General features: G+C 45.3%; 1 protein-coding gene across 3 annotated transcripts; it reads left to right on the plus strand.

Annotated features, from left to right (window-relative positions):
- The first annotated feature begins 686 nt into the window (after positions 1-686).
- Positions 687-92,067, plus strand: CREB3L1 (cAMP responsive element binding protein 3 like 1). 3 transcript variants are annotated; one of them, XM_033928854.1, is made up of 12 exons: positions 687-1,225; positions 69,624-69,831; positions 72,745-72,911; positions 73,982-74,060; positions 74,720-74,874; positions 75,866-76,015; positions 76,124-76,182; positions 77,669-77,737; positions 87,334-87,433; positions 87,701-87,827; positions 89,190-89,439; positions 91,280-92,067. In XM_033928854.1, exons 1-12 carry the CDS (start codon positions 1,112-1,114, stop codon positions 91,314-91,316), a joined length of 1,515 nt encoding a protein of 504 aa, XP_033784745.1. In that variant the 5' UTR covers positions 687-1,111; the 3' UTR covers positions 91,317-92,067. The 3 variants fall into 3 exon arrangements, with proteins under 3 accessions (XP_033784745.1, XP_033784743.1, XP_033784746.1); XM_033928852.1 differs by having other exon boundaries at positions 689-1,225; positions 74,717-74,874; XM_033928855.1 differs by having other exon boundaries at positions 689-1,225; positions 69,624-69,741; positions 74,717-74,874.
- Positions 92,068-114,777: the final 22,710 nt, after the last annotated feature.

Below are 114,777 nucleotides of genomic sequence, written 5' to 3' on the forward strand. Positions count from 1 at the left end.
GAGTCGTAGCTTTGTGTGAATATTGAGCTCTTCTAACCTATTATTTAATCGATAAAATTGTTATTTGGACCTCTCCTCCCCTCCCCCCTTTTTTTTTTAAGACCATTTATCTTACCCTACTTTTCTTGATTGGTTTACCACTGTGGGGGTCTGTTGTTTTCTTTGTTTTTTTGTTATGTTTTTACTGATCTGGCTCTACCCCCCAGTGACTTTCTTAATAAATAAATACTTGAATTTCTAATCGGTATTGAAAGGGTTTAAAAGATCTGCTGTCCCTTATCAGAATCTTCTGCAACTGTCAATCCTGAAGGGTAAAGAATGCAGCTGGAACAGCTGCGGAATTCAATTAGGTCACATGAAATGGTTTTTTCCAAAGCATAGCTACAATTAATACTCTAAATCTTTTTATTGGTTTTTAAAAACCGCAAAAAAAAAAAAAAAGAGAACTAAAGAGGAAACAGGAGACAAAATCTTTTGAAACTCTAGATCCGCTGAGAGCGTTGACAACCCAACTTTTTCTGGAATGCTAATGATTTCAGAATCTTTGGAAGAACCAAAGCCGATCTGCGTGCCAAAATGCGCTTGGATTGCGCCAGATATTTCACAGCCTCGAAAGCGGCGTCCTTCGGCCAGCTCCAGCTCTTTGGCAGCTGGCCCGCCCCTTTGGAAGGCGTGGGCGGGGCCTGCGGTGGGGGCTTCCCCCGGCTGAGCTGAACCTTTCGGCTCTGCGGGGAGAGCGGAGACTGCAGCTGCCGAGGGACTGCTGCCGGCAGCGATCGAGACCTGAACCCCACCTGCACCCCTCTGAGGCACACCTGAAAGGGGGGGGGAGAGGAGCACCCCCCCCATCCCAGCTCTCCTCTCCCTCCAGTGCACAGAGCTTGCATTCCTCGGGAGCAAAGGCAATTTCGAGTCCCGGCGGCAGGATGTCCAGGTATCAGGCAGCGGGGGCGATCCGGGCCGGGAGAAGCGGCAGCCGCCCGAGCGGATTCGCATTCTGACCTGAGGAGCTCCCCCGGGGGAGGAGCGTCCGCCTCCCTGCGCTCTTTCTGGCTTTGCCGAAGTCCTTCCTCTCTTGCGCTGGACGTGGGTGCTCCCGAGGTCCGGCACCATGGACAGCCTGAGCCTTCTGGAGTATCCTGCTTTCCCGACAGACAGGATCTTTCCCACCCCCAACTTCCTGGAGCTGGAAGACCTAAACGAAGCTGATTTTTTAAATAACGTGGTAGGTAGGAGAGAAATCCGCATAAGACATGGGCCTTTCTCTGCTTTCGAAGTGAATCGGTCGTTTTGCTTTTCTGCCTGCATGTGCTAAACAAGTATTAGACGTGTATATCGTCTTGCATGGTGGGTTTGTTATGTCTGCATCGTTTAATATTTGTATACCATATAAGTCAGGGGTTTCCTATGATGCATTTGGCTTTAGTGTTCATATGTGTAAATATATGCCTTGTGTATGTGTGTTCACATGCAATATCTTTATGCGTTTGTGCATTTTCACATACACGTGTAAAGTATGCACATATGTATAAAATATTTATACAGTATATATGTTATGCTCATGGGGTTATTAACAAGATAAAAATGGCAGATAAAGACCAGCAAGGTCCATTCAGTATTAGCATGTAGCCTATACGGTGCCATGGCCACAGTGCATCTCTGTGCGTTCAGACTGCATGCAGTATACATGTGTCTGTAGCCGCAGACTGAGTAGGTTTCTTTCATAGCAGGGTAGGATTTTTCATTTCTGACACCTTCCTTCATGGCTGTTCCAACAGCCAGATCTTCCTCCCCTCTCCTCCATATCTGCAGCGAAGCCAGCCAGGGGCAGGCTGCAGCGCCTGGACCCCGTCTAGGGTCTGAGCCTTAGTACTGCTGTTATGAAAATGGATCCCTGCTAGTGACAGACTGGGCTGTGTCTGCAGGGGGAGGAAGAGTCCTGCAAAAAAAAAAAAAAAAAGCAGATTAGTTACAGCTTTACATCTGGACTCTGCATTTGTTTTTCTGCAGGTTGTGGGAATGGACTTGGGGAATATTATACACTGGACTGGAGGGTTTCCTCTTCCATACTAGGCTGAATCCAATGTGACACTGCCAACAGATTTTTATTCTGCTTTGTTTGTAATGGGGAGGAAGGTAGGAAAGGCACGAAGAAAGAGGAGAAGGGGGAAACGTAGGCACACAAGTATACAGGGAATATGCTTCCTACAGATTAGCTGGGGGCGAGGTGGCGGCAGGTATGGGCAGCTGGAACAGAGGAGGGGTTGGATATTGACTGTTGTTGTGTGGAAGTGGAGAGGGGTTGAGCATTGATGGTTGGGTAAGAGGTGAAGTAGGGTATCGTCTACTAGAGGTGACGATGGGGGGAGAAGAGGGGTTGGGTATGGACTGTCGGTTGGGGAGGGGAAAAATTATGTACTGACCGCTAGATGTGAAGATGGAGAGAGGAATGTTTGTGTTCTGAAGGTTTGTCGAGGAGAGCCGATTTAATGGAGATTCAGCTGGGGATTTTTTATTATTTTTTTTAAAATCTCTGGCGTTGCAATCCTGTGGGGGATTTCTGTGCTTTCCAGCTTCTGTTGCCTCTCTCTCTCTCTCTCTCTCTCTCTCGTGGGCTATTGGTAGCCAGCTTGTACTGCTGACTTGAAGCCAGGAACTGCTACTGCTTGGAAACGCCTGGGTTTGTTCAGCTGAGGAATGCATGAAATAGGAGAAACGGGACAACAGATACTAAATGCACTGGAATGAAAGTGGAATCTCGATGCCCGTGGATGATTCAGCAAGCCATGCACTTCGATGAGACCTGGGACGGTCACAGGCAGATGGTCAATACTATGAAACCACTTAGAAATGTACAGGGATTTGATCTTGCTCTAGGTCAGTGGTTCCGAATTTTTGGAACACTCCTTTAACCCTTTCAGGACCAAGGGACATATTTGTCCCATAACTTTAAAATCCTATAAATTTTGATTGGGATAGTCTACAGTTCTTTTTTTTGAGTTCAAACGTTTTTATTGGTTTTATGTATTGCTTCAGTTACAGAAAAGAAATAACAGGTAGATAAACATGAACACAATTCAGGGAATACATTTCAACATGTTGTACAAGTATTAATAAAAATAATAAGTGTGATGAGGATATCAAAAATCTCATTAGTAACAACTTCAATTATTACTACGTAATATATGTGCATAAGCAGATATCAGAATAGGTACAATTAACAAAGTTATATATGATGAGCATATCTACATACACCAGTTTGAAAACAAAAGGTCAATTGCCACAATAATCTATAAGAGGCTTCCAAATGATGTTAAATTTAGATAGTGTATTTGATCGTTCCGCAAGAATACGTTCATACTTTCCTATTAAGCATAATGAGTTCCACCACATGTGGAAATCTATTTTGGAGAGATCTTTCCAACAATATAGGACTGATTGGATTGCTAATGATATCATAAGCGTGAATAATCGAGACATAACAGAATTAATAGAGCCTGAGAGAGCTTGTTCTCTACCTATGATGATAGCATAAGATAGAGTATCATTTAGACCCAATATATTACTAATAGTTAACCATACTTTACTCCAATAGTCTTGAATTAAAGGGCATGAGAATATTAGGTGTTCCATCGTTCCTGTAGTCTCTTTACAGGACCAACAAAGTGGGGATGTAGTGGGATTTATTTTGTTAGACAGTACAGGAGTCCATATAGCCCTATGTAATACGAAGAAGGTGGATTGTAACAATGAAGCAGATCTAATTGATTTAAATAATGTTGCCCATAAATCAGACCAGTCAATTGCATCCGAAGGTAAATTGAGATCTTTGATCCATTTCACCTCCATTTCCAAGGGTTCCAGAAAAGAGGCTTTCTGAAGAAGTTTATACCAAAAAGAAGCTTTAGCTGTCTGGACAGGCAGTGAGTTCAGTAATACATATAGACCAGGTTCAGAAGTTCGGTGGAGTAGGTTCGGTAGTGAGTGGCTTATGCAGTGATAAAGTTGGTTCCACTTGAAATATTGGGATTTAGCTAAGTCACGAGAAAGTGATAGTTCAGGAAAGGGGATCCATTTATCCTTATTCAGAAGATCCCTCACTAGCCATATCTCGGTATTTTGCCATTCTTGCCAGACCAGCTGTTTGTCTGAAATTTTAAGCTTTTCATTGTTCCATAAGGGAATCAAAGAGGAGTCTGCCCATCTGGATGTAAAAGTAGAGTCTGCAACATCAACAGCTGTTTTATATGCCAATAGAATTTTATCTGACCTATCAGATTTTGATAGTGAGGCCCCAGCCAAGAATTTCAGTCTTTGTTCTCCATACATTTTATGTTCAACTATCCGCCATGCTGGTGAACAACATTGCAGAGTATTATGGTGTCCATATGTCCATTGACGTAAAAGAAAAGCATGGTGATAATGTAAGAAGCTAGGGAAGTTAACCCCACCAGCATAGCGTGGGGCCGATAGTCTACAGTTCTAAATTTGATATGTACGGATTCCATAGGATACTGCCTTTATGTAAACAAACTGGTTCCGACATTCATTCATTAGCGTCGTTGCCAGATTGAAGAGAAGATTCACTTGCCACACTGTCCATAAGCCAGAAGCGTGATTTTTTTAAATAAAAATAATGATATTTCACAAAAAAAAATCAATTTTTTGGCATCTGCAAGCCCTTTTTACCATAAAAATGTCGTCAAAACCACAAAAATTGGCCTACGATCCTTATGGTCCTGAAAGGGTTAACAGACCAGTGAAATCTTTGCATCTCCTTTAGTGGCGTAGTAAGGGGGTGGTGATGGTCCATCCCGGGCGCCATTTTGGTAAAGACGCAGGCACCCATCCTCCTCTCTGTCCCCCCCCCCCCCCGGGAGTGAGCAGCAACCCCCAAGCTGCTGTCACGCCAGGAACATTGCAGAGGGAAGCGACGCACGTGTGGCAGGAGAGGGCAGGGAAGGAGCGTGGTGAGGTGGGGGAGGGCGTCCCTTCCTAAACCATGTGTTCGCTAGTGGCAGTTACGTATGTCACTGGTAGCCACCAACAGTGCTAGCTGTTAAGATGTCCCAAAAATTAAATGGCAGTCGCTCTTAAAGTCACAGCGCTACATGAATTGTAAATAATGTTGAATAAAATGACCAATGTTATGGACTAGATTTCAGGACCCACAACCGCTCCTTGCTTGACCTCTCACAACCCTTGGAGGGATGGCAACAACTGGTTAAGAATACCTGCTTTAGATGATCACACAAATTAGGGTGGCCTGAGAAGGTAACGGGGTGGCCACATGTATAGAGACTTATTGTGGGACCTCATCTGCAGAAATCAGTAGGGACCAAAAAGTTGGGCTGCCAGAAGTAGGGCTGACCTCCTGGATCCTGGTCTTCTAGCTTAACCGACCATGAAATGCTGGGTAAGAAGCTAAGGACATTGTGCTGTGAAGTGAAATGACAAATAGAAAACGGAAAAGCTTTCTGGACACTCCAAAGGGCCATTATGCTCTCCGTGGCTTCAGAAGATACAGGGGAAGCACAGAGGGACAGACAGTTACACTGTTCAGGAGAGTCCTCCGCCTACAGACCTGCCAGTAGGGGTGCTGTTTCATTATCACATTTCAGTAATGAGGGAAACAGACAAACTCTACAGGACTCCAGAGGACCTGCCTGTCCCTAGCGATTGAAAACACATTATTGAAGTACCCCTCCCCCCCCCCCCACACACACACACTGGCGACAATACAGCTTGAGGGCTCCTTAGAAACAATAGTGGCACAGTTACCAATGTCTTATGAAGGGGCATTCACTATCTCTTTTCCACTGGGAAAACACTCTTGAAGTTTATGTAAAAACTCAAGGCTCCCAGCATGTTTTCCATGTCCCTCCATCTCTCTGATGTACTTCCTCTGGGGCAATTTCTCCAAATGGGTTATTTTTGCTACGTGTATATCCATCTCTGCTGTCGCCATATGTCTTCTCTTTGTGCCTCGATGCCTTGTGTTTTCTGTAAAATTCCTGGTTGCTCCATCTCAAAAAAAGATATAGCAGAGCTAGAAAAGATAGAAAGAAGTACAAAAAAGATGATAAAGGGGAATGAACAATACATGGGTTACGGCTGTTCAGACGGAGAAGATGCGGACAAGAGGGAATACGATGGAACAGGGAAATAGGAATTTTACCCTTTCGGATCAAATTTAAAGAAAACTGGAGAAAGGAGTTGCCCACTGAACACATACGAAGGCCCAGATTCTAGAAACGGCACCATCGTCTGCCTAAAAAAACGGCAGCTGACCGCGAGTCAATCACGCAACAGCACTGCATATGGAACTGCAGCTTCTGGCATTAGCCCCGCCTACAATGGCACTAGGAATCGTACAGTGGCTCCATAGCCACGAAGCAGGTGCTGCTAACAATATTATTTGGGTTTAAACAGTATTTTCCACTTTAAGTTACGCGCCATTTATAGAAAATGGGCCATAGTTGCCAAGTGTTCCAAGGCAGCTAACATAACTGGATTTAAGAGAGCTTTGGACGAATTTCCAGAGGAAGAGGACCCGTCAAAAGCGCACAGGACTTTGGCACACCGACAATCTCGTGGTGACATAAGCGTGCAGGACATATGCGCGTCGCTGCTTCCGCCGCTTTGAAGCCTTTCCGTTAGTGCAGTGAGGGGGGGGGGGGAACCCCCATACACTGAAAACTCCCAAACGGTGAAAACGGAAAGGAGAATGGGAGTTTTCAGTGTACTTACCCCTCCCAAACAGCAGTGCAATGACTTGTAAATGTACTGGCGGGGTTCCCCACCCCCCCTCACAGCGCTAACTGGAAGGCTCCAAAGTGGCGGAAGTGGTGGCGCACAAATGGCATGCAAATGTCACCGCGGGATTGTCAGCACGCCAAAGTCCTCCTCGCTTTTGACGGTGTGCCCAATTATTAGCCAGATAGTTTGGGAAAAAAAGCCATTTGGTCTAGTCCTTTCAATATGTGGGTACCAGCAGTGGCGTAGTGAGAGTAGGAGGTGCCTGGGGTGATGGTGCCACCTATACATTTCTCTCCTCCCCCCACACACACTCCTTTCATGCCCTCCTCTCCACCCCCTCGCTCCTTCTTCATCCCCACATCACACTCACACCCTCCCTTCCCTCCATCACGAGCAGTTTCTCCAGTCTGCTGCTTACGCTGCCATTGGCTTTCCCTCTGACATCATTTCCTGGCCCCACGACCTGGAAGTGATTTCAAAGGGGAGCCAGACTGGTGCGAGCAGAGGTTGCTTATGCTGGCAAAGGTTTAAAGAGATATGATGGGGGTGGGAAGGGAGGGCACGAGCGTGGTGTGGGGGAGGTGGAGAGGTTCTGGTGCCCAAACCAAAATGGTACCTGGAGTGGTCCCCCCCCCCACTGTACCTCCTTACTAAGCCACTCGATACCTGTGACTTAGACCAGGATACTGAGCTATGTGGTAATTTTGGTCTGATGTTGCATGACATGTAATTTCCTTCTGCTTGTGGGTCTGTGTCTGAATTCAAGAAAGCCTGGGATAGGCACATGGGATCTCTTAGAAAGAGGAAGAAATAATGGTTACTGCAGATGGGCCTACTGGATTGGCTATTGGCCTTTATCTGTCATCATGTTACTATGTTTCTATAACCATAAAGTTCTATGACATCACAATGCAGCTGTAAAGAGCCTTAGCCTATAGGAAGAGGAGATGCAAATGTTAAGAGCCTTAGCCAATAGGGAGAGGAGGAGATATTTATTGGATGCTGCTGGATGGGCCATTTGGCCTTTATCTGTCATCATGTTACAATGTTTCTATAACCATAAAGTTCTATGATATCACAATGCAGCTGTAAAGTGCCTTAGCCAATAGGGAGAGGAGGAGATAGTGGATGCTGCGGATGGGCCATTTGGCCTTTATCTGCCATCATGTTACAATGTTTCTTTAATAGTTGTATGACATCACAAAGCAGCTGTAAAGAATCTTAGCCTGTAGGAAGAAGAGATGCAAATGTTAAGAGCCTTAGCCAATAAGAGGAGAGAGTGGATGCTGCGGATGGACAGACTGGATGGGCCATTTGGCCTTTATCTGCCATCATGTTACAATGTTTCTATAACCATAAAGTTCTATGACATCACAATGCAGCTGTAAAGAGCCTTAGCCAATAGGGAGAGGAGGAGATAGTGGATGCTGCGGATGGGCCATTTGGCCTTTATCTGCCAGCATGTTACAATGTTTCTATATTTCTTACTTAATAGGGAGATAAAACTTAATCTTCTGTGTCAGAAGTAACTATATAATATTGTAATCACAGCTATAATCTCTTGTTAATAATATTGCTTTCTTTAATTTATTTTAAATATTATTGTGAAGTGCTCAGACCAAGTAACCCAAAATACAGTGAAGTCACTACAATGAGGTTAACAAGGGGACCATCATCGCCTTCACCTGTCCCCTGCCCTCCCTACGTGATCACGAACTAATACAGATCAACTTGATGTACTTATCTGAATAGGGGGGTAGTTGGTTTCGTTAATTCTCATTGGTGACTGTATACCAATAAAATTTATGTGCTCCGTTAAAATCCTAGAACTGTTCGTTCATTCTTCCAATCCCGTCCCCCCGACTCGAGTTTCACCTCTTCATCAGGGAGGGACACTGGTGAAGGCTCACTGAGATCAGGCTCACTCAAAGCAAACGGGCCAGACCCTGATGAAGAGGTGAAACTCGAGTCGGGGGGACGGGATTGGAAGAATGAACGAACAGTTCTAGGATTTTAACGGAGCACATAAATTTTATTGATATACAGTCACCAATGAGAATTAACGAAACCAACTACCCCCCTATTCAGATAAGTACATCAAGTTGATCTGTATTAGTTCGTGATCACGTAGGGAGGGCAGGGGACAGGTGAAGGCGATGATGGTCCCCTTGTTAACCTCATTGTAGTGACTTCACTATATTTTGGGTTACTTGGTCTGAGCACTTCACAATAATATTTAAAATAAATTAAAGAAAGCAATATTATTAACAAGAGATTATAGTTGTGATTACAATATTATACAATGTTTCTATAACCATAAAGTTCTATGACATCACAATGCAGCTGTAAAGAGCCTTAGCCTATAGGAAGAAGAGATGCAAATGTTAAGAGCCTTAGCCAATAGGGAGAGGAGGAGATAGTGGATGCTGCGGATGGGCCATTTGGCCTTTATCTGCCGTCATGTTTCTTTTTCTCTCTGCTCTTTTTGCCCCTTTGTTTGTAGCCTTCTTTGCCAGCAGAGCCCTCCCATCCTGTTTTCTTCTTTTTGACTGTCTCTTTTCCTCCCTTTTCCCTTCCCCAGTTTGATATTTTCCATCCTGGTTCACAGATCCTGGAGCCTTTGCAAAGCGCCTACAGTGTGGCTCTGTCTGGCGTGTGCTGGCTCTTTCTTTGAAACACAAACAGAGGCACTAGCTTAAGACCATTTAAACAGTCATTTATACCCCCTTCCTCCCCTTGGGAAGAGAGGAGGGGGTAGCAGTCGAGCATTAACAAGCTGAATCCAGCTGTTAGTGCGCATGCAGTGTGGACTTTTTCATAGCGCTGCCTTATCAGTGCCAGCCATTGTGCTGCTGCCTCCCAAGGCTTTCCTTGGGCTCTGTGTTCAGTAATTCTCTCTTTTTCCTGGTGTTGTTTTTGCGTTGGGGTTTGGTTTTTTTTTCCTCAGTTAAAGTACTGTAGTAGCACTGTTCCTTGTAGTAGCATTTGCTGGATGTGACTTGCTCCTTTTTTCAGTCTGAGTTCTTGATTTGCAGTTGTTCTCCTGTATGAGCACGCCAGGATAGCTGCCGGAGGAGCTTGTGAAGTAATTCTGTGACCCTGGAGCAGATGACAGGTGTATGAATGTGTGATGCCTCGAGGCGGGTTGTGACAAGGCGCTGAGAAATCACTGCTCTTAAGATGTGCAGTACAGGTCTGCACGGGAACGGGGATCGCAGGAATCCCCCCCTAACCCACGGGATTCCCACGGGGACCCCCCTCTGGCCCACGGGACTTCCATAGGGACCCCCCTCTAGCCAACGGGACTCCCACGGGGACGGAAGGCTTTGGAAGCAGGGTTCGTCCATATAATATAATGGACAAGTCAGCCTTAGTAAAAGAGGGGGGTTTATAAGTTAATTACCTGAACAGAAAACAAAAAAAAGAGTTCCACCAAAGAGATTCCACAAGGAAAACAGCAGCGCAAACACAAAAGAAACGGTGCAATTGATGATCCTGTCAGAAGTAATTGCTGCTTTTTATGGGGACGGGCGGGGATGGAGGTAATTCCTTGCGGGAATGGGTGGGGACGGAGAGGATCCTGACGGGGACGGGTGGGGACGGAGAGGATCCTGACGGGGACGGGTGGGGACGGAGAGGATCCTGACGGGGACGGGTGGGGACGGAGAGGATCCTGACGGGGACGGGTGGGGACGGAGAGGATCCTGACGGGGACGGGTGGGGACGGAGAGGATCCTGACGGGGACGGGTGGGGACGGAGAGGATCCTGACGGGGACGGGTGGGGATGGGTGGGATTTCTGTCCCCATGCAACTCTCTAATGTGTAGTCAGAATGGCCCAGGGGGGTTGCTCAGGGCCACCTTCTTATTCATCTTCCTGATATGCCAAAGGAGAGTAGGCGGCTGCCTTTGGAATCAAATCCAGGTTCTTCAACCTTTGACACCTGTGGACCGGCGGAAATAAAATAATTATTTTGTGGACCGCAAATATAAAAAGATCCAAACGGTAACAAAGCCTTGATTGCTATGTTGCTCAAGTTAGGATGACTAGTGCACTAAAAGTTGAAGAACACTGGGCTAAGTTGTGGGCCAGACCCCACCCATCTCTACCTAATCTCCGCCCCAGACCCCGCCCCCATAATAGTACTAATTGTAACTCCATTTTTTCCATTCATTTTTCATTTATGCACACACACAATATAATCGTATTAACAACACATAATGGTTAACTACACAATTAAAATACACAAAGCACACGGTATGCTTTTCAACATTCATTCCTACCAGAACACAGATAACCCCTTGTAAATGCAGGATCAAAAACTAAAAGTACTACTATTTGCAAACAAACCCTAAGATGCAAGACTCTGCAAGCAGTACAACCCCAGAGGAAAAGAAACAAATGCATTTCTTCCTGAACAGACAGCAGATGTAAATCAATCACTAAATTAAAAAAATATAAGCATTCCCCCTACCATTGTTGTTTCTCTCGCTCCATGCTGTGCCTTGTCTTCTGGCCTGCCCCCCCCCCCGGTGTTATCTTCAGGCCAGTCCATGGTGCGATCAACGTGGCGTCTTCGGACCGGCTCCCTGAGTGCTGCATTGCACAAAGCTGTGGGCAGCGGCTCCTCACGCACACCCAAGGCCTCATCTGGCAGCCTTCCCTCGGACGAGGAAGCGGGAGCCGCCCCGAAGACAACGCCGCATCGATCGCACCGAGGACTGGCGGCTGAAGAGCACTGTCTGGGGCCCGATGCACGTGTGCCGGCAGGAAATTTCTGCGGACCGGTGCTTTAGAGAATCACGCCTAGCAGCACCTAAGTCTTTCTCCTTCCCTAAACCGAGACGGTGATTGCAGCAATCCTAGAATACCTACGTAACTTATTCAGCAAGGGACACAAAGCCTTAGTGATGCAATTCGACATGAGCTCGGCCTTCGACTTGGTGGACCACAAAAAACTACTACAATGTTTAGATTTAATCGGCATCGGAGGCGAAGTGCTGGACTGGTTCCGAGGTTTCCTATAACCCGCACCTATCAAGTTCGCTTCAATGGCAATCTCTCTAAAACATGGAGAAACCCATCAGGCATGCCACAGGGGTCCCCATTATCCCCACTACTCTTCAACGTCTATATAGCTTCACTAGATACGCAGCTAACCCAGCGAGGCATAAAAGTATTCAGCTATGCAGACGACTTCACAATCATAATCCCGTTCACTGCATCTCCCTCCGAAATCACCCCCACAGCAACTGAAGCGCTAAACACGATGGAACAATGGACCACAGATTTCAAACTAAAACTCAATTCAGATAAAACTAAATTCTTCATAGCCTCGCCTCACGCACATAATACGACAATATCATTACACATTAACAATCTAAACTACCCCATTCAACCAACGATGAAGATTCTAGGAGTAACACTAGACCAAGGACTAACCATGAAAGACCACATAGACTCCTTAATCAAAAGAGGGTTTTTCACTCTCTGGAAACTTAGGTCCATTAAGGCGTACTTCCACACTTCAGCTTTCAGAATTCTAGTACAATCCCTAATATTAAACCACCTGGACTACTGCAACATCACCCATCTGACAATCCCCCAGAAGCAAATGCAAAGACTACAACTAATACAAAATGCAGCAGTCAGGATGATCTTCGGGCTGAAGAAGTCCGATCACATAACCCCTTCCTACCGACTCCTACACTGGCTGCCGATGGAGGCACGCACGAAGTTCAAGCTAGGATGTCTCTGCTTCAAAGTATTAAACGGTCTAGCCCCAAAATACATAACAGACCTCTTCTCATTCCCAACCAACAGACATGAAAGAAAAACACACATGAAATTTGTCTCCCCAACGGCTAGAGGGTGCAAATATAAGAGACACCATCAACAACGGCTATCATATCAAGCAGCCAGATGGGGTAAAGACCTAGAAAAACTAATTGCGCACACAAACAACTATGAAAAATTCAGGAAACACCTAAAAACTTATCTATTCTTGAAATACCTAGGTAATGAACCGGAGCATCAACCCCCCTCGTAACATCATCACACACCTGTACTTATAAACTGTTAACCTCAACCCCTAATCACAAACCATGAACACTCTATTCAATTTACGGAATATTTCTACCTCTGTGTAAGCAGCCTGGCACTTCCTGGCCTGCAGCACACATACTGTCGTAAATATTATCAATGTTATCAGATGCACACTGCTATACTCTTTAATTCGTTGTATGTACAGTTTCTCTTTATTGTATTTACAGTCTCTCGTTTTGTAAACCGCCTAGAAGTCGCAAGATTGCTGGCGGTATATAAGAATAAAGTTATTATAAAGTTATTATTAAACACGCCTACTTTGGAGATAATCCCCGCTAGGCATCTTGTGATAGGCACCTATCTCCCAATTAAATTTTTTTTCAATTATGAGTTTGTTTACTAATTTACTAATTAAATTAGCCTAACTATAGATACCTCTTATAGCAGTGTCTCTCAAACTTTTTTTTTTTTTAGCTCTGGCACACTAAACGGAGCAAATATATTTTGCGGCCCATTATAATCGAAATTATAAAATTGCAAAACCAACAAAAAATTACCCCCCCCTTATACGAAGCCGTGTTAGGCTTTTTTATTGCCAGCAGCGGCGGTATTAGCGCCAGTGATCATAGGAATTCTATGAGCGTCGGAGCCAATACCACCACGGCCGTAAAAGGGGAGTAAATTTGAGTTATTTATTTAAAGTTCTTTCATCTACGTATGGATAATTGTAACAATGGCGATACTAAAGCAGATAGACTAGAATTGCTAATCAAGGCGATGGATGTGCTTGTTTTTGAGTGCAATAGAGCAAAAAAAAGAGAAAAAGCTCGCCTTAATACAAAAACAGGAATCCGCACAAGGAAAGCGTAGCAAGAATATCTTGTTTTTTTGAGCGCAAATGAACTCAAAACGCGGCTCGACAGTCGACAAGCAAACACGCATTTTTCATCATCCACCATCTGCAATCGTTCTCTTTCCCCCCCCCCCCCCCAATTTAATTTCTGTCAGAGCTGAAAATCCAAGTTCGAAAATATAAAAAGATCCGAACGGTAACAAAGCCGTCATTGCGTTGTTGCTCAAGTTACGATAAGTACTGCATAAAAAACTATAATTACTTTAGGTTAATTTTCCAGGACCAATCATGTCAAAGAATGATGCTTGTCTGGGCGGTTGTATCCTTCTGCACACAGACGCTCGTAACATTAACAGACTTTTGCAATGTACATGTCATCTAGTCTAGTGTATACTTATGAAGAGAATTTTTTTTAAAAAAAATGAAGTAAAATTCTGGAATCTCTTTGGGGCATACCACTGTGCCATGGCACATAGTTTATTTAAATATTTATAACCTGCATATCCAACAGGCCGTCAAAAGCGTGGAGGACAACGGCGCCACAATCCTGCGCTGACAGTTGGGCGCAGGAGAAATGCGCACTGCCGCTTCTGCCGCTTTGAGGCCTTCCGTTTTGTGCTCTGAGAGGGGGTGTGGGGGGGGGGAACCCTCAACTACAGTTAGAACTCTTCGCGCTCCTGTTGGGGGGAGGGGTTGGGGGGAACCCCCCAGTACACTAAAAACTCCCTTTCTCCTTGCCATTTTCGGTCTTCGGGAGTTTTCAGTGTAGCGGGGGAGGTGGTTCCCCCCCCCCCCACCCTTAGAGCAAAAAATGGAAGGCTTCAAAGCGGCGGATTCGGCTGCGTGCAAATGTTAGCACGGGATTGTCGGTGCGCCGTTGTCCTCCGCGGTTTTGACACGTCACCACTAAAACAGATATAATAGGAAAAAAAGGGGGGGAAAAGACACTCTCTTCTAGAATTCCCCCCTTAATCCCTTCATTGCCCCAGGTACCACAGATAGGGACATAATTAAGAGTCCCTGATTACTATTCGGTGTATTGTAAACCACTTTTGGTGAATCTCTTCATGAAAAAAGGTGCTTAATAAATCTTAGCCTGTGGTTCTGACTGCTTTTTATTTATCGCTGTTAACACTAGGGTTTATTATGTTACTGTTTTGCATTGCTATATTGATTCCATAGATTTTTCATATTTCTCACACCTGCCAATCTGCTCCGGGGTCCCAGATTTACTTTCATTTCAACTGTGCCTCATTTTCCAATGGTCCTTTCTATGAATCTGGATCTCACCTGCTCCCACTGTATTATCGCTTCACGTGCACCTGTATGGACTGCTTGTCTGCCGATGGGATGAGGAACAGCACAGCAGCACCTCTGGTATTGGTAAAAAATCTCAGCAGTTGACGATCCCAGTCTCCCAGTGCTGCTGTAGCTTTACCAATACCAGAGGAACGAGTGTCTCTAAAATGATAAGTGCTGCTTTCCTACTTTTATATGACAATCTATAGCGATACGTCTTTAAGAAACGGACTGAGGAAGTTGAAATTTAAAACGGAGTTTTTGTAGACCAAGGATGGTTTTTTTCCTATGACTGCTGCATAGCGGTCATAGAGTTTTTCCTGGTGATAAGAATCCCTGGAAAAAACGGAGGTCTTTTCTCCATAATTGACAGGAAGCCGTATCTAAATGGTTTGGTTAATTTCTGTGAATATCTTTTTGGTGGCTTTGCAATGTTTCTATTTGGCCTTTATCTGCCTTCATGTTTCTCATGAAATAAACTTGGAGAAAATTTTGTTTTTATATTACTAATTAGATTCACTCTTTTCCTGTAGACAGACAGACAGAGTCACACATTCATAAGGACATGTACAATTACAAAACAAACAAAACATGCACCATTTAATGAACACTTTTCTTAATCTGAACATTGCTAAATAAATTAAAAAGTCCTCGGGGACATCCGTGTTCTCAGGCACTCGGTGACAGCCCCGATGGTGGCAATTTTAAAGGTACAGTATTTCCAGAGTCAGACCGTTGTTTTACCCACATGAAGAGAGTTTACTGCAACCGGGGCAGGGGTTACCGTGTGCATGCATACTTCAGAAAATACAGCCATTTGTATTCAGCGTAGGCTGCATGGATGTGCGCAAGGGCTTTGTGTGGGATCATTTTCACAGGGAATGCACGCGCAGGCATTCGGTTTGAAACCTTCTGTAACCTGTGCGTATTGTCAAAGGGGATAACGTCCTCGGGACACACTACTGTTACAGCTATTTATCATTTACACAGTGCTGAAAATCATACACAGCGCTGTGCAATAAACAGGCAATCGACGGTCCCTGCACAGAAGAGCTTACAATCTAATTGGGACGGTGTTGGGGAGTTTCTTGCAGAGAGAATGGCAGGATGGATAAAGGTAATTTTATGGTGAACGGGAGTTGGGAGTTGACGGCAGCATTGCAAAGGTGGGCTTTTAATACACAACTTAAAGTATTATCACCCCAAGTGGCATAAATAATCAATATAACATAATATGCAGTATTCCGCTCAATTCAGGACAGTGTTGTGTTCCATATAACACCTTCTCTCTATTCAGGAAAAAGGCCTCAGAATTGGAGCCTACGCGCAGTCTTATCATAGACTGAAGGGTCAGCGTAGTTTTTTCTGCTCCATTCTCCAGTCATTGGCCAAAAAACCTGAAATCTATATTTATTCTTAATATCTAAAATATTTTTACTTTTTTTCAAATTTTGATTTTTTTATGACTTAATCTATAACTTAGGATATCATTCAGCATTTAAAATCACCAAAGATGCACTACTCCATTGGTTTCAAAAGCATTTCACAGCTAGTTACTTATCTTAATCAATGTTTGTTCGGTATTTGTTCTAGAATGCCATTGTTCTAGAATGCCAATGTTCTAGATAAGTAACTAGCTGTCAAATGTTTTTCAAACCAATGGAGTAGTGCATCTTTGGTGGGTTTAAATGCTGAATGATATCCTAAATTATAGATTAAGTCTTTAAAAAAATCAAAATTTGAAAAAAAGTAAAAATATTTTAGATATTAAGAATAAATATAGATTTCAGGTTTTTTGGCCAATGACTAGAGCATGGAGCAGTAAAAACTACGCTGACCCTTCAGTCTATGATAAGACTGCGCGTAGGCTCCAATTCTGAGGCCTTTTTCCTGAATAGAGAGAAGGTGTTATATGGAACACAACACTGCAGATGCACCTCCCGAACTGGGGGGGGGCTTTTAATACAGCCAGAGACCACGCTTGATGTAATGACTCGGGCAGTTTGTTCCAGGCACACGGCACAGCAAGGCAGCCTGGTTTTCAAGATAGCCTCAGTAAATATGCATGCCCTACCTCCATTGCATGCAAATCTATCTCATGCATATTCATTATAGGGGTCCTGAAAACCTGAATGGCTGGCTGAGAACCCCTGCTCTAGACAAATGGTCAGAATCCCGCAATGCTGTCCCAGCAATTTACATCTGCTCTGCTACTCTGTGCTTGGACTCGGTGAATTTAAGCACTTAGTTTTATTCTCCATTCCTTTCCAAATTTGTTTATTTAATTCGATTTGTATCCCGTCCTCCCCAAGGAGCCCAGAGCGGGTTACATGGTAACACTGTTAGCAAACAAGACGCATAATAATTAACAAGGAACAGAAGACTAAGGCGATAGGGTACAGTGAAATGTGTCTAGTTCAGTTGTTCTGAGTTACCGTGTTTCCCTGAAAATATATTAATTTGGGGCCCAAAAAACACACTAGGTATTATTTTTTTCATTCCCTTGTGCCTTCCCTCCACAGCTTCCCCTACCTCCCATCCCACTATGCAGCAGAACTCTTGCCCAGCTTCTATCCCTCCCTTCCGTGCAGCTGCAGCAGAACCCTTGAGCAGCTCCCCCACCACGTAGCTGAACCCCCGTTGACCATCCCATCCTTTCATTTCTTTCTCTCCCTCCCATCCGAACCCCGCCGACCACGAGACCTACATACCTCCCTCTACAAAGCAGTGGCAGCAGCACTCTAAACAGGCTGCTTTGTGGCCTTCTCCCACTGCGGCCTCCTGTGCGCCGTGTTCCTGTTTAGAGTGCTGCTGACGCTGCCCTGTGGAGGGAGGTAGTAGGTCTCACAGTCGGAGGGTCGGCGGGGTTCGGACGGGAGGGAGAGATGGAAAGATGGGAGAGTCAGCGGGGGTTCGGCTACACGGCGGGGGCAGGGGGAAGCACTGCTGTTGGTGAATCCAGGGACTAGGGCTTATTTTGGGGAATGGCCATATTAAGACCTACTCCAAAAATCATGCTAGGGCTTATTTTCAGGGTAGGTCTTATTTTCGGGGAAACATGGAAGCAGACACTTGGAGCCTGTAGCATGCATAGGGAGTGAGTTGGTGTGTGCAAAGAGGGAGAGAGTCAGTTGAATATCTATTAAGAATACAGTGGTTTGGGAGTCCTATTTGCCTCTTTTTAAAAAATTTTTTATTTCTTAAAATTTTACAATTTTACAAGCATAAATCTTGGCAATGAAAATAGAATCATAATGCAATAAAGTAAATTCCTTATCCAACTAGGAAAAACAACAAAGACCTATTTGCCTTTTTAACAACTTCCACAAGTGTGAATGAATAGAAAGAGAGAGGGATAGCGAGGGACGGGAGGGGAAGACGAAAGCTCAGAGTATTTCTGATACATCTGGACGCTGCTGGCTCTGCTCCAGCTGGCGGGCGTGAGTTGTCTCTGGACGGATGATGCAACCGTCGCTATCTGTCTCTTTCTGTGCAGGGTGATCCTTTGCATATTTGGGGGGAGGGGGGGAAAGCAGGGTGTTGTGGTCCCTCTCTGCCCCTCAGGCCTTGCTCTTTGTTTCCCTTTGCTCTCTCTTTCTGCCTCCCCATGTCCCATTGCTTCCTTCCTTCCTGCCTCTCGCCCCTCTGCTCCTGGGGTTTCTCCACTTTTGGCTCTTCTGAGTCCTGAGCCTTTGAGCTCCTGCCAGTTGGTGGAGGAGGTGCACTAGTGCTTTGCATGACTTGGTGCCGGGACTGGAACATTCTTTCCAAATCCACACCATTTTCGTTTTTTGAATTTTGGATATTTCTGACTCAGGAAACAGTTACTAGTTCTGCCGCTGTATCCCTGCCCTGCTTCCCCTAAAACCCAATAGAAAAGGTCAGATATTTAAGAATGAGACATTGTCTTCTTTTCTCACTGCCCCCCCCCCCCCAATCCCCTGGGCCTCTAACCACTGGCCACAAAATCTTGGTCATGATTATGTACTGGTGTTTGCTGAGTAGAGTCACTGCATGTGCAGACTGAGTGCAAAGAGTAGAACAAGTACTGTAAGTGCAATTTGTGCTGTGTATTTTCACCAGATGTAATAAGCTCACTTTTTATTCTGTCAAACCCAATAGAATGTACATATGTGGTCAGAAATGTCAGGCTGCAAATAACGTTCTAAAAACGTAGTGGAACAGAGTGAAATTTAGTGTGGGGTGGGGAGGAGAACCAGGGGAAACCGACATTGAGTTAAAAATGAACCAGGGGTTCCAGAGACATAGTCCCCCCAAAATATGGCCAACGTGTTTCAGTGGGAGAAGGAGATCCAGCAGCTGCAAAATAGAAATATTAAAATATAGTGGTTAGAGATTTGCTCCTTTCAAACCAGACCATCTGCTATACTCTCAGTCACTTGCTCCATTTGTGAGCGGCTTTATTTTTGGCAGCGTTTTGGCGAATTCAACAGTCAGGCTTTTGTTGTTATCTTCATTTCATGCGGTATATTTTATACCTTATTTACCATGGACCCCTGACGAAGACGTGTTGTCCGAAACACGGACCGTGTCGGGTCCCTTGGTTGGTAATAAGGATTTTATCTTACTGCATTTTAACTTTAGTACAATAAATTCTTGCCTGCATCGTGTACATTGTCTGCAGTTTTTGTTTGGTTTTTCTGTTCCGGTGTTTTTTCTGCAGATTTGGTTGGATTTCTTTTTTGATACTCTCAGTCACAAACATACAGAAAGCCAACGATGGTAACATCCTCAGTAGGGTTGTAAGATTTCCCCTTAAAAAATGTTAAAAAGAGGACACGGCCCCGCCCCCATTCCACCAGCTCTGTCCCAGCCATGCCCCCAGATGAACCTCCCGTCTCCTTCCCCCGAGCTCTGGAGGGCCCTCTGCACGTGCGCAGACATCGGCGTGATGACATCATGTGTAGGCGTGTGTGCTTATAACATCATGCTGGCGTCTGCACATGCGCAGAGGGCCTGCAGACGTGGCCACGAGCTCGGGTACTTCCAAAACACGGACAAACGGCTGGGTTTTGGAAATCCCATCTGGGCACCCGGACAGACCTCTAAAAAGGGGACATGTCCAGGTTTCCCCGGGCATCCAGTAACCCTAAGCCACAGAGATTCACACACATGGAGAAGGGTTGGAAATCATTCCATGAAATATGTCCTGCATGCTTTCCACACCAGGAGCCCCCCCCCCCCTATGCTGCCACACCCTTGTTGTTGTGGGGTAGATCATATGTATAGTGACTCAGATTTGTGTTTTATTTTTCAGTGATAAATTCCACTTGGTGAATGAACCATATAGTTTTCCTAATGGTTGCTATGCATATGGCCTTCTAGTGGTGGAGAAGCACATCAGTACCTGTTGCTCTGCTATATTAACAACGCCATGGTTGTAAATGAAACCCCATAATCCCTTATTTTCCTGTTTGTCTGTCCTTAAATGACTTGTAAGCTCTGTCAAACTCTATAGAGATGATAGGTAGTAATAGTAAAAAGTATAATAATTCCTTTCTGATTTTGTGACAGTGACCTCTAATGGTCAGATATGTTATCACAATTGATTTAATATTATTCTTCCCATAGTAAATAATGATATACTAACATAATAATTGGGGACCATGCCAGTAATACCATCTGTGCCTTCCAGGACAGAAACACACACAGAGACGGGACAGGAATTCTATGAACCATGCTTTCCCTATTTGTCTGAGGGTAAGAAAATTAGGATGGGGTTCCACGAGCTGACATCTTGTTTTAGGAGAGGATCCACTTAGGGGTTGCACGTATGTGACATCCCAGGCCAAAGGATCAGAAGAGAAAGTGGTTAAAACAGGAACAGAAAAAACGAAGGCAGATAACGAGCAAACCAGGATGGCTAAGTGCGCATTTCTTTTTTACAGGATTGCTAAGTTTAGTGATTAGTATCTTAGGGGGTTTGTGGGGTGTAAGGCTGAGGGTTCATCTATGGCAGAGCTTCCCAAACTCTGGGTTGGGACGCCAAAGGTACCTATCAACTAATTATTATGTAACTGTAATGTTAATCTAGAATGATCAAACCATGTCATCCATGTGAATGTGGAATTTAGGATAGGAATGTAAATTCTGGAACTGCAAGTGTTAATTTAGGACATTAAAATGTACAAATTACACTGTAACCTATCATTATGGAACTCGTTTGTCCAAATATGTACGTTACCTTGTAACCTGTTCTGAGGTCTCTAGGGAGGACAGGCATATAAAAACAAAATAAAGAAATGAATATGGTTTATCCAGTCTACCCCTCCATGCCATCTACTATCTTTTCCTCTCCCTTAACGATCCTCTATTCTTGTCCCAAGCGTTTTTGAATTTAGATACAGGTTTCGTCTTCACCACCTCTATTGGGGGGCTGTTCTGTGCATTCACAGTGGTACCTTGGATTACGAGCATAATCCGTTCCAGGAGCACGCTCGTAATCCAAAATGCTCGTTTACAAAAACAAAGTTCCCCATTGGGGATAATGGAAACTCAGATGATTCATTCTAGAACCCGGGGTCTATACCTGTCGGGTACCGGGTACTGCAGTGCCATCTCCTCCGTGGGTCATCTGACGAAGAACCCCACAGTGCCGCTTCGGGGGGGGGGATGCCAACCGCCGGCCAGCCCTCTACGTCGGTTGCCCCTCGCATGCTGGAGAGCCCCGACCTGAGCCCACGCAGCCGAGCGCCGCCCCACCTGCATGCCACGCACAACGCCGATGGTTGACGCTGTGGGCATCACACGCAACGCGCAGGCGGGACAGCACCTGGCTGCGCAGGCCCAGACAGAGGTCCTGCAACCTGCAGAAGGCACCCAATGTAGAAGGCTGGCCGGAAGACGGAACAGGAATCCCCCGAAGCGGCGCTTCCTGGACTGTAAGTGCTCGTTGATCGGGGCAGTGCTCGGTTTGCGAGTCAAAAGTTTGCTGAGTGTTTTGCTCGTCTTGCAAAATACTCGCAAACCGAGGTACCACTGTATTTTCTTAGGTTGCTCCTGAGTCTGTCCCCTTTCACCCACATCCTGTGCCCTCTCCATCCCAGAGCCTCCTTTCAAGAGACTCACCGCAGCTGGGACAGTTTAAAATGTTTTAAGATCTTTACGTCTCTGCCCGTACACTTGACGGCACATTGACCGTTTCAGTAGCCACCCTCTGGATCACTCTATCCTGTTTTAGAAGGTGCAATTTTCAAAACTGTGCACGGTATTTTAAATGTCTCAACGGAGGCTCATACGAAGGCATTATCATTTCCTTTCTCTTGCCCTTTCTCTCTGTGTGAACCCAAGTATTCTTCTGGCTTTTGCCATTGTCTTTTCTACCTGTTTGACCATCTCTTGATTGCCACATGCATTCACACCCAAGTCATGGGCAGAGATGTACTTCACTCCCTAAAGTGTACTGCTCCCTTAGGTTTTTGGAGTCCAGATGCACGACTCTGCATTTTTTAGTATTAAATTAGCGAATGACACGGGGACAAATTTTTCCCCGTCAACACAGGAACTTATTGTCCTGTCCCGTCGAGTTCTTTTCCTGTCCCTGCCCCATTCCTGCATGCTCCGTCCTCATCTGCAAAAGCCTCGAACCCTTTAAAATCCTAAGTAGCAACATCCTAGAGTTCAGATTGTGATGTCATAACGCCTTAATCCACCAATGCCTAAGCTCCGTCCTCATCTGCACAAGCCTCAAACCCTTTAAAATCCTAAGTAGCAACATTCTAGAGCTCAGATTGTGATGTCATAATGCCTCATTCCACCAATGCCTAAGCTCCGTCCTCATCTGCACAAGCCTCAAACGCTTTAAAATCCTAAGTAGCAACATCCTAAGCTCAGATTGTGATGTCATAATGCCTCATTCCACCAACGCCTAAGCTCCGTCCTCATCTGCAAAAGCCTCGAACCCTTTAAAATTATAAGTAGCAACATTCTAGAGCTCAGATTGTGATGTCATAATGACTCATTCTACCAATGCCTAAGCTCCGTCCTCATCTGCACAAGCCTCAAACGCTTTAAAATCCTAAGTAGCAACATCCTAGAGCTCAGATTGTGATGTCATAATGCCTCATTCCACCAATGCCTAAGCTCCGTCCTCATCTGCACAAACCTCAAACGCTTTAAAATCACAAGTAGCAACATTCTAGAGCTCAGATTGTGATGTCATAATGCCTCAGTCCACCAATGCCTAAGCTCCGTCCTCATCTGCACAAACCTCAAACGCTTTAAAATCACAAGTAGCAAAATTCTAGAGCTCAGATTGTGATGTCATAATGCCTCATTCCACCAATGCCTAAGCTCCGTCCTCATCTGCACAAGCCTCAAACGCTTTAAAATCCTAAGTAGCAACATCCTAGAGCTCAGATTGTGATGTCATAATGCCTCATTCCACCAACGCCTAAGCTCCGTCCTCATCTGCACAAACCTCAAACGCTTTAAAATCACAAGTAGCAACATTCTAGAGCTCAGATTGTGATGTCATAATGCCTCATTCCACCAATGCCTAAGCTCCGTCCTCATCTGCACAAGCCTCAAACGCTTTAAAATCCTAAGTAGCAACATCCTAGAGCTGAGATTGTGATGTCATAATGCCTCATTCCATCAACGCCTAAGCTCCGTCCTCAAGCCTCAAACCCTTTAAAACCATAAATGTTTGAGGCTTATGTGGTTAAGGCAGAGCTTACAGGATCAGGGACAGTGACAAAACTCACAGGGAAGGGGAAATTGAGTTCCTGCAGGGATGGGGGACAAATTGGTCACCATGTCAATCTCTGTATTCAATCTTACCTGCCAAATTCTTGACCTTTCTTCAGACTTTTGCTAGGATCCACACCATCAGGAGTGTTCACTTGATTGCAGACAAAGCTTGCCAGACACCCTTCAGCAATATCGCTTACAAAAATGTAACCTCTCTCCCCCCAAAAAAACCAACCCAAAACTGAACCAAGAACCGATCATTGAGGCTCTCTAGCTAATTATGACATCTCTTTCCTCAGCCTGAGCAACATTATTATTATTATTTCTTGCCTTCCATTCAACCAGTTCCTGACCCAGTGAGTCGCATATGGCCCATTCCAAGGGCACTCAGTTTATTTATAAGTAATCTAATAAGAACATAAGAACTGCCTTCTCCGGATCAGACCTTCGGTCCATCAAGTCCGGCGATCCGCACACGCGGAGGCCCTGCCAGGTGTACACCTGGCGTAATTTATAGTCCACCAAATCCTTATATGCCTCTCTTAAGGAGATATGCATCTAGTTTGCTCTTGAAGCCTAGGATGGTCGATTCTGTCATAATCTCCTCTGGGAGGGCATTCCAGGTGTCAACCACTCTCTGAGTAAAGCAGAACTTCCTGACATTAGTCCTGAACCTGTCCCCCCTCAGCTTCATTACATGTCCTCTAGTCCGTGTCAAATTGGACAATGTAAATAATCTTCTCTGCTCTATTTTGTCGATTCCTTTCAGTATTTTGAAGGTCTCGATCATATCCCCACGCAGTCTCCTTTTCTCAAGGGAGAACAATCCTAGTGTTATAAGTCTGTCCTCGTATTCCAGTTTCTCCATACCCTTCACCAGTTTTGTTGCTCGTCTCTGCACCCTCTCCAGCAGCTTTATATCCTTCTTTAGGTAGGGGGACCAATGTTGGACACAGTATTCCAAGTGTGGTCTGACCATTGCCCTATAAAGCGGCATTATAACTTTCTCCGATCTACTCGAGATTCCTTTCTTTATCATGCCCAACATTCTATTTGCCTTCTTTGCCGCTGCCGCGCATTGTGCCGACGGCTTCAGGGTCCTATCTATCAGTACACCCAGGTCCTTTTCTTGTTCACTCTTCCCCAGAGTTGCACCTGACATTGTATACTCGTATTCCTTATTTTTATTGCCTAAATGCATTACCTTTCATTTCTCCACATTGAACTTCATCTGCCATTTCTCCGCCCATGTTTCTAACCGACACAAGTCGCTCTGGAGTTTCTCTCTATCCTCCTGCGATCTGATTGCCCGGCATAGTTTTGTATCGTCTGCAAACTTGATGATCTCACTGGATGTTCCTTCCTCCAGGTCATTGATATAAATATTAAAAAGGATCGGCCCAAGTACCGAGCCCTGGGGTACACCACTAGTCACTTTCTCCCAGTCGGAGAACTTCCCATTTATGCCCACTCTCTGCTTTCGGTTTTCCAGCCATTTGCCTATCCATCTTTGTATATCCCCCTCTATGCCATGACTTTGTAGTTTCCTGAGAAGTCTTTCGTGTGGAACTTTGTCGAACGCTTTCTGGAAGTCCAAGTATATTATGTCCACCGGCTTCCCACTATCAATTTGCTCGTTCACGGTCTCGAAAAATTGGAGTAAATTAGTCAAACATGATTTCCCTTTCCTGAATCCATGTTGACTGGGTTTCATCAAGTCGTATGCGTCCAAGTGCAGGACTATGCTATCCTTAATCAGGACTGTGTCAGAGGCTTTGCTTCAAATCTAAGCACAACACAGAACTGTTTTGGTCTATCCTTTAGCGACTGAGAGAGACATACAAAATAGATAAAATGGAGGGAAAACGGCAAAATTAGGAAAGACAGACAAAGTGGAAGGACAAGCATGAGTAACAGAGATGAAGAGAGTGAGAAATGTATCCAGAGAACAGCTCTAGAATCTTCTCTAGATCTGTCTAATGGAGATTATACGGCAGTTGGAGCTCCCTCGCATGATGTAAGTTTTACTGATAGGGAAGAAGGGTCTTTATGCTCTTGCTGACAGATCTAGGACTGCCCCCCCCCTCCCTCCAACCCTGACCTCAGGTTGAATCCGAAGTGTCTCAGCCAGAAGCACTCTCTGGCTCCCAGTGCACAGTTCCAAGGCATCTGCAGAGTTCCAGTGCTAATTGGGGACAGCTTTGGGAGAAAAGCTGTTTTTGATTGTCCCCAGTTCTTGGCTTCCAATACCGGAGCATTGCACAAAATTCACCCTCAATGTACCAGACCCTCTCAAGCAGAACTGAGCGAACCGGTGGCCCCTGGAGCTTCTGCAGGGCCACACTGTACTGTTTACCATGTGACGGCAGCCCAAAAAGTACACAGAACGTTAGGAATTATTAGGCATCAAACAAAGAATCATATAAGAGCGTAAGATTTGCCGCTGCTGGGTCAGACCAGGGGTCCATCGTGCCCAGCAGTCTGCTCCCGCGGCGGCCCTTAGTTCAAAGACCAATGCCCTATTTGAGTCTAGCCTTAGTTGGGTACGTTCTGGTTCAGCAGGAACTTGTCTAACTTTGTCTTGAATCCCTGGAGGGTGTTTTCCCCTATAACAGCCCCCGGAAGAGCGTTCCGGCTCTCCACCACTCTCTGGGTGAAGAAGAACTTCCTTACGTTTGTACGGAATCTGTCCCCTTTCAACTTTAGAGAGTGCCCTCTCGTTCTCCCTACCTTGGAGAGGGTGAACAACCTGTCTTTATCTACTTTGTCTTGAATCCCTGGAGGGTGTTTTCCCTTATAACAGCCTCCGGAAGAGCGTTCCAGTTTTCTACCACTCTCTGGGTAAAGAAGAACTTCCTTACCTTTGTACGGAATCTATCCCCTTTTAGCTTTAGAGAGTGCCCTCTCGTTCTCTCTACCTTGGAGGGGGTGAACAACCTGTCTTTATCTACTTTGTCTTGAATCCCTGGAGGGTGTTTTCCCCTATGACAAACTCCGGAAGAGCGTTCCAGTTTTCTACCACTCTCTGGGTGAAGAAGAACTTCCTTACGTTTGTACAGAATCTATCCCCTTTTAACTTTAGTGAGTGCCCTCTCGTTCTTTCCACCTCGGAGAGGGTGAACAATCTCTCTTTCCCTACTAGGTCAATTCCCTTCAATATCTTGAATGTTTCAATCATGTCCCCTCTGTCTCCTCTTTGAGTATTATGTGCAGTTCTGGTCACCATATCCCCAAAAAGATATAGTGCAACTTGAAAACCACAGTCCTAGACATACTGTTTGGCAAAAATCTAAAAACAATCTAATCTAATACACAATTTATTAATCCCACTATACCAAAAAGGTTACAAGGCAATTTACATCCAAAGAAGCCGTAAAATCTACAGAAGAATATAAAAGCAATCAATAATTAAAATATTATCGTACCATGAATATTACAGAAACCTTAAGTAATTTATATCCAAATGTGAACAGGTAGATTATTCCAAATTGTAATGGCGGCATAAGCAAAAGAGAAGTTGAGCTATCGTTTATACCGTATTCCTCTAATCTGTGGAAAGTGTAATAATAAAGAACCACATAAAGGGTGGGATTGGGATCGGGAGTTAATTTTTGAATTGTCTTGTGGAGTTTCTTAGTCTCCGTGCAGAAAACCCGCGGAAGACTCTCTTATCTTCTGTTTTGTACCAATTTTCTATATGTTCTGACTGTTGTATTTCATTTGTAAGTGTCCTTTTTCAAATAAAACAAAATTAAAAAGAAGAAAAAAAAAGAACCACATAATTTAGTGGAAGAATAATGCAGGAGTCCAAAAAGACTCAGAATGATAATACAAATAGTCTGATTCAAAGCCAATGTTAATGGTCAGCTGCTATTTATGATATATTACCTCAGACTGTATGTATAATTTGATAACTTTAAGTAGAATGTATAATTCTTTGTAACATATTTAACTCCATGCAAAATTCTTTGTAACAATATGTTGCCTGTAACCCACCTAGAACTCTAATTAATGATGATTTGGTGGGACATAATATAACATACAGAAAGATGACCAAAATGATTAAGGGGATAGAATGACTCTCATATGAAGAAAGGCTAAAGAAGTTAGGGCTCTTCAGTATGGAGAAGGCAGAGCTGAGGTGAGGATATGATAGAGGTATGTAAAATACATAGTTGCATATTTATGAATGCCAATAAATTTAGACTCCTTTTCTGTCCCGTTGTTCCTTGCTTTATAACAATAATGTAAACTGAGTTGAGCCCCAGTATCGGGGGGATGATTTGGTACGTAAATGTAAGAATTGGATTTTTTTGCACCCAATACATTTTTAAGCTCCGGAACTCATTTCTGGAGTAAGTGATAAATGCAGTTAGCTTAGCAGGGTTTTAAAAAGGTACTAGCTACTTCTTGGTATTCTGCCAGACGCTTGTGACCTGAATTGATCATTGTTCAAAACAGGATACTGGACTAGATATACCTTTGATCTAACCCAATAGGGCAATTCTTACGTTCTTTGTTCTCATGTGCCATTCCGCACATGTGGGTCCAGTCCTGCTTTTGTTCTAATAGACATGAGCTAAATCCAAATCCGTTTGTCAGTATGACCCTACTAGAAACCAAGATCATCTCTTTATCAGCCACGTGGAATACAGGAGCTTTATAAAATAATGCTTGAATACCTGAACCAAGTTTAAAATTTATTTGAGATTTGATAAAATCACTTTTTTAATAGATTACAAAGCAATCAACAATAAAAAAAATAGGGGAGACTAACAATTTGTAGGGGGATCACAGACATACTTTTGATGAGAGGGAGCTGGAGGGAGGAACTATAACTTGGTATAATCCACATAGAATGGTAGGATATGCAGAATAGGAGATTACAGATAATCCAGAATACAGCCGTAAAATTAATTTATAATGCAAAAAAGTTTGACCATGTTTCCCCTCTCTTGAAAGATGCGCATTGGTTACCTATCGGTCATAGGATCATGTTTAAAATAATGTTTCTTATCTTTAAGACATTAGCATCTAATGAACCACAGTTCATTTCCAAATTACTAATTCCTTATAAACCAAAACGCTCTCTGCGATCATCCGAACAAAATCTCCTTTCAGTACCGTCATTAAAGATTATTGGGACCAGAAGATTAGATATTTTTACAGTTATGGGCCCTCAATGGTGGAATACTCTGCCTCAGTATATTCGATCGGAACTAGATATTGTAAAATTTAAAACACTTTTAATGACCTATTTATTTAAAGATGCCTATGATTTTTAAAATTAGTTTTCTTTTCAAATATTTTAAAATTTACTTCTTATAAGGTGCTTTGGTTTTATAATACCCTTCCTGTTGTTTTTTCCTTTTTTAACTATACCCAAATATTGTAACTTTTATCCCTATTCCTCAAACTCATGTATGTATTGTTTTAAATTTGAAATTTGAATTTATTTTGTAAGTTTCTTCTATCTAAATTGTAATATGTACATCGCCTAGAATCTGTAATAGGCGATTCATCAAAAATTGAATAAACTTGAAACTTGAAAACTTGAAACTTGAATATAAATTTTTTTTATTTATTTTTTTTATCGTTTGAAATATCAATCTCTAGCTTTCTATGTAATAGCTCTGGCTTTTTGGTATTGCGTTCCTTTCACTCTTTAAGGACTTTTTCACACTTCAGCTCAACATGCACTTCGCGCCTCTCTTATCTCTACGCTGGATGACCGCAATTCTGTTTATGGGGGGGCTCCCACTTTCCCACTTTTAAACCTTGCAAAATTGAGCCGCACGTTTTATTTCCAAAGCTTCCAGATACAATCTTCCCCCTCTTTCATCCCCCTACAGGATTAAGTTTAAGATCTTTACTGCCGGCACATAAGAATTTTCACTTTGGCATGCTTTCTTCTTTGTCCTCATCTGCCGTGCCCTGTACGCCATCATGTTCTTTGCACTTGTTCGACTCTTGCAGGTTGGCTCTCCCCAGCCCAGGACAAAAGCATGCATGGAATCCACGAGAAATATCGCTTTCTGTTTTCTGGCGCCTTCCCTTTGGAATTCTCTTCCAGATCACATTAGGTCCAAACAATCCTTTTCTCGGTTTAAGGTTTTACTGAAGATGCATATTTTCTCCCTTGCTTTTCAGTTGGGTTAGTGGTACTGGAGGGAGGGAGTTGTAGAGGGGATAGCCTCAGTAATTGTAAATTACGATGTTTTAGGTGTGGTATGTACAGTATATCTGGTTATGCATGGTTCCTTTCCAATCAACTATCAGAGTTCCTTTTGTTTAATGGTTTTATTTGTTTTAATTGCAAACTAGAGTATTACACGGGGACAAATTTGTCCCGATCCCCGCAGGAACTCAATTTCCCTGTCCCGTCCCCATAAGTTTTGTCGCTGTCGCTGTCCGTGCCCCATTCTTGTAAGCTCTACCTAAACCACAGAAGCCTCGAACACTAAGGATTTTAAAGGGTTTGAGGCTTGTGCAGATGAGGAAGGAGCTTGCAGGAATGGGGCAGGGACAGGAAAAGAACTCCCAGGGACGGGAAAATGAGTTCCAGCAGAGACCGGGGGGGGGGGGGGGAATTTGGCCCCGTGTCATTCTCTATTGCAAACCACTTAAATCCGTTGTTGGTACAGCTGTTATATCAAATCAATAAACAACAATAATAAACACAATATCAAAGAACTTAGGGCAAAATAAGGTATATGGGGTAATTCAGTAGGGGAGAGCACAAACATTTAGGAGCTAGGAATTCATGTACATGACCAGAATTTTGGCCCATATGTGTGTAATGACAATATTCTGGCTATGCACTATTCTACAAGGCACCTACAGCCTGGCTTCTCTGGGTAGCCTTGCTTTTGCTATGGGAAGCTAAGCAGGATCAGGCCTGGCTACTACTTTGATGGGAGACCACTGGGGAATACCAGGTGCTGTGTTGGGCGTCAGCAAGGGAAGGCAAATACAAACCACTCCTGTACTCTGCCTTAAAACATCACAGGGAGGATTTTTTTTTACTGTGCATGCGACCATGGATCTCATGCATATTCATTGGGGAAATCCTGAAAACCCGACTGGATTGCAGCCCTCAAGGAGGGGACTTTGAGATCTATGGTGTAGGGTTACCAGATTTTCCATCTGGAAAATCCAGACCCACGCCCAGTCCTACCCATCCCCCACCACCGCTGCTTGTTTTCATCAGGCAGCACGTCCACAGATGAGACGCAATGACATCACAAACATGACATCATCACATCATATGCGCAGGTGCCCTCCGGCGCAAAGGAAAGCTTTTCGAAACATGGACAAAGTGCTGGGTTTTGAAAAGCCTTCGGGGGAAATCCAGACATCTGGTAACCCTACATAGGTGGAATGGGGCAGGGGTCCACAGTTGCATATGTAAACTATAGGATACCATAATTTTATTCATGTTTTTAGCATCAAAGGCACAGACATTTCCCCTTCTACATTGGATGTGGCAGGTTGGCCTGTCTGATCTCTTTCCAGTCTGGATCAAAGATGAAATTGTCACTTTCTCCCCCTTTCTTTCTGGTTTAAAGCGCTGCCTTTCTCTACCCCCCAGTGGTTCAAATTCAGCCCCTCCAGGCCCCGTTATTCACAGCCATGCATCCAGACCTCCACTGCGCAAACTCACAGTCTCCAGCCCCCAATTGCTCACTCATCCTCCTCAGTACACTCCCCTTACTTATCTCCGCGAGTCATTTGCTGAAGTTGGAGAGTAGAGAGCTGCATGGGAATGGGGACTGTGGAACCCACAGGATTCCTTGCAGGGACAGAAGAAGTTGCTGTGGGGTTCCCACAGGAGTGTAGTCAAGATCTTTGGTGATTTGAGAATGAGACTTGGAACACCCAGAGAAGAATCTGGAACATTAGACTGAGGCTTGGAATAGAGAATGACATGGGGGACATAATTTTACCCATCCCCATGGGAGCTCAGTTTTCCCATCCTGTCCCCGCCGCGAGTTCTTTTCCTGTCCCTGCCCCATTCCTGCAAGGTCCGTCCTCATCTGTACAAGCCTCAAACACTTTCAAATTCTAAGTAGCAACATTCTAGAGCTCAGATTGTGATGTCATAATGCCTCATTCCACCAATGCCTAAGCTCCGTCCTCATCTGCACAAGCCTCAAACACTTTAAAATCCTAAGCAGCAACATTCTAGAGCTCAGATTGTGATGTCATAATGCCTCATTCCACCAATGCCTAAGCTCCGTCCTCATCTGCACAAGCCTCAAACCCTTTAAAACCATAAGTAGCAACATTCTAGAGCTCAGATTGTGATGTCATAATGCATCATTCCACCAATGCCTAAGCTCCGTCCTCATCTGCACAAGCCTCGAACCCTTTAAAATCCTAAGTAGCAACATTCTAGAGCTCAGATTGTGATGTCATAATACCTCATTCCACCAATGCCTAAGCTCCGTCCTCATCTGCACAAGCCTCAAACGCTTAAAAATCATAAGGCTTGTGTGGTTAAGGCAGAGCTTCCAAGAATGGGGCTGGGACAGGAAAATTGAGTTCCTATGGGGACAGGCAAACATTTGTCCCCGTGTCCTTCTCTAGCTTGGAACATGGGAGGCTGTTGGGGTTGGGAGGAAAACAGAAGGCTGTGAGCAAGTAAATAATAGTGTCGACTCCTGCGGATTCGTGTTGGGATGAGATTAATTATGGGGTGGGTGGGGACAGGCCTGCCCAGTTCTACCCAAATCATGCCCTGTTCCACCCAGCCATGCCCCCTCAACCTGTTCTCGTGCTTGGAGCCACATCAGGAGAGCATCTGCGCCTACGTGGCCCAATGATGTCACACGCATGCACGTGATATTACCATGTTGCATCCATGTGTGCACAGATGCCCTTCCAACGCAGTCCCGAGCGGGATGATTTTCAAAACCTGGACAAAGTGGCGGGTTGTGAAAAGACATCCGAAGGTGTCCTCTAAAAAAGGACAAGTCCGGAAAAATCCAGATGTCTGGTAACCAACCCTACCCACTGGGAATGAACATAAGAAGATAAGAATTGCTGCTGCTGGGTCAGACCTGTGGTACCTCATGCCCAGCACGAGGCGGCCCTTAGGTCAAAGACCAGCCTTACCTGCAGGAACTTGTCTAACTTTGTCTTGAATCCCTGGAGGGTGTTTTCCCCTCTAACAGCAGGAATGAGTATAATTTCTGTCCCCTTGTAACTCTCTATTGGAGAATTGCTCTCCTACTGAGGTCTCATGCAGGCTGAATTTATCAGGGACAAAAATTACCCGGAGTTTTCCCTTCTAAGGAATCCCACCCCGTGCCTGAACATCTCTTGGCATAAATGTTAAAAACGATGAAGCCGGGGGGTGGGGGTGGGAAGGGGGAGGTCCTGTGAAGTTGGTGCACATGCTCACGCTCTCCTGCGTGGGTTTCCTGTTACTAAGAAACTCTGAGTAAGGTGTGGGACCCAGGAAAAGCCTGTGAGTGCCGACTAGCATTCCGAGGAAAAAGTCAGATTTGAATTACAATACAATTTGAAAAACACTAAAATATGGTGGATGACTTTGTTTTATAATGGTCCCTTTTCTGGAAATGTTCTCCTCTTTATTCTTTGTTTTCTTTTTATTGTATTGAATAGAAAAATATATATATATAGAGAGAGAGAGAGGTCAGGATTGATTTTTCTGGTTCCAGATGAGTTGGATCTGCTGAGCGTGCTGGGTTACATAGTGTTCTTCCCGGAAATGTTTGCCAGCTGGGAGGTATGAACGAATAGTCGGGCGGGGACTGAAGAATACTGAAAAGTATCGTACAATGTTCTGTTAAGTTGGTAAAATCGGCAGGGCGGCGCACCCATTTGAAAAGACCTGGGAGGAACACGGGGACCAGTTAGATCTATAGGATTGCTTTCACTGGTCAGGTATGGAAAGGGACGTAGGAATGGTGTGAGAGGAGGATTTCACCTTCATGCTCCTCTAGCATTTTCTCTTCCCCTCCCCCCACCCGAACGAGAGCGCCCCCTAGCCCGAGACGCACTTCTGCCCACCCTCTGTTTTGCATAACTAGGTGCGCAAGCGTTTTTAACGCACGCAGGAAATTACCACACGCTACGCTTCCAGAACTAACGCCAGCTCAGTGCGGCAAAGTAGCGTGCGCTATTCCGCACGTTAAAACCCTAGCGTACCTTAGTAAAAGGAGCCCCAGGTCTGTTTTCGTTACACTATTAAAAAAAAAAAAAAAACAACCCCTCAATGTTTTAGTAGCACTGAGTATGAAAATGATATCCTCTGAGTCAGAATTAACGTTTGATTTCTGATCTGCTTTTTTTGTGGTGAGACTTTCCACTGGTTTATGGCCAGGAGTGAGAAATCGGCGTTCCAAGAGGAATTACGGAGAAGCAGAAGCTTCTCCCCTGCAGCCAGAACGTGTTTCTCTCCATCCTTCGGTCTGATTTATTGCAGAAAGTGTTCTAGGAAGCCAGCCAGGAAGCCAGGCTGAGCTGTGACACCCCTGACACTACGCAGACGGAGGTGTATACCCATGATGCATGTGGGCGCCAACATGCACGCATGTGGCTGAAGGCACGGCACATGTTTTTGGGGTGACCTGTCAAATTGTTCGCGGGACAGATGCGTCACGAAAACTGTGCGCACTGAATGGGAGGTGACCCGTCAAATGCGCTCCAACAATTGGATACTATGTTGTTTTTTTGAGGGTTACAAAGTAACCCTCTTTTTTTCGAGGCCCTGTCTTTTAGGTTGTCCAATTGCCAATTTGGGTCCGTTTTTAGACGTGTCTAAGTTTCAATTATGAGGCCCCTAATGTTTAGCTATTCAGATCCTATTTACTTGGGAAGGGGTAAAACGCGGACCTGACGGACCTCGCAGATCTAAACCCGCACGTCCTTAAAAATCTGAGGTCCGTGTCGCCGGTAGTTAGTTTCTGGCTCTGACAGACCTCGGTGACATTTTAGTGCTGACGGATCCTAATACTTTCCCCACCCTATGCTGAGACGGATCCGTCAGCGCTAAATTGTCACCGAGGTCTGTCAGAGCCAGAAACTTAACTACAAGCGGCACGGACCTCAGATTTTTAAGGACGTGCGGGTTTAGATCCACGAGGTCCGTCAGGTCCGCATTTTACCCCTTCCCTTTTTACTTTGGTTTCAAGTAGCGTTCGTCTCTTCCCACACCGCTTTTTCCACGCATTTATCATCATAGGACTCTCAGGGACCCCTGAAGAAGACATCTTGTCAAAACGCAGACCGTGTTGGGTCCTGCGCAACTAGCAGACTAGATCCTTATAATTTGTATGTGGATTATTTACTATATATTTTTTTATGTGGAGCAATTTACTGTATAATTGGAACTTTGACTCTGTATTAAAGTCCATTTCAGGATCATCGTTATTCCACAGTGGAGTTTTGTTTTGTGTTTTTTTTTTTTTTGCTTTGGTTTCGATTCTTCTCTCTGTTTAGATCTTTCATCCAGCTGTAAGTATTCAGTGTGTCACATTCATGAGCATTGCCTGTCAGGTACGTCACAACAGAAGAAAGGTTGAGAACCTCAGTGTGTTAGAGGAGTGTTTTTCAACTTTTTACACCTATGGACCGGCAGAAATAAAAGAATTATTCTGTGGACCGGCATCGGTCCGTGGACTGGCGGTTGAAGAACACTGGGCTAAGTCGTGGGCCAGACCCCGCCCATCTCTACCCAATCTCCACCCCAGACCCCGCCACCCATAATAGTACTAATTGCACCTTGCACGTCCCGTGCCTTATCTGGAAGCCTTCCCTCTGATGTTGCAACGTCAGAGAGAAAGGCTTCCAGTTCAGGCGCAGGATGCCCGTGGCTTTGTGCACTGAATCAGTTAGGAAGAGGGAGCTGGCTCGAAGATAATGCCGCATCGATCACACCGTGGACCGGCAGTTGAAGAACACTGTTTTGGGCCTGATGCACGTGCTGTCCCTGTGAACCGGCAGGACATTTCTATGGACTGGCACTGGTCCATGGACCGGTGGTTAAAGAACACTGTGTTAGAGGAATTCAACTGATACATTTATTCAAAGGATCTCAGCTTCAAGTGTATACAATATATGTATTAAGTAACTACTTCTCCTCTTGCAACAATGTAACCTTCCTCTACAATGTGTTGTAATATTTTCCCCATTGTAATAGTATAACCTTCCTCAACAATGTAACGTAACCATTTCCCAATGATGCTGCATGGGCCTCTTATCTTGTACATCGCCCTGTACCTATATTGGATAAGTGTAATTAAGAAATTCTGATTAGATTAGATTTAATGAATTAGGGTCTCTCTCTCTTTTGTTGAAGAAATTCACCCAAGGCAGTGCATAGCAAGAACAATTTGGATAAAGACAATAGTCAATTTTAACCGTACATATTCAAATAACAATACATTACGGCATAGAATGCTAACATAATATGCATTAAACTTCTTAATAGATATCAAACTGCCATTTTCCGTATAGGTCGCACAAAGCCGAGCGCGCAAGTTTGGGTCCAGGCTGCAGATCCATGCTTCAATTAATGATACGGGGCAAGGTTCTCAAAACTTAAACGCGGTCGCAAAACTTTTTTCTGGCGGTTTAGCCCGCACGCATTTTAGCGGCAGATTATCAAAATGGATTATCTCTGTCTTTGGCGAGGTTTCTAGCATTCTCTGACAATGGCAGGCAAATGCGCTCTTTAATGTTGAAATGAGCCCTCCGGTGGATTCTTAAAAATCGCCGAGGCATTTTCGAAGAGTGGCATCGGCTTATGGCGACAAAAAGCAGCGACTGGTCCGGGGGTGCAGTTACAGTGCCAGCACTGTGGCTAATGAAAACAAAAAAAAATGTGTATCTATATATTTTTAGTGGAGGGGAGAAACAGGCGTGTTTCATGCGCGCTTGTTTAAAAGCCAACGTTTCTTCTTGAGCATGTGTATGATACCCTTTTCTTGTGTGTTTCTGGCTGTGGGTCTTGATTAAATTTTATTTATTTTTTTTTCAATTATCTTTATTAACAATTGCAAAGGAACAAACAACCATGATGTTATAGTCTTGGGGGAATTATGGGGGCACAAATGATAACAGCGGGATCTGGATAGCCCCTTCTGCCTTCCCCCAAACCCCCAACCCCTCAACAATAAATGAAACCACACCAGCTTGGAATTTAGCCGCAGCTCAATTTAATAGAAAATATATAATATAACAAACTTATGTGCATAAATTAACATCTTTAACACAGTAACTTCATATAACAAAATCTGTCAGCTCCTCCCGAGCTACCCGGTGTGACCATCATAAATGGCCCCCAACCCCGCCATAAACAGCAAGAGTCTGAGGGGTGGCATGACCTCATGCCCCTTTAACCATGTCCATATCCCCCAGACACGGCTCCCAGCCGGTCCTCCGCTCATCGCCGGATGAGCCCCAGCACCCAGTAGCTCGGGAGATCCGCCTACCCGAGCTACAAGAGCCACTAATAGAGGGCGGTTGGGCGGGAAAAAGCCGCCCTGGAGGACCAGAAAAACTTCAGTCCTCCAGAGTCCCGGCTTTAAAAACTCCTCTTTCTCCACCCACTCCTCCCTTCTCCAATCGCGCACCGTGTTTCTTGTGCGCGCCTAGCAACCTTACCTTCACTTTCCCTGCCCCTCTAACCCCTCCCCAACTCGACGGCGTCCCGAGGCTCCCAGCCCTGTGTTATCTTACGCCCTTCTAGACGCGCTCTTGGGCTACTCTTTAAATTTTACATTAAAAACAAATGACAAGTTTTACCTGAATTATAGTAGGTTTTTTTGGAAAGAAAGGCATGTTTTATGCACAATTGAAAAAAAAGCTGACATTGCTTCTCCCCTCTTCTCCCTTCCATTCGTCCAGTAGTGCAGCAGGAGAGCATGTTTTTAAAGGTTTTTTTAAACGGCGTTTTTCTGCGCATATGCCCATCAGGAAATCTATGCTGCTGTCCACTGATCTTATTTGCATGCGTGATTTTTAAGGAATGTCTCGTGATTTTAGATTCGGTATCAAAATGGCTGCGTTAGAAGACCGTCACTTTTTAATGCAGGTTTTTAAAAATCCTGGTCTTAATTAGGTGATAATCAATTATTGATATAAATTGGCAACGCTAGGATTTATGCGTACATCCGACCTGCGCCCTATTCTATAATATACGCACTTAATATTCATAGTGTGCGACCCCAAAGGAGGCATGGCCATTGGAAGGGCTTTCCCAGAATTTAGGTGCAATGTTATAGGATACTATGAGCTCTTTTTTTTTTTTTAAAGAAAAACATCCAAAAGGTGGCATAAAAGGGCAGATGGACGTTTTTCTTGCCAATTCACTATTTTCAAACCTGTATTCCAGACAGATATCTAGGCTGTTGATCAATGGTTTGTCTGAATCTCAAAGGGGCGTGTCGGAGGCATGGAATGGGAGGGGCTTATGATGTGGACATTTTTCTCATAAACAAAATGTAGAAATCTCAAGAAATAGCAAGATTCCGGAATCCCCAGGGTAGCAACATTCCATGGTACCGATCCAGGGCAAGCAATGGCTTCCCCCATGTCTTTCTCAATAACAGACTATGGACTTTTCCTCCAGGAACTTGGCCAACGCATTCTTAAAACCAGCTAGTGAGAAAAGGGGCACAAAAATGATTTCAGCTAGCAGAGGAGTGGATAAGCAGGTCTGTGCAGCTGATGTTAGTCTCGTGTGTATATTTGTGTTAGTCTTTTGTGTGCGTGCAGTGGCATAGCGAGGGTGAGAGGCTCCCGGGGATGTGGCACCCCTCCCCCTGCTTCTTCTACGATCTCCCCCTGATGCGCACGCTCCGTCCCTTCCCCCATCCCTCTAGTTGTGTACCGCCGTGAGCAACAAGAATTTCAATGTGCTCCTCACGACCCCGTTGGCTCTCCTTCTGACGTCACTTTCTATGCACGGCACCCGGAAGTGACATCAGCGGGAGAGACAGACACGGTCATGAGGAGCACGCTGACTTTGTTGCTTGCAGCGGTGAACTGCTAGAGATACGGGGGAAGGGAAGAGGGTGTGTGGTGAGGGGAGGAGTGGGAAAAGGTGGGGGGTGCTGCCTCCACCACCAACATGGCGCCTGGGGCAGACTGCCCCCCTCCCCGCCCCCTCTTACTATGCCACTGTGTGTGTGTGTGTGCTAGTTGCTTCTTCATTAAAAGTTTAGAAGAGCCAACTTTCAGCTGCTTCCTGAACTAGCAATAGTCTTGAATTGAAGGAAGCCATTCTTGGATAGCGTTCATTATGGTTTTGTAAATGTGGTTATTATGCTTTATAATTGTGGTCTTCCTTGTTCCTGTGAGTTCGAAATGTCATAAATTAATAGATGCAGAAAGGGTTGTACCAGGTGTAGCTTCTCTTCTAGGTACTCATGTGAGACTAAGGGCTCATCTAGTTCTTCATCTCTATTCCACAGGCTCTCCGTGAAACTTGGCATGGGTTTTTTTTTAATCAGCACACATTTATAAAAGTAAATTACCATATTTCTCACTCTATAAGATGCACCTGACCATAAGACGCACCTACCTGTAGAGGAGGAAAAAAACAAAAAAAAAATTCTGAACCAAACTGTCCTCCTTCTGGTGGTCTAGAGGCAGGTAGGCAGGGCCTCCCCCCACCCCCAGGTACCATTTTAAAATTCCAGTGGTCTAGCACTGTATCAATAGGAGCTTTCCGCACTCCTGACTGGTCCCGTGCTGCTCCCTGAATGGCTGTTGTCAGTTCTCGCGAGTCCCATGAGAACTGATGGAAGCCATTAGGGAGCGGCGTGGGACCAAGCAGGAGCGCAAAAAGCTCGTGCCTGCCTTGTGCGCTGCTTTGCCACAAGAGAGGAGGACTCGGAGGCAGCCACCAATGAGGGAGGGGCATGAGTATGGAAAGCTCCTGCTGATACAGCGCTGGACTGCTGGAATTATATAAAGGTACCGTGCATGTGTGTGTTATATTAGTTCCAAAAGATGTACCTACATTTCCATCCTCTTTTTGGGGGTGGAAAAAGTGCATTTTATGGTGTGAAAAATAAGGTATATACAATCTTTTTAACGTAGGCAAACATTTACAAAATTAGTTGGACTATTAGGCTTCTGGACTAATTGAAGAAATATTTTTCTTCATCACAGAGAAAAATAGTCCAAGTCCCAAACAGTTGCATAGTAAGGAGGCGGTGGGTGGGGAGCTGACCACCCCAGACACTTTCTTGGCAGGAGCACTGGTGCCTCTCCTCCTCTCTGCCCCCCCCCCCCTGCATACCTTTTGAAATGTTTGCATAGTGGCATAGTAAAGGCAGACCACCCCAGGCGCTGTGTCGGTGATAGCGCCGGAACCTCTCTGCCCCGCCAAACCATGCCATCCCTCCCCCCCCCACCGTGTACCTCTGTCGATCTTTGCTAGCGCAAGCCTGTTCCCTTCTGAATCACTTCCAGGCCAAGGGGCCAGGAAGTGACATCAGAGGGAAATCCAAAGCTGGCGCGAGGAGCATGCTGGAGAAAAGCCACTCGCACTGACAAAGATTTAGAGGCATGGGAGCGGGGGAAGGGAGCGTGCAAGGGTGTAGTGGGGGTGTTGGGGGGGGGGCCACCACAGCCCTGGGCCCCTCCTACCCTTACCACAGTACTGACTAGACAGTTTCTGGAGATGTCTTCCACCACTATCTTTCTGAGGCTGGATAATTCCGAGACACTGATTATGATTTCTCGGTAATGAAATTGGGCTTTCTTTCTCCGTGACTCAGCGATGTGGCCTGCAGGGATCTGATGTATTTGGCTGAGTTCATCTTTTCCCTGAATGTATCAGCTGTTCTCATCGGTGGGGCTCTGGGACTGTTTTCCCTCTGCACAAAAGCTTGGTGCATTGCAGCGGATTTTGAAAGGTTAAGGTTGAGAGAGATGATCAAATAAGTACGGAGCCAGTTTGGGTATTTCAGTTTATGAATGTTTCCCCTGCCTGGCACAGGACAAAATAACCGTATGGGCTCCTTTTACAAAGGTGCGTTAGGGCCTTAATGCACAGAATAGAGCACGCTGAAATGCCACGCACGCTAGCTGCTACCGCCTCCTCTTGAGCAGGCGATAGGTATTTTCTTGTCTAGCGCGTGCTATAGCACACGCTAATCCAGTGCGTGCATTAAAACCGCTAGCGCACCTTTGTGAAAGGAGCCCTAATCTACTAAAAAGTCAGTTTTTATTCTCAGAAATACACTTCTCCCTCTGTATTTGCAGTTTCAGCATTCGCGGTTTCGATTATTTGTGGTTTTTAGCTTGCTGACTCCTCTCCCCACCCACCCCCCCCTCAAATGACGTCAGCTTGCATAGAGAAATCGCCGATTCCAAGCGTTTCCAGAGAAAAATCGCCGATTCTCGGCACTTTCTTCGCCGTGTTTTGCCTCTCCTTCCGGAACAGGCCAGGTCTCCCCCACCATGTTACTCGCGGTTTCACCATATTCACCGTGGTTTTTAATAGAAAACCCGCGAACAACGTGTGAAAAAGTTATTCACGGTTTTTCTGCATTCACGGGTCTGTTCATCCCCCTATCACCGTGAATACAGAAGGAGAAGTGTAGTCTGTAATGTGGATCCCCAAGATGGAAATTCCGGGTACCTAGCACAGGAAGCTGTACGAAGGAAGGGAGAGAACGTGAAAGGTTATCCCAAGATGCTGCGCATTTAAACCCCCCCCCTCCTTTACAAAGCCGCGTTAACATTTTTAGTGCCGGCTAGGGCGGTAACAGCTTGGATGCTCATAGGAATTCTATGAGCATCGGAGCTGTTACCGCGGCGGCCGGCGCTAAAAACGCAAGCGCAGCTTTGTGAAGGAGGGAGAGAATGACTTTGCTTAGATAAGCAGGGTTGGGGAAATGCAAGACCTCACCTGTGAGTTCGGTAGACTTTTTTAAACTAATTTAACACGATCTCAGTGGCAGCGAATTATTATATTTTTCTTGCAGTAAACCAACTTTCAAATATTAATCTCTTTGAATTTATATATCTACAATGGATTAGCTGAGTTGAGATGATATTTTTTGTCAGATTTTTTGTTATGTATATTTTATTTTTTAAACTCAATAAAAATGATTGAACGTCAAATATTCATCTCATGTCTGAGAGTACCTGTGCATCCCAGTCAGGACCAGCAAGTATTTCTTTATTTATTCCGTTTTCTATCCCGTTCTCCCAAGGAAGCTCAGAATGGTTTACATGAACTTATTCAGGTACTCAAGCATTGTCTGTTCCGGTGGGCTCACACTCTATTTAATGTACCTAGGGCAATGGGAGGATTAAGTGACTTGCCCAGGGTCGCAAGGAGCAGCGTGGGTTTGAACCCACAACTTTGGGGTGCTGAGGCTGTAGTTTTAACCACTGCACCACTCTAGAAATAAAAATGTAGCAAAAGTGAGCCACGTATGGGACAATGAAGCCACTGTGACATCACTGATGAGGTTGGCTCTTAGGCATTGGTGGAATGAGGCATTATGATGTCACAATACCAGCTCTGGTTATCAGAGGCTGAAACTTGTCACACTATTTATTCAGTTTTCTATACTGTTCTCTCAGGGGAGCTCAGAAAAATTTACATGAATTTATTCAGGTACTCAAGCATATTTCCCTGGCTATCCCAGTGGGCTCACACTCTATCTAATGTACTTGGGGCAACGAGAGGATTAAGTGACTTGCCCAGGGTCACAAGGAGCAGCGTGGCTTTGAACCCACAACCTCAGGGTGCTGAGGCTGTAGCTTTAACCACTGCGACACACTCTCTCCCCCCCCCCTATAGTTGCATCACTTTTCTCTCACCCCCCCCCTCCCCTCTTTACGGAACTGCAATCTTCTCTCCATCCACCCCCTTAACTCTGATTCCCTGCCCATTTTGTCTCTCTCCCTTCTTCTCCCCTTACTCCGGGAGAACTGCGCTCTTTCTGGCTTTTCAATCTACTGCTAACTCACACAAGCACGTCAGTCATTTTTCCACTCTTAGGGGCTTTGTGCCCTGGGTGGCCGTCTCTTTCACCCACTCTTAATTACAGCTCTGTTCCCACTGGTGGGAGAGCAGATCAGGTAACTGAATTTATCTGTTAACTTTCTGTTGTCAGAAGACACTTCACAATATCTTCTGTCTTCAGTGATTGCAACTGGCATCCTTTGGATGTATAATTAAAGCATCCTCGAGCCACTTAAGCTTAGTGGGGCAGTGGCTGATGCTGAGGATATCTTGCTTTCACTTGGAAACACCTCGTTTAATTGAGCCCATATTCCTGCTGTATCTTGCAGTCTTCAGGCACGGTAAGCAGTTATAATCCTGCCAAGCGTAATGGTGCCAACTGAAATACATGCCATTTTCGGATATTTCTACAAATAGTCTAGACAGAGCCTCCAGGATGTAAGGATTCATCTAATGAATTAAAATACAGCCTGCGAGAGTAACAGGTTTTATTTTCTGACGAATTAGAGACTTTATTTGCACACTAGCTCAGAGACTGGGCTTTCATAGGGCATGAACTTCTTCCTCTAGGTATTAAAAAAAAATATGTATCCAAATTATTCACAGGCTTTCTGGGAGCTTGTCCTGAAATTGGTAAATTTGAGATGAGAAGAGGAGAGAAGAATAGTAAGGAGAGATCCGGGAAATAGAGTGGCTTCTGGAAGGGATATTGGAGATCTGAGGAGGGGGGGTGGAAGGGGCACGGGGCAGTGCCAGGAGCAGGGAGGGAGATGGACTCTTCAGCGATGCGACGGTGCTCCAGGCAAACCCTGCACTCCTGTTGATCTGCTCAGGAAATGGCTCCTTCATGCGTTCCTCAGCTGGCTAATTTACATATTCTTCTCCTATTGGTCCAGAGCTTCCAGAAACAAGCAAGTTTGATTTACAGTTGGGGTGGTTGGTTTTTGGTTTTTTTTCTCCTACCAGGGGTTTAGTTTTAGCTGGAATTAACCCTTCTGGAGTAGTCCCGCAAATCCTTTGGAAATAAAGCTGAGGCTTCCCTCTCCTTTCGCTATCTCCTGTCCGGTTCCATCTGGACCTATTTAAACTTTGCCCCATATGATGTATAATTTTGAAACAGAGAAGGCAGCACATAGGAACACGGATCCATTTAGTCTGCTGTTTTGGAGAAATACTACAGTCAGAACTTACCCGATCTCGGGCTTTGTCCTCATATAGTCCTAGTTTAAAGATCCTGTATGCTTTTCTTGTGCAGCACCATGCAAAAACCCTAGGATCATATAACCCCATTTAAAATCCTTACTAAGCGCAGCTATGGTTGCCAGCTGGCTTCAGATTCATTTGGCAGGCACAATCCAGTCCTAGTGTTGCTCTTTTGAATGTTGGGACTCCCAGCCTTCAGCTCAAACCATACAATGGCTTTCTAACAACATATACCATGTTTCCCTGAAAATAAGACACTGTCTTATATTAATTTTGGGCCCCAAAAATGCACTAGGTCTTATTTTGGGGGTAGGTCTTCTTTTTCTTCATGTACAGTTTTCATCTCTCCCTTCCTCTCCTCCACCCCAATTCTTCATTTTCCTTCCCCTCCCTCCTCCATGTGCAGCATCTTTCCTCCCCTCTCACCCATCCCTTGTGCAGTAGAACCCTTGAACAGCTTCAATCCCTCCCTCCCTTTCTTTCCCCCCCCCCTATGCGCAGCTGAACCACCGCTGACACTTCCATCTCTCCCTCCCATTAGAACGCCACCGAGCGCGAGACCGATATACGCAAACAGCAGCATCGGCAAAAATCTAATCGGGCAGCTTCGCAGCCTTCTCTTCTCTCTCCCAGGCGTTCCTCTGCCACATCGCTGATGATGTCATCAGCAACGGGGTAGATCTTATTTTCGTGGAAACATGGTAATAGGTGCTAATACATGAGAGGAAAAAGGATCTCAGAAACTGATGAAATAACAAAGATTTAAGTCTGAGACTTATCAGTTCCAAATTTCAATCATGGATCCTACAAAAACCCTCTCATATTTTCAGAAACACTGCATTTGTCTATATTATTATCATTATTTCTTTATTGATTTTTACATTTCATACCAAGCATTACTTCTTGTACAGATTAAGCCAAAGAAACATGTCACTTTAGAAAAGAAAAATGCAAAAGAAAAAGGGAAAAAAAATGGCTTCAATCAACTCAAGTCCTCAAATCCTCAGATAAGAGATCCAAGATATGGAAATAGCGGGACCGCGTGGTCGGGCAGTGCACGGCCATAAGAAGAAAAAAGAAAACTAGAAATAGCTACAAAACTGAGAAGAAGTATCTCATTTTAATCTAGAGAGCTTAAGTTCCTTCTTTCTCTGTTTGTGTACCTTAAATCTTTTACCTACACGGTTTACAGGATTTCATGCATAATTTAAAAACAACATCATCATAACATAGACATACAAATAATCCTTAAAAATCATATGTACAAACTAAAACCATGTTAAGAAGGGTCGTGAACAGTTCATCAGCTTTGTCAGAGAGGGCAATTATTGCCAAGAAAAAGGCATCTACAAACAGTTGCATCTTGAGTATCCATTTCACGACAATTTCCTATTTGACCTACAAGGAAGTTCCATATTTTAACTCCATATTTTAACAGCAGAAAATCATTTTACCAGTCTCAACAAGCCTTGGGTTCACATTCGTTTTCAGTAAGGCTAGATTTTCAGAATGTAATGATCTGTTTGATGTATGATGAACATGTTAGTTTTAAACAATTCTCGAATGTTTCCATACAAGAATTGATGGCAGATCATGACTGTTTTATATTGTATTCTGAAGGCGACTGGTAGCCAATGCAGTTGCTGTAGGTATGGCGAAATGTAGGAAGCTTTTTAAAGCTCATTTGAATTTATCTATATTAGATTCCTCCCTTAAGTGGGAGGGTAGGGAGTTCCAGAAAGGGGGGCAGTTACAGAGAAGGAAGTTGTACGGCGGGTGTGGAAAGTCTTAAGAGAGAGGACAAAGAGTAAATTTTGGAAAGAAGATCTAAGAGTTCTTGAAGGGGGCGTGTGGAATAAGCAATGTATCCATGAAGGCAGGTTGTCTAGATTTAAGTAGCAAGGAGAGCAATTTTGAAAGTAATTCTGTGAGGAGTGGGAAGCCAGTGGGTGTTTTTAAGCAGAGGGGGGTAATGCGATCATATTTTTTGGAACCGTTGATAATTTTGATTGAAGTATTTTGAAGGAGTAGGAGCCGTGTTGTTGAAATTTCTCCCGCAATCCATTGGCAACGAGCCTATCTAAGCCAGTCGAAAATAACGATACAACTTTCGAGTGTAACCAGTTGCTTATTCTTATTAAGTGCGCCTTTGGTACCCGAGACAAGTTCACGCCTCTCGTCATAATGCACCATTTCCCTCCACTAATACTAGCAGTGAATCAGAAGATAATACCTACCATGCCGTTAGTCTTGTGTTGACCTTCTTGGTGCGCCTAAAGGGAAATATTTACACTTATGAAAGGAAATAAGTCTCCTATCAGATCCAGAATTACCGACATTCACCTTGGGTCAGTTTTAAACGTAATCACTGTGGACAAGATTTTCCCCGAAATAGGAAAATAGTAGCAGAGAAGAAACGCCGAGTGTCGGGAAGAAAACGTTAATTTTATTGCTGCTCCGGCTCTATGAAAAATGATGTTTTTGCAGCCCACATAAAATTAAACCTTGTTTATTTGGCCCGTGTCTGTCTTTGAGTTTGTCATGCTTGAGTTAGAGGATTATAGTAGCAGTAAAAGCAATAGTATTCACCCTGGGGAAGAAAAGAAAGAGGAAATAAAGAAAAGCCCTTCGACACCGGAATGAAGAAAAGCTCTAAGCAATTTATGGTATAGGAAAAAGATCAGAACTGAAAAATGCAGAAAAACAGGTACAGTAGCTACCCTTGGCTTACCATAGCAAACAGGGGCCTTGAAGCACTAATTTCCTTCTTGCTGTTCCCAAAGACTACGAATTCATGCTTACAATGATGTGAACCCTTGATTGACTCAACTCTATTGGGCAACTCTAGAGCCAGTTGACAGCCCTAATCCCAACTCAAAGAGCCCAGTCATTGCAGTGACAGCTTCAGCTGGGTTCAGAGGGGAGGCGGAGGAGAGATGCCCAGATTTACTTTTGAAAAGTGGCAGTTATAGGCCCTGAATGAGGTGCCTGGGTGGGTGGGGGGGGTGGGGTGTCTCTGTGTAGGGGGTTGCGGGATTGGTGAAGAAGGGAGGGAGAGAGGAATCGGATCTCCCTGCTGGTTCAGCTGAGCCTGGCAAGGGAATCCCCCCATCAGCTGAGCCGGGGATTTCCCTGCCGCGATCAGACAAGATAGATGGGTACGTCTGCAAAACTTGCTTTTGTGCATTTTTGATGTGAACATTTTTAATTTTGAAAATGGGCGAAAAAGATAGAAGTCCTAAGGGCCAAAAACGTCTACGTAGGTCATTTTCAAAACTGGCTGGTTTAATATGGACATTTTCTGTACTGGATATTTTTTTTCCCCAAAACCTCCAAATTTGACTTAGACATCTTATCGAAAATGCCCCTCATAGCCTTCAGTATACATTGAATAAATTTTTTCCCTAAAATGCAAGCTTTATATATTTTTGCAAATAAATTGTGTTGTTGATTTTATTTTTTCTTACAGTTTTATTGTTTATTGATAGATTTCTTGTTTCAGTTTTGATATATTAGAAAGTAGTGTAACCTATATATGGCTCATTGTAGACCACAAAGGCCCCTATTCTATAAATGGTGCCTTAACTTACCAGTGTCTAAATTAAGAGAGAAGCGCCATTTATAACAGTACTTAAAAAAAATTTCAAGGCGCCTCCCGACAGCTAAAAAATTGGCACCTGAATCATGCCTCCAGAGGCAACTCCCAGTATCTAAGACCACTGTAGGAGTGGCTGACACTGGAAGTGGGGTTAGATGTCGTTAGGCACCTCCAGAGACGCAATTCATGTCCAAGGCAGGCGTCGGAAATTGAAAACCCCGGCCTACATTTCTGACAGCTACCTTTGCTGGAGGTGCAGTTCCCTAAACAGCGCCATCGCGGGATTGCCACGTGATCGGTGGCCATTTTAAAGATGGCCGCCAACAATGGCTCCGTTTAGAGAATTCAGGTCTCGATGCTGGTCAAAGAATGGCATATTATATGAACATGATGAAATGGTCTAGACACCTAGGAATTTGATAGGCGATCAAATCAAATTTTAATAAAAGTTGAAACTTGAATTATTTAAAAAGCTTAATCGGTGCTGATAACAAGCAATTAGCATCTCATAATTGGCTTAAATTAAAATTAATTGGGTGGTAGGCACCTACCGAAAAGTAGGTGTGGTTAGGGGTGGGTCATGGGTGTGTTTTGGACTTAGGTGCCTAACTTAGGTGCTGGTACATAGGCCTAGAAAACCCTGGCCTAAGATTCAAATGCCTACTGGTACCTAAGTCAACTTTAGCTGCCACTCCTGTAGGTGCAATTCAATAAACGTATCCTAATTTAAGATTGACACTTGCTAAATGCCTGTGGTTGAGGCACCATTTATAGAACCGAGCCCTCCCTGTTCTGCTGAAATGTCCAATCACATTGCTTCCTTTTATCACATGACCGCTGCTAGTTCATCAGTGGCTTCCCTGATGTGACATCGCCACAAACTCCGATGCACGTTAAAATGGTGACCAAGTGGGAGTGTGTCGATTTGGACCTTAATGCAATAAGTGGAAGTTATAAAGACGTTTGATTCACAGCGCCGAAAAGTTTGGAGGCGACATTTTTACTATGTCAATACGTGCTAGCAAGCTGGGCAAAATAACCCAGGATTTTGGTTCGTCACTAGCAGCGGCAAGCTGTCAGTGCATGCAAATGAGCCTATACGTGGATTTTAAAGAGGTACCATGCGTGCTACCCCCAGTCGACTTCATTTAGGGTTACCAGATTTTACTCCTGTAAAATCCTGACCCCATAGCCCCGCCGCCAGATCCGCCCAGTTACACCCAGCCCCGGTTACACCCAAGTCACGCCTCGTCCCACCCCAGCTCCGTCCCCTCAACCTGTGCTCCTCTTTGGGACTGTGTCGGGAGGGCCATGCGCAGATGCCCTCCCGACATGGTCCTGAGGTGGAAGCTATTTGAAACCTGGACATGTCTGGGTAAATCTGTACGTCTGGTAACCCCAACTTCATTATTTCAGGCATTTGAGTGCTGAAACAAGGACCTGTGTCACGTCATATCATTGTATGCTGGACACTGAGAGCTCTTTATGGTGTTTATTCAATAAGTCATGATTTAATCTTCCTCTGGCTGTTCTGGAAGGTCATTTATTTATCCCTTCAAAATCTTTTTGGGCCCTGATTTATTAGCAGAGAGACTGATGCACTGCTAAGGGTACAGGTGTCGGTGGCGCAGGGAGCGGAAGACAGATTGGGCTGAGGAGCAGAAGTAAAAAAGGAGCAGAGAGTAGATGGGAGAGTGGAAGGAACACGATGCGTCGGAACTGCAACGCTCACGGATGTTTGTAGGTAGTAGTCATTTTCAGAAAGTAAAGTTAGCAGGTCAGGGCCGCAGTGAGGAAAAAGAAACCGTTTGTGGCAGTTTCCCCCCAAAAAATTCCTTGTCGATGACCTGGCAGAAAATTAGCACTGTTTGTGGGTAATTGTGCATTCTGGACAGTCTGGCTCGGAACAGTTTGTGCAGTTAAATTGCTAGACACGGTTATATGAATAAGCCTGCCTTTGACTGAATTCTCGTATGAACTTCCGGACAGACATTCACATGCTCCTCGTGCCTCCTGAGAACGAAATTACATATCGAAACAAAACTTATGGCAGACGAGGCCTGCCTAATCATCCCTGTCCTTATAAAGAACCCGCTCAGCTTCAGGCCTTCCCATGACATTTCACAGCTGTGGGTCCTCTAGGGTTACCCCGGGCTTTCTGGAATCCTGATTGTCTTTGAAGACCTTCCCCTCCTAGCTAACAGATGTCCATCAAGTTTGCTGGAACGGTGCAGGGGAGATTTGTAAAATTTCTAGTGTATACATGCCAGGCTCGTGCATATCCTTCTTTTTTTTTTTTTTTTTAGTTCAATAATTTTTTATTGAGTATTTTAGAGAATACAGGAAGCAGTACAAATACATAAGATCAAAATAAAGCTTTCTGTATAAAGAACCTACAAATCTATATTCAACTATAGAGGAACATAACAGTAAGAAAGGTTCCTATTATTAGAACTGCATGTGAAGAATATATAAGAAAAAAGTGAGGGAGAACAACAAAAAAGGAAAAAAAAAAAAGGGGGAATAGGAAGAAAAAGAAGAAAGGAAAAGGAAAGAAAAGGAAGACAGGAGTGTCTACGGAACAGAACGTACATAGGTATCCAGGAATGACCAAGGTGATTTGTTAAGCTTCAAGTTCATGGGGGTTCTGGATGCATTTTTTTTCTCATATGCATAGGATTCAAATCTATGATACATACACAGAGAGTTCCACCAAAAAGTATAGTCTAATAACGAAGATGATTTCCAATTTTTCAGAATGTGCATGAGAGCGGTCACAAACATGGTATCAATGAGTTTAGGAGGACAATTTGATTGTGCAAAGCAGGGATGTTGAGAGCGAAGGATTACAATGTCCATAGAGATCTCTTCCGAGCAGTTAGTAATAGATTGTATGGTGATCCAAATGCGAGTCCAAAAGGAGCGGACTAGCGTACCGTGAAAAAGCATGTGGTCAAGAGTTCCCACATCTTTTAAACAGTTCCAGCAAACAGAGTCTTGTTTTAAGTTGGCTTTCCACATGCGAATTGGAGACGTGCATATCCTTCTATTTAAATATAGAATTGCAGTCATTCTGTGGAGAAGCAAAGCGGAAAAGGGCAGGATATGGACAGAGAACACATCTCTACCATTAGGATAAATTTATATAGATAACGTACACAAGGGCACCCTATGAGGAAAAGCCACACTACACCGAATAGTTTATTGGTTATCTTGATCAAGGCCTTTACAATAACCAATGGTTTGTTCTGAAAAGATCATCCATCCTACAATTTCCTCTCGCTTTCCTGCCTCCACCACCCCATCTCTCCTGGGATCTGAGCAACCACACTGCCACAGCTCTAGCGAATGACTACGTTCAGCCACCTTGGGGCATCCGCCCCCAAGGCTGTCCCTACTTCTGCCTCCTTGCACCCAGCATGCATTTGCCCGCTAAGGCTAAACTTTGCTTCCATTGCCGACATTTTTAACATCAATCTTGAAGCAATGCCCAGTAGGCAATGGTTGATTAAAAAAAAAAAGTCAGGGTAAATGGGAAGTGCACAGGCAACCCTACTCCTACTATTTATCACTTCTATAACGCTGAAAGGCATACACAGCGTTGTACATTTTGACATCTAATAGATGGTCCCTGCTCGGAAGAGCTTACAACCTAACTTGAACAGACAGACATGACATATAAGGTTGGGGATGCAGAACCCAAGGTGAGAGGAGTTAGGAGTTTTCTCTCAAAGAGGTGAGCTTTTAACTTGGGTTTCAACGCGGCCAGAGACGTAGCTCGCCGTAGGGATTCAGGCAGTTTGTTCCAGGCATTCTGCACAGAAAAGTAGAAGGGACGGAGTCTGGAGCTGGCAGAGGAGGAGAAGGGCACAGATAGGAGGGACTTACCAGTTGAGCGGAGCTCATGGGGGGGGGGGGACATAGGGGGAGATAAGTGAAGAGAGGTAGTGAGGGGCAGCTGAGTGAATGCATTTATAGGCCACAAAGAGGAGTTTGAATTGTATTTGGAAATGGATGGGAAGTCAATTTAGGAGAGGGGTAACGTGAGTATAGCGGCTCTCTCGGAATATGAATCTTAAAATGGAGGACCGCATTACCGGCACAATTATGAGGCCAGATCAGCGTTGGACCCTACTTATTTCTATAGGGCTCCTAGACGTACACATTATAGACTCGATTCTATAAATGGCGCTGAAAAATTGGCACCGACAAAAGAGCGCACCACAAGCTATTCTATAAATGGCCCTCAAAGGCAGGTCTTTATAGCATAGCTTTTAGCGCCGGGATCCATGGCTACCTTTAGGCTCCTGGTGTAAATCCTTGGGCTTAAATTAAGCGTGGATTCCCCCTCATTCTGTCACGGTGCACATGAATTGCAGGCATGCCCCCCGATCCGTTCATTAACTCCCCCCCCCGGCCACACCCCCTTTTTGGAACCGCACGCAAAATGTACACACAGATCACAGCACCTAAAAAATGCACATTAGTACTGGGCAGACTTGCACGGTCCCGTTTGGGGGAGGATGGGCTGGAGAGGGCTTCAAAGGCTGGGAGGGTTTAGATGGGATGGAGTAGATTTTAACGGAGATTTCGGCAGTTGGAACCCATGCACAGTACCGGGTAGAGCTTTGGATTCTTGCCCAGAAATAGCTAAGAAGAAAAAAAAAAATTAAAAAATTTCAATTGAATCAGGTTGGGCAGACTGGATGGATCATTCGGGTCTTTTTCTGCCGTCATCTACTATATTACTATGTTACTTGATTATTAGCATCCAATAATTGACACTAATTGACTTTTAAAGTCAAATTGTGCGCATGCCCAAATTTTCACGTGCAAATTTTAGAATTAGGCCATTTATGCAGGGTACTTTCTCTGTCCCTAATGGTTTCACAATGTAAGGTGTTTTTTTTGTGCCTGGGGAAATAGAGGGTTAGGGTGGAGGAGTGGCCTAGTGGTTAGAGCAGCTGTCTCGGCTTGAATCCCACTGCAGCTCCTTGTGACTCTGGGCAAGTCCCTTAACGCTTAATTGCCCCAAGTAGAAAACAGGTCTACAATATGAAAACCACCTTGATTGTAACCACACACAAAAAAAGTGGTCTATCAAGTCCCACCCTTCCCTTTAGGTGACTTGCCCGGGGGTCACAAGGAGTGAATCCTGTTTCCTAGAATCTCAGCACCATGCACTAACCATTGGGTCACTCTACTTGGTGAAGAGACTTCCAACATGCATCCGCAGGCGGTGGGGAGAGAAGAGTAAGGTGGAATAAGCGGAGGCGGGGGGGTCTAAGCTTGGTTGATGGAGAATGGTAGGCGGGTGGCCAGTAAAGTTTAGGTAAGGCAGGAGGAAGTGGGGAGCACAAGGGTCCGAGTGGTTTGGGAGGTATGGAGGACTGGGTGGCAAAATAGAAGGGCATGATACCTACACATACCCCCTCTTCTACGAAACTGCGCTAGCAGTTTTTAGTGCGGTGAGCCACGCTCATGGCCCGCGCTCCTCCCATAAGAATATAAGAATTGCCGCTGCTGGGTCAGACCAGTGGTTTATCAGTCCACTCCCGCAGCGGCCCTTAGGTCAAAGACCAGTGCCCTAACTGAGTCTAGCCTTACCTGCGTACGTTCCGGTTCAGCAGAAACTTGCCTAACTTTGTCTTGAAACCCTGGAGGGTGTTTCCCCCTATAACAGCCTCCGGAAGAGCGTTCCAGTTTTCCACCACTCGCTGGGTGATGAACTTCCGTACGTTTGTACGGAATCTATCCCCTTTTAACTTTAGAGAGTGCCCTTTCATTCTTCCCTACCTTGGAGAGGGTGAACAACCTGTCTTTATCTACTAAGTCTATTCCCTTCAGTATCTTGAATGTTTCGATCATGTCCCCTCTCAGTCTCCTCTTTTCAAGGGAGAAAAGGCCCAGTTTCTCTAATCTTTCGCTGTACGGCAACTCCTCCTGCCCCTTAACCATTTCAGTCGCTCTTCTCTGGACCCTTTCGAGTAGTACCGTGTCCTTCTTCATGTGCGGCGACCAGTGCTGGACGCAGTATTCCAGGTAGGGGCCCGGTACAGCGTCATGATGACCTTCTCCGATCTGTTCGTGATCCCCTTCTTAATCATTCCTAGTTTGCCCTTTTAGCCACCGCCGCGCATTGCGCGGACGGCTTCATCGACTTGTCAACCAATACTCCCAAGTCTTTTTCCTGGGGGGGGGGGGTTTTCTCTCCGAGTACTGCACCGGACATCCTGTATTCGTGTATAAGATTTTTGTTACCGAACTCTATGAGCGTCGGGAGCCATTCAACGCGGCTCACTGCGCTAAAAACTGCTAGCGCAGTTTAATAGAAGCGGGGGTTAGTCTGAGTGGGTGAGGAAGCAGTAGCCTCGATATTCTGTTGTATCTTTAGTCAACAATGTTTTTTCTCCAGTTTCCTGAAAACATTCTGCCTTTCTTTCTCTCTCTCTCTCTCTTATCTGTCTTCAAATAATAAGATCCCTCTGCCCTAGGATCAAACAGTGAATGTGCTGTGGAATCGCATTCTTACCCTAGCATCATCTGTGTCTTGGAATCCCCCCCCCCTCCCCTAGTGCTAAGATTCCAAACCACTTCTGTTCCCAAATCACACATATCATTTCTTTTGTCCCCTATGCTCTGCAATCACGTCTGCTCTGCCTCTTTCTTGCCTTTTTCAGCATCCCTCAAATGGCTGCCTTAACTCAGAGGCTTCTGCTGTGCTAGGCCTCGTGCCAATGTCTGTTAAATAAACATCACTTAAATGTGGATTATATATATATATGTAATATATATACACCCACACACATATCTATATCTATGCCTTTTTAATTTAGCAAAGTCTTAGATCCTGGAGCCTCTTTTCCTATAATAACAGTTATTAGCTGCATTTCTCAGACACTAATATATCTTAAATATAGCCTGGCTCTGCTCTTCTCTCTACCCTGTCTCTCTTGTACCCTCGATTTTTTTTGTTCTCTCTCTTATACACCTCTCGCTTCACCTTTTTCTCCATTTCTGCCCCCCCCTCCCCCCATATACACACACTTTCCCTGCATCACTTTTGATTCTCAGGGCACTGGGATTTTTCCTGGGATCTGATGGAGAGTCAGGCAGTGATTAAAGTGCTCCTTAGCCCAGACTGTATTTTCTTGGTTCCTAGTCGCATCGGAGAATAAGGCTGGTCTTCTCTCTCTCACTCCTCTAGTCGCCCAAGTTTTCAGCCTCTGCCTGGCGCCTTTTCTGGCACTTTTTGGCCGTGAAGTGATGTGGGACCTCTAATCAACACTGGATCTGTTAGTAATACCCCTATTTCCCCGAAAATAAGACCTATCCCGAAAATAAGCTCTAGCATGATTTTTTTAAAGATGCTCCTAATATAAGCCCTACCCCCAAAATAAGACCTAGTTAAGATTGACCCCTGAAGCCCCCACCCCCATTCCCGAATGTCCCCGACACTCCATGACTCCATCCTTGACACTAGTGCTGCCCGATTTGCTGAAAAAATTGGACTCGTCGACTCAGCACCCCCCACCCTGCTGCTTTAGGAGACCTCGGAGCAGAGGTATGTCAGTCTCCTGGTGGGAGGGTCGGTGGGGTTCTGCTGCACAAGGGGATGGAAAGGAGGGAGGGATAGAAAGATGATGCACAAAGGGATGGGTGAGAGGGGAGGAATGATTCTGCACATAGGGGAGGGGGAGAAAGGAAAGAGGAAGAATTGGGGTGGAGGAGAGATGATTGTTGTACATGAAAAAAAAATAAGACATCCCCCTAAGTAAGCCCTAGTGTATTTTGTGGACCCCAAATTAATATAAGACACTGTACTTCTCTTTGATTGTAAGGTTCTTTGGGGACATGGGGTGCTTTTTAAGATCAAGTTCAATTTATTTCATATACTGCAAATATAAAACCAAGAGACACATCTAAGTGGTTTACAATTTAAAAATTAAAAAAATAAAATTAGGGCAAAAACAAAACAAACGACAACAAGAAAAAGTAAGTCAAAACTTGAAGAAAAACAATTGAGAACATGGGGAAAGAGGGAATCCATGGATTACAATAAAAATAAAAAGGTTGGGAGAGAGGGATGAACAATGTGGGGAGGGAGGACATAAAAAATTCACTTCTGCCCACACAATAGAGAGGTAGCCATCAGGAAGAAGTATACGTATTAAGATGTGTGGATAGCTTTACAGGGAAGCAGAGGTTTCTGGGTGTGAAATGTTGCTGAGGCTCTGCCTTGGGATGTTCTTGACTCCCTGGTTATGAAGGGCTGTGGGATAATGTTGGGTGCTTGGGTGTGAGGGTTTGATCCTTCTCATGAAACATGTCGGAAAGAAGGCAGTCTGAAATAATTACAAGGGCCTTCTCGCCACAACAAAAGAAACGGGAGTGTGGTGAAGGGAATGTCTCAGCAACATAATGTTTCTTTCAATATTTGAGGAATCTCCTCGCCCTCGTCAGGCAGACCTCATTGGGCTCGAGACAGTGACTAAGGCTAGTTACGTTCGTAGCCAAGATAAGCAGTGAATTAAGTGACTGGATGCCCAGACATTCACTTAAAACTTATAAGGAAGTCCATGTTGCATGTGCTGCCTGCAATAGTAACCGGCGGTGTATAGCACAAAATAATGAATTTTCCAGGTGATTTTTCATTTGGTGTAATGTGCTTTTAAGCATTCAGGGATTCTCAGACACTCCAGATGCTTCGTGAGCAGCGCATTCAAATTCCATAATAGATCTCCTGAAATTCATTATTCGGTGTATAGGATGCTCCTAGACTTTTTTTTTTAAAAAAAATACTTTCCACCATAAATATTGTTTGAAAATGTTACAGAAAGTGAATGTCTGTCTGTCTGTCCATTCATCTATCCATCTGGAACCGCAGTAACTCTTCATAGAGGGGCCGTAAACTTAGTGCATTTGGCTTGCAGAAGAAAATGGGAATATCTTGGACCAATTTGAAAAGCAGAAATGGGATCTGGATTTTCGGGAGAATGAATCCTCCCAAAATATCTCGTATTGCTTTACTATGAGAAGTTTCATTATTGTATAAATTTATTAACCCATTATATATATTTGTTATGTAAATCCTCCCTTTCTTATTTTTTTTTAATTGTATTCATTGTATAAATTGCTAGTTTTATAGTATCTTATATGTTATTTCTTATTTTAGTATTATGTTTAATTATATATCACTTTTATATATTGTAATTCGCTTAGAAACAATTTTAATTAAGCGATTAATCAAATATAAATAAAACTTGAAACTTGAAACTAGAGACTGGGAAATGTAGGTGATGGCTGCATTAAAAAAAAAAAAACCCCTTCTCCCCTCACACCCAACAGCTCCATCCATAAGCAGAAGCTTAGCCGTTGCACGGGCTCACCCACTTTGAGTTAAGGCTCACCCGGCAAGGGCGCAGCTGTGATGTGACTGGAGGGGATACCCCAAGCCTTGCCGGCTGAAGACTTCTGGCATCTCTCCCTCCCCTCCTGTTGCAGGCGATCAGGTCGCTGAACCACAGTCACCCAACCCCTCCCCTAGGGCTATGAAAGCGTTCAGTTGGTAGTGAGCGGCAACTCGTAACTGCTGCTCGCAGCAGCCCCAACACAACTGGAACAACTTTCGGTATCTGAACAGGCGGGACTCGGTCAGAGGGAAGGTTCGGGGCCAGCAGGAGCAGAGGCATGAGTTGCTGCTGGCGAAGAACTGAACGCTTTAAAAGGGACCTTGTGGATGGGGGAGTGGACATGGGAAACGGTTCATAGACAACAACGCGGAAGATAAAGGTGCGCGCTGACAACTGAGCGCAAGACGGAGGTGCGCGCCGAAGAAAATTACTGTTTTTAGGGGCTCCGATGGGGGGGTTTTGTTGGGGAGCACCCCCAGTTTACTTAATACAAATCGCGCCAGCGTTGTGAGGGGTTTGGGGGGTTGTAAACCCCCACATTTTACTGTAAACTTAACTTTTTCCCTAAAAACAGGGAAAAAGTGAAGTTTTCAGTAAAATGTGGGGGGTTACAACCCCCCAAACCCCCTACAACACCCCCACAACGCGGTGCGATCTCTATCATGTGGCCAATTTGGAGCAAATTGCAGGGGCGCTGGATCACATAAACAACCCTGCTAGATCTGCAACTAGTAGCTGTATCGGGACTCCTTTTGCGCACCCGCTCGGGAACGTTCATATCTTGCACGGGTCTACTATATTGATACGCTTTAGGGCTCCTTTTACGAAGGCGCGTTAGGGGCCTTAACACTCGGAAGAGTGTGCCAAAACGCCGCGTGCACTAGCCGCTACCGCCTCCTCTTGAGCAGGTGGTAGTTTTTTCTGGCTCGCGAGCGCTTAAAACGCTAGCGCCTCTTCGTAAAAGGAGCCCTTAGAGCTGTTACAAGGCACAAGTTCTGAAATCCCATTTATTCCACCTCGTGACTAGACCTAAATCGAGCCTTTTTTGGACTGCTTGTTGGCAGCGAAGACCGTGATTTCTACATTGATTGAATTATACGCAATGACTGGGTGGCGAGGCGACGTTTTGGGGTTCGGTCCCTTGTTTTTGACATCATTAGTTAATGTTTTATTCTGTTTGTCTTGTCAAAACATGTTTACCATTTTAATATGCGTGCATGTAATTTTGTAAACCACATAGTTTTTATGCGGTATATAAATTTTTACATAAATAAATATGCTCAAGAAGAATGAGGAATGTATTGAAGCAGTGATTTTCTATTACTTTTATTTGACTTTCTTCCCTAGATAGTTTGAAAACCCCCAGGCTTTGTTGTCCTCTAAATTTTGTAATTTTATTGATTTGTACATCGCTTAGAATTTTGAATAAGCGATCAATCAAATTTATATTAAACTTGAAACTTGAAACTAAAAATAAAAAGCCTTTTTTTAAAAAAGCAATTCTTGTGCATGAAATCTTTGAAAAATGTGCATCTCTGAGATTTGTATATTTTCTTTTTATTTATGTTCCTCTTATCGGCACGACGTTCTCTCTTTCTTGCTCTGCCTTATTTGTACATGGGCCTCTTTGTTTTACTCATTCTGCCTTTTTATCTCTAACTGGTTTTCTCTCTCTCCGATGCTTTATATTTTTCTGTTGCGTTCTTTCACGTTTTTTTCTCCTTCTCTCTCTGATCCTTTTGAATCCGCCTTACTCTTTTTTGTGCCAAGCATGCGTACGCAGAATCGACACCAGTTTAGTGCTAAGCATGCATCCACTCCCTTTGGGGCAGGAGCCGGAGTTCCAGGGATCCAGTATTTCCTGCATCCTGGAACCCAATACTTCCTTATTTAAACAGCTAAGCCGTCTGCTTGTGTTTGTTCAGAAAATGTCACTGCTACTGTAATTTACAGGGCCTGCGCAACATTTGCAGGGCTGATCGGGAACATTTTTATCTCGGCAACAGAGCAAACATCCTCTTCACTCTGAGACGTAGGACTGGTCCTTAGAATGGGAGCCGGGGTTAATATTACTTTTGCACGCACAGAATCAGGGAGCAGAACTACAGCATCTGTTTACACTGCATGCTCCACTTCTAATCAGCTAAGAATTATATAGTAGATGAAAGTTGATAAAGATCAGTTGGTTCCTCCAGAAGGCTCAGTTCTGGTTGCATGATTGTTTTTATGATTTCTTGTTTGTTTGTAATAAATCTGATCCCATCCAGTCCATCTACTCCACCTTTCTTTCTGCATTTGTATATGCAGGACGTTTTTTTGTTTTTTTTTGCGTTCCCCCTTTTTAAGTGGAGCACTGAGGTCTTGTTTCGGCTACGCTTAAAAGTAGGCACGCTGATGCTTATAATGGAATATTGGCACCTAAATGCCATTATAAAATTAGCCCTAAATACACAGCTTCTAGGAGCCTAAATTCTGGCACCCAGTTATAGAATTGCCCCTTAACCTCTAATTTTATAAATGGCATCCACAACGCATGGACGTGACTGATAGGGATTCTGTAAAGGGCCTCCAGTTTTAGACTATCTGGGAGCCTTATTGGTCTTCTTTAATAGCACATGCTCATAGGAAGGCTCGGCATCTCTAATTGAGGGAGAGTGTGGCGCAGGGGTTAAAGCTACAGCCTCCGCACCCGGAGGTTGTGGGTTCAAACCCACGCTGCTCCTTGTGACCCTGGGCAAGTCACTTAATCCCCCCCATTGCCCCAGGTACATTAGATAGATCGTGAGCCCACCAGGACAGACAGGGAAAAATGCTTGAGTACCTGAATAAATTAATGTAAACCATTCTGAGCTCCCTTGGGAGAATGGTATAGAAAACTGAATAAATAAATATCTGTTTTCTAGTATTGTTCCTCTCTCTGTCGCGCCTCCTTCTTATATACAATATTTAGGGGGAGGGTTCCTTTATGGGTGGGTTGGTGGGGTTGAATTTCTAATACGATTGTTCAATCAGATTACCTGACTGTTCTGTTTATGTGCAATTGCACATCATTATAGAATAGTACCACTTAATATGGAATAGTACTAAGTTAATTATTTAATTGTCTGTTCGCTAGTGCTTAATTGACAATGGCGATCAAATCAATTGGCCTTATTTGCATACCCAAGGATCACCGGATAGGTCTTTCATGCAAGCAAACAGCAGTCTTGGTTGGGCAACTACATCAACGGAGCCAGGCGCCTCCCTCCTCCTCCTCTCTGCCTGCCCCGCCTCTTCCCATTCATCCCCTCTACGTGCGTGCCCCCTTCCCTTCCCCTATACCTCTAGTCGAAGTTGTTGCTCGCGGCGGTCAACAACGTGCTCTTTGCGACCCCCCCCGTCAGCTCCTCCCACTGATGTCACTTCCGGGTGCCGTGCATAAGAAGCGACGGAGGGAGAGCCGATGGGGTCACAAGGAGCACGTTGTTGATCGCTGCAAGCAACAACTTCGACTAGACGTACGGGGGGAAGGGAAGGGGAGGCGCGTGCGCGGCAGGCAGGGGAAGGAGCGAGGGGGGCTTGAGGAAGAAGCGGAGGAGCAGAGACGAGGGCCAGGGAGGGGCGCCACCACCCCTGGCATCTCTCATTCTCGCTAGGCCATAGTCTCCCACTTTTGGCGTAGTAACTTTCAGGATAATTTTGTAATAGAATTACAGTTACTCTACAGTAATCATTGTTGTGTGATAATCTGCCACTATTATTTTATTGAAAAATGTATTACTCACAACCGTCCAACAATTCTGAGCAGTTACAATCCAACGTACATAATTAAAACAATGTCACAAACTACGAGAAAACATAAAAACAAATCATTTCATAAACTATAACAAACAATGTCAACACACTACAGCTTAAGATGTGTAGACAGATAAGACAGAGTAGCAGGAATTAGATAGAAAATAGAGAATGACGCGGTGACAAAATTCATCACCGTTCCCGTCCCCGCGGGAAACCATCTTCATGTCATTCTGTAAGGAGAGAGGGAAGAATCAGAGTACGAATGGCCACAACCACTGCCCCTCAAGCTTTGCTTTGAAGAATGCTGAGATTGAGCAGCAACATTCCAGAGCAGATATTGTGATGTCATAATGCCTCATTCCACCAGTGCCTAAGAGCCAATCACATCAGTGATGTCACAATGGCTTCATTATCCTTGACTCCCATAAGAATCAGAGTATGAATGGCCACAACCACTGACCCGCAAGCTTTGCTTTGAAGAATGCTGGTGTAGAAGGACCGAGGTTGAAATAGACACTAGAAAATGACAAGGGATTATTTCCCGCGGTTATCCGCGGGGACGGGAACGGTGATGAATTTTGTCACCATGTCATTCTCTAATAGAAAACAAGGGATCAACAACTAGAGTATAAAAGGATAGGTAGGACCTGCTATGGTATATGCAAGTGGTATGTGTGACTAGCAGATTAGTTGCTTCTTCCAGTATTGTTTATTGAAAGCTTCTACATCGTTTCTAATGACTGGAGCGTCAATTCGAACGGCTTACGTGAGCTTCTGTAATGGTGTTACAATACACGGTAATGTGACAGATGATACTCACTGATGGTTTTAGTATATAGTTTATACACACTATCTTTCCCTGTGTATACACTAGGGTATGCTATATTCACATTATCTTTCCCTATATATAAACTAGTGAATATAATATTCACCCTATATATAATACATTCATCTATGCATTTATACCATAGTGCGTTCTGCCTTCATATATGCACACCTCATACTTGCATTGTGCACTATGCTTATTTTAAATCCTTCTTATGTACTCGCGTGGTGCCCGTATCGTGTACTTTGTTCATCCTCAGTTCGCACATCTCCTGGCTATTCTCATTCTCTGTACTTTATCCATCATTTCCTTCGTGCTCTGGGCATATTTACTGTGATTCATCCTTTCGCGTTCCTAGTGAGAACAGCCAGTTAATTCCTCTGTGTTGCAACTGCCGCTGTCTGTGGCATTATTAGTTAAAGTAGTCTGTGTAAAGGAAGGTCGTCATCCTTTTCTTGAGCTTTCTGGTGTCCTTTTCTAGTTTTAGCTCCTTTGGAAGGGAGTTCCACCATGCTGGGGCCATCATGGTGAACATTCTTCTCCTGACGCTTTTGTTTTTCCAGTAGGTATTCTTGGCTCGAGCGCAGGTGTATGGTTATGTAGTCTGGCTGCTAGATATTGTGGGTGAAGAGCCAAACCTTTACCTCCTTCCGGAAGCAGAGATGGTTGCACATTAAGCGAAGCCTTTCAGGGAGTGAATTCCAGAGTGTAGCGGACTCAGGAGAAGGCTTGTTGGCAGGTGTCACATCACATGACTTCCTTTGGAGAGGGTGCAGTTAGGGATATCCTTGGAAGGACCTTAGAAAACTTAGGTGTGTAGTAAGACATCCTGTTTTTCATATACTTTGGCCTATTTCCATTAAAGGGCTTGAAGATCAGAAAAAGAGTTGTAAACTTAGCTCTGTATTGTACTAGTAGCCAGCAGAGCTTTTGCGGAAATGCTGCGAGGTGATCATGCTGTGGCATTCTGAATCAGCTGGAGCTGGTGCAGACCCTTTCTGGTCACAGCAGTGTTCAGTACTAGGGTTACCAGACTTTCCAAAACCCGGCAGTTTGTCTGGGTTTTGGAAAGCCCTGACAAGCTCCGGCCGCATCTGGAGGGCCTCTGAGCATGCGCGGATGACATCACATGCTCCAGGCCCTCCAGAGCTTGTCGGGGAAGAAGAGAGGTTTGTGGGAGCGGAGCTGGAGGCTGAACTGGGAGGGGCCAGGTTAGAACCGGGCAGAGCTGGACGTGGAACAGGGCAGGGCCATATGGCTGGGGTTTTGCGGCCTGAAATATGGTAACCCTATTCAGTACATTACAGAAATCCAGTCTTGATGTTATGGTGTGAACCGCTGTAAACAAGACTTGCTTTCTTAATGTATGGAGAGAATCGGTGTGGCTGTTGTAGGCAATGGCGGCAGCTCCTGAAAGTTTTTTGGATTTGGAAATCAGCATAAGTGTTAATAGTAGCTGTATCTCTTGGTAACCTAAGGAAAATGGCATAAACATTCAACAAACTACTCAAAATATACCCCAAATGGAACAACCCGGGGTCTTTCGGGACACTGCAAGGCCACACTCTAAAAAATTCCCAATAAACTCAACAACCAAGACACGCATAAAAAGTGGAGAAAAAGTCTCACTTAAGCTTCATATGGCAAAAAAAACTCCACATATGTGTCTTAGATATAACACAATAGCTGTGGTGAAAAACTGAGATGCAGTAGCAGCCCCCCAAAAAACACCCTGCAAACGCACCCCAAAAGAATCAACAAATCGATGTGCGGAAAAAATTCTTGCCTAGCAGAAACAGTCATAAGCATTGCAACTTGAGCTAGGAAGGTAGAAAAAAAACGACTTGGCTACAACTGAAGTCCCAATTGCGTCCAATCGCGCTTGTTCCCAAGCCTGCACCCTTGCGCGGACTTCAGGGCCAGTCAGCCCACCCGACGGGGAAATCTCCGTTTCGCTCTCGCTGTGTCAGGGGTGTAAACTTCCAACCTCCAAGGCAACACGACCCTCCAAGCAAGGGTTCATAGCTCCCTAAAGGGATCTTGATGTCAGGTGCATGACTGCCTGTGTTGGGGGCCCATATTTTAGCCTGTTCTTGGACGGATGAAAGTCAGGGCTGTAGGTCAGTTGGCTTGAGGTAGGTATTAAAGTTTCAAGTTTCAAGTTTATTGACTTTTTAATATACCGACCATCACAAAGTATCTGGCCGGTTTACAATAAGATTTATAAAAGTTTAGATATAAAATGTAGTGAGTGAACATTTAAAACATAATTTGACTAACATGAACGTGTGGATAAGAGGGAGAGGGAGGGGGAAAGTTACATATTTTAGAGAAGAAAGGGAGAAGTAGGGATGGGAAAAAAACAATTTGGGTAGGATCGCTTTTTTAAAGCGGTTGGATATATGAATTGGATTCGGAAGAGTTTATGAATAAAGTAGATGGGGAGAAGAGGGAAGAGGAAGAAAAAAAAAAAATAAAAAAAAAATAAAAATAAAAATAAAAATAAAATTAAATAAGAAAAATAAAAATAAAAAATAAAACTAAGACAGAGAGAATGCATCCTGAAATAGAAATGTCTTCAAATGTAAACAAAATGTGTGGTCATTTCAATCTTCGTGTAAGGTTCTATGTTAAGATTCACTACCCAGGAAAAGGATCTAAGAGTCATTGTTGAGGATACGTTGAAACCCTCGGCTCAATGTGCGGCGGCAGCGAAGAAAGCAAACAGAATGTTAGGCATTATCAGGAAAGGAAAACAAAGATGAAAATGTTATAATGCTCTTGTATCGGTCTATGCTATGGCCGCACCTCGAATACTGTGTGCGATTCTGGTTGCCGTATCTCAAAACAGATAGAGCGGAATTAGAAAAGGTTCAGAGAAGGGCGACAAAGATGATTGAAGGGATGGGACGTCTTCCCTAAGAGGAAAGGCTAAAGCGGCTAGGGCTCTTCAGCTTGGAGAAGAGACGGCTCAGGGGTGATGTGATAGCGGTCTATAAAATACTGAGCGGAATGGAAAGAATTGATGTGAATCGCTTGTTCACTCTTTCCAAAAATACTAGGACCAGGGGGCATGTGATGAAGCTACTAAGTAGTAGATTTAAAACAGACCGGAGAAAATATTTCTTCACACAATGTGTAATTAAACTCTGGAATTCATTGCCAGAAAATGTGGTGAAATCAGTTAGCTTAGGGGGGGTTTAAAAAAAGGTTTGGATAAATTCCTAAAAGGGAAGTCCATAGGCCATTATTGAGGTGGCTTGGGAAAATCCACTACCTATTCTTAGGATCTAGCTACGTACTTGGGACCTGGGTTGGCCACTGTTTAAAACACTGTTGGAAACACCTTCGGTCTGTCCCAGTACAGCAGTTCTTATGTGAGCCAAGTATAGGACAATCAAGCCATTGTGACACCACTGCTGAGGTTGTCTCTTAGGCATTGGTGGAATGAGGCCTTATGACATCACAATCTCAGCTCTGGAATGTTGCTACTCTTTGGGTTTCTGCCAGGTACCTGGGACCTGGGTTGACCACTGTTGGAAGCAGGATACTGGGCTTGATGGACCTTCTGTCTGTCCCAGTACAGCAATTCTTATGTTCTTATGCCCTACTTCCATGATGGTGATGAGGTGCTGTCAAACAGTGTGGACTGTTGAGCGTATGACCTTGGAGCAACAGTCCCTTAACAGATGTTTTTGGACCGGTCTCTTCTTTGAACTGCATAATTGATTCACTGCATTGTGCACAAGCCTCAGTCGTCAGTGCCTCTTACCCCCTTCTGACATCGCCATATCTGCTGCTGACTGGAAGACACGCACTGGGCATATTCCAACCACGGTGTCAACTCAGCTTAAGGGCCAGAAGCTAAAACCAAACCATGGGCTCATACTTCAGTCTCCAAACCACTACATTTAAATATACTCAGAAGCAATTATGAATTCCTGCTCAGTGGTGAAACAAACGTGGATTAAAAATCCACTTTTAGATTAATGGGGAAATAGCAATGAATGCTCTGCAAGAGGAGGCCAGGGAGCGGCGGGTGAAGGTAGGGCATTGATAATATATGTCTGCACTGGATTCTCCTGCTGTGGTATATATTTCTTTATTTAGATTTACATCTCGTCGTCCTCGTCCCAGAACGGGTTAACACTTTCCATTCACAGTGTTACAACATAGGGGTTACATACAGTGTGCTGCAATATATTTTCATATAGGATTAATTACTGATGCTGGTGAGGGGCTGAGGGAGGTTTTTACAGCTTTTCTAAAGTTAAGAAGTCCTTGAAGGGCTCTGATATGAGGAGGTTTGTAAGAAATGGGAATAGGACCATTTCCAGGATGTCTGGAGTTGGAGGGAGTGTCCTGATGGGGTATGTAGGTGTATTTTATCTTGGAAGCGTAGCGTTCTCTTTGGGGTTTAGAGAAGAAGTTTGTCTGAGAAGTATTTGGGTGTCATGCTATAGAGCAGTGGTCTCAAACTTGTAGCCCGGGGGCCACATGCGGCCCGCCAGATACTATTTTGAGGCCCTCGGTATGTTTATCATAATCACAAAAGTAAAATAAAACATTTTCTTGATCCTATGTCTCTTTAGCGATAAACTACAATATTATTATTAAGACTTAGCCAAAAGGAAATATTTATAAACCAGAAAGAGTTTTACCTCATGCAAAATTGTCATTTCTTTAATAAGACATTAACTATTTTGTTTTTTCTGCGGCCCTCCAAGGACCTCCAAATCCAAAATGTGGCCCTGCAAACGGTTTGAGTTTGAGACCACTGCTGTAGAGGGATTCATATGCCAACACTAGGCCTTTGAAAATGCAGCATTTGGTTACGGGCAAGCCAGTGGAGGCCGATATCAGTGCTGGAAAGACTGGGTCATGGGCTTGTAGGTTTTTCAGTAGCCTTATTGCTGCGTTTTCATGCTCCGAATACCTTTCTAGAACTGTAAGCATGTTTTTGTCCTTGATTATTTGATTTTTAGAGTACCACCGTGAAGTATTTCTAGAGTGCTATGCTCTGTACAGCCCTGTCAGAGCTGTACAGACTCACGAAGGAGCCTAGTCCCTGCTCGAAATAGTTTACAATCTAAACAGACAAGACAGGGGGTAGAATACAGTTAAGAGAAATGGTTAATCTGCTGACTAGGTTAGTGGGGAGTCGGGTATGGATTGAAGGCTATATCAAAAAGGTGGGTTTTCAGTCTACTTTTAAATAAGGGAAAGGAAGAGGGTGTGACAGACAAAGGTAGTTTATTCCAGGCATAGGGGGCAGCTAGATGAAAGGAACAAAGTCTAGAATTGGCAGTGGAAGAGAAGGGTACAGATATAAAAGCAGCTTATCAGAAGAACAGAGTTCTCTGGAGGCGTATAAGGGGAGATAAGAGAGAAGAGATACCGAGGATCTGCGGTATGAACATATTTGTAGGTTAGTAATAGGCGTTTGAACTATATGCAGAGGCGGGTAGGGAGCCAGTGAAGTGATTTGAGGAGAGGGGTAAGGTGAGTGCAGCGAGGTTCACGGTAGATAAGCCGTGCAGCGAGGTTCACGGTAGATAAGCCGTGCAGCTGAGTTTTGCACCGATTGCAAAGGGGAGAGGTGGTTCAGCGGGAGTGTGTGGTGCAGTGGCTGGAGCTAGAGTCTCAGCACCCTGAGGTTGTGGGTTGAAATCCCACACTGCTCTCTGTGACCCTGGGAACACTTAATCCCCAATGCCCCAGGTACACCAGAGAGATTGTGAGCACGCCGGGACAGGCAGGGATAAACTTGAGTACCTGAATGTAAACCACTTAGGCTTGTTCTTCTCCCTAACTGTTCTCTTTCTTTCTATCAAATGTAGTTCCAATTCCTTCTTCCCTTTCGTTCCTGTTCTCGAAATTGTCTTTTCCCTCGGTTTGTTTTTATTATGTTGCATTTTAATTGGCATATTTTTATGGCATTTTTGTGCACCGCCCAGAAGGCTCGAGTGGGCGATATAATAAATTTTAAATAAACTTGAAACTTGTAAATAGATAAGAGAGCGTGCGGATAAGGGCCCGGGTAATCTGCTCAGAGAGGAAGGAGCGAATTTTGGCGAAAGGCTTTAGCAGTCTGTTGGATGCGCATAAAAAAAATGAGAGGCCGGCGTCAAAGACGACGCCAAGGTTGCGAGCGGAGGAGACTGGAATGATAATTATTTACAGAATCGGAGAGCGGAGGGAGAGGAATGGAGGGATTAGGAGGAAAGAGGAGCAGCTCAGTCTTGGACATGTTTAGTTTCAGATGGCGGCGAAACCTACGGGCAACAATGTCAGCCAACCAGGCTGAGACTTTTTCTTGGGCTTTTAGGTGAAATTTTGGATGTGGAGAGGTAGATCTGGGAGTCATTAGCATATAGAAACATAGAAAATGATGGCGGAAAAGGGCTATAGCCCATCAAGTCTGCCCACTCTATTAACCCTCCCTAACTACCCTCCTAGAGATCACACTCAGGCGGTGATACCTTTACACTGCCCTCGTAGAGATCCGACGTGGGCATCCCACTTAGTCTTGAAATCAGGCACGCTGTTGGCCATGATCACCTGCTCTGGGAGCTTGTTCCAGTGGTCAACCACTCTCTCAGTGAAGAAGTACTTCCTGGTGTCGCCATGAAATTTCCCGCCCCTGAGTTTCAGCGGATGCCCTCTTGTGGCCGAGGGTCCTTTAAGAAAGAAAATATCATCTTCCACCTCGACACGACCAGTGATATACTTAAATGTCTCGATCATGTCTCCCCTCTCCCTGCGTTCTTCGAGAGAGTATAGCCGCTGATACTGGAAACCATGGGAGGAGATCAGGGCACCGAGAGAAGAGCAGTTGTGCTTTTTTTTTCTGGACAAGAGGTTAATTCGATTTTGGGTGGGTCAAATCCATAGTGTCTGAGCTATTATGTGTGTGGGTGTGTATGTGTGTGTCAGTGCAAACTTCAGCTGTTATGAGTCTGATTATTGGAACCTGAATTCATATAAAACAAGGAGGCAGAATTAGACCCTTGGAGACCACTTAGAGGGGCAGAAGAGGTGGTCTCTAATGAAAATAACAGAAAGCCACGAGATCGCCTTCAGATGACGATCAGCCGTCTAATTTGCTTATGTTGAGCACTGTGGCGTTGTAAACCTTTTCACTTGCACACCCTGAGGACTAGATTCTTAAAACTTTGTGGTAAAATCCGATGGGCCGCTGTTGCAGTGCCCATGTCTTCCCACTGCCAAGCAACACCTCCAACATCCCTCCCTGGCAGCGGAAGAGATGCCCATGTCTTTTAGTTTTGAGAATCTGGCCCTGAGTGTGTAATTCTGGAAATGTAAGGTGGGGGAGAGGTGGGGTTTGTACAAATTTATGGCGATTTGCTCTTCTTTTATATTTGAAAGAACAGCGCTGAATGTGTAGATTGACTAATGTCTACGCCAGCGCTAACTACCACTAAACTGGTGACCATGCCTGCCTAAGCTAAATGGATAACTTTCCAGGATATTTCCACTATTCGGTTAATTTGTAGGTCCAGCCCCACCATAGCCCTAACCTGGCTTGTAACTATACAGATCGTATTGAGCCATGTCTTATGCTAGCCATATAATTATTGAAATTCTGTGGATGAGGATGCATTTTGTGGCCTGAAAAGGATATATATTAATAAATGTCTTTCTTTTTTGTCCCTCTGCCTTCCTTTTTATCTTGTTTCTCTTTTCGCTCGCACTCCTCTTTTCTGTTTTGGCTTTTCTTCTGTCTCTTCCTTGCTCGTGTTTTCTCTTTCTTCTTTGCTGTTTTTGTTCCTTTTCCGCTGACTTGCTTATTCTCTTCCTTTTCTACTTTCATTTGTCCTCTCTTTTCCTTGCTCTTTCTGTTCTTCACTTTTCTTGTGTTCTGTTCCCTCTTCTTTCACTTTCACTTTCCCTTGGTTGTTGCCTTGCTCTTTCTGTTCCTCTCTTTCTTTCACTTCTATCTCTGCCTTGCTCATTTTACTGTTCCTCTCTCACCCATTTCTGTCTTTCCCTTTATATTTCTTTTGTCTATCCTGTCTCACTTTTTCTCTCTCTTTCTCGTCACGTTTCCTCTTTTTATATTCCTGTCTTTCTCTTTTCCACTGTCACTGCCTTGAATATTCTCTTTCGGTTCCTTTCTCTACCTCCCTTCCTCCTTCTGCTTTCTACACCAGCATTTCTCAGAGAATTTGGATGACTTCTCCAATGAGCTCTTCAGTAGTTTCTTCGATGACCCACTGCTGGCGGAGAAGAACCCTCTGTTGGACATGGACCTCGACCCTCCAACCCCCGGTATCCAGGCTGAGCATAGCTATTCTCTCAGCGGGGACTCAGCCCCCCAGAGTCCTGTCACACTGGTGAAAACAGAGGAGAATGGAAATGGTTAGTTAGAGGATTCACCTGCAAACCCTATGTATCCAGTAAGGAGGCTAGTCTATAACCTAGGTGCTACGATTTACGCACATATTTCACATTTACATGCTTATAAGCCAGCTATTTTGCAGATGCCTGCTTAACTTACATAGTGTGTAGTTGCAAGGGGAGTGTACACAGAGGTAGAACATGGGCGGGACAAAAGCGGGGTTTCCACTTTCATGAGTAATTTACAGAATACTACATAAGAACATAAGAGCTGCCCTACTGGGTCACACTAAAGGTTCCTCTAGCCTAGGCTACCAGATGTTTGGATTTCCCCGGACGGCTTATGTCCGGGTTATAAAAAGCTTCTGATGTCAGGAAGGCATCTGCGAATGCGCAGATGCAATGCGGTGATGTCATATGCACATGTGCAACGTCATCGCTTTGCATCCGCGCATGCGCGGTTCCTGTCCCGATGCATGAACAGGTTAAGGGGGTGGAACTAGGAGGGCATGGGGGGTGTGGCCATGGGTCCGGATTTTCCTTCAGGAAAATCTGGTAACCCTAATCTAGTCTATGTTCATCAATGGCCAATCTAGGACACAAGTACCTAAAAGAATACCAAAGAACAGCAAGGTTCCAGAATTCCAAGGAATAGCAGGATTCCAGAACCCCAAAGAGTAGCAAGATTCCAGAGCCCCAAGGAACAACAGGATTCCAGAATCACAAAGAGTAGCAAGATTCCAGAACCCCAAGGAACATCAGGATTCCGGAACCCCAAAGAGTAGCAAGATTCCAGAACCCCAAAATAGCAGGATTCAAGAGCCCCAAGGAACAGCAGGATTCCAGAACCCCAAGATTCCAGAACCCCAAAATAGCAGGATTCCAGAGCCCCAAGGAACAGCAGGATTCCAGAACCCCAAAGAGTAGCAAGATTCCAGAGCCCCAAGGAATAGCAGGATACCAGAACCCCAAAGAGTAGCAAGATTCCAGAGCCCCAAGGAACAGCAGGATTCTAGAACCCCAAAGAGTAGCAAGATTCCAGAGCATCAAGGAACAACAGGATTCCAGAACCCCAAAGGAGTAGCAAGATTCCAGAACCCCAAAATAGCAGGATTCCAGAACCCCAAAGAGTAGCAGGATTCCAGAGCTCCAAGGAATAGCAGGATTCCAGAACCCCAAAGAGTGGCAAGATTCTAGAGCCCCAAGGAACAGCAGGATTCCAGAACCCCAAAATAGCAGAATTCCAGAACCCCACAGAACAGCAGAATTCCAGAACCCCAAAGAGTAGCAAGATTCTAGAACCCCAAAATAGCAGGATTGCAGAACCCCAAGGAACATCAGGATTCTAGAACCCCAAAGAGTACCAAGATTCCATTACACTTAACCCCATGCACATCCCTATTACACCTAAGTGTTTGCACTTAAACCAGCTCAATGGCTGGCATAAATGTTATGTGTTAGTACCCAGTCATAGTAGTATTCTATAAAGGCCGATAGGTACCTACATTCTTTTATAGAATAGGCTCCTACCACATTCCCTCCTGATGCCTAATTCCAGGCACCTGGTTATAGAACAGCCTCCTTTGGGATCTTGCTCAGCTCTTCTCGCACCTCAGGCTGTTATTGAGGACCAGGGGAAGTATGTTTTCATGGCTAAAGTGACCAACTTTTGGAAAACGAACGCTGAGATTTAAAAAAAATAAGTGAGTTTTGGGGAGGCAGGTGAAGCTCCAGAAACAATGAGCGAGCTGTACCTTTCACTATTTACGATTACTCATTGTCCCAACTAGTTCCAGAGATGATCAAATACATTGAGGAGAAAGTTCTAAACTAGAAATTTGAAAGATGCTTTTCAAGAAGACCCAAAACTGTGAGATAAATGGGGCATGGTTTTATTTACTCGAACAAGGGACTTTTGACCTCTTGGACATTGGGCTCAGATCTTCATTGGCTAGAAGTGAAGAGACCATTTCGTTCCAGAGGCATATAGAATGAGACATTTTGGTATCTCTCAGTGGCGTAGTAAGGGGGGGCAGGGAGGCGGTCTGCCCCGGGCACCGTCTCGCCCCCGCTCCTCTCCTTGCCATGTGCCCCTTGCCTTCCCTCATTCCTTTTTTACTTGCCTGGCACGAGGTCGCTGCCCATATTGGCGGTCTCTCTGATGTCACTTCCGTGATGTCAGAGAGCGAGCTGACGCCGACATGGGCACGCCGCTCATGCCAGAGAAGTTAAAAAGGTGTGGGGAAAGGGAAGGCGGCACGCGAATGATAGGGGGCGGGGAGGGGCCGCTCACCCTTACAACGCCACTGGTCTCTCTCTCTTTCTCCAGTGCTGAAAGGACTGAGGTGTGCTAGCAAAGCTGTGTGCATGTGTCAGGACAGAGATAATTAGACATGCCGTGGCTCAGGATTGAGGAGAAAACAAGAGAACTGACCCAATGATCTCCACAGACAATTCTAAGAAGAAACCAAAAACAATGTGGAGAAATGATGTTCCTGAGATGGACTTTATTCATCTTAAAAGAATATTAAACTGGATAAAAATGGCAGTCGGAAATAAACTGATCCGTAAAAGCTGTGTGCAGGACATGGGCTCCTCTCCTGCGCCCAGCTTTTACGGATCAGTTTATTTCCGACTGGCATTTTTACCCACGTATCTTTACCATAGGACTTCATAGGAACCCCTGAAGAAAACATTCTGTCAAAACACGGACCGTGTTGGGTCCAGGGTCCAAAGCTTTTCAGCGGGCTGCGTCCTAGAGTTTTTTTATGTGGTTGGCCAAGTTGTAACATTAATAAAGTCCATCTCGGGAACATCATTTCTCCACATTGTTTCTGGCAGGGTCAGAAAGAGTGATGGATCGCAAAGGAGGAGGAGGAGCCATGAGCCGTATGTTGGTTGCGCTTGAACTGAACTTGACTTTCTGCCTTGTAGACCTGGAGAGCAGCGTGTGGGCCTTGGAGCACGAACTCTGCTCCATCCTGGTGAAAAGGGAACAAAATTCAGTTTTGGAAGAGCCCGCAGTCCAGCGGCCGGTCAGCACCCCTGCGCCAATGCCGGCCTTCAGCCCCCTGCGCCAGCTGCCACCTCCGGAGGAAAAGGTAAGGCTGCAGGGTGAAAATCCTTCACCCTTCCTGTTAAAATAAATCTCCATAAGAGCCTCTGTGGATGACGCGTCTGGGTCTGTGAGCTGCGTTCGTGTACGTCTGAAAATATGAATGTAGGAAGGCACTTATTGGGGGTGGGAGTGGGGGAGAAGAGCTAGAGGGACTGCTCAGATAAGCACATGATCATACGTGAGAGGATAAAATTTTGCTTGGTTGAGATGATGTATCTTAAGTGTACCCACTTCCAATGGCATAGTAAGGGGTGGTGGTGGTCTGCATCTTCCTAAGGGAGCAGACCCTTCCTCCTTCCCCACCCCCCGCTCCTCTCCTTGTTGCGTGTTTGGCACCCCTTGTCTTTCCCCCGTACCTTTTTTTCTTCCCCAGCGAAGGTTGCTGCCCGCGTCAGCATCGGCGCTCTTTTTGATGTCACTTCCGGGACCCGCATCTAGAAAGTGACGTCAAAGGGCTAGCCAACACCGATGTGGGCACGCTGTTCATGCCGGAGAAGTTAAAAAGGTACGGGGAAAGGGAAGGGTGGGGGAGGAAGAGGGGGGGAGGGGTTCCATGCCCCTGAGCCCCGCTCACCCTCGCTACACCACTGCCCACCTCCGGCCTTTGGTTCCTGTCCCCCCTCCTTCACCCTTCCCTAGTTCCACCACCCTTTCAAGCCCAGATCCACTCACAGAACCAAACGCACTAACGTCTGTATAAGCAGTTGTACGCACATTCTGGTTTTTTTAGAACCCGCAAAATCAACTGGGATTCTTTGCGGATAACAAAGAGACAAACCCCTCAGTCTAGGGAAATTAAAGCCATGCAAATTTCATTCTACAAGGCAGAGCCAGGGGAAGCAGAAGGGAAAGACATGATTGAGCGCAGAGGGAGGCGAAAGGAGTTTTGGCGGTTAAGGTATGAATGATGACCGTAGCTACACGTGCGATGGTTACGGATGACGGACGGTCACTAGTGAAGTCTTAGGAGCTGGGGGCGGAGAGTCTTCTCAGTAGAAACAAGAGAGGGAAAAGAAAAGGCAAGACATGCTGATTCTTTGTAACTATTCACAGGCTTCGGTAGAGATGACTCCAGTGCCAGTGATCAAAGTCGAGCCCAGTGAGGTGAACCAATTCCTAAATGTACCGGCAGGTAAGAGGGTGCAGGGTAGTTCCTGAAATCTGTGTACAATTATCTTATAAACAGAAAGCTGCTCCCTGGAATTCTGTGCCTTTATCTCCGTTCAGGAAAATCATTGACGACCTTCAAGATACAATTAACGGCCTATTTTTTCTCCTTGGCCTTTCTTCTCTGAATTTACCTTTTTCAAAAGCTGCATTCTTGCTTTTCTCCTATCAGTGTGGGCAGAACTCATTTTTGGTTTCCTCTCCCCAGTCTTTTTGTTTGTATTGTAACCGCGATTCCCTTCTTTCCTCATGTTTTCAATTGTATTTTATGTTTTGCTTAATTTTTTGTTCCCCGCCCTAATTTTATACTGTTTATTTTAAATTTTTATTGTAAACCGCTTAGATTGACCTTTGGTTTTATATTTGCAGTATATTAAATAAATTGAACTTGGGTAAAGCAGTGTGATAAGTCTCTTCTCCTTCCCTGTTCTTCTTCCCAGGAGCTGCTGCTGTCTTCCTCACGCCTCTCTCTCTTCCTCTTGCGTCTATGCCTGCTTGCTTGGCTGCTCTCTTCTCTCCTTTTATTCTCTCCCCTTCCTCCTGGGGTCACTGTTCCCTCTTTCTCCCTTTTCGTGGCCAGTCCAGCCTTCCTGTAGTTGACAGTTCTTGGTTTTCTCCCAGAAGACCTGGTACAGATGCCTCTGACGCCTCCCAGCAGCCACGGCAGCGATAGCGATGGATCCCAAAGTCCACGGTCATTGCCTCCCTCAAGTCCAGCCCGGCCCGTGGCTCGTTCCTCCACAGCTATCTCCTGCTCGCCTCTCCTTACGGCACCTCACGTAAGTTGCAGAGAGGAAGTGGGAATGCTTGCTTTTGAGTCCAAGAGTATTGCAGAAGGAGTGAAGATAGTTCAAAATTTAATACTACAACCATTTTTAACTAACGCTCGTAGTGCCAACCTTCACCATCTCTTTGCCACACTCGACTCTCTGCTCAAAGTAACCCTACCTCCTATCCCCTCCTCACTCCCCCTCCCCCACCCCCCGGATGACGGTAGAGTTCTTCCATGACGAGGTTCACCAGATTCACCTTTGATTCGCAACATCATTTCATTGGCTCCTCATTCATTTCCGAATACAGTTCAAACCCCTCGTACTGACTTACAAGTGCATTCGCTCTGTAGCCCCTCAATATCTCTCCTCACTTATCTCCCCCTATGATCCCCCCTCTCCCCCCTCCGCGAACTCCATTCATCGGGTAAGTCCCTCTTATCTGTATCCTTCTCCTCCACTGCCAACTCCAGACTCCGTCCCTTCTTTCTTGCTGCCAGAGTCAATATGTCAAGCTCCATCTCTAGCAGTATTCAAATCCAAGCTACAAGCTCACTTTTTTGAAACCTTAACTCACTTACGGTATCATTCCTTCTGCTAGAAACACTCCAACCCCAAGATGCCCTGTCTGTCTGTCCAAATTAGATTGTAAGCTCTTCTGAGCAGGGACCTTTAAGCGTTATGATAAATGATAAATAATGGTAGTAGTAGTTTGTGAAATTTGGGGCCTCCGGTACTATGAGATATTAGAGGAGCAAATATTTACCAATAAATTACTGTCATTTTCAGTAATCTGTCATTTGCAGACTTTATTCGGTCTTCATGATGCTCCATGAAAAGGTTTTGTCATGATACCTCTCTCTTTCACATGCTCACACTGCTAGCATTGGGGAGGTGGGTAGCATGCTTAGTCACCATTGGTGAACAGTGGGTAGATGTCATCCTTGTGATTGGGTGTTGGGAATGATGTCATCAACCAACTGGTCTCCTTACTCTCCAGAAGTTACAAGGCACGTCGGGGCCCCTGATTCTAACTGAGGAGGAGAAGCGAACGCTCATTGCTGAGGGATACCCTATTCCCATCAAACTTCCGCTCACCAAGGCTGAGGAGAAGGCGCTGAAGAGGGTCCGACGCAAGATCAAGAACAAGGTTCGATCGGATCGAGCTGTGGGCAACTGCAGCAGAGAGGTGGGGAGGTGAAGGTTGTCCTTCTCGGAATCTGCTCACCCGCCTGTTTTCTGCATTTATTCCCCTTAGATCTCTGCACAAGAAAGTCGCAGGAAGAAGAAAGAATACGTGGAGTGTCTGGAGAAGAAGTAAGATCTTTTTCTTAACCACTGAACTTTTAACACATATGAAACTTGGATCAGCAGGAGACTCTGTCAGTGGACAGGCAATGAACTCGAAGAAGGCAGGGAAAGAAGGTGGAGCAGCTCAAAGCTTTCCACACATGTCTCAGATTAGATAGGAAAACTATTTTACAGGAACTGGAATGGCTAAAGACGTCATGAAAGGAGCAACCTGATACCATACCCTGAGCTGAGGGAGATATTTGGAATTTCATTATTTATTTAGAACACTTGTGGCCCGCATATCAACCATCTATGCGGATAACAATGATACATACATAATTAAAGCAAAACATTACATATATAATAAAACAGAACACAGCAGGCTATTAAAATAACAGCATACAATAAACAACTTACACATGTGCCTTAAAATAAAAAAGCCAAGCAATTACAAGATTGCAAAGTAACCAAAATTTGGCGGTCAGAACAGGTAGGCATGTTTGGGTGGAATAGAAAAATAATGCATTTAGATTCTACAGTCGTCTATCTGCATTATTTTCTTTAGAAAACCTACCCATGCAAAGGGTGTCAGGTCAAAAGCGCGCCGGGACAAAGGCGCGCGCAGACAATTGAGCGCAGCGCGAAGGTGCGCGCTGCAGAAAATTACTGTTTTTATTGCTCCGACGGGAGAGCGTGGGGGGGAACCCCCCCCACTTTACTTAATAGAGATCGCGCCGCATTGTGGGGGCGTTGTGGGGGGTTTGGGGGGTTGTAACCCCCCACATTTTACTGAAAACTTCACTTTTTCCCTGTTTTTAGGGAAAAAGTTAAGTTTACAGTAAAATGTGGAGGGTTACAACCCCCCAAACCCCCCATAACGCCGGCGCGATCTCTATTAAGTAAACTGGGGGGGCTCCCCAACAAAACCCCCCGTCGGAGCCCCTAAAAACTGTCATTTTCTTCGGCGCGCGCCTCCGTCTTGCGCTCAGTTGTCGGCGCGCGCCTTTGTCTATCGCGGGGTTGTCCATGAACCCATGCAAAGAGGCAGGGCGGAAATTTGAAGGTACTTTGTTCCTGCGTAGGTTTTAATGGTGAAAAGCACCTACAGACTTAGGGCTCCTTTTACAAAGGTGCGCTAGCATTTTTAACACGCGCTACCCAAAAATCTACCGCCTGCTCAAGAGGAGGCGGGAGCAGCTAGCGCAAGAGGCATTTTAGCGCGCGCTATTCCGCGTGTGAAGGCTCTAAATGCACCTTTGTAAAAGGAGCCCTTTGTATCAGTCTGAAATTTCCCCAGGTTTGTTTTATGTTCTCTGGATTGTTTGCAGACTGTATGAGGAACATTCGCTTGAAGAGTTCAGATCCGAGATAGCGGCATGCCACGGCCTGTACGCCTCAGGCCATGAAGCCGTAATCCAAAGTCTGTGTGATTCACACCTGCCCATTCAGATGCCTCTTATAGGATGGTTGTTTATTCTTTCTGTGACGATTGTTCTTCTGGTTTCTCTAGGGTGGAGTCTTACACGTCTGAAAATAATGAGTTGTGGAAGAAAGTGGAAACCTTAGAAAATGCAAACAGGTGAGAAGAGAAGGTCACAAGCGTGATTTGAATCCCTCCAATACCAGTCGATGACCCGGAAATATCAAAGAAGAGACAAGTTCATTTAATCATGTCTTTTTAATGGGTATAACTAATGGGCAGACTGTATGGACCGTTCAGGTCTTTTTCTGACATCATTTACTATGTTATCTAGCAGAAACCCAAAGAGTAGCAACATTCCAGAGCTTAGATTGTGATGTCATAATGCCTTATTCCACTAATGCCTAAGAGCCAACCTCAGCAGTGATGTCACAATGGCTTGACTAGATGGCAACTTAAGCAGTTGGAACCTAGGACAATACCAGGTGGACTTTACAGTCTATTTTCCAGAAATATCAAAGAAGAGACAAGTTAATTTAATCGTGTATTTGTAATGGGTATAACTAATGGGCAGATTGGATGGACCATTCAGGTCTTTCTGACATCATTTACTATGTTGCAAACTCAGTTATTTGCCAATGCCTTCTCATGCTAAGATATATTTCAGTTGATAATCGCCCTTTAGAATTTTTCTGACATCAATGTATGCACTTCTTTCTGAACTGATTGAATTTGTGCTCTATCCCTATTATAATAGGGACGATTAATGATGTTGTCATGTCTATTATATGGCAGCTAAGCTTATATTCGGGAAGCGAAAGTCCGATCGTTTCTCCTTTGTTGAGAAAGCTTCACTGGCTTCCAGTTCGCTTCAGGATTCAATTTAAATGTGCATGTATTATCTTTAAGTTTCTCTATGGACTATTTGATCCTTTAGTTCCCTTATATTGGAACCCCTTCAGATCTTGCCATTTGAGGAACACACAGAGATATAAACTATCTTTCCCTTCTTTTAAGGGTATTAAATCTATAGGAAAGCTTAGTCAATCTTTTGCCTTCAAGCTGGTAGAGATGTGGAATGGACTTCCTGACTCCATTAGACTGATAGGCCAGCTACAACAATTTTGTAAAGCCCTGAAAACTCTGCTGTTTACACAAAACCTAAATGGCTTTACTATAGTATCAAAGAACTGATGATAATCCAGCTTTTATTCCTTCTCTGCTCCCTTTCTTATGTACTCTAGTCTTAATTACATGTGAACCGAGTCGAGCTCCGTTGGGAGATGACCCGGAATGTAAATTGAAGACTAGATTAGATTATCGGAAGGAAACAAGATTTTATGTATGCAGTATATAAATTTTTTTAATAAGAAAGATGAAGCAGAGAAGGTGCTGAGGAGAGGACAGCAGAAAAATGGGGTAGAATAGAAGAAGGAGAAAGGGAAAGAGTTATGGTAGGAAATGACAAGGAAGGAATTGAAGGTAGGACGGTAGAAAGACGGGAAAAGAGTTTAGGATGGGATAGTCGATGAAACACAGAAAGTGTTGGAAGCAGGATGACAGGAGGAAGCTCAAGACAGGGGAGAGGCGAAGGTATAGATGGCAGGAATAGACAAGAAAAGAGGGTGAGGGAGGGAAAGATTTGAAGGGGGGATGGTGGGAAGAGAGAGGGGACGGGCTGAAGATTAGTTAACAGGCACATCTCTGGCATGGTGGACATGGTTTGGAGTTGATAACTGGACTGAGCCAGGAGGGGATACAGTGGTTGACCCAAACAGTGGTTGAGTCTAAGGTAGAGAGTTGTGCGGGGACAGAAATCAAACCCGTCCCCGCTGGAATCGAATCTGTCCCCGTCCGTCCCCACAAGTAATCTCTTCCATTCCCGCCCGTCCCCATAAACTTGAGAAGTAGTTATTTCATTCTGCTACTGAATTTAAGGCTCTGGTAGAGATCCATTTACAAATAAGCAAAGACACTTTATTAATTGGGACATATTAATTGGGAAGAATACGTACTTTGTAAATGGGTCTCTGCCAGAGCCTCTCATGTAAATATAAATACTCCATCTGATGAGGACTCTCAAGCTATGTCAGCGGAGGACTTTCTCTGAAGATGGCTGGGGGTCCCTTTTGCCAAGTTTGGCAGCCAGTAGTGGTGTCTCTGAGTCACAAATGCTGGCACTTCAATGGCTCAGGGGTGCTGCCAGCGACTGCTATGCTTGGTGGAAGGGAGTTCTGGTCACCTTTGGAGGAGGGCCTCAGCTGGCCCAGTTTCTCATTTTTCTGCTTTCCTGTCTTCTGCAAATTCTTCCGCAAAGGACTGCTGTCCATTGGCTCTTCCTACCATGGGCCAGCATTTCTCTCTTCCCTCCCTTCCATTGTACAGCATCCTCCCTCCCTTCTATCCTGGATCATTTTCCCCTCCACCCACCTGAACAGCATGTGCAACACGTCTCTCTGTCTCTCACTGTACACCATCTCTCTTTCTCTCATTCCCTCCCTTGCTGCAAAGGGAGTGGAGAAAGAGAGGAATCCAGGGTGCATCTCTCCCACACCTTCTACTACCACATCCAACATTTCAACCTCTCTCATCCCCTGGACCATGTGCAGCATCTTTCGTCCCTGCCCACCAGCCCCTTGCCCAATATTTCTCCTTCTCTCTCCCCTCTCCAGCACCATGCCACATCTCTCCCTCCATTCCCTCCACCACCATGTCCAACATTCTTCCTTCTTGCATCCCTTCAATCTGTCCCACTGTTTCCTCTGCACCACCATATCCAACATTTATTCCTCTCATCTTTCTCTTCCCCATGCATCTGTACCTCAATCCTCTCCCTTACTATGCCCAATAATTCTCCCCTTTCTTCCATTCCCCCATGAGCACCATCTCTCTTTCCCTCTCACTTACACACCAATGCCCAAAGAATTCTCCTTTTCTATTCTCTCCCCACCTCAACATCTCTTTCCCTCCCTCCATCCTATGTCCCAAGTTCGTGCCCCCTTCTTCTCTTGCTTCTCTGTCCCAAGTTCATGCCCCCTATCTCTCCTTTCCTTGGCTTAATGCGCACGCACTCACTCATTCGTCCGTTCGCTCCCTCCTTTCTATGGCCCAACTACTTCTGTGTCTCCCTTCTGCGAGACTATACCGGAGCCATCCAGGTCAGCCGCCTTCATCCTACCTTCCAGTCGCATCCACTTCTTGGCAGTGCCGTGGTTCCTGTACATGGCTGATCCGGAAGCTTACCCTCTGACGTCGGCTCTGAGGTAACGTTTGAGCCCCTTGAGGTGCCTCCGATCCAGGGAGGGGGGGGGGGTGAGAACCCTGCGGGTTCTGTGGGATTCTCATTGTCCCCATATCTGTGCAGCTCTCTAGTCTAAGGGCCGTGTGACCATGAAAGCATAGTGTTCCCTTGTATTGCTGAGCTTAGAATTTGCAGTAAAGAATCTCCACACGCTTCAGCCAAATATTCACTCATTTCACTTACATTATGAGAATAAATATTTGTCCTTTCAATGTCCCCACCAGTCACATATACTCTCTTTCTCTTTCTTAATGCCAGGCCCTCCTCAGTCCTACTGTATCTCTGTTGTATGCTCTCTCATCCCCCCCAAACCCCCCCCCCCAAAAAAAAAAACACCTAGCCGACGATCGATGCTCTAACATGGCACAAAAAAACAGTGGTCACTTCTACTGACCTAGAAAAATAAACAGGTCTGCCTGTTGGGAAAATTCAAGGAAACCTTTTAATCCGCTAATCAACATTTATTTCATGTATGTAGTTATCAGATGTATTAACTGCCTTTATGAAGAGTTTCATCCGAGGCGGTGAACAAATAACATAGAACTGGACTCCTGTTATGCGGTTAATTCAATCTGAGTATTTCTGAAGAGACGCCTTTCTTTTGGGAAATGCCCAGGTTATTTTAGAAGCGGATCTCACCTGCTAAAAGGTGAAATCGAGAGAGTTGGATCCCTCAAGCATAAGTACCAAAGTATATTGGCTTGTGAACAAGAACACTGAAGATTTTCACCTCACCATTCTCTCTTTGATATTCGGACGTATTTTTCCTCTTTGGAGAGGGCTATAACTCCTTTGTGATCTGGTGTTTTTTTTTTTTTATCTGTTTGTAATCACCACCCCTTTTTCCTGTGGTTTACCATTTTCTTTGATATTCTGATCTGTTTTTTTTTTCTTTTTCTCATTGGAGGGTGCTATAACTCAATATCTTGGCAGGTTTCTGGTGTTCAGAGTTTTCAAGCTGTTGGTTTCTGGTACTTCAGGTCCCTGAGGTCAGAAGGTGCCCCATCTTCTCCCCAGCTTTTCTCTTTGAAGAAGAGTCACAGAATCAGGATGGCAAACAGGGTGGTTTTTTATTTTTTTTTTTTTCCTGCAGTTGGAATTAATTGTGCTGTACACATGAATATAATCAAAAGAACAAGATGTTCTCTGGGTCTGGTTTGTGAAGAGGCAGCCTCTGACTGAACAACACTGAGTCATGGTTAAGGCCGGAGCTCTCTTTCAGTAGAGGTACTTGTGTGTCGAGTTCCCCGGACGTAATGAGGACATGTCCAGGGGTCCGGACGGCTTTACAAAACCCGGGAAATCCGAACGTCCGGTAACCCCTAGGATAGGGAGTTAGGGACAGGAGGAGAGGATCACAGTAAAGCAGTTGGGGTTTGTGTATGTGAGATGTAAATTTGGCTTCGCTTGTGGGGATGTCGTTTCCTGCTAAATGCTCCTGAGTTGTGGTATCAACTATAAGCGCGTGGTTTCTAGCGAAGAATTTCTGACTTGTGAGGATGTGGCCTCTTGACTGCTCCTCGGTCCTGTCACTGGTTGTGAATTGGATCCAGATTCATCTGACAGGGTGGATCCAGTCCTGGATTTACCCTGTTGTATACAGAGACTTGTAGTCTTGCTTTTCTTAGATCAGGGGTAGGGAACTCCGGTCCTCGAGAGCCGTATTCCAGTCGGGTTTTCAGGATTCCCCCAATGAATATGCATGAGGTCTATTTGCATGCACTGCTTTCAATGCATAGTCATTCGGGAAATCCTGAAAACCCGGCTGGAATACGGCTCTCGAGGACCGGAGTTCCCTACCCCTGTCTTAGATAATGCAATGGGGACCTCAGAACTACAAGTCCCTGCATGCAATGGGGTAAACCCTGGACTAAATTTAAGCTTGTTGTCAGTGGCGAGGATGGGAGGTGCCCGGGACAGTGGCACCCCCGCCCCTTCCATGTCACACACCCCACTCCTTCTGCGCCCCCCACGCCACACTCGCACCCTTCCTTTACCTCTTTAAATCTTTACTTGCTCGTGCTGGCATTGACTATCCCTCTGATGTCACTTCCTGGCCCTGTGACCCGGAAGTGATTTCAGAGTGAGCCAGGCTGGCACGAGCAGCAGGCCAGAGTAGTTGCTCGTGCTGGCAAAAATTTAAGGAGGTACAGGAGGGCTGGAAAAGGGAGGGTGTGAGCGTGGGGGAGGGAGAGGGGCGGAAAGGTGCTAGTGTCCCCACCAAGATGGCAGCCTGCCACTGCTTGTTGGGCAAGTATGGATTCAGTTTACAAGCTAGGAGGAAGTGGTCTCAGAGACAGGGAGGAGGCAGGAATTTCACGAGTCTCACTCTACAGCAGGGGTGTCAAAGTCCCTCCTCAAAGGGCTGCAATCCAGTCGGGTTTTCAGGATTTCCCCAAAGAATACGCATGAGATCTATTTGCATGCACTGCTTTTATTGTATGCTAATAGATCTCAATCATATTCATTGAGGAAATCCTGAAAACCCGACTGGATTGTGGCCCTTGAGGGGGGACTTTGACACCCCTGCTGCTCTAAAGTGTGAACAGAGAGTATTGCGCAGAGACTGAGCTCTGTAAGTGTACAGCAGGGGAGGATATTCCTTCATTATTAATGTGAAGCCTGGAAACTGGTTCTTCTGAGAGGAAGACCCCTATGTCATTAATGAAGCGATAGTATTATAACCCTGACAGCGTGTTCAGCCATTTATAAACTGACATAGATAAAAGAGGTATTGAGTTACCTAGTTTCATGAGGGAGCTGTTTTGAACTAGAGATCTGCATGGGGATAGAAATTTCTCCCATCCCCAGTGGAATCTAACCTGTACCCACTAAGACAGGGGTGGGAACTCCGGTTCGCGAGGACCGGAGTTCAGTCGGGTTTTCAGGATTTCCCCAATGCATATGCATGAGATCTGTTTGCATGCACTGTTTTCAATGCATATGCATTGGGGAAATCCTGAAAACCCAACTGGATTCCGGCCCTCGCGAGGACTGGAGTTGCCCACCACTGCACTAAGATCTATTTCATCTCCACAATTAATCTCCTGCACCCCCCATAGGAGGCGATGTTATTATTTACTTGCTCACAGCCCTCTCTTTCCTCCCAACCCCAAGCTTCCTGTGTTTTTTTGGGATGGTAATCAGAACTCAACCAATGAGTATTCCAAGCCTCAGTCTGGTGTTTCAGCTGCCTCGCTGAGCATTCCGAGACTCATTGTGGAGTCACTAGATATTTCAACAACACTCCTGCAGGAATCCCTTGGCAACTTCATCCATATCCGCAGGAATCCTGCAGGTTCCGTGGGATTCCCGCAATCCCCATTCCTATGCAGCTCTCTATTTTGAACTAACATCTCAAGGCAGTGGGGTGTTTCTACCTATTGGAATCACTGCTGTAATCATGCATCAAGATGGGATTGCTGGAAATCCAGGACTGGCCTCGAATTTCCCTCCTAGAACTGGGTAACTGCACAGCTCTTCTTTGTGTGAGAGCTACATCTGTATGCTTACCATTATCCAACAAAATTATTTTTCACTTGATTACCTGCCTTTCTAGTAATGATCAAGACAGTTCAAAAAGCAAACTGTGAAACTACAATTAAGATTAAGCCGTCTGTTCCTGGGAATGTGAATTGGGGGGAGGGGAGGCCTGGCGTTTAGCTCTTCTTGTAGGGTTTTGATGCCACCAAGTGGATAACTTGGGAACTACACAACATCCTTTGCTTCCATTTGCTATGGCTGTCAAAGGAGAGAGCACAACGAGAGAGTCATGAGGGCAGGATGTCAATGGATCAGCCAAGGGTGTATTGTTAAAAAAAAAAAAAAAAAAATCACTTTATTGAACCATTGCAGCATATTCATCAATAAAGTGATTTTTTTGAACAATACACCCTTGACTGATCCATTGACATCTTGCCCTCACGACTCCTTCGGTGTGTGCTTTCGTCTCGTCATTGAGGCCCATCCTTGGCTTCTGATTCAGTGTCTTCATGTCAAAGGAAAGACACATCTAATCTTAATCTTTCTCTTTCTTCCCTGTGTGAATCCTCTGTCCTGTGTTCATCCCTTCTTTCTCCCTTTTCCGGACTGGTAGTCCACTTGTACTGCAGTTGGGAACTGGACTAAGAAGGAACTTGAGAAATGAATTTAGCTTGGTGAAGGGTGGTGAACAAAGCAGCAAGCTCTCCTTCCCACCAAGCAGCATTCACCTGAGGTGGAGAAGGGGATGGAGCTCATTCTTGATGGCAACCTTTGCAAAGTTAGATACCTGGCCCAGCAAGTTCACCTGAGCTCACTCTATCTGCATGGATAAGTTCTCTTCAGTGAAGCCTAACCCATGTCCCTCAGCTCATATTCCCACCCCTTTACTTGACCCCATCTCACATATTGTTATCCCTCCCATCTGCCATGTTCTCAATCTATCCATTTCCACTGCAACTGTCCCTGATGCCTTCAAACCTGTGGTGGTTAAGCCGCATCTTCAAAAACCCTCGCTGGACCCTCACCTGCCCGTCCAACGATTGCCCTGTCTCCCTTCTTCCGTTACTATCCGAGCTACTTGAGCGTGCTGTTCTACGTCACTACCTTGACTTCCTTTCATCTTGACAGATTCTTGATCCTCTACAATCAGGCTTTCGCCCCCCAACACTCAACAGAGACTGCCCTCACCAAAGTCTGGAGGGACCAATTCATGGCCATATCTAAGGACCTTTGCTCGATTCTCATCCTTCTTGACCTGTCTGCTGCCTTTGATACTGTTAATCACAGCTCACTGTCCCCACTTGGATTCCATGAATCTGTCTTCTCCTAGTTTGCCTCCTACCTCGCCCATCGCACCTTTAGTGTATGTTTTGGTGGGACCTCTTCTGCTGCTACCCCATTTGCAGTTGGCGTACTTGAAGATTCTGTCTTAGGACTTCTTCTTTTCTCTTTCTGATCTCCTCCCATGGGTTCCAGTATCACCTACATGCTGATGACTCCCAGATCTACCTCTCTACACCCAAAATTTCACCTAAACTCCAGAAAAAGTCTCTGCCTGTTTGGCTGACATTGCTGCCTGGATGTCATGCTGTCATTTGAAACTAAACATGTCCAATACTAAGCTGCTCCTCTTTCCAACTAAATCCTCTGCTCCTCTCCATCCATTCTCTGTCTCTGTAAATCATACTGTCATTGTTCCGGTCTCCTCTGCTCGCATCCTCAGGGTCGTCTTTGATTGCGACCTCTCATTTTCTACACACATCCAACAAACTGCTAAGGCTTGTCGCATCTACCTCTACAACATCTCCAAAATTTACCTGGACCCTCTTGTAACTTCACACCTAGATTACTGAAATGAACTTCTAACTGGTCTCCCACAGTGTCACCTCTCCCCCTTGCAATCTGTGGAAAACTCTGTTGCATGACTCATCTTCTACCAACCTCGCTACACTCATGTCGCCCCTCTCCTTAAATCCCTTCACTGGCTCCCTATCCGCCATCGCATACAGTTCAAGCTCCTATTGCTGACCTACAAGTGTGTTCATTCTGCTGCCCCTCAATATCTCTCCTCATATACCTCCCAGAGAGCTCCGTTCCTCAGATAAGCCTCTCTTAGCTGTACCCTCCTCATTCACTGCCAATTCCAGACTTTGTTCCTTTCATCTATCTATCAAGAGGGCCTGGGATAGACATATGGGATCTCTCAGAGAGAGAAAGAGATAATGGTTATTGTGGATGGGCAGACTAGATGGACCATTTGGTCTTTATCTGCGCCATATTTCTATGTAGCTGCTCCCTTTGGCTGGAATAAATTACCCGAGTTTGTCCGCCAAGCCCCTTCCCTTGTTTAAAAGCAGACTGAAAACCCATCTTTTTGGTATAGCCTTCAATCCATGACCCTACTCTCCATTGCCCACCAGCCCAGCCTGCAGATTAACTGTTCCCTTTAACTGTATCCATGACATCCTGTTTGTCTGTCTTGTTTGTTTAGATTGTAAGCTCTTTGTGTCTTCCGTATGACTCTGTACATCTGGTAGTGCTATAGAAATAATTCATAGTAGTAGTAGTGTGAAGAATTTCAGTCTTTGAGAAGCAGAGCTGAGATTGTGATGTCATAATGCCTCATTCCACCAATGTGAGCCAACCTCCCCAGTGATGTCACAATGGCTTGATTGTCCTGTACAAGCCAGCAGATTAACCGTTCCCCTTAACTATATCCATGACATCCTGTTTGTTTGTTTGTCTTGTCTGTTTAGATTGTAAGCTCCTTTGAACAGGGACTGTCTTCTTTGTGACTCTGTATGTCTCGTAGCATATAGAAATAGTAGTAGTAGTGATGATGCAGAGAGAGGCTCTGCCATGGTGCAAAAAGAAACAAAAAGAACCAACCCAAAAGCTTGCCGTAAATCGCAGGCTTCTCATTGTCATTTTCTTTTTTTTTTTTGTTCCCCTTCCCTCTCTCTCTGCCCAGGACCCTGTTACAGCAGTTACAGAAGCTCCAGGCTCTGGTGACTGGGAAGATCTCCAGACCGTATAAAACGGTCTCTACACAGACAGGGACCTGTCTCATGGTACAGAGCAGTAACTCCCTCCCCTCCCCTCCGCTGTCTCTCGTCGGCGCTTTCCTTGTGCTTTTGCTCTTTCTTCTAGCAGCTGTGACTGAGTCGAAGGGACTCCCCAAACCAGCACCAGTCCTGCTCCCTCTCTCCCTCCCTCCTCTCCCCCCCAGTTGATCTGATCCTCACTACTGCTCTCTGCCTCGTTTGCTCTCTGCCATTCTGTCATTTTTTGCCGGCAATCCCCGATTCCTAACGCCCTTGTCGTTCCTTCTGTGTTAGGTGCTGGCCCTGTGTTTCGTTCTGGTGTTGGGCGCCATGGTGCCGTGCTTTCCGGAATTTTCATCTTTATCACAGACGGTGAAAACAGCGCCGCTGCCTGCTCCGGATATTTATACAGCCAGTCAGGGTGAGTTCCTTTTTTTTTTTTGCCCTAGCCGTGACACTTTCCGCTAGGCTTTGAAGCGTGAGCTTTCTCGTAGCAGCGCCCTGCCAGTTCTGGCGTTGTCGCCGAAGGTCCCAGATTGGTTCTGCTGAGAGAAAACGATAAGCGAGGAACAGGCTGAGAGCATGAACTAGAAGGGAGAGGCAGTAGCGTAGCGAGGGTGAGAGGCGCCTGGGGCGGGGCGCCCCTCCCCGCCCCCTCCTGCCATGCAGGCGTGCCCCTTAAGCTCGCAGCGCGAGCAACCATCCCAACCTGCTGCTCGCGCCAGCATCTGCTCTTCCTCTGATGTCATTTCCTGGGCGTGGGTCCCGGAAGTGACATCAGAGGAAGAGCCAACGCTGGCGTGTCACGAACATTAAAGAGGTCCGAGAGAAGAGAAGGGGTGCGTGCACGTGGTAATGGGGGCAGGGAAGGAATGGGGGTGGGGTGGTGAGGAGGACAGGTGCCGGCGTCTCCACCAAGATGGCGCCTGGGGGGGACCATCCCCCCCCCTTACTATGCCACTGAGGAGAGGGTTGATTAGCTTGGTATGGCGTTCAGAGTGTGAATGCAAACAGGTGCAGGCCTACATATGTTAGGTACATACATATACCGTGTTTCCCTGAAAATAAGCCCTAGTCGCCGGCAGCAGTGCTTCCCCTCTCCCCCCCCGACCCTTCCTTCTCTCCCTCCCATGCGAACCCCGACCGCGAGCCGAAATACCTGGAAACAAACGGCAGTGTCCGGCAGCACAGGCTGGATCGCGGCCTGCCCTTCTCACGCCCGACCATTCCGTGTTGCTGACATCATCAGTGATGCGGCAGAGGAACGCCCGGATGTGAGAAGGGCAGGCCATCATCCAGCCTGTGCTGCCGGACACTGCCGTTTGTTTCCAGGTATTTCAGCTCGCGGTCGGGGTTCGCATGGGAGGGAGAGATGGAAGGGTCAGCAGGGGGTGGTGCGTGGCGGGGGGGATGGGAAGGATAGAAAGATGCTGCACAGGGGGATGGATGAGAGGGGAGGAAAGATGCTGCACATGTGGGGGAGAGAAAGGAAATAAGAAGAATTGGGATGGAGGAGAGGAAGGGAGAGATGATCTTGTAGATGAAAAAAAATAAGACCTCCCCGAAAATAAGACCTAGTGCCTTTTTGGGGCCCAAAATTAATATAAGACAATGTCTTATTTTTGGGGAAACATGGTGGGTACATATTCAAAGATCTGCACTTGAAATTGTATTCAGAGCTAAATGTATTTGTGAGTGAGGGAGTGTACTCCGGAAATTTCTCAGCTCTTTTCCCACTCCAAGTGCCCTGGAACTCACTCTTTTCCGTGTCTCTTGTCTGCAGTGCGTTCTCGGAGTCTTCTGTTCTACGAGGAGGCTGAGGGCACCTCACAGGAAGGCTACAGCTCCTTCCTGACAGCTGACACAGTTGACACTTGGGACCCGGATGCCGTGTCTGCAGAGGAGATGAGGGTCCAAGACCTGCCTAGGTCACACGAGACATCTAAATATATGAGCGTCTCAGAAGCACCTGCAGCTGATGTGAATCAGACGGACACAGACTTCATGCATCGCAAAGAACGCTATCACAAGAGGCGAGTCCTTCTACTGGCTAGGGTTTCCCTGACCCCACCCGCTGGATTGTTTCAGTGTCACTACAGATTCTAATTGCACTATATCACCAATCACACGGCTTTGATTCTCAGGACAGGGGACATTCTTGCAAGTATAAGAGATCCCCAGGCTAATCTGTGTCATAGATCCAGGAGAAGAGCATTAGAAAGGAAGCACTTCCTTACAATTAACCTTGACATTTTTTTAAAATTTCTTTTACTAAGTTTGATTTATTGCTCCAGGTGTTGAAAAGTAAAGAATCAGTCCCCACTAATAAAAAGCAGGAACCTGCTCCCTACCACACTGCAAAAACTATGTATCTGTTGCTTCCATCCTTAGGCGTAGCCCCCCCCTCAATATTGGTGTGATCATTGTCCGGGGCAGGAGTGGTCCTAAAGAGGATGTCACTGGCAGCAGCCAGTCACATCCGCTGCCCTGCTGCCAGCATCGGCATCTTCTCACTACTGCGGCCCGCTCTCTCTGTTGTAACTTTCGTTTCCTCAGGGGCGGGCCTGCAGAAGAGAAGAGATGCTAGTGTCGGTGGCAAGATAGCATATGTGATTGCTGACATTGACATCCTTTGGGTTGCAAATGAAGGTAGATCGGGCAGGATAGAGAAGTGCCGGGGCAGAGAGAGTGTGCAAGGAGACAGAGATGGACCCGGGGGGAGGGGGCAGGAAGGGTAGAGAAATGTCATACTCCCCCTTTCCTTTTGCTCCCCAATTTAGCCAGGATCTCTCCATATGCTCCCTTGAACACATCCATCTCTCTCCTGACAGCCTCCCCTAGAAGAAAGGCCCATCCTGAAGACCCCCTTCACCTCAAGAACCTCTATCCCTCCCTCCTGAAGACTCCCCACAGGCCCCTCTGGCCTACTTTAAGGATGCCCTGGTGGTCTAGGGTAGAGCAAGCAACAGCAGTCCTTAGTCACTTCTGCCCCTGAAAGATCCAGGGTCAAAATAGCAGCCACAACCTCTAGGCTCTACCGCCAGAGGTTATGGCCGCCATTTTGAACTTGGAACAGCACAAGCAGTAGCGGCTAGGAATTGCTAATGCCCACCCTACATTTTTCCTTTTATTTCACTCATCCCCCCTCTTTCCCTTCTTCTCATCACAAATATTATAACATCCTTTCCTACTTCTTACGTTCACTCTTTGTATGTCCCATCCCAGTTTATTGGTTTTTGTTTTCCTCCTGACTGTAATGCCTTCACCCTTGAATATGGCTCTCTAGATTGTAAACCACTTTGATGTGTTTCTGCTCATATGAAATAAACTTGGATTTGCATCACCAGCAAATGCTTCAGGAAGGGGGTGAATGCACTTGAGGCAGTCTTTGGAATGGTGGGGGGAGATTGTAGAAGAGGGAAGGTTGCGCTTGGGGAGTTTAGGGGTGTTCTTCTAGGGGATGGGCTTTGGGAGGGAGATGGATGCAGTACCTTGGTGGGTAAGTTGTACAGGGCACAATTATAGCTTTGTTGCGATCTTCCATGTGTGCAGGGAGGGCGAACGGAGATGGTGCTACCAGCCTCGGTGTGCAGAGCTACACCAATCGAGAGCTTTGTGTCAAAGCAGCTCCTGATTGGTACAGCCCGGCTTTACTACAGGAAGAGGCGGTCAGAGCAGACCGCGAGTGATTTTCTTCGCCTGCCGGTGCTCCAGCTGCCCTCTCCTGCCTCTCTTCCTTTTGACAGGCGAAAAACCGTGAAATTCATGCAGGTTCCTGAAACGGAACCCCCGCAAATTTTGGGGGAGTACTGATGTAGCCTCAGTGGGTTCAGAATGTGAAGTGACCCTCTGCTCTCTCTGCTTTCTTCACAGGGACAAAAGCAAGAATGACACAACAGAAATTTTGTAGCGGCTGGTCCAGAGGAGCTCCACAGGGTTCATGATGCGCTTTGGATGGGGTGGGAGGGGGGGGGGGGGTAGCAATATCCAGAACCCCTTCCTGAAAATCTTCAATGGATTTTATTTCTCCTTCCTTTCACTTCCTCTCCTCCAGTTCCAGCCAGGCCCTTCTTCCCGGGATTCACTGCAAAGGCTGCTGAAGATGGGAAATTGCCTGGCAAAGTTGGAGTGTCTCTGTCCTGTTCTCTCTCTGTGCCCTTTTCAATGCTCTCTCCTACCTCATCCGCTTGTCGTTTCTTCATTCCCTTCTTTTCTTCCCCTCCACTCCTTCCTTTCCAAGGAATTGCACTGCCGCTCCCATCTGCGCCCTGCTGACATCAGATCCAGGCTGCTCGCTGACAGGGGCCTAGCGCTATTGCAGCCTGCCCCGGAAATGGAGCAGCATGCGCCAACTGATTATGGGAAGTCTTGCTGGAGCCATCCTTGATTGACCTTGAGCCAATGGAGCCCCTTTGTACCCGCCTCTGTACAGATACCGTGACTGCACATTGTAAATAGTCAAACCTTTTTTTACGCCATCTCATAAGATACTGTATTTAGAAACCTTGTGGACCTTGTTTTGGGGGATTCTGTTGTATTTTATTAAATGTAGCTAGTGCAAGCTTTTTGCTTCTGTCAGCCAGGCCACAGTCTGACTGCCCCATCCCTTTATCTGCTCTGCAAACGCTTTGCAAATGCATAATTAAAAAAATGAAGCATCATCAGTTTGAGCTCTTTCCTCAATCGTTCCAGGCATGTGATCCCAGCAGCATGGCTTTGCTCCTGAGGGTGAACAAACCACAATACACTTATGGTGAGTGAGACCTGGGGTGTCAGATATGACCAGTTTAAGCAAGAACGCTTCCACGGTCTGTCAATTCTTCATACATCCCCAATCATCATAATAATATGCTTTTTATAGAAAGATTTTTTTAAAATTGTTTTTTCTTTGTCATATTTTATCAGTGCTTCTATCTAAGGTTTTAAAGAACTTATCTTTAAAAGGCTGTATCTTCAATCCATTATAGGTAATGAAGAAACATATCGTATATTCCAGTGTTCCATGCAATTCAATACTCCCCTCTGCCAACGCGTTTCGCAGAGCTTTATCAAGGCTAGGGGCACAAAAAAACATAAACAATAAACCCATTAGGAGATAGAAAGAAATTACACCCAATACATTCTAAATAAACGTATACTGTAAACTATAAGGAGCACTAACCTGCATAATTGAAAGTATCCTAAACGTATTGACAAGCGGCAACTGTAAAATGGCCGCGGCGTCTTTTTTCACTCACTATTAAAGGAGCCACCCCTGACGTCATACCAACAAGTTAATAGCTGAGGTCAACCTGCGCTAACCAATCCGAAGATTCATTTAATCCTTCCGGAGCCATGGAGTTCAGCATGAACATCCATCTTAGTTCTTTTAGGTTCAGATTTTTTTCAACATTTCCTCCCTCCCACCCTATAGTAATCATGTCTAACACTCTCCATTTAAGGTCATTTAAAGTGTGACCACATAATTTCCAATGTCGCACTAATGGAGAGGATTCATTGCGAGTATGGACACGCGATTTATGTTCAGTCAGTCTTAGCTTAATCGATCTAAGGGTGCGACCTACATACAATTTAGGACATGGACATTGAATACAGTAAATCACCCGGCTGGAATTACAGTTAGTAATAGATCTAGAGCGGTAAGTAACCCCCGTAGTCGGGTGAGTCCATGTCCATGCTCCTGAGGGACGCATCATCCATGTCCTGCTCTCGTCAGGAACCCTACATACACGGCCGGACTCCTTGTTACTTTACATATGATAAACAACAGAAACGTGGGGTGAAATAACAACTTCAAAATCTTTGCTGTTTAATTTATAACATTTTAGTGAAGGAATCCAATATACAATAATATAATACAATAAAATAATTATTACATGTATATTCACAAAATTAATTTTCAAACATGTATCTATCTTCCTTCAAAATAAATTTCCATATTAAATATTTCGTTGCTGTTTAAAGCTAAGTTCCACACTTATAATGTTTACAAAATATTTATAATATTTACACTATTTATTGTTTTAACACGATAAAGATTTTGCATTAAGGTTGGAGGTGGCGATTGATAAATTGATCCCCCGAATGGATCAGCTTAGTGAGCTGGGGAATGAATTTCTGAGGTCCCACCACAAATGAGTTTTATATTTTGAATGAAAGCTCAGCCTTACCGCTCTTTTCAGTATTGATTAATGAATTATTTATGATCTTTGGGTAATCGTTATTTCACCCCACATTTTTTGTTGTTTATCATTTTTTATTTTTCAGTGGGGTTTTTTTTTTTTTTTAATCTTTCTTGATTTTGTACTTTACATATGATCCATCAGGAACCTGCCCCTTCCCTCACTACAGGACTTAATTTGTGTGCAGGGAAGAGGAGGGCAGGTTATGAGCCTGGAGCAAAGCAGAAGAACAGTTACTGTAATCCCTAATCCATCCCCCTCCTGTTTCTCCTAGCTAGGACATGTCCGGAGGTCCAGATGCCTTTTCAGAACCCAGCACTTTGTCTGGGTTTTGAAAAGCCTGCTGAAATCACGTTGGGCAGGGTGGAAGTTGGGGAAAGGGCGGGGACTTCCTCCCTGCCCAATGCAAGTTGCAGACATGAGCAGGCAGCGGGGAGTGGCGGACAAGAGCAGGCAGTGGGGGGGGGGGGGGCTAGGGTGGGATTGGGGGCGGGATTAGGGTGGGGATGGGTGGAACTAGGCGGTCCTGGGGACGGTCTAGGGTTCCGGATTTTCCGATTGGAAAATCTGGCAACCCTACTCCTAGCCCACCAGAGTTCCACTTCCTTTTTATTTGCAAATTAAGCCCCGCCTCACTGATTACACTTCCCCCCACCATCACAGAGACCTAGCCTCATTTCTTCTTCCTTGCCTCATTTCAGCTCCCATTATAGGAGTCATCATTCATAGCCACTCACCCTACTTACCGTCAAGAAGCCATCATCGATATCCTCGCTCCTGACTTCTTCCCTTATGGCTCCAGAAAAAGGAGGATGGATTGAGATATCCAGGTTTTACTTCCATTGAAAGCAGTGGAAGTAAAACCTGGATGTCCCAATCTGTCCTCCTTTTCCTGGAGCCATAAGGGAAGGAGAGAGGATATCAATGATGGCTTCTTGATGGTAAGTAGGGTGAGTGGCTATGAATGATGACTCCTATAATGGGAGCTGAAATGAGGCTAGGTCTCTGTGATGGTAACCCTAAAGTTTGATTCACATGTTCTTTTATACATGGGTCCATCCATATGCGGATGCTGAAAATTTAATACAGTCCATGAATTTTGCATTTACCTACTGAGTTAGGTTCAGAAGCAGCAATAGCTTACCATATAGGGGCTAGATTAACTAACCTACCCCAAAATGTAGCGCTTGGAATGCTCTCCCAGAGGAGCTTGTGGCAGAGAATAGGGTTTCAAGCGCAAGTTGGATGCACACCTTCTTGCAAATCATATCGGAGGACACGGGAAATCCGGGTCTCCAACAGGGAGCACCTAACTGGGCCTCCGCGTGTGCGGATCGCCGGACTAGATGGACCTAGGTCTGATCCGGTGAAAGCGTTTCTTATGTTCTTATGTAAATATTGTCCAGCATGTCTCACACCTCATTCAAAATACTATAGTTTTCCCCTGTTGAATGAGGTGTGAGACATGCTGGACAATATCTAAGTGTGTACTCCTGAACTAAAAGAATAGCCTTTTTGAAGCTCATTAGTATTGTTACTGAAGGCATGTTATTAGTAAAAAGACCAGGAGTGGGTAACCTCAGTCCTGGAGGGTTGCAAGAGAATGACACCGTAACAGAATTTGTCACCATCTTCATCCCCACGGATAACTGTGGGAAACCATCCCATGTCATTCTCTAGTGTCTATCTCAACCTCGGTCCTTCTACACCAGCATTCTTCAATGCAGGGCTTGAGGGTCAGTGGCTGTGTCCATTCATACTCTGATTCTTATGTGAGCCAAGTATAGGATAAGGAACCCATTGTGACATCACTCATGAGGTTGGCTCTTATTGGTGGAATAAAGCATTATGACATCACAGTATCTGCTGTAGATACCAGAGACTGTCATTCATTAGTGTCTATCTCAACCTCAGTCCTTCTACAGCAGCATTCTTCAATGCAAGGCTTGAGGGTCAATGGCTGAGCCCATCCATACTCTGATTCTTCCCTCTCTCCTTAACAAGTGACATGAAGATGGTTTCCCGTAGTTAACCACAGGAATGACATGGGGTCCCCATGTCATTCTCTTGGCCAATCTTATGTTCTTATGCCAAGTATAGAACAATTAAGCCATTGTGACATCACTGATGAGTTTGGCTCTTAGAAATTGGTAGAATGAGGCATTATGACATCACAATATGAGATCTGGAATATTGCTGCTATTTGGGTTTCTGCCAGGTACTTGTGACCTGAGTTGGCCACTATTGGAAACAGGATGCTGAGCTTGATGAACCTCCATTCTGTCCCAGTACCACGGGGAAACCATCCCGTGTCATTCTTTAGTGTCTATCTCAACCTCTGTCGTTCTACACCAGCATTCTTCAATGCAAAGCTGTGCCCATTCATACATTGATTCTTCCCTCTCTCCTTAAAGGATGGCATGGGGATGGTTGCCCGCAGTTATCTGCAGGGACGGGGACAAATTCCGTCATTGTGTCATCCCTGGTTTTCAGGATTTCCCCAATGAATACGGATGAGATGACGTGCTTTACAATGGCAACAGTGCATTCAAATAGATTTCATCCGTATTCATTGGGGAAATCCTAAAAACCCAACTGGGTTTCACTTCTCAAAAGACTGAAGTTGCTACATAAGAACATAATACTAGCCTTACTGGGTCAGATCAATGGTCCATCAAGTCCAGTAGTCCATTCTCACGTTGGCCAATCCAGGTCCCTAGTACCTGGCCAAAACCCAAGGAGTAGCAACATTCCAGCATCTCAAAGAATAGCAAGATTCCAGAACCTCAATGAGAGCAACATTCCAGACCTGAGATTGTGATGTCATAATGCCTCATTAGTGATGTCACAATGGCTTAATTGTCCTATACTTGGCTCACATATGAACATAAGGATAGCCATACTGGGTCAGACCTGGTCCATCTAGCCCAATAGCCCGTTCTGACGGTGGCCAATCCAGGTCACTAGAACCTGGCCAAAACCCAATGAGTAGCAACATTCCATGCTACCCCTGAAATAGACCAATCACAATATGTTTATTTAACATTTGATATTCTGTACCGCCCTTACTGAAAAAAATTGGCCAGAGCGATGAAAAGTAATGAATGTTAATGCACAATCTAGCTCAGGAGTGGGTCAGTAGTCATAATTATTCCACATCCAAATGTTTGCAGATGGAGGGTGCACCTGAGTTGAGGGCCATGGGTATCCTAGCCCTGGGGGGTCTCACCGCCTTATCCTCATTTCATAGCTTCCGGTGTGGCTCAGCCAGGTGATTTATATCTGAAGTATGAATTGCTCCCACCGCTCTCCGAAGCAAGCGTCTAATTTCAGCAAAAGCAGGAATGCAGAGGTAGGAGTGACAAGATAAAGCAAAACCGACAAGACAGAGAAAAAGAGATGAAGTGGAAGCAATTGTGTAGGTATGAAGAGTCCCTTTCATAGTGTTTTCTATTCTTGGCGCCTCTTCAATGACGCACCTTTGGGAGTTACCGTATATGCTGGGAGGAGAGAAGCTGATATGCACGGACGGGGAGAGGGACCTCGGGGTGATAGTGTCCGAAGATCTAAAGGCGAAAAAACAGTGTGACAAGGCAGTGGCTGCTGCCAGAAGGATTCTGGGCTGTATAAAGAGAGGCGTAGTCAGTAGAAGGAAGAAGGTGTTGATGCCCCTGTACAGGTCATTGGTGAGGCCCCACTTGGAGTATTGTGTTCAGTTTTGGAGACCGTATCTGACGAAAGACGTAAGAAGACTTGAGGCGGTCCAGAGGAGGGCGACGAAAATGATAGGAGGCTTGCGCCAGAAGACGTATGAGGAGAGACTGGAAGCCCTGAATATGTATACCCTAGAGGAAAGGAGGGACAGGGGAGATATGATTCAGACGTTCAAATACTTGAAGGGTATTAACGTAGAACAAAATCTTTTCCAGAGAAAGGAAAATGGTAAAACCAGAGGACATAATTTGAGGTTGAGGGGTGGTAGATTCAGGGGCAATGTTAGGAAATTCTACTTTACGGAGAGGGTGGTGGATGCCTGGAATGCGCTCCCGAGAGAGGTGGTGGAGAGTAAAACTGTGACTGAGTTCAAAGAAGCGTGGGATGAACACAGAAGATTTAGAATCAGAAAATAATATTAAAGATTGAACTAGGCCAGTTACTGGGCAGACTTGCACGGTCTGTGTCTGTATATGGCCGTTTGGTGGAGGATGGGCTGGGGAGGGCTTCAATGGCTGGGAGGGTGTAGATGGGCTGGAGTAAGTCTTAACAGAGATTTTGGCAGTTGGAACTCAAGCACAGTACCGGGTAAAGCTTTGGATTCTCGCCCAGAAATAGCTAAGAAGAAAAAAAAAAAAAAAAAAATTTAAATTGAATCAGGTTGGGCAGACTGGATGGACCATTCGGGTCTTTATCTGCCGTCATCTACTATGTTACTATGTTACTATGTTACTATGGATCAGAAAGTTGTCAGTGAAATCTCAAACTTTAGAAAGCGGAGAAATGCATATAATCAGGGATCACTCAGCCTTCCTCTTCCTCCCCGGAAGTACATTGTCCCATTAAAGAGGGGCACTATCTGGCTAGAAGAGTGTTCTAATATTTATTGGTCCAAGAGTGAGGAGATGCCTCCTGGGTCTATGATTACAGGTCCCTTTTTTCCTATTTGCTCCAAGGATGAACATAAGAAGTTGCCACCACTGGGTCAGACCAGAGGTCCATCGCGCCCAGCGGTCCGCTCCCGCGGCGGCCCATCAGGTCTGTGACCTGTGAAGTAGTTCCTGACCATTTCTGTAACCTACCTCTACATCTATCTGTAACCCTCAATCCCCTCATCCTTTAGGAACCCATCTAAACCTTCCTTGAAGCCTGTGTAAACTCAGTTATTGAGCTTTTACAAGAAATTGCAACCTACGAAGACATTACACACACTGTGAATTCACTTTCACATATCAAAAGCACATAACCTGAGACTGGGTCTAAGATTGCCAACTGGATCCAGATTCACCGGACAGGGTCAATCCATGGCTGGGTTTCTCCTGTTGCATGCAGGGAATTGTAGTTCTAATCCCCCCCCCCCCCCATTTCTTTCCCTATGAAAAGTAAGACTAAAATTCCCTGCATGCAGTGGGAGAAACCCAGCAATGCATCGACCTTGTCAGGTGAATCTGGATCCAGTTGGCAACCTTAGCTGGGTCAGACCAAAGGAGCATCAGACCCTGTGGCAGTGGTCAGTCCAGATCCATAAGGACCTGGTAGAATCTCAAGGAGCAGATTGATTCCATGTTATTTACTCTCAAGAACAAGCAGTGGCTTTCCCACGTTTACCTGGCTACTAATTATTTATGGGCTTTTCCTCAAGGAGCTTTCCCAAATTCATTTTACACCTATCTTGGCTAGCTGTCTTGACCATTTCCTTTGGTAAGCTGTTGTTCAGCATTTGATGATTGCAAGGTAGCGGTTTCTTAACCCAATCCTTGAGACACACCAAGCCAGTCAGGTTTTCATAGGGTTACCAGATTTTTCCACCGATAAACCCAGAAACATGGCCCGCCCCCACAAAGCCTCATCTTTTCTGACCTCTGGGCCGTGTCTGGAAGGCCTCCGGGCATGTGCTGATGCATGCAACATCATCCGCATGCTCAGACACCCTCTAGACCAGGGATGTCAAAGTCCCTCCTTGAGGGCCGCAATCCAGTCGGGTTTTCAGGATTTCCTCAATGAATATGCTTTGAAAGCAGTGCATGCAAATAGATCTCAAGCATATCCTGAAAACCCGACTGGATTCCGGCCCTCAAGGACCGGAGTTGCCCATGTCTGGCCGAAGGGCATGGCCTCCCTCCTCCTCTCCTTGCCACGCGTGTGTGCCCCTTGCCTTCCCCGTACCTTTTTGTTTTTACTTCCCCGGCACGTCGGCATCGCTGCTCTCTTTGACATCACTTCCGGGACTCGCGTCAAAAGGGGCGAGCCAACACGGACGTGGGCATGCTGCTCACCCCGAAGAAGTTCATTCGGGGTGTATGGGGAAATTGAAGGGGGCACGTGCGCGTGCTGCAGGGGTGGGTGGGGGAGGGGCACCGCTGCCCCTTGCTATGCCACTGCTGGCATGGGAGTAAGATCAAGTGAGAAACTGGTTAAACAAACACGCTTAAAGACTGGTGGTAAAGGGAGCCCACGCTAGGGATGGTTAAATAATTAGAGGGAGCGCAGAGCTAAAAGCCGGTGCCAGCGCTTCTCAGCATCTTTATTAAGGATATTGAGGAAGCAGTTGAAAGACAAGAAACGCCAGCTTGCAATGACACATGCAGACAGACCGGGTGGGCTGGAACTTAAAAGTTAATGGAATAACCTAGAAAAATAATGAAGGATTTGAACATTGTATTTCATGCAAAGGAGCATTTAGGGTGAAAAAGCATTGAATATTTGGGGCAAATTAAGGCTGAGGGGCCTACCCTGCCACATCTGTAAAGCTTTAGCAGAACGAGGATACGAATAAGCCAGGTACCCCCACCCCTGGCAAATGGACAAAGGCTGAAGCACATCTCTTGCTTCCAGAGTCATGACTTGTTATAAACAACCGTGAAATCACATAGCTGAAGGATTTGAATGTTGTTTTTCATGCAAAGGAGCATTTAGGGTGAAAAAGCGTTGAATACATAATACAGGCAGTCCTTGGGTTAAGAAAGAGTTACGTTTTTCAAGCTGTTCTTAAGTCGGATTTCTACGTAACTCAGACCTTGCAGAGTTTAAGATTCTTGCCGCTTACCTCTGCTCCCAGCTGACTAAAGGGCCAACTGTCCCTACCAGTGTTCCCTCTAAGGTAACCACACTCTGTTCTTAATGTGGCCATGCATCATTCCTGAATCTTCTACAGGAGACGTGTAGGAGTCTATGCCACTGAAAATACCGCTCAAGTGAAATGAATTGAAGCCGCAACCGCGTTCTTAAGTAGCAACATTCCAGAGCTCATATTGTGATGTCATAATGCATCATTCCACCAATGCCTAAGAGCCAGTCTCAGCGGTGATGTCACAATGGCTTGATTATTCCTATACAGGCAGTTCCTGGGTTCTTAAGTAGCAACATTCCAGAGCTCATATTGTGATGTCATAATGCCCCATTCCACCAATGCCTAAGAGCCAGTCTTAGCAGTGATGTCACAATGGCTTGATTATTCCTATACAGGCAGTTCCTGGGTTCTTAAGTAGCAACATTCCAGAGCTCATATTGTGATGTCATAATGCCCCATTCCACCAATGCCTAAGAGCCAGTCTCAGCAGTGATGTCACAATGGCTTGATTATTCCTATACAGGCAGTTCCCGGGTTAAGAACAAGTTACGTTTTTAAAGCTGTTATCTCTGCTCCCAGCTGACAAAAGGGCCAACTGTCCCTACACGTTCCCTCTAAGGTACAGCATGCACAACCACACACTGCTCTTAATGTGGCCATGCGTCATTCCTGAATCTGTTGCGGGAGAAATATAGGAGTCTGTGCCACTGGAAGCACTGCTCAGTGAAATCAAATGAAGCCACAACCGCGTTCTTAAGTACGAGTTGTACCTAAGTCAGGCGTCTCTAACTCGGGGACTGCCTGCTTACTAGTTACAATTTGCCATAGTTATCCTTAAATTTCAAGGTTTTCCGTGCAAGTTTTATCCTAATTTGACACACAGATAGTTTACAGGTTAGATTTGCCTTAGTTACAAAGCAAGATTTCACAATACAAGTTTTCCTTAAACGACACATACTGGTTCTGGTACCAATATACATTTCTTTGTAGTCCATGGGTCAAGGGCAGGGGTTTAGGTAAAGAGGTATGTTTTTACTGCTTTTCTAAAGATGAGGAGTCCTTCAAGGGATCTGATCTGTAGGGGCAGTCGCTTCCAGTGGCTTGGTATGAAGCGGGAGTACGACCGTTGCTTGGTGGTTTGCAGTTGAAGGGCACGACCAGGGGATGTTTTGAGGCGTATTTCGTCCTGGGAACGGAGGGACCGGTTTGGCACATACGGAGGAAGCTTAGCCGTTATGTAGCCCGGCACCATGTTGTGGAAGGATTTGAACGCTAGCATCAGGCCCTTGAAGACACAACGTTTAAAGGTTAGGCTGATTACTTTATTGTGTTATTATACTGTTGTAAATTATTTGTAATTTGGGAGGAAAGATGGTCTAAAAAGCTAATAAAATAAACCCACAAGAGAATTGCATACTCAAGAGGTTTTCCACCACATCCTCAGCTCTGGAAGAGCATCTGGGGAGCCATCAAGGATGAGGTGACCCTAAAAGGTTGCATTCTCCTACTGTCTATGGAGAACCCCCCCTCTCCTCCCACCCCTTACTGGTAAGTAATGGTACTTTGGAAAGGATGACAGTCTTTGCAGTGACAGGCTCTTCCTGAGGGTCATAAAGCAGAACTCCTGCTAAGAAGATGGTCATGGGCCCCGGCTCTAGCCAGTAGGTGTCAACCTTAAGCAATGGCCATCACGAATCCCTCCCACTGCAGAGTGGAAGACCCAGCTTGGGTTAAACCAGGGCCCTTCAGCATGGCATCAGACATGCCCCAGTTTACGCTTTAAAAAAAAAAAAAAAATCTCAACCCTAGCCGGATGGCAAGCTTGAGCAAAGACAGAACTGATCCCGGGGACGAAGGTAACATGACAGAAAGGAAGCAAACGCAACCTGAAGGTTCAGTAGTAAAGCCGGAGAAAGTGGAACTGATTTTTAAAAAAATTTTTAAAAAAAATCTTTGTTTTCTCATATCTGTTACAGCAGGAGGTTCTGTTGTTCCATTCTCTCATCTCCTTTCAGCCCATCTTTGGGAACACAGCCTTATTAATGGGCAGAAAGTGTCGCTTTGCTTGTCTAATATGATATTTTATCTTCTATCCCTACCCCCTTTAGCTGTCACTCACTGCGCTAATTAACCATTTGTCAGCAGCAGGGCGAACGTGGGACTTATAGGCTGAAACCTGCCGAAAGCCGCTGTAGGAGATAATGGGGCAGAGAAAGGGGCTAAAAGAACAGAGCGAGCAAGACGCTCACTCTCGCACATATGACCAGCCCTGTGTACTTTCCTCCTGGACATTTATTAGCAGTTGTCATGGCAACAGGAGCTCCCAGTGGCATTAACACCATAGCTGTCATTAAAAAAAAACAAAAAAAAACAACCCTCTCAGGTCAGCATCCTCCTCCGTCATGTGAATGGTGCAATTGTAACACCTATTCCAGAGAAAGGAAAATGGTAAAACCAGAAGGTTGAAGGATAGTAGATTCAAGAGTTATGGTAGGAAATTCTTCTTTATGGAGAGGGTGGTGGATGCGTGGAATGCGCTCCCGAGGGAGCTGGTGGAGGAGAAAACGGTGACAAGTGTGGGATGAACACAGAGGATCTCGAATCAGAAAATAATGGGTATATATTGAAGGAACTAAGGCCAGTACTGGGCAGGCTTGCACGTTCTGTGTCCCGTATATGGCCATTCAATTGAGGAGGGGCTGGGGAGGGTTTCGATGGCTGAGATGGTTAAGATGGGCTGGAGTGAGCTTTGACGGAGACTCCAGTAGATGGAACCTAAGCAGAGCCCAGAAATATCCAAGAAAAAGGACCATTTAAACTAAATTAATTTATGGGGCAGACTGGATGGACCACTCGGGTCTTTATCTGCCGTCATTTACTTTGTTACTACGTTACCTGGGCAGCTTCCGTAAGACCCAGTGAAATTAAAGCTGGCAAGAGCTGAAGAGAGAAGGCTGCACTCCCCCCACCTTCCCAGAGCTCCCTGTTATTATATGAAATGATTCCACGGTCAGCTTGGCTCTGTGGTTTCAGCTGCAGATGGATTGTTATTTTCCGTAGGTAGAGGAAATACATGTGCATCTGGTGGGCAGACACAATCTCTTTCCTGCTGCGATCAAGTCATAGAAAAATAATGAGATTACCTGCAGCTTCAGTCAACAGAGAGAAGAGTCACAAACAAAGCCAGTGCTACTCGACCGTTTCCGACAGCTTCCCCCCCCCCCCCACCCGATCACATGCCCCACAGCTTTCCCCTACCCATCCAGTGCTCTTCCATCATCTCCTTGCTGTATGCTACAACCAGTCATCTTTCACCATTACCTATAGCTCCCCTCACAGCCAGAGGTCCTTCACCATTCCCTATAGTTTCCTCCTCACCCCTCACAGCCAGTGCTCCCCACCATTCCCTACAGCTCCCCCTACAGCCAGCTCCCCCACCATTCCCTACAGCTCCCCCTACAGCCAGCTCCCCCACCATTCCCTACAGCTCCCCCTACAACCAGCTCCCCCACCATTCCCTACAGCTCCCCCTACAGCCAGTTCCCCCACCATTCCCTACAGCTCCCTCTATAGCCAGCACTCCTCCACCATTCCCTACAGCTCCCCCTACAGCCAGTTCCCCCACCATTCCCTACAGCTCCCTCTATAGCCAGCAATCCTCCACCATTACCTATAGCTCTCCATATAGCCAGCTCCCCCACCATTCCCTATAGCTCCCTCTACAGCCAGCGTTCCTCCACCATTCCCTATAGCTCCCCCTACATCCAGCTCCCCCACCATTCCCTACAACTCCCTCTACAGCCAGCGCTCCTCCACCATTCCCTACAGCTCTGCCTATAGCCAGTGCTCCTCTGCCATTCCCTATAGTTTTCTCACATCTCCCACAGCCAGTTTTTCCTTGCCATTCCCTATACTTTCCTCCTCACCCTTCACAGTGTTCCCCATCATTCCCTACAGCCCCTCCCCCAGCACTCCTCCACTATAACCTACACCCCCCATAGCTAGTGCACCTTCATCATTCCTTACAGCTCCCCCTACAGGCAGCTCTCATACAGTATTGCCTACAGCTTTCCCCCCCCCCCCCCCCACACATAGCTAATATTCTTCCACAATTCTTTGGAGCCCCCCACTACAGCCAGAGATCCTCCATCATTCCTTACAGGTGCCACCCCACAGCCAATCCTTCTCCGCCATTCTGACAATTCCTCTCCACTGCCAGCATTACCTCCATTCCCCCGAGCTCCCACAGATTGGTTGGCAATCAATCTTTGGCTTTGGTCTCTGTCAAGAAAAATAAGGACTCGGTTGAAGGATAGCAGGAGCGTTCCTAGTGTTTTGCTTGGCTTTGGTTTCTAGAGAGTTAATTGGCAATGGCAGAATGTCTCTAAGGTGACAGAGCTCTGTTGGAAAGCACAGCCCCTTTCTCTCTCTGTGCTATGAGCTCTCAACTAGGTTCCCTTCATCCCTCTCCCTGGTGCCAAGTGGAGAGAGGGGTCCTGCCGATGCTGTTCCCATCTTCTTGTGCTGCTGGGGTGTCCCTGAGAGCAGATGTCTGCTGAAACGCTCCTCTTTCCGGGACACCATACATGCTTCTCCAGTAATTTCCCTTTTGGCTGCGACTTTGCCTGGAGAAGGGAACCTTGCCAGGCTTCCCTGGCTTTTTGTTTCTTGCCCGATTTTAGCTTCTTTTTTTTTCTTGTTTTATGGGTCTAGTTATCTCCGCTTCTCTTTGAGTCCTATTCACAGCATGTAGCATTATGTTCATCTAAGATTCACTGCTTTATACCAGCCTGATAACATTGGGAAAAGTTTTATTCTGTCTTCTTGCTTGAATGTTGAAGCTATTTTTCTGACTGGCTTCAGATCAGCGAGGGGGACCAGAGTCTATAGCCTTGACCTGGAGAGCAGATAGAAGAGACTTTGTTACCCAAGGGTGGGTCAAAAATTTGGCTTCCCAAGGCAGTCTTGGAAATGGCTGCAGCTGGTGAGAGTCAGCGAGGATACCGTGAAACTGGGGGAAGTCTTGGGGAAGAGAAGGATGAATTGGGCATGGAGGTAAAGGTTGACCTGGAAGGAGTTGCTGAAGAAGAAGACGTGTTCCTTACAGACCGACTGGAAGGAGTGGACCGATTAAAGGTCCCTGACCCTAGGGTCCTTCAGCTTGAAGAGTTACCAGCTTCACGGCACACTGCAGCTAACACTCTGGGTGGCCTGCAGCATACTGAAAACCAGTTCTTGCACCTGAATATCCGAAAGCAAGTATCCTACAGGTAAGCAAAGTCTCAAATCAAAACCAGGCTGCCACAGTAGTTCTCCTGTCACAAAAGTAAATCTGATCCAGTTGTACAGAGAAAGCAAGCAAGATAACCTACGTTGTACATTCAGGAAGAGAAAAGGTATGGGTATCAGTAATGCAAGCTTCCTTCCCCTCCCCACCACACACTTGCCCCCCAGAGAACAAGTAAGGCATGGAGAACATCAGCACAAGCTTCCCTGATATACCTCATGTGTGCTAAACCTTGTCAGGGTAGGGCAGGGGTAGGCAATTCCGGTCCTCGAGAGCCGGAGCCAGGTCAGGTTTTCAGGATATCTACAACGAATATGTATGAGATCGATTTGCATGCACTGCCTCCTTGAGATGCAAACCTATCTCTTGCATATTTATGGTGGAGATCCTGAAAACCTGACCTGGCTCCGGCTCTCGAGGACCGGAATTGCCTACCCCTGGAGTAGGGTATTGCACAGAAGACTGTAGGAAGACCTCATATCTTTTGTGCGCTGTAGACCATTGGTTTGCAAACCTGTCCTGGGGGACCCCCGGCCAGGCAGGTTCTGAGGCTATCCCTAGTGCAGGGGTGTCAAATGTCGGTCCTCGAAGGCTGCAATCCAGTCGGGTTTTCAGGATTTCCCCAATGAATACGTATGAGATCTATTTGTATGCACTTTCATTGTATGCTAATAGATCTCATGCAAATTCATTGCATGTAATATAACTAGACAGTTTTTTATTTAAATAACACAAATCTTAACACTATATTATATATTAAACATAAATGAATCCATATTGCACTTCCAGTTACTAAAATCTGTATTATTCCACAATACAGTGGAAGAAAACCTGCAGCTTGTACTCAGTCCATTCACAAGCCTATTCATTGGGGAAATCCTGAAAACCCAACTGGATTGCGGCCCTCGAGGACCGACATTTGACACCTCTGCCCTAGTGAATATGCATGAGACAGATTTGCATACCTGTCTCTTCCATATATGCAAATCTCTCAGACCTATCCTGGGGAGGAGCCTCAGCCAGTCGGGTTTTCAGGATATCCCTAGTGAATATGCATGAGAGAGATTTGCATACCTGTCACTTCCATTATATGCAAATCTCTCAGACCTATCCTGGGGAGGAGCCTCAGCCAGTCGGGTTTTCAGGAAATCCCTAGTGAATATGCATGAGACAGATTTGCATACCTGTCACTTCCATATATGCAAATCTCTCAGACCTATCCTGGGGAGGAGCCTCAGCCAGTCGGGTTTTCAGGATATCCCTAGTGAATATGCATGAGAGAGATTTGCATACCTGTCACTTCCATTATATGCATATCTCTCTCATGCATATTCACTAGGGATATCCTGAAAACCCGACTGGCTGAGGTTTCCCCCAGGATAAGTCTGAGAATCACTGTTAGACAGTATTTATCAGATTATACCTAGCCCTGAGTAGGGACTCTTTACCCACAAAGAGTAGCTGGCGAAAGCCGACACCGGTGATTAATCTTCCCAAAACTCTACCGTATTATTTCTTTAAGGGCAAGAAGAGACAGGTCATTAGAAAATGGTCACAATGGGCTTCCTCTCTAAAGCAGTCCTGAAGGGTTTGATGGGGAAGTCCAGGTGCGAGATATATTTATTGAGTTTGCAAGAAAGTCTGCAGGACCAGCTACATCAGCAAAGTAATGAGAAATGCACCACACAACGTTGGAGCAGAAGAGAAGGGTTCTGTTTAGGTTTTTGGCACGGCCGCTCATCACCTGTCTTGCACTAGAATGTGGGTGCCCAGAAGAGAGCATTCCCAGGGGCACCGATTACACTTTTATAAGATGACAATTGCCACTGCGTCCTACCTTGTCTTCCACTCTTGTCTGCTACTACTGCTATTCATTATTCCTATAGCGCAGAAAAAGCATTCGCAGCGCTATACGTTTTAACATACAATAGACAAGTCCCTGCTCACAAGAGCTTACAATCTAATTTAGAGAGGACATTTCAGGGTTGGAGAGATTATGGTAAATGATACAGTGGGTCTAGGTATCTGAAAGCAGTTCGTGGGAGTTAAGAGTTGAAAGCAGTTTCAAAAAAGTGGGCCTTTGGCTTGGATTTGGACACTGCCAGGGAGGGGGCACGACGTATTGATTCAGGTAGCCTGTTCCAGGCAGACGGTGCCGCAAGAAAGAAGGGACGGAGTCTGGAGTTGGCGGTGGAAGAGAAGGGTGCAGATAAGATGGGCTTAAAAGACATATCCCTGCTCTATAGAGCTTACACTCTAATTAAAACAAACAGGAATGAGAGGACATAGGATGAAGTTAAGATGCAATAGGCCCAGAAGGACATTCTTTTTTACAGAAAGGGTGGTAGATGAGTGGAATGCCACTGACTATCTGCATATTGTAACTCGCTGATAGTCCAGCTCTCTTCGATGTGAACTGCCTAGAAAATTCTTAAGAAAATTGTATTCTGTAATTCGCTACTTTTTTTTCTAAAAGGGCCCCTCTGAAATTCTAAACGAACTGTATATTGTAATTCGCTGCATTTTTAAGATTCTGCATACTGTAATTTCAATGACTTTCTGCATATTGTAACTCGCTGATTGTCCAGCTCTCTTCTGTGTGAACCGCCTAGAAGTCGCATGATTGTGGTGGTATAGAAGAATAAAGTTGTTGTTATTATTATTATTATGGAATAGTCTCCCAGTAGAGGTAGGTGGCTACTTAGGGAAAGCAGTGGTGATGACTTATGAGAAGGTCAAGTCGAAGCCTTGTTAAAGCTGATTTCAAGCACAGCGGTAGCGAGTCAGTGGATAGTGACCGAATACCGAAAACTGAGCATCACCATGCAGTGGCGTACTTGGCTGGGCAGGAATACGGCACCCCCTTGCGTGCGGCTTTCGGCTCTGCCAGTCCCCTGTCCCAGACCAGGAAGTTGATGTCAGAGGGGGTGGGAGTGGTGGAGCAGACGGGTGTGCACAGGTAGACCGCAGACCCACCACTGCTCCAGCTCCCTCGAGCATCCTGCCCTTGGTATGCCACTGCCACAAAAAATAAATAGATTTTGAGACTGGGAAAGCTAGTTCATTGGACCATGAGCACTAGAGAATGACACAGGGACAAATTTGTTCCCGTCCCCACAGGAACTCAAATTTCCCCTTCCCGTCCCGGTGAGTTTTTGTTGCTGTCCCTGCCCCATTCCTGTAAGCTCTGCATTAACCGCACAGGCCTCAAACACTTATAATTTTAAAGCGTGTGAGGCTTGTGCAGATGAGGATGGAGCTTAGGCATTGGTGGAATGAGGCATTATGACATCACAATCTGAGCTCTAGAATGTTGCTACTTAGGATTTTAAAGGGTTTGAGGCTTGTGCAGATGAGGACGGAGCCTAGGCATTGGTGGAATGAGGCATTATGACATCACAATCTGAGCTCTAGAATGTTGCTACTTAGGATTTTAAAGGGTTCGAGGCTTGTGCAGATGAGGACGGAGCTTAGGCATTGGTGGAATGAGGCATTATGACATCACAATCTGAGCTCTAGAATGTTGCTACTTATAATTTTAAAGTGTTTGAGGCTTGTGCAGATGAGGACGGAGCTTAGGCATTGGTGGAATGAGGCATTATGACCAGTGTTCCCTCTAAGGATTGATGAGGTGTGTGCAAAAAAAAATATGCATGAGCGACAAATTACATACTCCACAAATTTATGAGCAGGCGCAGAGGACGCATTTTTAAACAAATGTAGTTTATCCTTGTACTCCTTATGTAATTTTAATCATCTATGGATATGTTTGTATGTTTATTGTTCAAATGGTTTTATTTATTTCCCAAAATTTATTTTTGTTATACACATTGAAAATATTTGATATTGCGTTTAAATCAAAATCTCAATAAACTTGAAACTTGAAACGAGTGCCCATGAGATTGTGGGAGGGTTAAATACTCAAAACTTAGAAGAATAACAATTTACTTAAAGTTTTTGCTTCGCCAGCTTTCTGGTATCTTTACATAATGCAGTGGTGTACCTAGCATATGTAACACCCGGGGCCCATCATTTTTTGGCACCCCCCCCCCCATCTGTACGAAAAACGTGATTTTTAGTAACAAGCCACACGTCACACATGAGTACCTAGGAAAAGGCAGCATCTTACATATTGCAGTGAACAGTACATCAATACACCCATTGTAAAACTAAACAAGCCAGACCAGCACAGATCAATCCTACACCGTCAATCCTAACAGAAAACCATGTCTTTCGAACACACAGAACACAGAAAACACCTTCGCCTAGTAAGGAATATGTAATCACAAACTAACCCCTCCCTCTTTTACAAAACTGTAGTGTGGATTTTAGCTACGGAGGTAACAGCTCTGATGCTCATAAAATTCTGAGCATCAGAGCTGCTACCACCAAGGCTGGTGCTAAAAACGCTTCACAGTTTTGTAAAAGGGGGGATAAAATAAAAATACATAGACAAAGGTTAAATTGAACCAGCAAGAAGCTGGACTCTGCATACAATGCTTCACAGAAACAGTGACACATGTCTCCTAAAGCAATAAATAAATAGAAATTTTTTTCTACCTTTGTCTTCTGTGGTTTCTCCTTTCCTCATCTTCTTGTAACTCTCTTCCTTCCATCCACTGTCTGCCGTCTCTCTTCCCCTATATGGCATCTTCTCTCCTTCTATGCCCCTTCCAGAAACTGTATGCCTCCCCCTTCCATCTCTCCTTTCACCCCATTGGTCTGGCATCTCTCTCCTCGCCTTCCCTCTCCCACACCTCTCCTCATAGTCTGGTATCTCCCCTTCCCTGATTCTCTGGCATCTCTCTCCTTTCCTTTTCTTCCATCTTTCGCTCCCCCTCCATGCTCTCACATCTCCCCCTTCCTTTTCCCTTAGACTGGCATACCTTCCTCCTACGCTCCAAGCCCTGGCATCTCCTTTAATTCCCTCCCTCATCTTCCTTCTCCCTCCAGCTGGGTACCGCAACACTCTTCCCTGCAGCTCTGCACTTCCCCACAATTGCCATGCTTCGGTTCCTCTTCTTCCTTCCTTCCTCCCCCCCCCCCGCGGGACCCTGCGGCACCATCAACTCTTCCTCCCTCTAATGTCGGCCCTGCAGCTCCAGACTTCCTCACACCTTCTCCCCTCCCCCTTTGGATCGCTATTATTTTAAATGTTATAGCCGCGGAGCTGTATCCATCAGTGGAGATGTCTAACCTCGGCCTGCCCCGGAACTCTTACTGCAACAGTGACTTCCTGTTCCTGCCTAGACGGGCGGCTGCTGCAGTAAGAGTTCCGGGGCAGGCCGAGGTTAGACATCTCCACTGATGGATACAGCTCCGCGGCTATAACATTTAAAATAATAGCGATCCAAAGGGGGAGGGGAGAAGGTGCGAGGAAGTCTGGAGCTGCAGGGCCGACATTAGAGGGAGTAAGAGTTGATGGTGCCGCAGGGTCCCGCGGGGGGGGAGGAAGGAAGGAAGAAGAGGAACCGAAGCATGGCAATTGTGGGGAAGTGCAATCCCCCCAATGCGTCCCCTTACCTTACCTCCCCTTACCTTTGCGACGCGTGTGTGCGCTGTGAAGAGAAACTTGTGCGCTGCGATGTAATATTTTGTGCGCGAACGCAGGCCAGCGCAGCTTAGCGGGAACACTGATTATGACATCACAATCTGAGCTCTAGAATGTTGCTACTTAGGATTTTAAAGTGTTTGAGGCTTGGGCTGATGAGGACAGAGCTTAGGCATTGGTGGAATGAGGCATTATGACATCACAATCTGAGCTCTAGAATGTTGTTACTTATGATTTTAAAGTGTTTGAGGCTTGTCAGATGAGGACGGAGCTTAGGCATTGGTGGAATGAGGCATTATGACATCACAATCTGAGCTCTAGAATGTTGCTACTTAGGATTCTAAAGGGTTCGAGGCTTGTGCAGATGAGGACGGAGCTTAGGCATTGGTGGAATGAGGCATTATGACATCACAATCTGAGCTCTAGAATGTTGCTACTTAGGATTCTAAAGGGTTCGAGGCTTGTGCAGATGAGGACGGAGCTCGCAGGAATGGGGCAGGGACAGGAAAAGAACTCATGGGGACGGGACAGTAAAATGAGTTCCCGTGGGAAGGGGGAAAAAATTGTCCCCGTGTCATTCTGTAATAGAAGTTGTGTTACAATTGATGCAAGACGGTTAATGGTTCCCCTGTGGAAGAACAAAAACAGAAATGCACAAAATCAACCTGTATTTGATCAAAAGAATTTCAAGTTTCCAGTATATTCGATATACTGTATTTCAGTTACATAATCAACTATTCAGTTTATAAAAAAAAACAAAATTGATAACAATAGTTACTCTCCCTCACTCCCTACATTTCTACTTCTGTATGATTTCTTCAATGGCTGTGTCTCTCGCCACTTCATTTAAGAACCTTAGAATCAGGCGTCAGCGTTTCGGCGGGCACTTGTTGCACCAAATGTATTATTCTTTTATAGGACCTTCTTCAAAACAAGTTTAGCCTAAAGCATTGTACATCAGGTAATCAATAGTCAAAACACAACACATCAAAGCATGATACACAATAAAACCCTAAACAATAGGTAAAGCATAACACCCCTCCCCCCCTCAAAAAAAATAAAAATAAATTTAGAACCATGGTTCAAAACTCTGACTAGCAGGGAATAAATTCACACTCAATCTTTTCAACCTAATGACATGTAACGTGAATATAGATCAGAGTCCGAGATTCAAAATGAGGAAAGAAAGCATTCTGTATATAATAGAAATAATCTTATCAAGTACAGGCAGTCCCTGGGTTAAGAACAAGTTATGTTTTTCAAGATGTTCTTAAGTCGGATTTGTATGTAACTCAGAAATTATTTATTAAGAACATACGAACATAAGAATAGCTTTACTGGGTCAGACCAATGGTCCATCATGCCCAGTAGACCCTTCTCACAATGGCCAATCCAGGTCAAAACCCAAGGAGCAGCAATATTCCATGCTACCGATCCAGGGCAAGCAGCGGCTTCCCCCATGTCTTTCTCAATAGCAGACTATGGACTTTTCCTCCAGGAACTTGTCCAAACCTTTCGTAAAACCAGCTACGCTATCCGCTCTTACCACATCCTCTGGCAACGCGTTCCAGAGCTTACCTATTCTCTGAGTGAAAAAATATTTCCCCCTATTGGTTTTAAACCTATTTCCCTGTAGCTTCATCGAGTGTCCCCTAGTCTATGCAATTTTTGACGGAGTGAAAAATTGATCTACTTGTACCCGTTCTACTCCACTCAGGATTTTGTAGACTTCAATCCTATCTCTCCTCAGCCATCTCTTTTCCAAGCTGAAGAGCCCTAACCGTTTGAGTCTTTCCTCATACGAGAGGAGTTCCATCCCCTTTACCATCTTGGTCACTCTTCTTTGAACCTTTTCTAGCACCACTATATCTTTCTTGAGATAAGGAGACCAGAACTGAACGCAATACTCCAGCTGACAAAAGGGGCAACTGCCCCTACCAGTGTTCCCTCTAAGGTACAGCCTTCACAACCACACACGGCTCTTAATTTGACCATGCATCATTCCTGAATCTGCTACAGGACAAGTGTAGGAGTCTATGCCACTGGAAATACTGCTCAGTGAAATCAAATGAAGCTGCGACCACGTTCTTAAGTACGAGTCATACTTAAAGTTGGGCGTCTGTAACTCAGGGACTGGCTGTAGAGAGAACTCAACAACAAGGGCAGTTCCAGGACTTGTATTCCTTCTGTCAAATTATGTTGCTAGCCTGGTGGAGGAATTTAACATATTTTGCTGCTGTATCTCCCCTCAATACGAAACTGGTGTTCATGAACCTGTTGCAATAACCGCAGTGCTGCTTTTATAGATAACGTTTTTACAGTTTGAACCCCGAGTTAGTGAAATTTGTATGGCCGATTTGTTATGCAAATATTAAGTGTTACTGCTGGGTTTTGTGCTACCACAAATAGTGCCGAGTGATGAAGGGAGTTTGTGTTGCCGTCACCGAGGTGACACCGGCATTTCGATGTTCTCTTTTTCCTATGGCGGGTAGTATAGGGCAGCACCCTAGTTCTACTTTGCACCTCTTTTGTTGGGGGAGTGTCTGTTTTGCCCCAATCTGTACACTTTGGGGTTAACGATAGATCTCAGATTTCACACCAGTATTAGTCCTTCGCAGCGCCTCTTAGAATCGGAACATTTTCTTGGCATGACAATCTGTTGACACAGTTTCCCTACCTCTGTCTCTCATTTATGTCTGTGTTCTTATTTCTCTTCCCTTATGTCCATCTCTCTAAGAGATTCAAGAAGCTTTATTGGCATGAACATCCATACACAAATTACCAAAGTACTATATAAAATTGAGAATAAATAAAAGAAAAAGCTGTCTCATTTTTGCTCTGTTGTCTCTCTCTTTCCTTCTGCTCCATGCCGTCTCTGCCCTTTTTTACGTGCTCTCTTCCTCACTCTATGTGTCTCCACCATACTTGCCCTTCCAATATTTTTTTCACATTTCTTTCATATTTCTCTCCAATTCTCTCAGGCTTCGCTTTCTTTAAACCTAGCAAACCTAGACCATCAATAATGTGGTCCAGGCTTGCTAGTGGAAAACAGCAGTCTGTCCCACCTAAAAGAAACTGGAGTAGCCAACTGATCCGGTCCTGGTTTCATCCCACTTCATGAAGGCATTTGTTGTCCAGCTTCTGCTGAGAAATCAGCATAAGCCCCTATATGTAATAAGATAAGCTCCGTCGTAAAAAGCTGTTTCCACAAACTACGGCTCATTCGTTCTTTAACCTCAATTCTTGAAACCGATGCTATCACAACCCTCATTCACTCACTGGTCATTTCTCATTTAGATTACTGCAATTCTCTATATAATGGAATTACTCAAAAAGAATTACGTCGTCTGCAGCTCATTCAAAATACGGCAATCAAACTTATCTATAAGGTTGGGAAATATGATCATGTCACTCCTCTTCTGAGAGAAGCTCACTGGCTACCCATCACCCACCCCATTACCTATAAAACTTTAATGCTGGTCTTTAAAATCAAACTTTCGCGTCTCCCATCTTTTCTTGATAAACTCATCATCCCCTTTTGCTCTTCCTGGACCCTTAGATCGGCTG

The sequence above is a fragment of the Geotrypetes seraphini genome, chromosome 19 (genome assembly GCF_902459505.1).
Source record: "Geotrypetes seraphini chromosome 19, aGeoSer1.1, whole genome shotgun sequence".
Taxonomy (NCBI): domain Eukaryota; kingdom Metazoa; phylum Chordata; class Amphibia; order Gymnophiona; family Dermophiidae; genus Geotrypetes; species Geotrypetes seraphini.

Excerpts from the sequence above, each read along its gene's own strand:
- CREB3L1 (XM_033928852.1), top strand. The coding sequence starts at position 1,112 with ATGGACAGCCTGAGCCTTCTGGAGTATCCTGCTTTCCCGACAGACAGG. Across the intron at positions 74,875-75,865 it reads CTCTCCTTACGGCACCTCAC|AAGTTACAAGGCACGTCGGG; the intron begins GTAAGTTGCAGA and ends CTTACTCTCCAG. Across the intron at positions 87,434-87,700 it reads AGACAGGGACCTGTCTCATG|GTGCTGGCCCTGTGTTTCGT; the intron begins GTACAGAGCAGT and ends CTTCTGTGTTAG.